We start from the raw sequence: 144,179 nt of genomic DNA on the forward strand, positions 1-144,179 counted from the left end.
GGTATAACCAGGGTTTTGTCCAAAAACAAGTACCCCCAACAAAAAACCCCCAAATACAAAAAAACAAACATCCAAAAAAAGGGAAAAAGTAAAATCACCCGACCAAGAACAGAACAAAATCGGGGGCACGGGCAAAACGACGGCTGACGGCGAAAAACAGAAGTCCGACAAAAACAAAGGAAAAATGGGTTTTTAAAACAAAGGGAAAGGTAGGGGGAAAAGGGGAGATCAGGGGGATCACTTAGGCGGGGCAAAACATCAACAAACAAAATAAGCTTCTAGACAAAAAAGACGCAGAACTGACCGCCAAAAAAAAAACCAGCATAACAAACACACCAGGAAACATAAAAAGGGTCTTTACACCGATGGGGGAAAACCGGGCAAAAAACAGGAATCAAAGGAAAAAACCCCAAAAAAAAACCCCCCAACCCACAACAAATGTTTTTTTTCATATTTTTTTGGGAAATTTTGCATCTAGCAGACAGTATTTTGCTCCTATTTCCCACCAAATTTTAAAACAGACAAAAATAACGACTGGAAATTAAAAAAGTTTTTCCCCCTTTTGCAAAAAAAAATGCTCTCCGACCCCCTGGCCTTTTAAAAATTTTTTATCATTTAAAAAAAAAAACTTTGTTTTTATCTTTTAAAAAAATGGTTTTTTTTTACTGTATACATTGTGGCACACACACAAGCCCCAAGTAACAGGGCACTAAAACACCCCCCCCCCCCCCCCCCCCCTCCCCCCCCCCACACACACACACACCCACACACACACAAACACACATTTTGAGATGAAAGTCTAAAAATTTTTTTTTAAAATATAGACTGCCTCCCAAGGGAAACCTCTAAACTATCCAACAGTTTTTAGCCATTAATTGCTATAAAACATTAACCTTCACAGACACAAAACCCAAAAACATTATGTTTTTTGAAAAATAATTATTGGGTAAATTAAAAAGCCACTCTGCCAAATTTTTGTGGGAATATTGACCAGTCTCCTTCGATTACTCTACATGTGGTGAACAGAGTAGCCTATATTTACAGGCCACACAGTATTAATTAGTAACCATGTTATTTAACTTGAGAAATGTTCAGTTGGAAGGGGAAGTGGAATAAATATGAGATATTAAACCTCAAAACTCGGTTATCCCTGGTCATGCGAAACTGAGACAGTTGAGAAAACACGTGCAACTCTGCGGTTCACAGCACTGTAACACATTCACTGGTTTACTGCCGGTCCCTCGCCCTCAAGCCACAGAACTGATACTGACTCGGCATCGTACACTGGAGTTCTCCAGTCACACCAAGCCCACTAGCCTACCAAATACTTTCCACCATTGTCAGAGAGGCCATCCAAAATCCACCTCAGACTACAGATTTGCTCTCTTCCTGACCTTGTTTTGTCTGCTCTGTCCTCTGTTCCACCTTTCACAGCCTCACCCTCCCTCTGACTAATGGATTAAGGTAATTATGCCATGGCTGTGCCCACATTCTGTTGGTGGGGTGGCAATTGATATTCCAGCTTTGTTGTTCTCACTTAACCGTTGATTAAATTGCATTGCCCCACAGCATTACCAGCCCTTCACGTTAACGGCGATGTAAAGCACAGGTAGTGTTTCTGTCTTCTTCATCTTAAAGTTAAAGCAGTGCTCAAACAAAGGTTTTTTTCATATTAAAAGTGTGTGACTCTATTATTTCACCTGTGTTGCATGTGTGTTTGCAGGGGCTATCAGCTTTCAGGTATTCAGCAATGCAGACATGGATACAGTAATAGGCTCAGGTTAGTGGTGGTTACAAAAGTGTTGGAATGTAAAGAGGCTGATTTGATGGCCTTATCAAGCCCTGACTGGAAGTAAACAACCCCCACAACCACACAAACACACACACATGCGCATACACACACACAGTCTAACAGACATACAGCAAACAATTCACTGACCTCTGCTCTTTCCACTCAGTCGCCTCTATCTCTCACCAGAATGAGACGAGTTCAGACTGATACCCCCACTAATAGTCTAATCCTAATTACATTCTTCATGTTATTGTTATTTCAACTTTTTTAGAAGATTACTGCAAGCTTTTGGCAGATGTATTCCATACAGTATCTCCACAAAATCAAAAAGATGTGTCCCTAAAGACAAGAGTCAACGCAAGTTGTATGTTCATGTCTTTCACCCAGGACAGAGAGAACATTTACCTGACCGTTCCTTAATGTTTACTTTTAACAAGGTTGATTTTAAACTTCAGAAATTATTTTTTTTAAATTATTGTCTGGTTTGTTGATCAAAGACAATTCTCACTACTGTCTGAGTATTGGAAAATCAGAGAGCCCACTAAACCCTTTACCTGTGACATTCTCCTAAGTGCAGGAGCGTGTTATGGCTCCACATTGTGTTTTGTTGTTTGCTCCATGTTTAGAAGCTAAAAACTTCTGTTGAACCAAACCAAGTATTTGGAAGTCACCATCCTGCCATCACATGACAAACATGTATACATGCATAGTGCTGGTTAACAATATGTGTTTATGTTTAAAAGGAATTACCTTTCTTTTTTTAATGATGCACATTTCCACTGTCTTTTCCATTTTAAATTACATCACATATATTTAGATGACACTTGTGTCCAAAACAACTTACAACAGGTGCATTAAACCACAGCAGAACATACCTAAATTCTACGTATTGCAGGTTTGCCACCAAAGCAAAGTCTGCCGACATATTGAAAAAGTGCATAACGAGTAAAAATAAAAGTCAATCAGAGAGCCCTCAAACCCTTGCCAATTTCACAGTGGGAAAGCTCTAAGCCCTCGTGGACTTATCAGGAGTGTATCAAAGTTTGTAAGTGTGTAAACGGGGACATTACAACTTGGCCCTGATCACTTAAAAAAAAAAAGATGTGCAGTCCTAACATATTCATGCCAATAAACTGACAAGAGGCTGGTAAGAATGGAGTTTGAATCTGGGACTGACAACACTGTTGGCTGACCCTAGACCACTCCAAGACAAAACAGGAAGTCATCTTGTAGTGTCAAAGCCACATCACTCAGCAAAAATTTACATAATGCATTATTTAATATTCATAACATTTTTTGTTGTTTCAACTTATTCAAAAGAAACCTTATAACAATAGGATGTTCTAAGGAAACTCTTAAGGAAGATTTAGTAATAAATGGCTCATAAATGTCTCTAAATACGTTTTCATTTAACTTCGCATGATAATATGTCATTAATCAGTCCAAAACATGACGAAGAGATTTTAAACACATTTGAAATGTATGTGTATTGTAAAAAGCTTGCGTTAACTCGGACTTAGTCATTCTGAACTTTGCAATGGTGAGGCCACCAAACCTCAACTAATCATGAGAACATCATTTTTGCTACAGTGCTCTAACAAACACACTCTTCTGTTTCACGTAATTGCTTTGCTTTCAGAAATCCTCTAGTTTTAGGAATAATTTAAAAGTCTAATAAAATTGGATGGACCCTTTTAATGGTATTGTAATTTTTTTTTACATCTCAAACAACCTGTGTTCTTTTAACAGTGGCCCGATTTCTCTCCATGTAGATCTGAGCTCTGCATCATCAATAACTTCAGAGGAACAAAAGCAGCTAAATTAAGTCCGCCACTTTCTTCTGTCATGACTAATGAGCTCTCCATTCGTTTGTGTATTAGTCTCGCTCTGCTGTGGCCGTACCCCAGGGAACGGGCCACTGCTGTGCCTTCCCATGAACAGGTAAGCCCAAACAGATGACAAGGCAACAGAATGGGAATAAAAACAATAGGGTTCTATTTGACTTTTGTTTGAGCCACATGCACAGTGTTATAATAAATTACTGGAACATTTAATAACTAGCAATGATACCTGTGATTTTGGTTGGCTTTATATTTGTTTCTTTCATAAACAGTCTGCTAACCTTTAGTAGTAATATCAGGAGAATATTCAAGTCCTTATTTTGGAATTGTAAATCTAAATTTTGTTAAGATACTTATACACAGCATCTGCCGTATGTTTGTGCACTTACTATAGCAGTTATGACATCGCGTAGCCACACAAAACAGAGAGACAGATTGAAAAAGAGAGTGCTTTCACTCAATTTTAAAAACGTAGGAAGTTTAAAGACAGAATGTCAGCTACAGTTTTGGACAACTATTGCGAAAGTGTTGAACTCCTTATGCTTATGAAAATGTCCGCATGATTAGCAGGATCATCTTCCACAGCTTTTGGCAGCAGGGACGTGACTGGTTTGGCCTATCATTAAATGTTGTGTACCCAGGAATCTAAAAATAATATAGTCGCAACGATGAGATCATACACTTGGAAGGAGGGAGAGAGAAAGACAGAGAAAGAGAGAAACAGAGAAAGAGAGAGAGAGAGAGAGCAACCATGCTAACCGGATTTTGTCACAGGAAAGAAATGGTTATTTGTCAGCACCATGTCAAAAGAGTCCACAAAAGAAAGACCAAGCCTTATAGCTTACATCACTCTTTTCCCAAACAAGTTGCATTATTATTGAATGAGTAAACTGCCATGTGCCATCACTTGATCAGAAAATACAATAGGGAACTCAAACTTAATAGTAAAAATCCAGACGTAATGTCATCCTTGTTGATGAATCCAGGCTAATGCATAACATTCAAGCTGAAAGAAATTAGCATTGGTGGTTCTACATCAGGAATAGGGTTCAACCGGCCGAAATGGGTTTCCTGAGGAAGTTGACTGGCGTCTCCCTTAGAGATAGGGTGAGAAGCTAGTCATCCGCGAGGAGCGAGGAGTAGAGCCGCTGCTCCTTCGCGTCAAAAGGAGCCAGTTGAGGGGGTTCGGGCATCTGATAAGGATGTCTCCTGGGCTCCTCCCTAGGGAGGTGTTCCAGGCACGTCCAGCTGGGAGGCCTTGGGGAAGACCCAGGACTAGGTGGAGAGATTATATCTCCAACCTGGCCTGGGAACGCCTCTGGGTCCCCCAGTTGGAGCTGGTTGATGTGTCTCGGGAAAGGGAAGTTTGGGGTCCCTTGCTAGAGCTGCTGCCCCCGCGACCCGATACCGAATAGGCGTACGAAGATGGATGGATGGATATATCAGGAACGTCATCATAATTCTCATTCACGAGCAAGTCTGCTGAAATTGTTTGTGTTTGAATCAATTCACACCAGCAGTGAACTAAGTTGTCTGTTTCATAAATGTATGAAATAAGAATATACAAAAAGCATGCCATGGGTCTATCATCCAGCTAAAATACAAGATTTGTTTTTTTTGACAATGTGGATGAAAAAAACTGTTTGATTCCCATGGTTAAGCCCATGATGATCCCCTAACTGTACATGCCACAGTGATATGGAAATTGGGAATACCCTGACTTCCTTATGTCACTGTTGTACATGAGTCAATTAAAAGTAGGAGACCTCTGAACTGAGATAACGTTTATATGACTCCACCCAAAATGCCTTGGCCAGGGCATAGATAAAGTGAATTTGTTTATGGCTGTGGGACATAATATCAGTTACACTGGGTTCACTTGTATTCACTTCCACTGACATGACATCATACACAGTGTGTATCGTGACTTCTAAAGTGCTTTTTAAGATGAAATAAAGAACATAAATATAATTTGTATGTATTTATGTATGTGTTTTTCATCTTTTTTATCGCACATTGTATGCTTTGTTTGACATTTTTGTGGATTATAATTCGGAAAGAAATGGGAATCCAATGCAGTGGCATGTCCAAAAGGTGGCAGTGTTGAGTTTTATTATGGTGCGCACAGGCTTGACAAATCACTTCAATTCACCTTTCATATTTTTTTGTCAATTGTCGCTGAAATGGCACTTCTGTTTTATATAGCCTAGTTATTTGTGCCATAAAATAACAATTTTAGAGGTTGTCATTGATAGGTTTAAGAGTTTTTTATACGAAAGAGAAACTGTAAAAAGGCAATATACTGCATTAAAAACATATATATAAATGAAGTAGCCTACTTCAGCAAACAGGTAAATACTCTCACTATTCATTAATACGTCTACACTTATGATACACTGTAAATGTAAAAATCTATCTATCTATCTATCTATCTATACATCTCTCTCACTTTCTTTCTTTCTTTCTTTGTGTTTTCTCCTCTCTATGATTTGCATTAGGACTTACATCTTAATGACTTTACACCATGCCAGCTTCACTTAATTTCACTGATTTAAACAATAGTAGTCAAAGAGTTAAAAGTCAGTGTCCCAGCTGACAGTCAGCTGATGGCCTTTGACAGTTGCGAAAAGTTTGGTTTCTGCTACTAATATGTTAATTAGCTCTCGGAGTGTGCGACCCTATTGGCTCTTCGTCCGAGTCAATTTCCTATTTCCAGCCTGACGTCAGGGCAGCTACAATGCTCTTAAACTCATCTGCTGTGTGATCCCTCTAAAAAATCGCCCCACCAGTCATCACCTTGTAACGTGCGAGGCTGCATTCACTCCCCTACTTTCGGCGTTTCTCCCTCTCCGCTTGCGCAATGTATCAATGAAGAACCGTAAAGTGTTAAATGTTTGAAATACAAAACCGCCGAATTCCACATGCTGAAAGAGGACTCCGCTACTCGTGCGCGCGGCACTGGTGTGTCTGTGCAATAGACTCTGCACAGAAAAACTACTCTCACACGCCTGCAAGTCCGCGGCTGCAGAAAGGACGCTGAAACCCTCATTTTTCAGTTTCAAGACAAACGCTTAAAAATCAAACTGGCTCACGTTCTTTCCAACCAACCCAGTTTGACAGCTGCTCTTCACCCCACTTGGAGGACTGTCAGCAGCAAGAGGATGGCATCAGAGCTGGCAATGAGCAACTCCGACCTGCCCACCAGTCCCCTGGCCATGGAATATGTTAATGACTTCGATCTGATGAAGTTTGAAGTGAAAAAGGAGCCGGTGGAGCCCGATCGCAACATCAGCCAGTGCAGTCGCCTTATCGCCGGGGGATCCTTGTCTTCCACCCCGATGAGCACGCCGTGCAGCTCGGTGCCCCCTTCCCCAAGCTTCTCGGCGCCCAGTCCGGGCTCGGGGAGCGAGCAGAAGACACACATAGAGGATTTCTACTGGATGTCCGGTTATCAACAGCAGTTGAATCCAGAGGCGCTGGGCTTCAGCCCCGAAGACGCAGTCGAGGCGCTGATCAACAGCACTCACCAGCTCCAGTCGTTCGATGGCTATGCCAGGGGCCAGCAGTTTGCTGGCGCAGCCGGAGCAGGGGGCACCATGGCCGGGGAAGAGATGGGGTCCGCAGCGGCGGTGGTGTCGGCAGTTATCGCTGCTGCAGCCGCTCAGAACGGAGGGCAACACCACCACCACCACCATCACCACCACAGCAACAGCCACCACCAAGCACCTGGCGTCCAGTCCAACGGCACTTCTGGGACAATTCACCCTCACATGCGCTTGGATGACCGTTTTTCAGACGACCAGCTGGTCAGCATGTCAGTGCGGGAGCTCAACCGGCAGCTACGGGGGGTCAGCAAGGAAGAAGTGATCAGATTGAAACAGAAGAGGAGGACCCTAAAGAACAGAGGCTACGCGCAGTCCTGCCGGTTCAAGCGGGTCCAGCAGCGGCACGTCCTAGAGGGAGAGAAGACGCAACTCGTCCAGCAAGTCGATCACCTAAAGCAGGAGATCTCCAGGCTGGTCCGGGAGAGGGACGCGTACAAAGAAAAGTATGAGAAGCTCATCAGCAACGGCTTCAGAGAAAATGGATCCAGCAGTGACAACAACCCTTCATCCCCGGAGTTTTTCATGTGAGTCTCGACATTATCGTGAGAAAAAAAAAAGAATAGGGTTACTCACCCCCACTTACAAAAGTTTTCATTATGAAACCTTTTTTCATTTGGCACAAATGCCTATAGACCAAGAACTAACTTGTCAACTTTTCTTCTTTTTTTAATTTTATACTTTTTTTTAAACGTCTGCGACTGTTTTTAGATTTGGAGGGTTTAGTCATCCGTGTTTTTTTAATTTTTGAGAGGCATAATTAAGAACATCTACGTTTTGCTATCATACTCAGTCTATATTATGCATAGCCTTTTTGTCAAGATTTCTTTCATCGTTGTTCAGTAGATTTGCAGTGTTTGAGTAAAATGTGATTTTTGAAAGTTGATCCAACTTAATGCTGCAGTAGGCTATACGAAGTGTGCATGCAAGCACTGAGTATACTCCTTTGAAGTTCATCAACTTTTTTTTTATCATTTTACTTTGAATTCAGTGTACAGATTCTTGTCAAAACTGCATCCATCGACAATATGTTTTTGGTCTTCATTTTTTTTAATTTTTACCTTTTTTTCTTTTTCTTTTTTTTTTGCCAAACTTGGAGGATTGCGAGCCTGCCGTTTGACGCCACCTCATCTCATGCGTTTGCTTGCTTTTGTGTTGAGCAACAAAAGACAATATTCATTACAAACTATTCATTGTTTTAAAGAGATGTCTTATTGAACTTCCCTGCATGCTGGACATGTAGGCTATGTTTTTTTCTGTGCTTGAAGATGTCCTTCTTGTCGGATGACTCCAGCATGGCATTTTTACTTCATTTATGGCCTCCTCACTTTTTTGGGACAGCAACAAAAAAGTGACAGGACTTCCCACCCCTCTTATCGAAGTGCATTTCAGCTGTGTTGAAGTGCACCACCACCGGCTGTCATTAGGCTGCAGTGAATGCGCTATGCATTCCTGGTGGAAGTTGATCGGCGGAGGGGAAAAAGAAAAGACTTCACTATTAAGGAAATCACCAATCCCTTCCCTGGAAGTTTAATCTTTTGCTTAAAGCTTATATTGTTATTTAAAGATATTCCACTCTGCATTTGACAACCTTTAAATACACTTTAAAGCGTAATTTAAGTACAGAGTTTTATAAGTTGCAAAAGATAGCGTGCTACAGGTTGAAGCATATTATACGATAATTAATGAGGTGATTGGTGCACAACAGTATTTTTTAACAATGGTTTAAAAAAAATTGGCTCGGTTCCATTTTGTAGGCTACAATGAGCAGTATTGTGCAGTGCATAAACAGCGCTTTTGCAGCATGTGCGTCAAACAGTAGTTTGAGAGGTCCGCCACATATTTCACTATTGTATTTCAAAAAGTGTTGTTGTAGAAGTCAAAAAAAATTGCTATGCTTTTGTGTCTTCAACGAATTGACGTATTTTGGACTAAAATGCACTAAATATTCTCGGAAATTCTGGAAAAAGTTCGACTTCTCCACACCTCATGAAGATAAGTTTGACATTCTGTTATGACTTAATCGTAACATTTTTAATATTGTATTATCAGTTCAGTATAGACTGTTGTTTTGTCTTAAACGAACTCAATATTTGCAAAGCAATAACAATTATTATAATCAATAATGTCTGGACATTGTTTAGATTGTCAGGGATTGACACCCTGCACAAAATGTACAATTGTACAAAATGAGGGAGTACCATTCGCCAATAAATCTTGAAAATATGTTAATTAATCTTTCATTTTATATAGTATATATATATACAGTATATATATATATATATATTTTGCTGTGCAAAATTATTTCACTCACTAACCATATGTGATGTTCATATGTGCTCGTTTTTCATTTCACACAATTAAATGATATGCAATAAAGGTATGTTATTGTCTTCAATAAGTTTCTCACTTTTCTTTTGACTTGTCCTGAGAACTGTTTTGTGATTGAAACATAATGAAACTAGAATCACAACGTGATTGGGATTACTGCACTATTAACACAGTGTATTTGATTATTTGTTAGTTGTCTCCTTTTGAATGTGTTTTCTGTTTTCCTAATTAAGGCCACCCTGAACCAATCAGAAACATAATTTTTAGTTATTTATACATTTAGGCTACCCAAATTGTCTGCTAGAGGTTTCATATTTTTTACACTATAATGATCCCAAAATGTAGACTTAGACTGATCTCCTATTTGTTGTCATTTTTTGTTTTCAACTCCATTTTACATTCTAAATCACATTATTATGTAGAATGGAATAGCGTTATTGCAAATATTTTGGTTCATGAATTACACCCTCATTTTTGATTATGGAAGCCCAATATGGTTTGTATAATATAGTTACATTATGTTACATTTTATTGTAGAATATGACCTGTGATAAGTGATGTGTGTGAGTCTCTCTGTCTCTGTGCTTGTGTGTGTATGGGTGTGAACTTAAATAGTTGTGAATGGGTGTTTTCCCTGAAGGACAGTATCTGAGGATGACGTCTCTCTGTGAATCTCTTGTGGCTCTGCATGTTCTGTATATTTGACCCATCCATTTGCCCTTTTCACATTGCTTGCTTCCTGTTGTGTGTTGTGTCTGTGTTTTTTAGACACTGTGTGCTCACTGTTATTAGCCTGTCACCGTTTGGCTTTCCTAATTTCACCCTGTTTTTTATTCGGTTAGTCAGCGGGCAGGGAGGAGACATGCTCTCGGAGAGGGGGGTGTAGCGAGGGCATGTCAGGCATGTGTGGGGGCGCTGGAGAAGGTGCCAATGTAAGTCAGCTACTGCAGTGGGCAGAAAGGGGCTCAGCGCTGCTGTACCCAATCGTGCATTACAGTTGGTGTTCGGACACTGGTGCACTAACTGAAAACGCCACTTTTCTGAAACACAAGAGGAAAAGTTCTTTTGTAAATTCTGGGACATAGAATAGTCTTGTGGGCATCTTATTTCACTGTTCCAGAACAATTTGTTTGTTGAAATAGGAAGACCCACGTGCCAAAATCCACATTGAACAAAAACTAAGGTTTCTGAGAACAGATTTAGTCTGGATTCATCAGCTTTTTGCAACTTAGCCACCGTTTGTGTGTGCACGGCTGTGAGCAAAGCATATACACAAAGGGCACCTTTCACAAAAGTAAACCACATTGTCAGTGTGTTTCCAAAGCAGTGATCAACTGCTATTATTTGCAGTTACAAATTTCATACTTTACCTAAAAAAACATCTGCCAGGAATGATGAGCTGCACAGCTTGTCAAAAAAAAAATGTTTTAACCCAACACTTGTATCCCAATCTGTTTTGTGTGATTTCCTCTGAGGTGCGTATTGCTGCTGTGGTGGCTGATTTGCCCAGAGTGAGGGGAGAAACTGAGACAATAGTCGGGCTTGGGCTGAATTAAATGATTTTGCTGATGATTAATAGTGGTGTGGGCCACTGGCTCCTGCGATGTAGAGATGATAAATCGTGAGTGCAGCTCCGTGCAGCTGTGCCAGTGTTGGGGCTTAGCATGCACACACCATGCAATTTACAGCCAAGTTGTTCTCCTTTTTCCTCAATTTATCTAATTACATCTATTTGATCCATGCAGTAGCGCTGCTATATTTTGATATTTCATATTAACCAAAAGAATGTATTGAATGACTACAGGGAGGATAATTGTTTGCCTTTTTCCCCTTTAAAGAAAATGTCTGTACTTACCATTTCAAAGAGAGAATGTTTTTTTTTCTTTATTTAGGAGTTAGGCTTTGCTTCTCTTAAGGCTGTGTATTTGTGTGGTGTTTTTTTATGTGTTTAAAGTGGCATGTAAAAAATGAAAATGTGGTTTCTGTTTAAGGCTGCCCTGTTTGACTCTTTAGCTTTTTTACTTTGATTGTTTCCTTATTGGGATAGAGCAGTTAGACATCTAATGTCCAAGCACTAGAACTGAAAGCACACCACAGAGAATAGAAATGAAAACTCACTCACAAGCATACACACACCAGACAAACAGTATGTGGCCCTGCATAGATTTGCCTTGCCTTTTGTTTCACTGCATGATTTTCCTTGTGTTTCTCTGTATTCTAGTATTTATATGATTTAAATACTTCAGTCTCCCAGCTAAATGACATCTGCGTGAAGATAGATCTGATTTGCAAAATATATTTCCCATTATATCTGTGGCATCAGTGCGCAGTGGTTATGCAAGTGATAAATCTATCGATTTTCCAGTGATGCACTCATATGGAACATTGGCTCTATGCAGGCTGATGGCATAAGATGCAGCACGACGTTCACTCAAGTAGCAGTACGCCAGTTGACAGACCCGAAAATAAGAGCTTGTTGGGGTTCTGAATTCTCTCATGGCTTAAGATGGTGCCACAGGAAGGGCTGGAGAGGATCTGTTGTGTTGCTGTTTGTGTGATTCTGCATCTCTTAACCTACGCCGGCCGGTGTGCAAGGTCGATTAATGCTTATGTGGATAATATGTGTGCTTGTATATGTAAATGTATGTGTAGGCCTATGTGTCTGTGCATGTTTGTGTGTGTGTGTCTCCTGTCGTCTTTTTGAGAAGAGGATGAGCAGAGGTCAAAAGTTACAGTGCACAAGGCTGCTCTCAAAGTCATTAGAGTAATCCCTGCCCTGGGGAGCTCAAGCTCATTTCCTCTGCCCAGAACCCACTGAATAAGATGTACATGCACATCCGACATGGTACAGTACACAGTCAATTCAAGACTAGTCACTGACATTTTTTTTCAACCCATTTCCTGTATGTCACCACTGCCTTTGAGGGTTACTCTTGCAGCATACTTTGTTTTATTTACAGAAGTACTGTATGTTTTTGAAGGTTGGAAAAAAATCAAATTACTTTAACACAAAAATAACTTTTAGTAGAAGGGTTCCTTGTCATTAGGTAATGTGGTAAAATAACTCAGCTCCCACTTGATGACTCGTATACAGTAGGTTTAAATACACAAAAGGTGTTTATGTTCTTACGTGTATGCAGCACAAGTGTTTCCTAAAAGTATGTAGAACAGGGCAGACATAGCACTTAGCCAAAGCTTGGTTGGTTTAGTTTCAAGCTGCCAAACAGTTTTCTTTTTTCATCCTAGCTGGACAGAAAAAGCCATTGAGTCACTGTCAAGTGGAAATAGGGATGGTAAAAGAAAAGCAGCCTTTTTAGTGGGTTTAACTAATCATTGGTACATAATGGGAATTGTTGGGTAGTGTTCGTGGCAGCCATGATGATCACTTACAGCAGTTCATGGTATTCTTACACCCACATCATTCAAGGATTGCATTTTGAGTGTTGCAAAGACACAACCAAACAAGCAGTGGTGCTGAAGCCAAACTCATTGTATCTTCTAATATTATCCACTGAGTCAGACTGGGTTTGCTAAATTGGGATTTTCAGTGTCGTTCTCAAACTCACAGTTACATTAAGGATAAAAACAACATATAACATCTGAGATATACCATCAATTCCAATTGTAATTTTTGAAGAAAATATGTATTATTTCTTATCCAAAATTATTGAATCATTTTAAGTTCTTTTTTTTTTAAACATTTTTTAGTTAGCTTGTTTTTTACTTAAAAAAGAAGTTGACAGTGTAAAAACTAATTTCATGATGTCATTTTAAAGATCTGAAAAGATGTTCAATTTAACTTTGTAACCGTGTATAAATTCAGTGTGCATTTTTGAAAAGAAGTTAACTTCTGCTAGATGTTTACCCCATTCTTTTTCTCTCATTTCAGTTTTATCCTTGTAATGTTTGCTCGGGTTGAACCCTTTCCTCACATACATACACTGTGGCAACCCCTAGCCCACCCGGTGGAGCGTTCGCCCCATGTAGGCTGAGTCCTTGGCAGCAACCCGGGTTAGAATTCGACCTGCGGCCCTTTTCTGCAAGTCATCCTCTCTGTCTTTCTCTCCCTCTTTCCTGTCATTCTTTAGCTTCTCTGAAAAAGGCAATACAAAAACATACATGCACTGCTCATATACCAGCCCAGTCTCATGGCAGTTCGGGAAATGGTTACATTATTTAATCTATTGTTTCATTTTTTTTGTGGTGGTAAGCACGGATTTTAAACTAATGTATTTCAACAGGAAGCATCTTTCATGATAACAACACGATTACGGTAGGAAGTAATATTGAAAAGCCGGACACAGGATTTTCACCCCAGAGACCGGGGATCGTGTTGTTGTCACTGTATCCTGCGTGTGACGGTTCCTTTCCCCGTTGTTCTTTTCCTCATCACAACCGTCCCGTTGTTTGTAGCAACATGTCTACCGTCTACCACGTGTGGCGTTTCATTTCCCTCGTTGTTGCGTACCCCAGAGAACGCGGCTTGTGTCTCGGCGGCCATTGTTCATTTAATGGTGACCACCACAAAATAAACGAGACAAGCGTGTCCCTGTTGACGAATTAATAGATCAAAATAACGTGACCATTTTACGAACTGCCGTGAGACCGGGTTGTACATTCTTAAACATGTTGCAAGCCCAAGGCCATGCTGCCTCTTTAAAAAAAAAAAAGAAGATCATCATAGAATTGAATTTTAGTCTATGTATTTCATGAAGTTAGGATTGTTTTGTGACAAATTACAAAACTTCATGAGTTTGGTTCTGAAAAACAGTAATGCAGATAGAGGACAAAGCGGTTGTGCAGGTAGATTACAGTAACAGTCAAGTGTCTCAGCCCAACCAGGTGGCAGCCACATCTACAAATGTGACCAGATTCATCGCAGATACAGAGATACACAAATGTTCTCTCACTTTACAGATGATATGAGAGGTACAGTACAGAAACACTAACTTCTTTAGAATTAAACACATCAGGGATCAATTAAGCTGCTAATTTGATCAGAGTATGCTTTGCTCTTTCTATACAGTACATGTCTTTCTTTCATTGTGGCAGAAAGTCTCAGTGTGCATCAAATAGACATTAAGCGGATATGCACAGTGTCATTAGAGAGTTGTCCTTGAAAGACTGGCTTCAGGTTATGTTGGTAATGAGGGGGTCGGGACTTGCTGGGGTAATTTTATAGTATGTCTGTAAATGGAAACCAAGAACCTGGGACTTAAATAAATGCATCTCTCCGCATTGCACAAAAGGTGACAAAAAATGTAAGATGGATCTAGTATTTTTAAGTAGCGTACATGTTTCAAATGTTTACATATAAAACTGAGATATACTGCAATGATAATAATAATAATAATAATAATAATAACTTTTATTTATAAAGCGTCTTTTATGAAACCCAAGGACACAGAATTACAGTCACTATACTAACGGAGGTTGTAGGCTGTGGTAAACAAGTGGTGCTTCAGAATTCTTTTTTTTTTATGTACAGGGATGTAGGATTTCAAATATCTGCAGGGAGGGTGTTCCAGTGGGATGGGGCTGCAACACTAAAGGCTCTGTCTCCAAAGGTACTGAGTTTGGTGTGGGGGGTAAGGAGCAGGCCAGCATGATGACCACAATCACAGTTTCAATCCATAAATGAGAGGTTTTATTGGCATTGTAAGTTATTATTATTTCTATTTTAATTTTTGCCTTTTCACCACTGTTAACAGTGTTTTTTTTTTTTTAAATCTGTCACTTTAATGGAAGTTTACACTTTGTGATTTAGATGCAATGACTCGTTTTTTCTGCTGCAGTATCATGATGCTGCTGTTTGCCTGCAGGTTCTATAAACTCCATAGCACTGAGTTATGTGACATTTATTTGAAACTCCAATGATTTAAAATTTCCTCTACAGCAGTGTATGGGCAAAGTATTTCCACAACTGTCATTTCCCACAGCGGTTTAAAAGGGACCCAACTTGGCATCAGTGCCTTAAGAGCTAAGAGCTAATCTAATGTTTTTACTTGTGTAGAAACATTTATAGGAGATATGAATAACTGTATTTGGACCTGCCTTGAGCAACATGCTTACTTGTGTGTGTTCTGAGGAGGGTGCTTGTATAAGTGTCCGTCATGGTAGTAGGGGAGTCAGACAATAACACCCTCCAGTGTTCATTTGTCTGCATGATAAATTCCCTTCCTTTTAGAACAATTAATGATGTAATTTAATGAGATGAACAGGACTAACAGCCTTGGCATAGAACTGTTTTGCTTTTTCTGTGTGATGGCACACTGTATGCTTAGATATTTTAGCTTTCTCTCTCGTGGTTACAGTGTTTTGATGCATGGGTTCTGCCTGTAGAATCTATTTGCATGCAAATTTTTACATTTCCCTCCGCATCAAACGCTTACTATGATACATGTACTGTGTTTCACCAGACAGACAAGGGGAGAGTGAATCTCGCTCGGAATGGATCCACTTGTTTTTCTGTGATTGTGCGTTTCAGTCTGTGTGTGTCTGACAGGGTAGTAGAGAGTGACACACACAGTAGAAGAAACAGAGGAGGCACAGAAGAAGACAGCATGTGTATTTGCCTTGATATTCATCTTTCTATTCTCATAGGTTTTGTCCAATCTTATCTACTCCTTTAGGTCATCCAGAAAATTCCTCCATCTGTGATTTCAAGCCCCAATGGTCCGTGCCCTTGGCTCGCTGAGGTAAAACACTTTTCATTTGATCTCTCTCAGCTTTTATGTTTTTATTTTGACTCCATAATAGTAAGTGAAGTCAGATTTGTAAAACAAGCTTTAAAAGACAAGATCACAGCTGTAAAAATATCTTAACAATATACAGAATTATTACTGGTCACGTTGTTTCCAACTATGCATCTACACAATGAAATTCCTATTAATTATTCATTTATATTAGACTCTCATATTAAATAGAGAGAGGACACAGTCACCACATATAATATTGAATGTTTCATAACAACTGTCTGTAAAGCTTCCATAATGGATACATGATGTGCAATATTGTCAATTCCTATTCATAGCGAGCACACACCTTGTTTATGTTGCCAATACAGTATCTCTCTCCTTTCCCATCTCTCTCTATCGTCCCAGTTTCTTAACTTTTCCAAGTACTATATGCACCTATTTAAATCCACACGGTAAACACAAACACACACACACAAACAGATATGACAATATCACTCATCCTGGATCAACAGAAAAACCAGCATATCATAGCTACTCATTAAAATGTAAATTGTATGTTGAGATTTTGTGTGAAAAAGGCAGAGAGAAAAAGCAGAGTGTCGGACAGCAGGAGAGGGGCAGAGTAAAGAATAAGCTTCCAGTCCTGAAATCAATTTACAGAGACAGAGAGGAAACTGGGTAAATGTATATTGCAAACCCAATTGTTCCTGTAATGGCTTCACTGATTGTTCCATAGCAAACGCTGTGATGTGCCTGGTCAAGATACATGAGGACGAGCGAAGGTTTGAGCTTGCATTCATGACTTTGTACCTTGGTGAAGTAGAATGTATGTATGTGTGTTACTGTACATGTACTTGAATGCAGTGTTTTTACTTGATTGTGTCTAAGTGGGGTGTGGGGATCAGAAGCTGGCCGTTCTCCAGCTTCACTTAACTTCAGGAGGGGAAGCAGGACAAAAGCCATCAGGGAAGACAAGGACAAATCATCTTTAGATGAAGTGTTTTAAGTGCTCTGATTCTCCTCCCACGTCATCACTATGAATTAGGTGACCTCTGCTCACTGCTAAGGGGTGTAGAATATAAACAATGCCAAGGGAACGGATGTTAAACGAATGAAAGTGGAAAACCATGAGGGTGTCTATCTTAGTCAGCCTCGTAAATCTCAGTTCCCTTGCCACGCCACTGCGCTATACTGATGTTGCGCTCTGACAACCTGCCAGCCGAGCTCAGAGGGGCTGTGTGCGGTGTGGTCTGGTCGATCCTGCTCTTAGCAGTTTCAACCAAGGCAGACGTTGCAGGCAAAGCCATGTCTTTGTTTTATGCAAATCCATGCATATGAGGAGGGGGGGAGGGTGATGAGCAGTCTGGCCACGTAGCTCCAGGAGGACAGGCTGAGTGATGGAGATGGAGAGCCAGGTCTCTGTGTCCTTGCCTGGGGAAAGAGTGTCCTGACTCCGGCCTGGACTGCCTATAGACACCAACAGGACACTGTGCCACTGCGCCTCTAGCCCACCAATGCAAGAGAAAAGAATTTTCCAGGCACAAATGTATTTACACTGTGAAATGTTGGGATGGCAAGGAGATAAAGAGAGGTTAACGTTGGTAGGAGGCTGCCAGTGTGACTCACCTGCGACCGGTGTGTGTGTGTGTGTGTGTGTGTGTGTGTGTGTGTGTGTGTGTGTGTGTGTGTGTGTGTGTGTGTGTGTGTGTGTGTGTGTGTTATGAAGGCAGGCACACCTCAGGGGTTCGCCATGCAAAGACACACTGGAGTTCAGAGCCGTGCAGGGAGTTGAAGGACCCAGAATATGCTGACAAAGATAAAACACCAGGTGTGTGTATATGCACAGTAAGTGTGTGAAAGAGGCTGTGAGAAAGAGAGCTGAGTGCAAATATAGATTGGGGGAAGCAGGCTTGTGTGTGATTGTTTGTGAGTGTGTCTGTATGTGTGCATGTGTGTGTGATCACATAAGCATACTGTAACAGGTAGGCAAGGCCACCAACCATGTGGCCAGTGTATGGCAGGATGGTTTAGCAGGTGAAACTTTCTGAAACATTGTCACCTAAACACACCATGTCTAGTCACAATCCATTTCTCATGCATTTTGCTTCCCTATACCTTTGTAGTTTATCATTGCAGTACCTTACATCCTGTAAATGATTTCTAAATGGTTTAGTTCCCCCATCCTTTCTCACTCAGCCGTTCTCAGAGCTGTGTGCTAACGGTAACACTTGGTCGGAGGCTCTTCTATCACAGAGAGCTCTATTTCTGGGTGCCAGGATGTTGGTCTCAGTCATTGAGGGCAGATGAAATCGATCCAGATTGACCTGTCATGTGGAGGAGAAAATGAATGAGATAGAGGAGGGGTGCAGAGGCCATAGAGAGAAGGGGGGCAGTGCAGAAGTACGAAAACAACCTCTTGCTCCATATGGGTCAAAAGTCGAGGAATGATTTATTCAAGACTGGGTGTACTCCCTCCTTCCCCCCTCCTCCCCTCTGGTCCACCTGCCTCTCGGAAAGGAGTGAGAAACTGGAGACTGCTCAGGAGAAGCTGACTATATTCAGCCTTAGTGACCAAAGACACTGTGGTCTAACTCTAAAGTTAAAAATACAGATATCCATGTACAGTGAGATTGGCACAGTTTGCGTCACTACATGGCACCAAGCACAAGTTTCTCAGCTTCAACCGACTTGAAGAAAGACTGCAAATTAGATTGTAGCTGCAGACTGTAGGCAGCCACATTCATTGGAGTTACCACCGAAATGATTAAGCATACACATAAAACTTAAACAATAAACTCACATTCCACTTCTGATTGTGAAAATGATTTTCTAGCAAAAAACAAAAGAAAGGAAGACAGGGAAATATTTATGGCTGAATTTGTATGTGAAGTAGTGCTAGATTTAGCCCGGTGTGTTTGGGCAGAGCTCCACTTTGCTAATTATTTTCCTGTGGCAGAGTTCTCAGCATGGCGCGCTTCTCTCGCTCTGAAAAGAGAGGCTCAGCGGTAAGTGCTTAGTCAGCCCTGCTCTGGGTGTGAGATATTGTTGGGTCTCTGGTGGACTGTCGGGGGGGGCGGAGCAGCATGGGACCGAGCCATTGCAAGGGCGAAGGCTTTGAGGAGAGGGCAGGCCCATCATCACCCATCAGTGAAAGAAAGGGGAGTAAAATACTAGTGTTGGAGAGAGCAGTGAACGAGAGCTCTGTATTGTATCTGCCTCAACGCTCATCATCATGTGGAAATATTGCAGTTAGAGCTCGTAGTTTGCAGTCTCTAAAGCTGCAGGATCCACTCATTAGCCATTAGCAAAGGCATTGACTTTAAACATATAAAGACATCAACATCAGTTTCTATACTGCCTTAATCTCAATGACAATCCTTCAGTCATTCAGTCCAGAAGAAGCTGTCTGCATTCTCTGTTTCTCTCCTCCCTCTCTATTTATACTCCAATGTCAAACTTGTCTTTCTTTCTATCTCAACCCCTCTTTTTAGAGTGACACACAGCTCCCCCTGTTCTGTCTGCCCTGCTATCCTCCAAATGACTCTCCTCCTCCCAAACAAACTTAGCTTCCTTCCCCTCGCCTCTGTACCCAACGTCACTTTCCCTCCCCCCTCTGCCTCACACTGCACCTGCTTTCCTCCCGCTCTCTGCTTTCTCTCCAAACGTCACTTTTCCCCTCCTCTCCTCCACTCCCGTTCTCCCCCTCGTTAGCTTGATGAATGGCTTCACTGCAGGGAAAGTGCTGATTTTCATCCCTCTGTCTGATTTCTGCTGGCTGTTATTAATTTCAAACACTCAGAGAAAAGCAAGTGAGTCAATAAATAAGGAAATGAACACACTTCATCCTGCCATACAGCAGCTCTCACAGTCATTCACCCAGGATGCGGGTCCTCTGTGGAGGCCAGGCCTGCATTTATACTGATAGAGTTCAGCTCCACTCTTGAATCACAACATGTTTCAGTATTTTTTACAGTGGGAATAAAAGTCAGCTGGTACCAGTGCATCATATGAAATGTTTCTGGAGTATTTTCAGTATCTTGCTTCACTCAGACAAACAGGACCAGAGGGAGACGGAAAGCAACAAAGTAAATAGCTCCAAAGAGACCTGCAGTGTCCGCTCTCATCTTTCATCTTTCACACAAGTGCACCATTTAAGAAATGTATACAGATAGTGACAATGGGGAGAGATATAGAGAAGATTTAGGATTAAAGACAGGCAATGAGATGCTCTTGCCTAACAGAGTTATTGGTGCACATTAAACAATGCTGTCCACACAGTGTGACTGGCGCTATATGTTTAAGTGCACATTACTTACATTCCAGGCTTAATGCATTGTACTTGCCCATTAACATCAAACACAAATAGCATCCAAGATGATACAATTCTCTTACTTTTATTGTTGTCAGACAGATGCTTGTACCAAAAGTTGTTATTATCTATTTAATGTATTTAATTAAAATGAGTTGGGTGTCTAATCAAAGCAGGATCACCATAATGCATGCAGAGACACAGGAATTAAAGCCTTAAATACGCTGTTTACAAAGTGTCAAGACAAACAGTCTGGTTGAGTATCCTATTAATACATGTCTGAGACACATACACAGTTGTGTGGTCTCTGCTCTGCAGTGACGAGGCTTATGTTTCCATTGGCTCAGACAATTAAAACAATATTAGGTATCACATTAATATACATACAGATTTTATTAAGGCCAACACTTTCTTAATTTGCTGGTGTGTCCCTGACACCTCACTAATTTATTGACTTCAGGTTCCTGGTACTGTCCTACTGACTCAGTGTACAGCAAAAATATGATTCTGTAAAAAAGTTATGATAAAAGAAATGAATCGTAGGTTATTTGCACAAGGTGCATTAGAAAATAAAAGCGCTGCTGGTTGACCCTTAAGTTTCCTACTTTTAAGAAAGCATAACTTCACAGAGAGAAGAGTAGACTGTTTAACTGTATTCTTTTCCATAATCCACTGAACTTTATTTATATTTATATATAAGTGTTTTGATTTGACAACATTGGCAGGTAATGCATTCCCAGAGGGTCTGCGTCAGCCTTAGAAGACTTACAGCATGTGAGAAAAATGTTTGATAGGGAAGACATTGTGAAAGACATTGTGTCCAGTGACAAAGAAAAAATTAAATACAACACTAGAACAACATATACACAGCTGTACATATCCCATTGAGTTTCTGTCATTCCTCATTTAATCGGTAAATGAGTAAAATATTCTGAAAGGTGAATGTCAAGATGCCCAAACTTTGGCTTTATAAAGTGGGATAACTATAGAAGATGATAGAGTAGAGGAGAGGAGAGGAGAGGAGAGGAGAGGAGAGGAGAGGAGAGGAGAGGAGAGGAGCCTGTATTAGTAGTAGCTGCAGGGGTAGTGGAGCCTGTATGTCTGCTTCATGGCTCTGTGAGTGCAGACATAACTATTGTGTTTACAAGGCTGAGTTGCTCTGACTGTTAAATTATTGGGGTGGGGGCGCGTTAAAGGAAAAGGAACAGAGGGAACGGGTGGAGGGGGTACATATTTGTCCCTCTCTCTCATAGTTATGGCTAACCAGGCTAAGGAATGCTGTTTTCGTTTTATAATTACAGAGTTTGAGTAGTGTCACCCTTGAAGACTACATGGCCTCAGAGACCTGGCAGAGCAGGGCTTTCTGTAGACATAATGTAGTGACTGGGGCTTAAAGTAAGGCTGAGGAACAGCACACTTCTTAATGTCACTACTGTACTGAGGGGGCACATTCATAGAGTAACCTCACGACACATCACAATTAACTGCAGTCAAGGGCCATGTGCCATGAGGTTACTCTTTGAAGTGTAACACAGGCACGTCAGGCCAGGCACACTGCTAACTCAGTTGGTCACCTTGACGTCGTCTTTTTGTTGCCTTGGAAGGGAGTGTGACCCCTGGGAAAGAATGTTGTGGCAGAGGCAAAAACAGAAATCAAGAGAGCCACTGCTCACTCTTTTTTAGAACTAAGGAAACCATCTTTTCTCTCTCACACACAGTCTCTCTATTGAACATACACAACATCTTTACTGCTTTGCAACGCTCTTAGGTTGTTTTTTCCCTCTCTGCAACCTGGCCATTAAAGGAGAGCGATGAGTTCACAGCTGATAGTCTCTGGTTGCGAAGAGTGGAGAGCAGTGTAGGATGACATTATCGGAAGTGGCTGCATATAGATACAACAAAAAAAGAAGATGAAAACAGAAAGAGAATACTATGGCGCACTTCTCTCAGTATAAACTTATGTCTGCTTGGATTACACTAATGACCCCTGACAAACCATAATAAGACACATGTATCTTTATGGATTCTAGCCATGACCAAAGGAATGGCTTTGAGTTCACTTTCCAATTTCACATTCAGCAGTATGAGACTCTTGTCAGTAACAGCTAAAACATTAGTTTTCTGTTGTTTCTTTAAACCAATAGGTCATGGTGGAAAAAAAGGACTAAAGAGTTAAATACGTACTTAAGTTAATGCATGCTCAATATACAACCCAGTTTGCCTACCTTTAGAGAGAGAGAGATGTGAAGGAAGGGTGATGGAGAGGGACAAAGCTTTCCCTTTATCCCTGCGGCGGAAGTGGAATAGTTGTGGTGACGGGTTGTGACAGCTGAGGGAGTGAGGGAGCAAGAGGGGAGTATCAATCCAAAATCCCCAGGAAACAGAGAGGAGGGAAGAGTAATTTAGGACGAGGATGAAGCGCCTGCCATGGCCTAGACTGTTTCTGCTGTCTCGCACTTTTGAACATACACCCAGAATTGCACGTGAACAAGTCTCTTTCAATCCGACACACACTCACACTTAGGGTAATAGATATTAATTGTATTAACTCTCTAGTCACTATATTACCATGATGATTCAGCCAATAAGAATTAATGCTGGATCCTTGGCCGGATCCCTGGTTCAAAATTAGGCATGTGTCAAATACATATGCCATACCAGAATTAGACGCACACTGGACGAGCACACCGACTCTCATTTTCTTCCTCCGTCTCTTGATAGTATCCCTAATAGACCTCTCTCCCAGTGGCACACTGCTACCTACTATTTTCTTTAATGAGATGTCTGCACCGCTGTGTGTATGTGTCGGAATGAGTGTGTGTGCATGTGTCTGTGTGCCTGAGAAAGAAAGATGTTAGCGATCCTTGTGGCCCTGTTTATCTCCACCCTTGTGTTGGAGTAGAGGGAGGTCAGAGGCAGGGCTGCCTGTATCCATCTCCATTCCCACGGCTGCTGTCTCACAGGCACTGTGGTCACAGGAGGATGAAAAGACTATGGATTTTTTTCTCCTCCTCCTTACACTCACAAGAGCAGGAAGATTAGACAGAAGATGAGCACAGCCTGGCCCATTCAAAGCAGCTTTAAGCCCAACACTGGAGGCATCTGACCTGAGCTCTCTGGTTCATGGAGCAGATAGAAATATGCACGCACGCACACGCGCACACACACGCACACACACACACAAACAAATATAAATAAACTAAGACAAAAGTTCTTGGTTCACGTTTCTGGTTCGTTGCGTTGTCATACAGTGCTTGGGTGTTAAACATCGACCCTATGATCTTTGTATATTAAAAGGCTCTAAGCACACACCGGCACACACACATAACACACTGGCAGATATAAGCATTCACACTCACTTACCAGCTTCCCCAGATGGAGACTAAAAGTTGTATGGGTGTAAAATGTATTTTGGGAAAAACTTGATAGACATTGAGGTGAAGCAAGTCAGGAGGGAATAGGAGGGGAGCCATATGGGGCGGGATTGTGAGAATGAGAGAAATTGATGCAGGCAAAGAGAAACAGGGAGATGCAATTCAAAGCTTTGTTGCTCTCACTAGCAATTAACATATTTTTTGTATAATTTCAGAAAGGCCTGAGCTGTCTTATCAGTTTCCAGATAAGTCTCCTCCTCCTCCTCTTTTTCCACAACCAGAATGTATGAGGGCTCTTCATAACAAAAAACTGACATAGTTTACACTGATATCTGCTACCATATTCCTTCCAGCTCTCCACTAAATTCCATTCACTTGCTCCTGCACAAACACTTACATATGCATGTGCTTACACGCATACACACACAAATAAACATGCAAAAGTTAGCCAACAGGTACTACCAAGATTCTGAAGGGGCAGTAGCCACATCCAAAAGTGAGCACCGGGTCAACTTGTCATCTTTCTTGTATGCTTTCCTGATGTATTTTGGGAAATGTACTTTCTATTTGTGTGTCTGTGTGTGCATGTGGTTTTTACCATATTGTACAACATACTTTTTCAAAAATCATGTATGTGTTTTTAGGTTTTTATCTTTATTTTTCACCTCAGCCAAGAAGTAAACGTTAAAGGTGCCCTGCCACACGTTTCATTACTTTGTGGTAATGTCTGAAATTCTACCATGGACTCTATAAGATTTTTTTGTAGAAAAATGCCTTGGTTACCTTTATTCAAGCCATTCTAGTGTGTTGTTGAAAGCCTGCAGGAAGACTCACCTGTGCCAGTTCTCATTAATATTCAATGAGCTAATGTGCTTTACTTTGATAAGCTAACAGCTAGCCTGTGAGAGCCTGGCTATTAGCATCTTTTACCTAGCGCAACTGGGGGAGCTGATGAATAGTAATGAGCTCAGGCAACATGACGTCAGATTGACCAGCTTTTGTAATTGCCCCAATTTCTCCGCTTATTTCTTTTCAGTGGCTAGAGCTGACAGAGGAGGTAGCAGTCCATTTTCACATTCACAACATAACACAAAAAATAAAAGATGCAAGTAAAAATGGTTTTGTTTGACAAGGCACCTTTAAGCGTTTGGCTTCCTAATTGAAACCAGGGATGGAAAGTTTGATTAAAAAAACACAAAGAGAAAGAGAGGGAGAGGAGAAGGAGTGCAAACTAGAGAAAGTGTGGGCAAGCAACAAAGCAAAACTAAACAGGGACCGAAACTTAATGATATGCTGTTTCTATTCATGGAGGTTACTTGCTAAACTAAAAGCTACAGCAGATAAAAACAACACTCAGGTAGTGGGCATGCACGCAATAACAGTAACTGCTAAAATATCATTGGTCCAAGTGACACGAAAGCTAAGGCACCTTGCAGATATTTAAACCTGTCTCATTTGAACTATTGGTGTGCTACTTGGGAACAGCGGGGGTGGACCTTCTCAAAACAGAGTGGCAAAGAGAATCAAATGTGTGTTCTCAACACTATATCACTATGTCAAACCTGACTTGAGTCAGTCTTGTTTGCATAAGGGGTGTGTTGCTTAACAATGTAGATCATTGGGGAGCCAGCAGCTAAGGATTCCATCATTGTAGAAATTGTTTTGCAGACACTGATAAACTGAGGATCCCTATTGAGATACAAGAATCTCCCACAAGATAATTGTTCAGTTCCTCTTGTACAGTCTGTGGTAGAGTGGAGGTCAAACTGTTGATAATCTTCTTGGTAGCTGATGTGATGTGACAACTGACAGACTTGCACAACATAAACAATTGTGGCAGGAAATGGTCAGAGGCAGTTATGGATAAGTGTATGTGTGTGTGTGTGTGTGTGTTGGGTAATGACGGTAAGTGTGAACCAGTGTTTTTCACACATGGCTCCAAAATGTCGCAATTAGCATGTGTGTCTGTTGATGAAATGAAACGAGGATAAAAATAAAGAGAAACAATCATATATGGAACTAGTGCTTTTCAAGACCTAAATACGATGATAGGTGCGTGTTGTTAAAAACCAATGTAGAGGTGTGACCAAATGATAAAGAAATGACAAGTTTATGAAATTACCTGCTCTTATGTACTGTGGTGTAAGACTTGAGAATCTGTTTACCTGTGTGTGTGTTTTCACATGTAAGGCTTTACTGAGCATGCCCAGAGAGAAAAGACAAGGTGGCAGTATGTCTGCGTCATTTGGGAGGTTTGCTAGTTGTCACGGACACGCAGAGGGCGACGTTCCAGTGAACAGGAGGTAGGTGCAGTGACATAAGCAGGGCGCGGTGCCCTTACCATAGACAAGACTCTCACAACCCCTACATATGGAGGGGTCAAGGGCGTACACACACACACACACACACACACACACACACACACACAAACACAAACACCCACACAAACACACTTTTATTGTGATGCAAAAAACATTTCACAAAAGGATAATATATGTACCTTTAATTTTTAGACTATTCTTTCTTTCCCTATCTTTTTGTAAATTTTAAGTGAATACATATTTTGAGCAGATACAGTATTAAACTGAGTGTGTCTGGTTCCATACATTTGGCAGCATCCTGCACACACACTGTGTGAGTGCTGTAAATAGCCAGAGTGTGTCGTGCATCTCTGCTGTGTTTGGACCTATTTTAGAGCTGACACAGGAAACAGGGCCATTCTGACAGCCACCCTGCCAGCCGGTACTGCACACAGCAGCCCCGGAACCTTCTGTCAAACAGACACACACACACACACACACTTACATGTGCACGCACGCACGCACACACACACGCACGCACACACGCACACACACACACACACACACACACACACACTTGGCACGCAGGCATGCACACAGACAGACAGGATTTTTCCATGTTAACAAACTACCAGTGCTTCATCCACCTCACAGACTTCCACGAATCATTTAATTTCCTTTTTAAGTCAACACTCCTTCTCTCATCCCTCTGTTCTATTCCAGTTTTCCACAAACTAATTGGAAAGACCTTTGACAAAAGCACCCTGCTGTGTCACTTGGCAGCCCCCTGTACCATGTCCCTCATCTTGTCTTTAGTATTGTACATTTCAAAACTAGAGAATCTAGCTGTTTTCTGTGTTACATATCCCTGCATAATAAGCAAATGATATCTCTGGCAGAGGGGAGCTCAATTACCCATGACATGTTCCTGCTTTAAGCTACACTAGACAGCTGGAGACCTGGCACAGTTTTGTTTTAGAGTTAATTTTGAGTTAATTCATGTTTTGTTTTTTTGTTGCTATTCTGGTTTATTGTTTCTGGACCGTGTATTTTTTAAATTTTATTTGCCCACCAGGGTGATTTAATTTAATTCAACATCTTTGTAATTCATTCACTCACTAAATATTGTTGAGGTAATCAGTGAGATTATATTTAAATGAAGCTGCATCTCAGTGTCATGAGCACTAGCTTATTTAGACCGTTTGCACACAGCCATAAATGCCTTTTCAAAGGCTATATCAGAGTCCCACTCACCAGCCTCTCATATTTGGGGTGGAAGATAAATTCTGCAGGCTGCTCCTGCCTTTCTATGTAATTATGTGCATGGTGATGTGCTTTTACAGCCTGCCTAACAGTCGGAAATTATCTCCTGGAAATGAAGTCCAATTAATTGTGGCACTTTGGAGGCGTACGTGTGTGCAGAAACACTGTAATGACACTTAACAGGAAATTGGCTCCTGTTGAAATATTTAATAAATAAGTTGTGAGGTAAAACAACTGTGTATGACACTGACAAATGTAGCTTGTACTTTCTGCATTTTACACAAACGCGCACGCACACATGCACACACACAGCTCATGCATATATAAGGAGTTGAAAAAAGTGAGCAGTGTCACACTAGCTAATTGTTTAATATGTATTACACTTAACCATGATGACACAGGTTGAATTCCGGCTTTAGACCTTTTTGCACATAAGCTCTATCTTTCTCTCCCCATAATTCCTGTCACTGTCTGCTGTCAGCTAGATAAAATTATTTTGAATTAGGTATGGATGCACACTACCGATCTAACCTAAAATGGGAAAGTCTATAAAAGGAAACAGACGTTTTTTAGGGCCAATGACTTACTGTGTCACGCCACAGTAGTTCTCTATTGTAGGACGCACTCTGGTGGGTCAGCACTTTCGCAGAATAGCACCTTTTGTTTTTGTTCCTGGGAACATAGGTGTTCTGCCAAGATCGACTGTCCAGACACAACCCATTCATGAATTAGATTTTTTATATTCAATGATTTCTTATTCTTTTTTTCCCATGCTATTCTGAATATGCTAAAAGGTTCTCGTTCAGTTTACATCTTCTGAGATTACTGAGATTACATTTTCTGGACATTTTAAATCACTAAACTTAAAAGCAAACTGGTATCTTAAATGCACGTTAAACACCTTTCAAAACAAAATCTTTAGTGTAGGATGCAGTAAACCTTTACATAAATTAAGGAATTTGAACATAAAACCATATAATCACAGGTCTAATTGTCTTAAAATTAGGAAAATAATTTACTTTGAAACAACACATACAACATAGACAGGTTTTCTCAGGTTCATTAGGCTATGTGTGTGTGTGTGTGTGTGTGTGTGTGTGTGTTTGCCTTCACCTCCAAATGTATATCTATTTCTTTATGTTTTTAACATTCACATCCACTTGTTTATTACCTTCTGTCATTCTGCTCTGCTTGCTTACACATAACAGCTCGCTGGTCAGTGTGTGTGTGTGAGTGTGAGTGTGTGTGTATGTCTTGCTGTGTTAGGGCCTACTAGAACCATTCAGCTCAGCAGTATGGCACGAAATGGCAGCGGAGTGGTGTGAGTGGTCAGCCGGAACGTGTGCTTGGCAGGCAGTGGCTATGCTATTAGCAAGCGCTAACAGTTTTATTATTAGAAAATAAACGGTGCGCTGCAAAACTCTGAATGTTATTAGCACCTCACCATCTGGGTCTGACAGCTGTGTTCAGCCACCATCATGGCTGAACTGCTAACGGCTATATCTGAAATCTCCACTCTTTATCTACAGTACTTTCACTCTCATTCTCTGTGTCTGTCAGCATCTCTTCCTCTCTTTCTCCCTCTCGCTATCTTTATTTCTTCCTCTTGCTGGGTTTCTTGCAGACATAAAGATACGCGAGTGGTTAATAAGCAAGCAGAGCCTCACACGCAAAAAATCAAAAAAGCAGCAGTAGCTCTCGGACTTTGTTTTGCGGCCTGTGAAATGAGCATTTTGAGAAATTTGTCTTGTATGACTGTGCCTCATTTGTGATGGTGACCTCATGCTTATTTCCCTTATTTAACTGTTAAGAGAAAAAAAATTAAAAAAAAATCCAGAAGCAAAACCACAAAACAAAATCTGTCCTTCACTATTGTTCAACTCTCGATTAAACACGTTTTACACACAACAGACAAACAGAACAGAAAAACCTTTAAAAAAAGAATGGAAACAATAAGTCATAATGCTTTAAGGAAAAAATAGGCAAACAGTTTGTGTTTGCTTGCATGTGTGTGTGCACACTTCTGAAATGTTTTGCTTTTATGCACATGCGTGAGAGTGTGTCTGCATGGAAAAAAAAGAATTATGCATGTGTGTTTTTCCTCCCCTATCACACAGCTTTGCGGTGCTTTAGTTAAACAGATAACGTGCTACCAGAAGCCCCCAGCCTCCCCAAAACCTCCTAACTCTCCTTTCTGCCTCCCAGTCTTTCACAACAAACCCCATAGAAAGGAGACACCTCCAGAAATGAACCCTCTTATTGCAGACAGTGCAGAAAAGCCTACCCTGCAGTGCTTTTCCTTCTCCAACAAAAAATACTTTTCTCCACTAAAACAGGCCAACTTCGTCTAGGGGTGCGTCTCCCGTGCTCAACCTAATCTACATGCATACTTACCTTCCTTATATTTAGGGATGACGCTACCAAGCAGCGTGAAGGACTCTGGATGGCATAGGAATCTATTTCACATATAGATGCACAGGGCTAGCGTGCAGGAATAGGATATAGAGCAGGGAATAGTGTGTTTTCAATTTCACTGACCCTCTCTTGTATTGTGCCATGCTTATCCGCTGTCTAATTCTATTTATTTGAGTACTTTGTCACTGCCTGTTCAGGGACCAGTGTTAAAACACAAAAGCTTGAAGGTAGAGGAATGCTTTTATTTTGTATTACTTTTAATGTGTTGCTTCATCAGGCAGAATAAACAGCAAGTTTAAAGAAAAAAGAAAATATACGGTTTTACAGAAATCTTTCTTTGTTTCTTTTTCTTTCTTTAATGAAACAGGATATGTGGTCTTGGTTTCTCAATTTTGATTCATAAACAGCTAGCTAGACTGTCCAATTTGATTTTTCTCACGTACGACTAAAAGAACTTTTGAACGTACATGTTTCACCAAAACTAGTTACTTACTAGTAACGGCTCTGTGCGGAGCTTAGCAATGACAATTGGAGTGATTGGTTTATTGAAATGGCAATAAATCAGAGCACATTTTTCTCCCATCTCGGAAAGCTGTGTGGACTTGCCAGACCCTCCTTTGCAGTGCTGTGGAGGAGGGTCTGGCAAAGCTAGACTACTGTACATCTCAATGAATTCCAAAATAAAATTACTACAATTAATTCAGCTAATTCAAAAAGAAGTGCAGCTCTTGTTGTATATTCAATCTGCTTTTCCTTGTTACAGTAACGAATCACCACAAACGCATATGACTTCAAAAGCAACTACTGCAGGTTGTTTACATGTTGTAGCTACAAGGCTGGAAATGTGTGTGAACACTCCCAAGTAAGAATCCCATTCCCTGAACCATTCGGTATCCTTCTCGTATCATAGCTGGACAAATAGTAAATAGTAAAACATGGTCTGTAATTATTGTAAATGTACAAGGCTATGAATGCAATTTTTAAGCACAAAGCTAATTTGAACATGAAAGAATAAACAGTGAACAGTGTGAGACAAAGAAAGTCTGAATGCAATACATTTTTTAAAGGAGCAACGCTTACCTTAACCATTGCTTTTGATGCAGAGATTACAGCTTCTGTTCTTGGTTTGGGTAAACATAATCCATTTAAAAATCTTCAAAAGTAGTTAAAATACTTGTGAAACACTTTGCTGTGGTATAAAACATTGTTGTAATTTGGTATAATTATGGGATTGGCCATTTGAATGTTAAGAAAGGAACAATTTACAGATTTGTCTCAAAGCAAATACTGAACAAATGAGTCACTCTGGCAGAAAAAAATAGGCTCTGGACCCGTTGAAATACCTAACACATTGCCAGCAGCATGCTAGTATTTTCTTCAGCAGTACATGAATACAGTCTAAACAAACAGTTTCTACAATATCAAACACCCTGCAAGCAAGCACATTCATCTCACTCCCCTGAGGTTTGCAAAGGGACCATTTCTTTTTGATAGTGTGTGTATTTGTGTTTGTGTGTTTACGCAGCTAAATGTGCACATCTTGTGTGGTACGTGGCAAATGCACTTGACTTGAGCCTGACCACAAATCAAAGTGATGGCTGGTGAGTACCACATAAAAGAACAGAAATGAAGCAGATAAGTGTTGAGATCAAACAGACCTTCCCCCAGTCAATAGCTCCCCTAGAGGGGCAGGAGGGCTGCAAAGCACGGCTCACTGTATGTTTCATTTAGTGGAAGCAACCACTAACTAGGTGATGAGACGGACAGACGATAAGTGATAAAAAGAAAAAAAAGATCAGTTATGTGACTTTTCTTTGGTCTCTCTGTATGTTATTCTGTGTGCCACTGTAAAGTATTTAATGGCATTTTTATGATAAAGTCTACATCAAATAGTGAAAAGAAAATACAATTTCAGTACTTAAGTGGCTATACTATACATTAGTCTGAAGTTAGATTAGAGCTGAAGTTGTCCAAACACAGCAGACAATGGGACTCTGAGGACAGATGATAACTGGCATTGATGAGAGGTTTCTATCACTGAGCTGGCTGGGAGCCAGAACCTAATGTGGACTGTGGAGTGTTAGAGTTTGACAAGACTGGCCACTGTTTTTTTTTGACAGCCAGCTTGGATTTGTTCTGTCCTCTCTAGCCAGATGTAATGTACATGTTTAGCCTTTTATACAAAGTCTTAAAAGGCAGTTCACTTCCCTGTTATTCCCTCAGACCTGTCCTTGATTACTTTATCTTGTCTCTCCGTTTAACTCTACCTCTCCCTATACATATATTTCTAGCTTAACTATTAAACAATTATATTTATATAAAATAAAAAATATAGATAAAAAATATATCCACATTTTCTTACTTTAGGAGGACAATAAACACAGAAGTAGCATTACAAATTGGTGTGCTGCTGACCTCTAGTAGATTTGTTGCCTCAGTTTCCCATCAACCTTAGTGAGTCATAATACCTGAAGAAAAGAAGATACAAGAAGCCAAAACACTGGATTACTATGTGTTGTATGGATTCACATGTGCAGCCACATATTCACCACAACAACTGTTTTCTCCACTGTAAAGTATGTTTGAACAATCTCATGAAGCCATCCCATCTAGGGAAGGATTAGTATGAAGGGGTGCTCTAATATATCAAAGAGAAAACGTTTTCATAGCCTACAATGTACAGTCTAACATCCAAGTTTTGGGCTCCCACTTTCTCCAACTGCCTATCTCTGTCATTGCCTTATTCATCTCAGGTAGTCACCGTCCGTCCAGCAGCTGTGTTGTAGCTGACTCTATTAATGACAGTGTGGCATAATAGACAGCTTTATAACAGAAATTCCTCCCTACCGACAACCACGGAAGAAATATTGACTTATCTTGTCCGTTGTCCCTGCGGTACAAATTCAACAACAGAGCCATGAATACAATAGCACACGTGAAATAAGGCTGGTTTTTAGCTTTCTCTCCTTTTGTGTGTTGTCAGTGTAATATTCCAAAGTTATTTAGGTTTTCGAAGAGGATAGATTTGATAAGTTACGTCTTTACTGGAGTAAATGTGCAAAGTGTGTGTGTGTGAGTATGAAGGGGGGTGTGTGTCTTCTTAAGTACTGCTTTGAGAAAATGCTATTACATAAATGGACTATGCAAGACAAAGACTTTGATATTATCATAATTAAAAGTGAGCAGCCCCATATGGTGAGGGAAAAAACCTGCACAAAAACAATCATATTAAAAGCCTGTCAGGGAAGGGAAATACATGAAATACTCATTTTTCAGCCAGAAGAACTAACAAAGTCTAAACATACACTTTTCTATAACCTCCTCTGCTTGGCCTGTACGTGAGTGTATGTCTGGTCAGTGCCCTGGGCCCTGCTAGGGGTCTACAGTATGCTCCAGGAATAGTCCAGTCACGTGGCTGCTCTGTGGGATCTGTTCCCCTGGCAGGAAGCTGTTATATGGTTACAGTTATTTTTGTTGTCTGTCTGGGGATAGTTTTTACTGCGCTCCAGAGGATCAATAATTGTCATAAAAAGACTGCGTCACCCGGTGCCCTCTTTAAGCAGGACAGTGAGGGGGTGTGTGTAGGTAAGGGAGGCATGTGCATATGTTTGTGAGTGTGTGTGTGTGTGTGTGTGTGTGTGTGTGTGTGTGTGTGTGTGTGTGTGTGTGTGTTTGTCTGCATTTAGATGTTTGAGCATGTAGAGTGAATATTTAGGTTTTTGTGTGCATTATGAAGGTAAGATGAGGTATGAGTTGACAAGAAGTGCTAGTGGTTTATTTTAAGTTTGTTCGCTAGTGGTTTATTTTAACAGGAGTTGCAGACAGTATGGTGTTTTTTTAAGATTTCTTACAGGATTCTATACGTATAAGGGTGGGGTGATATAGGTCAATCACAGTGTGTCGATTCACTTAACTACAGCCTGTATTTGTTACAACTTCAGACCTGTTATTTTACACATTGACCTTTACCTCTTTGACCTTCTGCATCTGTCTACTCTCATGTTTGTCCCTTTCGGTCTGGAAGGCCACACCACGTCCCTGTCCATAGCATGTCTGCAGAGTATCTGTGTCTCTCCTATAGCTTGTCTACTGTATACAGTATATGTGCCACCATAGCCCTGAAGCTGCAGTCAGCCCTGGGGACTCAGAGAGGAGGTCCTATAACAGCGAAGGGAACGGAAGCTGGCTCCTAGCTAATTGGTTCCTGTGTTAGCGGCACACAGAGACGGTGTCAGAGTCAGCAATTTCCCTCCCTCTTCCCACGTTCCCTTTCCTTTTCCCTTTCTCCATCCCTCCCTGCCTGCCAGCCACAGATGCTGCAGGTTTGACATCCCTTCAGGACACACGCCTGAGCTAATATGTACATTGCAGAATGTTTGTGTGTTGACAGAGGATTTGGGTGTGTCGCTACCGCTGCCAGTTTGACAAATAAATTCAAACTGCTGCAATTTTGTTTTTGTTTTTTTTAGTAAAAATTAAAAATCATGTTTCTAAGAAGCAGGGAAATTTGCTAAATTAACATATAACTCCCTTAAGTATTTTTTGACCTCTTTGCCCCCAGTGTGTTTAATTGTCGGTTTCTTGCTGCTTATCCATCCATCTATACCTGCAATCGTGTCTGTCATTGTCTTCTTCTGTCCTTTGTCTCTGTCCCAACACACAGTCCACTCAATGGGCAGAGCAGATGAAGGTCACTATGTAACTGTGTTTATGTTACCTCCCCCCCTTCAAATACACACAGACCCTCCTTTCGGCTGATGGCCCCAATGACAGAGAAGGTAGACACTAGGCCAGGTAATCACAGCTTGTAGGTGCCTGTGCTCTAAAAAGTGTGCAGGGATGCTTCCCGTGTGTGTGTGTGTGTGTGTGTGTGTGTGTGTGTGTGTGTGTGTGTGTGTGTGGCTTTTCATACTGCGTGACAAGATGACTATGAACTGTATCCCACTGAGTTGAAGTGGACTTGAAGAAAGCAGGCCGTTTTGTGCTCTGATCACAGAGTGTGTGTCTGGTTGGCCACAGCCTGGTGCTGTATGTTTATCATTGCAGGATGTCCTCTCACAAATGGACGCAAACTTTGTGAGCCATGTGTTAACTCTCACTCATAAGGTATTATCCTTTACATTCTCGTGTTCCTGCCAAAGGGTAAATAGTGTACCTTTGTGCTGTATTTCATGGCAATTTAGGTTGATGGGAAACATGTTCATATAAACTCCTGCAGTCACATATGATTTTGAGTAAGTTTTGAATGATCACCATTTGATTTGACCTGATTATTTAGTGTTTATACTATGGATAACGTTGACTGTCCCTGTTTTGTTTTTTTTAATCACGGACATGGACCCATTAATGTCAGGGTGAAAAAAATAAGCAACATTAAAAACGTCAGTAAGTCCCGTCTTGTACTTCAAGTCAGCAAAGACTTTAGAAATATTTAACCAAGACCACAATATTCCTTAGCCTTAAAGGGGTTCAAACTATACCCACATGCCACATTAAAGAGCATTATTGGTCACCACTTTGTGTTACTGTCCCTTTGCTGTGGCTCAGCAAGCAAACTAAGTGCATCGTGGCACAGAAGCGGGAAAAACAAACTACCTTTGGAAGATAACTACTTGATTTGTCTCACTCAGCATTGCATTATACATATTTCAAAAAAGAGTCATAAGGATAGTAAACAATGCTGAATATCGGGAACCCGCTAACAATTTGTTTTTAAAGTAATGCTTTGAAATTCAGGGATCTGGTGGAATTTAAGATGTTATTCTCTTTCTTGGACAGAGAAAGAGGTTATAACTTAAGAGGACAAAGTTATATGAAACAACATTGTCTTTGCATTAAACTGGGGGAAAGAGTCAAACAAGGCAATATATATATATATATATATTTGCAAGGTACAGAAATAAGGAAGGGGACAGTAAAACATGTTAATGGTAATGTTGTTATATGTTTTCTTCATTTTCTTTTTTCCTTTTTCATCTTGATTGGGTAGTATTGTTAATTATTTATGAAGAGAATAGTGGTTTAGTTGTAGTAACGGACGCATTGGTGGATAGCTGGTTTATGTACCTGACTGAACATTGATAGATTCGATTGATGTAGAATAAATGTAGTAGGAGTAGGACTAGATAAGCATGATGGTTTTTCCTGCTCCTTTTCAAATAAGAAATGTTCATTTGTTTGGCATGTTCACCATTATTATTGTTTTTTTCTTGTTTTTCATATATATATTAAAAAATCTATTAAATTCTCTCAGTTCTGCATCCTCATATTACCTTCTGCTGAATAAATACTATTTTTATTTTATATAGTATATCTTTTTTTTAAACCTTCATAGAGAGATTTCTTTGCGGTGTGCGGACTGGAGGAACAACTACAGTGATCAGTAATGCTTACAATCTACATATGGAGATGTGAGTATTGTATTACTTAATTGTATGAGTATTAGACTTGAAAAAAAGTTTGGTGTTTTGAGTTGCCCATAAAAATGTCCCTTGTGTCAGCTGCCAAGAGTCAATATTGTAGTGAATGTTTAGCAAATACGTTCACTATAAATATATTTCATTGCCAGTGACATTTTCCAGATATGTTCCTGTAAATGATTCCTGTTGGCATTGACTATCTTAAAAAAATAGATTTTCCTTAATGCAAAACCGTTATACTCATATTTTTTAGGAGACAAGGTTGATATGGTGGTTCCCATATTTAAAAAGGAGGATTGGCGGGTGTGCTCAATAATAACACTGCCCAGCCTGGAAAAGATTATTCCAGGGTGCTGGAAAGGAGGCTCAGATCAAACTTCAGCTCCAGGAGGAGCATTGCAGATTCCGTCCTGGTGGTGAAATAGTGGACCAGCTTTTTACCCTTGCAGGGCTGTTGGGTGGGTCATGAGAGTTTTCCCATCCAGTCTATATGTTTTGTGGACTTGGAGTAAGCCTAAAACAGTGTCCCCTAGGTAGTCCTGTTGGGGTTACTGGGGGAATATGGGGTAACAGGGCGCTGCTACGAGCCATCAACTCCTTGTGTAACTAAAGTAAGAGCTTGGTCTGTATACTTGGCACAAAGTCAAGCAAATTTTCAGTGGGTGTTGGTGTTGTGATTTTCATGGACAGGATCTCAAAGCAGAGCCAGAGAGATGGAGAGGAGTCAGTACCTTTAAGATTGAGGCCATGGTTCTCTGGCGGAAAACAGTGGGTTGCTTCCTCAAGGATTACTAAAGTTAAAGAGCCAATCAAAGGAGTAGTAAAGTATCTTGAGTCTTGTTATTTAGTAAGGATAAAATGGAGCGCGAGATTGACAGCCAGTTTGGTGCAGCGCCAAGCTCTCTATTTACTTCGTTCTTACCCTTTACTTATAGTCATAAGCTTTGGGTAGTGAATGAAGGAATGGGATAGTAGATACAAGCGGCCAAAATAGGTTTCCTGCCTAGGGTGGTTGATCTCAGCCTTAGAGATAGGGTGAGGAGCTCTGACATCTGGAGGGAGCTTGGAGTTGAGCTTCTGCTCCTTTGCCTTGAAAGGGTTGAGGTGGTTCCGGCGTCCGATGAGAATGCCTATGGGGCTCTTCCAGTTAGAGCCAAGCCCAACTGAGAAGCCCCAGGCTAGACCAAGGCGAGATTATATATGTCGTCTGGAAGATAGGTGGAAAACGTTGTCAGGGAAAGGGATGACTGGAATACTTTGCTAAGTCTGCTTCCGCTGCAACCCAGCCCCGGATAAGCAGAAATTGGATGGATTGACCTGCTGTAACAAAGCTTAACAAAAGAGTGGGGCCTCTGAGATGGAGTGTCTCCCAATAGATGCCTTGTGTGGCAGACCCTTGTCTCCTGTCACACTCCTCTAACATCGTTGTAGTCTCCCTCCAGCCTGATGACTCCAGTGCTCACCTCCTTTATTAGGGTGGCAACCCAGGCTAGGCCCCTTCTCTGCCCCACTACATTAAACATTGATGGAGCTGTAAGAGAAGGCTGGAGCCTGTCTCCTACTCTGGGCAGCCCTTGCCTATAGCAGGTCTCTTCTCTGGCTGCAACTTGTCTTCTTTCACTCCCTTTGCGATGTATATCTTTGCTGCTGCTGTGGTTATTTGAATGTGGTTGAATGAAGCCGTCTGCAGCAAGTGTTGCTCAGTGTAAGAGACACATCAAATCTTAAGAAATGAGAGTGATAAGTGTCTGCTGCTGCCTGTGGCCAAATGCACAGCAGTTAGACGTGACTTCCTGGAAATGACTGTGTGTATTAGATTCCTGTATTTGCATCTCTGTCTATGTGTGGTGCATTTATGTTATGCATTATGACTCTTACCACAGAACACAGCTATATGAAAGGAAGTGGTAGGAGACACAAGAAGGCAATACTTTCCTTCCTTATCAGTGTGTGTGTGTGTGTGTGTGTGTGTGTGTGTGTGTGTGTGTGTGTGTGTGTGTGTGTGTGTGTGTTCCAGTGCTGCTGCATAACATCAGAGCATAATCTTAGCACCCTTTCTATCAATTCATTTTCTTAGACCTGTTGGCTTAAATAACACCTTCATATCATTGGATAAGTGGTTTAAAACTAGAATCAAAATAGGTGAAAAATGCAGTGAGTATCAAATATAAGTATTAATAATGTTTAATTAGTTCTGTTGATGCCAAAAAAATCCAAAGGGCTAGCAAAAAAAACTCATAATGACAAGTCCAAACACTTACAGATCCACAAAGAATTTTAGCATTTTCACAGAGACAGTCTTTGGTTTGGTTGAATTAAACTAGAGTTTGTTTGGCCCGCTGGTGCGGTTCGTTTGGGCAGGTGACAACGTGGCAATCGAACTTTGGTGCGCACCAAAAGCGGACCAAACAAGCGTAACGAGACCTGCTTGAAGAGGTGGTCTCAGTACGCTGTCAATCAAACTCTGGAGCGGTTTGTTTGTGGTGAGAACGTGATCCGTACTCAAACCGCACCAACTACACAACCTCCGCCAGTCTGAGCTAATGTCTCCTGTAGTCAGGTGTGTTTAGCAGTATGTGATGCAGCAGAGCAGCAAACTGGAGCAGCTTGCAGTGTTTCAATCACAGAAATAGACTGCGCTCAAGCTTGCGTGCGTCACTCATAGCTACCTAGTCAAACAAACAGCCGATAAAATAGCAGACAGACGCCGGTAGAACAGAGCGAATGTAGTAACGTCTCTTGCAAAATACTGTCTGATAAATTAATTAAATGACCTGGTTTGATTACTAGACCAGAATACAGGACCTTCTTCCTGTATTTACTTTCTTGCTCCTGGCCCCAGACATATCCAACCGATAAGCGGGCTGGACATTTTCCCCTGATTTGTTATGACACAATTTGGTACGCTTGGATTTTTCCAGGTGTGAAACCAAACCGACCAAAGGCAGATCGTTCCAAGTTTACTAACTCACCAACGGATTTGGACCAAAGCAAACAAACTACAGATGTGAAAATGCCCTTAGTTGCCTTGCCTCCCCCCTCCTTGACAATTCCTCCCACAGAGCCTTGCCCTGGAAGATCTGTCCCACAACCAACAAGTGCTGGAGTTCAGCAGCATACCAGACCTAATACTGAGTCTTGTTAAGACTGTAAATTTATTTATAGAGTGCAATGTGAGCCGATATGGGTTTAGACTGTGAGCAAGTGAGACGTTGCAGCCTAGCATATGTGAGAATCAATGTCTGGTGTTTGTGCATGTGAATGTGCAAGATCTAGGAGAAAGCATGTTGTGTGTGTGTGTGTGTGTGTGTGTGTGTGTGTGTGTGTGTGTGTGTGTGTGTGTGTGTGTGTGTGTGTGTTTGCATGTGTGGATGTTTATACATGGCTGGAGTAGGCTTGTCCTCATCAGAATCATGTCTGATTATGTGGCCATAGGCCATGGAGGGTTGTATAGACAATGTTTGTGTTTTGTGCTGGCAAACTGGTGTGTTGGGTCTTGAGAAAGTCTACTGGCAGATCTGGATGGCCCCGCTGCTAGTAACATGCCATGCAGCCCTCAGGCAAACTTCCATGCAACACAACTGAGTACACAAGGGCTTTTCTCTCTGTTCTGAATTACACATTGGATTTGATACATCCAGCACTCTGTTACACAAGACAGACTTTAGAAAATAAGAGTATAGTGAGATGGTGCAATTACAAAGGAGATTACAAGGTTATGATTGCACAATTTTCTTTAATTAAAGATCCTGATTTTTACCACCAAAAACAATCAGAAGTGATAAAACCATCTGCTTTTGGCAAAACTAAGCTTAAAGTTTCTCATTAATTTGAGGAGCTCATACCCATTGTCTGCTTCAGTGAGAGAAAATCACATGAGAATAATCCTAAGTGAAATAATCACAGCTCTCAGCAACAGCAAACAGGGATGAATAAATAAGGCTGGCTAAATAAATGATCAGTGATTGTTTGGCTCTAAGTGCTGTTGCTGTAGCTCAGCATCCTGATTTAGTTGAAGCCTTCAGCCATCCCTCAGCAGAGCTATGGTCTTAACGGAAGAGAAACGGCTAAAAAGCCCTATTCTTCTTCATACCTTCAATATTCAATGAGAGCGCTAATTGCACCGTGCAGAAAGAAAGAAAAAAAGGGGGGAGTTGGAGTGGGGAGGTGGGAGATGGGAGGGATCTACTGGCTAATGGTCTGTAGGGGGAAAATAAAGGAGAGGGAAAAAAGGGGGATTTAAAAAGTTAGACATATCCTCAGGAGGTTCCTTCCTCTGTTTTTACCTCTGCATCTCTTAGGTATAATTCTAATGCTCATTAGCCAGTCTGTGTGATATCCTCCGAATCACGGCTACTGTTAGCGACTGTCACCAGGAGCACTGTGGCGAAGTGAGTACATCCAGTGGTTACGCACATGCTGTTGTCAGTTGGAATCCAACTCAATACTTTTTTCTTTCCTTTTTTGTTCTACCTAAAAAGTTAGTTGGAACGAAATCTTGGAATATATTCGCTCAAGGTGCATCCATTTGTGAAGAGGAATTGGGGATGCACATGCATTAAAAAGTCTTTGTGTGTATAAAATGCAAGCACAGCACTTTAGCCTTCCCTCATCCTTCCACCCCCATTTCTCCCTTTAATCTTTGGCTAAGTTATAATACAATAAGTCCCTATAATCATTGGATCTCCTTTTCTTGACTTACATAGGATAAATGAATGGGTTTAAACAGGGAAGGTAGTGGAAAAAGGTAAAAATATTTTATCATTGTTTATTAAATAGACAATAGTAAAGTTTCATTTTTTAATGAGTTTTACAATTGCATATGCTACTTATGACCACAAGGGGTAGCGTGTACAGGACGTCAGTCTCCGGGACCAGGCTGCAGTGTTTCCTCCTCTCCCCTATAGTCAGCCCTTTCACTGTTCCCTGGTATACGGCAACTGCAATACTGCTGATCGGAAGATTTTCTCATAAATCATGCCATCCACCAAACAAAGCATTAAAGATGTTTGTTTGCATTATTGAAGGAAAAGTATTATCTTGGGTCAGCTGTAAGCAGTGTTGTGTGCGTGGATGCACATATTTTTTGCTTGAAAAAAAAGTTATTTGCTTAAGAAAAGCATATTTTGTTGAGTTGGCTCTCTTTTTTCCACACAGTAATAGTATTTTTAATTGCTCAGCCAATCAGAAATCAGCTGTCACTGTGTGATAGAATGTGAAAGTGGTGATGGGAAGGGGAAATACTGGATACATGCACATATTGAAAATATACAGTATGTTTGGCTGAATGTCTGTGCTTGTGCCAACAAGTTTGTGCTCTTTTATGTTCCAGTTTTGTCTTTGGGGAACATTTACAATTCTCGACAATTTCATAACAGCCCATTTGGTGCTATTTATATTGATCACGCAAGCTGCCAAGCACAGGCTCAGAATACAGGCTTTTCCTGAATTGCTTTATTGTTCTTTCCTTTCAACAACTTGACCTTCTTCACAATTTTTTCATTGATACAGAATCCCTTTCACCAAGATGTGTGGTTACTTGTTGCCTAGGAAGAGTATGTGATACAGTATCATGTAGTTATGGGTGTGCAAGCTGATCAAACAGGCTATTACAGTGTCCTATACTGTGTTTTCAGTGCGAACCTGTTCCTTGTTACACTCACACAAGTCTCGCTTTGCCAGACCATACACACGTTGCAATCACAATCTTCATGGGCGGCGCTAAGCACTGCATGGAGCCGCTGCAAAACAGTTGGGAAAGAAAACTCAGATTGGACAAATAGTCTAGCTAGCTGTCTCAATTTACCATGTAGAGAGCTAAGGAGCAGTTAACCACATTCTTCATAAATCCACCAGAGTTTAAAATTCCAACAACAAAAAAAGCGGAAGTAAACGCTAATCGGCAAAAATATATGCATCCAATGGAATTTCCTGCCGCACCGGAGCAATCCCGGAAGTCAAACGTCAAGGATATAGACTAAATTCACACCAATATGATTCCCTCTATAGATGATATATAATAACAAATCAAACAAATGTGACGAAGTGTGTGCTATGTGTTCTCATTCTATCTCTGAGTCACCCAGATAAATACACACTGGTGAAATATTTTGGTTCATTTTACTCAACTTTAATTTATAAAAGAGCAAATACCTTGGACACAAAATTATGTATGTGTATATAAGATAACCTGGCAAGACTCAGGACACACACTGTACCTATGTAATGTAATTTCTGCCTGCTGCTAATTAGAGAGCAACCTAACCCAGGTCTCTATCAATAGGATCATCCACTCAGTTGGTCAGTCACCAGCATTCCAGCATAAGCTTTAACCTGGTACACTCCTTAAAACCAAATCCAAGTATGTGGTTTGCGGTCGCGAGGCTTGCATGCGTGCATGTGTGTGCGTGTGCATGTGCGCGTGCGTGTGTGTGTGTGTGTGTGTGTGTGTGATAAAAGCAAATAGACCCATCGCCAGTTGTGCAGTAACTTAACCTGGTCCATGGGAGTCTGTTCTGGGCTCTTGGCTCTACTCTCATCGCCTTCAAGCATTAAGCTCTTCATCTGAGGAGGAGTTTGTGAGGGGTTTTTGAGTGCTTCGCATGGCCAACGTGCTCCTTTCTAACCAAGATACTTCTCTAAGAAGGCCAAAGCTTCTCCTGTTCCTACCTTGTGAAAGTTAAAACACAAAAAATAAAGCGTCAGGTCACCAGCAATAAATGAAAAGGGAGTCATAGTAAGTAAAAGACAGTGTGCACTGAAGGACTCACATATAAGAAAGTGAAAGACATTTAAGAAGGACATTATCCTTTTGTTGTCTGTCTACTTTTAATACTTTTTATGATCCTGTTTACTCTGCCTCCTCATCCTTTCCACTCCTCCCTCTCTGTCAAAGAAATGACTAATAGTAAATGTCTTTCAAGGGGTGCTGCAGAGTGAGGGGGTGAGAAACTAATTGCTTTTGTTATTTTAACACCCAGAGGCATGCAAGCGACAATCATCAAACATCCGGCTCTTCACTTGACATGAGCAGACTCCGCTGATGTGGCGAGAGCTGGCAGTGACATGGTTGGTAGTGTGAGAGTACACTGTGTCCTGGCCCTGGCAGCTTTATGAGCCAGTGGGAACCAGAAAGACACAAGCTTCCAGGCCTTCAGCTGCTCTCTGTGTTAGGGTTAAAAAAGCATGGGGGACCGGGACAGGATGCCTGTTTGGTCAGAGTTCAGTCTTATCTGAGAAATGTCTTCCCATCCACAGTAGCAAGAGTGAGAGTGGGTTACTTCTAGCCTTGCTCCGCCCTATGTACGTCAATTTTCATTTTCTTTCAATACACCATCTGGGTTGCCGGTATATTCTTGGATTTACTCAGTCCAAATCTTTGGCGGCCCAATCAGGCAACAGAGGGAATGGTTGAAAACAATGACATTGAGGACCAGCGCATGTATGAGTTGTAGTTCTGTAATGGCGGCGGAGAAAGATGGGAGCAAAACCATTTGGTTCGTTGTGGCAATGATGCCCAATATCCAGAAGTTAAAGCCAAAGCAAGAACAACCTTTGCTGAGTTTTGTTGGTGGCCATGATTTTGTGGCCCTCCTCCCCAAGGGGCTTAGGAAAAGTTTGATTTTCCAGCTCGCACCGTTAGTGGAGGAGTTGGCTAAGGTGAACGCTAGCAATGGTAGGCCAACGTCATGACGAAACGTTAGTGATTGGTCATGGCAGATCCTATAGTTTTAAACTTTAACAGAGTACCCGTCTTCAAGGATGTTAACACTTGTCAATGGAGAATGGCTAGACTCTCTGTACAAATGAAATGTACGAGAGTCTGGTAGGACCAGGCTAGGTTACCAACTAAAACTACTATCATTCAATTCATGAATGACAGCCATATACACATATTACCAAAAATGTCCCTCTTTAACAGATTATTTTGAAACTGTACTTGTACAGTCGCATGAATAGGTAAATACAATGTAATATAAACAAGTGGTAATATGCAGGGACAAACATGAAGAAAAGATTATTTCCTTCTTGTCACATACCTGTGGCATGTCACTGACAGATGGATGGATCAGTGTTTGTTTTAGCAGCTAGGCCTTTGATGACAGGAGGAAGCTCTGTGAGAGCTGTATCAGTGTTTAGACAGATACTACTGGGTCTGAAAGACACACGCTATCCTCAGGCCTTTAGGACAGTGCACATAAAGCGAGGCCAAAAGTCCACAAAAATATTGGATGTTGTGCTTAAACATACTATAGTAAATTAGTACTGGCAAAAATGTGGGAATATTTTGTTTTTATTTGGCTCAATATACCAGATGGATAGTTTTACTGTGTCAGGACCATTTCAGTTAGTGTAAGTACCAAATTTGCTTTTAAATAAGTCTGTAATTTCTTAGGCAGCTTATTAAGACTCATTGCATGGGCCGGTGGTAAACACTATCCATTTAATCGCTAACAAATACCATTAGGCAGAGGACTGTTTTAACATAGCCAGTGATTTTTTACTGTGTGTGTTTGCCCTGGTTTTCCAAGCTTTCATTGTGACTGGAGTTGGCCCACTTGGCAGTTTAACAGTGTTTTATAGACTAATCCTCATTGTCCCAACCTCCTCATGGTAAGGAGTTAATGGGACCAGGTTGAGGAGGAGACAGAGACAAGGCACGGAGCACAGACAGGTTTAGACACAATGGGAACACACACGCAGGCCTGCATGGGCATCTGTTTCTACTGAGATGGAGAACAGAGACTTCACCATCTGCAACTCCAAGGCACTAAGACACACACACACACACACAAATGCATATATACAAATCAAAAAAAACGTGTGTTGAAATACATTTTGTTTAAGGACATAATACAGCATTGTTAACATAAAAACAACAATGCTGTGTATCTCTGTTGTCATGACTAAATGCAACTGGCTGAGCGACATGGGGGAGTGAGTCAATGACAGCCACGATGGTGCAATCGCACGCTGTTTTTCTAGGTGTGTGAGCGAGCGTTCCCTTTACAACCCCTGACAGTAAAGTGTGAATCATCCGTTGTTTCATCATCATCACACTCTGCCTCCCTCAGGAACACAGTATGGGGGTTGTGACCGCTCCAGCCTTGTTTTCTAGTAATGTGTGCGCTAACCAAGACACACACACTCACTCACACACACACACACACACACACACACTTTACCCTCTTTTCTCAAACCACCCCCACTTTTCTGCCTCTGTCACGCTCTGTGCTCAGCAAGATAGAAAAAAAAGGGATGCACTTTCATCTTAAAGTGCATTTAAATTAAAATCAATCTTTTCACCTTGTTCAGTAGTATTTAGTTTGCATTGTTACACATTTTCCAAGTTTGATTTAAATTTACAGCAGGCTTCTGCAGATTAGAATTCATAGATATCATGAACAGGTCTCCTCTTTTATATAAAAAAAACACATTATATTTAGGAAGGGGGTGCCATAGAAAACCAGTGGTAAAGTGGTCACACTGAGGTTCAAAGATGTCCAGGGCCAAAAAAAGGGAGAGAGAGGTAAGTAGGTAGTGAAGTTTCTGTTGCCACAGATACTGTATCACTTGTCACCACCTGAAAAGTCCCCAAAGTGCGAGACTGCAGCTACTGCTCCTGTACAAACGAAAACACTAACAGACTCCGAATATCTGAAATGCCCGCTGACATGTTCCGCTGAGCGAGTTTACATAATGAATGCTGGTTTCCAGCAAACTGTCTTGACAATGAATGGACTGGATATAATTGCAGTAGTACATAGTGACCCAGGCTTTCTGCTGTTATAGTCAGAACACTAATGCATCCAGTTATGCAGGTGTGCTGCTTTTGTTGTCATGTGTGTTTGTGTGTTGTGGGAACATGTTTTATTTATAGTTATGTGACATTTCTGAAAATGTGATGAATTCCACTGGTACTGTTTTCAGGTTCACAAACAAATGTTGATACGTGAGAAATAGGATGGAGCAGTATCTGAGGGCTAAACATTGCAGGCTGTTTTGAAACAAACCACTCCTCCTGCCTGTGTACAAATGAAAACAGAACATCCTGTTCATTTTATAAGTGTGTGTACAAGATTAAGGGATGCACAAGTGTGTGTAACTAAAAGTGGGGGAAAAGTAATGGATACAGTGAAGATAACCAAGAAGCTGCAAAATATCACATAGAACACTCACCCAGAAAAAAAGAATAATCACCACTTTTTGTGACGGTAAGGGAAGGGAGGACCCAAACGCAGAGACAGGCAGGCAGGCGGGAGAGAGTTTCACGAGGGTTTATTTTACACAAAAACTGAATATCCATACCAACACAGCACTCAAAAGAATGCAAAAAACAAGGTCCAAGAGAAAAAGCAAGAAGAAACACAGGAGTACAAAACAGGAGCACAGACGCAGGGAAAAACTCACAGGGGAAAACAGGCCACTAGAAAGGATACAACAGTTGAACACTCCAACAGGAACACAAAAAAGGATCTGACAAGAGACAAAGGGAAAACAGAGGTTAAATACAAGAGCAAACGAGGAACAGATGATACAACAAGTGAATCACATCAGGGCGGGGACGACAATCACAAAGGCGGGAAACGCAAGGCAGGTAGTAACGCTGGAGAAAAGACAGCACAGAAAACCAGACTATCAAAATAAAACAGGAAACAGAACATACAGACACTCACAAGGGAACACAAGACAGAAACAACACAAGACCGGGGAGGAAACTAAGACACAAACACGAGGAGACAAGTCAGAACCAAAAAGCAGAGAAGGAGGAACAGAAAACAAAGCTATATACCTAAATCATAAAAAAATGTATTACTAAAATAAACTATGATCATAAGATTGGCTTTAATCTGGGTTTTTAGTCATCAGATTACAGCAATGGTCAATATTGACTCTAATCTCTGCTTGTCAACTTGTTTAGAGGTTGCAGAGAAAAGGAAATCAAAGATCATCTTTAACTGAAGTGTATTTATATCCAGTTTTTATTTAAGGAAGTATTAGTAGTACTTACTCCCTGTGAGTCTAAAATGTACCCTCAAATCTCTAATTTCTTGTTTTACAGTTGTGTTTGTTTTCTTTGGTAACGTGATTGTCCGATATGAGCTGCACCTTCCCAGCATTGCGGAAAGAATGGTATCTATTTCTGTTCCTTCCTGCCATGGCTTAGAGCAGGCATCCATATCTTACCATAACCCCATCATAGTTCTCTTTAGCCTCATATCTCTGTCAGCCTCACAGAGTGAAACTGCTGCTTCCTGTTTGGTTTGTCCAACCAATGCCTCTTACTTGCTGTTTAAATGTTCCTATGTCAACTTTGACCCTACTTAACTGAAACCACTGCTATCAGCCTGGTTCGCCCCAGGCACAGGAAGTCATGCTCTGAACTCATGGCCTCAGAAATGGCTACAAAAACAGGTAAAAAGAGTGATAAGCAAAACTACACTGAGCAGGAACATGTACTGTAACACAGTCACTTTGTAAATAGAGAAGGGTTACATACTTAAGCACAAAAAAAACAGAACAATAAAAAAGGTAGTGATAATAGAGAGCAAATTGATGTTGGTTTCACTGGGCTATATATAATTGATGTGTTGTATGGGTTTGTATGCATTGTATTGTAGTCATCCTCCCATTTAGAATAAACAAACATCTTAAGGTTTCGATTGTTTCTGGAGTCTATCTGCGGTATAACCATCATCTTTCATTCACCCTTTCAGAAATGTTTTCTATTTGACTGTCTTCTCCATCCTCCTCCATTTCTGGTGTACTCTAAACCACTACACTCCCACACAGAACGCTGAAGCCCAACAGCTGAAGGGTGAGACAACAAGTTAAAAATGTAAAGAGACAGGCCTCTTTTGGCTTGGTTAGAGCATCAGTCACATACAGCTAGTAGGTGCTAAGTCTCACGCTGAGTCTGAGGACAGAAGACAGAAGACATAAAACGTGAGCACCAGATCAGCTCAGCTCACTCTCCTGAGTTATGATGTTGCGTGTCTGTTCTGCTGTTACAGATCCAAAGTTGAACAAACTGACAAAATATCTGTTGGGAATCTTTGATGAGTGAGTAATGTTGAAGAAAGTTAAAGGAGGAGGAAGAGGTGTGGCGAGAACTTGCATGTGTGCATCTCTGTGGGAGTGCATAAGGGAGAGTAGTTGAGATATGAAAAAAGATGAAGAGACTGAAGATATGAAGGAGGGACAGACAGCATGGCAGACCACTGAGTGTCTAAGAAAGTGAGCGTAGCACAGTCTCCATCAGCCTTAATAGAAACACGCAGTAGCCCATTATGGATAGGTGTTTGAGAATAAATCATCTAACAGGCCCCTTTTCAAAGTATTACCCTGTCAAACCTAATCTAACCTACCTCTGTCTGCTCTCCCCTCCCCTCCCATCCCACACCACACCCCCTCTTCTCTCTCCCTTAGTGAGCAAAGCCGTTTCCCGCCTCAGGCAAGGGCTGGGAACATAAGAGCAAAGTCACAGCAGAGCTGTAGATTCAAGTCGCCACCACAGTGTCTCCTCACAGACTGCTTTGCTTTACAGAAAAAGGCCCAAATTGTGACCCAAACACTGGGGGTTAACTCTATCAATATGTGTTTGGTCACCCGTCGCAATATTTAGGTCTCAAAATCGACACCATCTTTCTTTTCCAAGCACATTGCAAATGCGTAATTTTATAAATGAAATATAAATTTTGCGCAAATTTAGAATAGGAATGTTGGAGCCTTTGGAGAACAAAAGGAAAACAAGTTAATAGTCTTTGATGTGACCACTGCTGCAATGAACATGGATGAGAACTGCCTTCCTCATGTCTCCTCTGTGTCTGTCACACAGTGTGGTTTTCACCACAAGACACATCCCCTATCCTTCTGGGAACCATAAGGCCAACCTCTATGACAGCACGGCAAAGCAACAAATGGACTAGGGCAGAGACTCTGACCGCGAGAAAGGAGTTTTAGAGAAGCATGCAGGCTGATTGTATCTCTTATGCTGCTTAAGGAGGGACTAGTTGTCTCTGCATGTGCAGAAGCTTGCCTCTTTGAATCATATTAATGTCATTCACACATTCGCACAGTTTGAGTCTTAGCAGGCTTTTTTCAAATTGAAAAAAGTTTGAGTGCAATTTTTTATTTATTTGTTTTTTTTACCTGCATATTAAGTGTTAACATCGTAATGACTTGCCAGGGTTTCTGATACATGAGAACTGTTTTGCACAGGTTTGCACTTCCGTTCTCACTTAAGGACAAGCCCCATTGATCGGTTGGATATGGGGTAATAAGCCTTGTGTGTTTTTCCATGGCTCCCTCCAGTGCTGAAGCAGGCTGATGCTCCAGGCTGCTGTGTGTGTGAGATGGCTCAGTCCGCTGACTGACAGCCCTGGATAAGGGATAGTGTGTCTACCCTCAGTGCCAGCACAGCTAGAAGTGATAAACACTGGCAACCTGATCCAGAGACAAGAGACGCCTCTGCCTCCAACAGAGTTCAAACTTAATGCACTTCTATTCTTCTTAGCCAAGTCCAGATTTTCTTCGCTCAACCCTGCTGAGCTTGACATGGCCTGGCCAGGTGGAGGTCAGCGGAGGCTTTTCCAGCAGTTTTATGACCACGTATGATTGGCTCTTCCCTTTGCCAGTCTATCTTATCCCCAGTCTGACAGACCATCACAATTACAATCTGTCTGCTGCCTCTGCTTTATAGCTGGGTCTTTCAGTCTCCATTATTCCAAAAGCCTCTCCTATTCAATATTCCTATTGCACCAACAGGACCTGAGCATTTTCTCTGGTCTGGAATATTTATGGAAAGTTTATTTTATCTGTATTTTATTGCTACTCTTGTGCAAATAGGCCCCCATAGAGTCCCTAGTCCCTGCCCTTGCAGTAATGGCAATGTAAACATGGGAAAGTAATTTGAATTCTAACAAAGTGGAGATTAGCTGGTGACAGTTTGTGGCATGGGCGATTATTTCTAAAATAATCCTGTTTTGATATGCATCTGCGTCCCGGCAGGAATTTTCAATTTGTTTTTCCATTGCCTCATGTAAACAAGCTCTAGTGTCTCCTTATCATGGCGTCGCACGGACAAGGAAAGAGCGTATGCCTGCCCCCCCGTCCTTCTTCCATCTCACCATACAACCTGTCTCCTCCATCCTGCATCTGGTTATAGTCGCTGAGCTGCCGCGCTTGTCTGGGTTTCAACAAGTCTCTTTATCGAGAGCAGGTAGGGGTTTTTATGTGTGTACCTGCAAGTCATTTGCAAACATGAAGTCCTCAAAACGCACCCCCTGAATATGTTCTGCTTGAAGGGTTCTGCCCATTCCCGCCTGAATAGGCAAATATGCAGCGTGGCAAAATGGCCCTCCCTACCCACAGGCCTGGAACATGTGATAAATGTTTACACTTTTGATTGTCAACTAGGAGTTTTGAAAAATAATTGACTATTTATTTGAAATACTCGCAAAAAAACACTTTAATTTAAAGTTACAGACTTTATCCAAAATAGTACGAAAAAATGCAGTACATTAAAGATGTATTGACATAAGTGGGATTTGGCTCTGTTGGAGACATTTAGGAGGTATTCATTCATTTCACTTGGTGCCTGTAGAGGTGGTAAAGCAACAGAAAGTTCTATGCAGCGAGATATTAGCTATTTACTTACCCTTCTTTCATGTGGAGAGAAAGCGAGGGAGCTATTTATCTCTCGCTGATTGATTGCTCCTGCCTGAAGCTAATCAGCATGTAGCTTGTTGTGTCTTAATGTTTATGGGGATTATGCAAGGATAAACATGGTAATCCCCAATGTTGTGCAGGACTTCCAATTATCATGCTGCTTCACCAAAAATAAGGTCACCATAGATTTAACCTATTAATACAATATAAGCCAGCGTACATCCCTTTGCTGTTAATTTTACCTAAGTTAAACCTGACTTCAGACCCAGATCCGAACCCACAAGAACCTGGTTGGAAGTCATAAGTGACTCCTCACCGCTACATTAGGTTGTGATTGGAGCCGACCAGCTAGGTTAGGCTGTGGTCACTGGCGTGACTGAGGCAGGCTTCCTTACAGATAGAGATAACAGGCAGAGGTGAATGTCTAGTCCATGCTGACAGTCTGGATCGATTAGGGATGGATCACTTACGCGCAGCGATCGTTACAACCCCACCCCTGTGCTCAGGTGGAGCCACGAAGTGACTCACAACAGCACAGAGAGGTGATGTTCCTGACTGAATTGTGCCCTTGCCCAGATTGTAAAAAAAAAAATATTATACACTGTTCTTTGGCCCAGGGGCTGTTTATGTAAAGTTACATTTATGAGTAAAGTACAATATTGTTACGGCAAAAGTATCCTACAATCTCTGATTGACAAAGACTGTATGATTGATACACCTCTTTCCACGCCATTAAGGGTGTGTGAGAAAAGAGGATGCAGAGTTGCCTGGCACTCACTGCTAGCCACCTCCATATCCTTCCCTCATTAATCTACTCTAATACATTCACTGCAAAGAGCTGCTTTCCCCGGGAAGAGCAAGCAGGCCTTAAATTACAATACAGAGGAGTGGAATCATTACTACCTTTAATGTTCCCAATCTAATTGAGGCATTAATTTAATTAGAGTATCCAGTGAGGATTATTCATAACTGCTTTTTAATTTAGAAGGGTGATCAGCAGAAATATTCCCCAGATCATAGGCAAAGTCCCTCCTCTGGTTTCCCCTTTCACTGCTTTTCAAAGCCCCTTGAAATTCACAGGGTGAAGCAGGAGAATACACACAGAAGAAGAAAGTTGTCCCTGTTATTTCAACAATAAACACAAACACTACAGAGCAGCGCCTCTGGTGTGTTCCCTTGCAATAGATGCTAATGCAATGTTTCTGCACACTGTGTGTGCTGCACACAGAGCCAAATTACACACAAGGGTGACATGGGACAAAAATCTATTATCCCCCAGAAATTAAGTTTCGTCCAGGGCACCGGAATCAACCTGTGCATTGAACTTTAATCTGCTATCACCTTTTGTGAAATAGTTTGGGATATTTTGAATAAATATGATTGTTTTTGACACATTTTCCACATAACTATCAAGAATAAAGGTATGGGTCTCATCAGTAGATTTTGCAAACACGGTCGCTTTGCTGAGCCTCACATAAGTGATAATAATGCAGTGCCCCATAAGGCCCAACATAATTTTTTTTTTAGCAAATCTTCACGGATATACATGCATTAGCCAAATTTGGGTGGCAGATTGGGGTGGTGGAAAGAGCAGCACCTGCAAAGTGTTGTCGACATGCCTCCGATGGTAAAGCATAAACAGCTGATTGAAACTGGACAACAGTGTTCTGCCTGGATAAACACAATACTCCTCTGACGCACAGTGAACACATGACTAAAGGGGCCCCTATAGGGTCTAAAACCCTCTAGGGAGTTTGGACAGTAATCCTGACATATCCATCCATGCTTGTACAGTATAAATTTAGTACAGCGGTAGTTGTAGACAGACTGATTCTAAAGCATACTATTGTAATAATGTGGGATAACTAGTTAAGTTATGCTTGTTCTTGGCAGTCTTGATAGAGAACAGTTCCAGAACCCTAACAATGAAAAAAAACCTCTTCAGTGAATCAATGTCAATCAATGCAATTTCAAAAGTTACCAGTCTACTTATTGCTTTGTTAGACAGGCTAGTATGAGAGAGTAATGCAAAACGTTCTTTAAATTCTGTTCTGTATATGGTACCTCCAGCAGTGCAGTTTTCACAGGCTGTATTTTCCTCCTTTGAAATCACTTACTTAAACAGGGAGGCTCAGCGGGGACGATTATTAGTGAAGGATCTCCATATTGAACCACAGCAGCCAAATATGGCCAAAGGGGAGAAATAAGCAACCATGAGACACGGGCATTCGATTGTTGGGGGACTCTCTAAAACACACAATCAAACAAGAGCACTTAAGGGACAAGCACATACGCTCACATTGCACACACACGCATACCCAAACACACGTGCAAACACACACATGCACATGGACTATGCCCCAAGGGGTTTGAGTCACACTGATATCATCGCAGTCCCCCTGTGGCACTAGAACCGGGCACAGCATGCCATCTGGAGTTGGGAGGAGGGTTTGTTAGAGGGGTGTTGAAGCCGAGTGGTACATGCTTTGACCGTGTGGCTGACCATCTGGCTTGGCATCCTGTGTATCAGTAACTTTGAGCAGTCCTGCAAGAGAGAGGAGGGGAGATGAATGGATGGAGACAGAGGGGTAGATAGCTGTAGGGTTAAAGCAGCCAGAGTTTAGTGGCACCAATTTGATTGATGTATTTGTATAGCTTTCTCTCTCTCTCTCTCTCTCTCTCTCTCTCTCGCTCTCTATGTTGAGAAAGTAAACCCAGCCCATCTCCGCAAATGAAATACATCTCTATTGGTGCTGTATACTTAATTAGGGCTGCAACTCAGGATTTTTTTTAATCAATTAATCTTATTATTATTTTCTTGATGAATCCTTGATCTATAAAATGTCAGAAAACAGTGAAAGATGTCTTTGTGTTGATTGATTAACAAATATTTGAGCTCTAAGCAGTTACGTTTTCACTTACTTGTGTAGCATCAGCAATATCTTTTAAATAATAAACAGTTTTCTTAGCATTGAAAGTTTGACATTTTGGGCTTTTTTGTGGCTACTCAATCAGTAACTGTACTTACGTAAACTAGCTAAGGAACTTGACCCCCTCCCTGTGAGAAGACTGCCAACAGCAGACATACACACTTGAAGTCTGTTTAGCTCAGAGCCCCATAACCCTTTCCTTACAGCAGAAAAAGACAAAGAGAGAGGAAAAGGAGTAGTGAGCAAGATAAAGAGAGAGGAAAAAGAGAGAAAATGAGAATGTATCTATGTGTGGCCTGACTCGTGTCTGCATTAAGCCAAGTCAGGTATCCGCTTCCCCTTAATATTTTATAGTTTCCGTCAAAGAGGTCCCGCTGCTCGTACAAAAGCTGCTGTATGGGTTTAGTGCAAGAATTCAGACTTCCTACCTGGTATCCTGGACCTGTCTAGAATTACCCTTCTCTCTTTTACTGATCTCCTTCCTCACACGTTATCACCACAGAACAAAGACTGCACACTTCACCTGAACCCACAAACAGAATTACTTCTAAACACAGTCAGTGGACGTATGACCAGACATGTTTCAGCTGCGCAAGATGAAGGCAAACAAAAAAACATTTGTAGTTAAATTGGAATTATGAGTGTACCAACAAGCAGCTTTTTTTTTTTTTTACAACTCATAGCTCCTTAGACTGGCATCAGCACCACAATGTCCAACAAAGAAGTAATGAAAAAATACATACATATCTACTGTATGTATTTATGTTGGTGTCAAATTACTGACCAGTCAACGAGACTAACACCCAATTTCCACCGGATGCATAACAGCTGCGGATCGGCTCCGCTGAGTGACGGGTCCACGCTCCGCCGTCCATCAGTACCCAACAGGTCCGGATTTGTTGCGGAACGGCTGCGGCCATGACTGAAAGCTGAAATCTCGAGGACCCAGGAGATCTTGCAAATTCATGTAGAATAGAACCACAAAACCAACAACAGTTTGTTTCCATCCAGAGGCATAGAGAGGAAACAAGTCTGTGCTGTGCCGGTGTAGTGCAGGGAAATATGATCCGCCGTGAGCACCGTCTTTTATTTTGAAAATTAACTGGAAGTTATATTTTGTTTCTGTGCTTAACCTCCTGTCCCACACTATCTGCCGTGTGCTGAATTGCTGCGGCGCTCTCAGGCATCCGGCAAAAATAGAAGCTCTGCGGAGGGCTGCAGATTGCTGGAGCTGGGACCGAGTCGAAACGCAGCCGTTCCGCAGTCCATGGAAATATACACATTGACTTTAATGGAAACCTAATGACTCCGCTGACGTTCCGGAGCGGATCCGCAGCCGTTACGCATCCTGTGCAAATTGGGGGTGAGGGTTTTCAAGAGATGGATGAAATCTGTTTCTGCTTTATCTTTAAAGTCAGGAAAGGGTTTAGAGTTCCTAAACACATAATGAATATTGCAAGAACGTAAAGTCACTCTTTCTGATCTGAAAAAGAAACTTTTGAAGAGCTTCACCCGGCCCCCTCCAGCCCTCCCCCAATTTACAGTAGCCAAGTGGATGGGCAGTCCATTAACTATTGAAATGCACACAGAGATGTGAGAAGTAGTGGCCAGCATTTTAATGAAAAACAGAGAGTGGATTGGCTCCTGACGGGACCACTCTGTTTCCGATTACCATTACTACAGCTCAGAGTTACATTTATAGGTCTGGATGTGATTAAAGTTGCATTGATATTTTCTTTTCTTCTCTTTTTGATTCTGTGTATCCATGCTCTTTTTTCCTTAGCCACTTGTGTGGTGCAGTGCCTTTGTAGCAGCTCCATTTTTATGTCTGCAAGTCAAGACAGTGACAAAGTACTACTAAATCCAAATAGGTCTGAGTCAAAGCCAAAATGTCATCTATACTTCCTATTTCCCCTGAGGGAGTTCTCACCTATCCAGCCTTCACGGTCCTATCTTGGGCACTGTGTTAATAAGGAACACCCTGTATTTAAGCTGGGTGAGGCCCTGTCAAGGATTCTGGTTCAAGGCTAAGGGTGCCTACATGGGGACACTCTGGCAGTTTAGGATGATAGATTGGGGTTAAAATATATCACTCTTTCGGAGGTAATTAGGTAGAGTTCTATACATGGGTTTAGATTGCTAGGGCAGTCAGAGCTTAGTGGAATATCTTCATACTATACATCTCAACCCAGTCTCTACTATATTTTCATACTGTAATTTGCTTTAACAAATGCATTCAGGAAAAACATTATGCTGCTTGGTTCACTGACATTTTGTTTCCTATTCAGGAACTTTTGCAAAATTTAGACTAGGGGTGCCCGCTAGGTCATGCCTATCATATGGGGAGAGGGGCACTAATATATAACAGTGCACATAACTGTGCCTGAATTGGACCAAAAAAGGTGCCAGTACTCTAATACAGCAGTTGCATGAGATGACCTTGTGTCTTACAGTCCCTGACAAAAGTCTTGTCCCTTATCTATTTCGTAGAAACACCTGCTATTATCCTGACTTTTAATGAATCAATTGGTGTAAGAAATAGCTCATATGAAAAGCTAAAACCCTCCCAAATGATGTTCAATGCACTGAAATAAATTAATTTCACTAAAAAAAGATTTATTATTTAAACAAGACAGAAAGGTCAATTTTTGGCAAGACAAAAGTTTTGTTGCCTATGCATAAATTGAACAAATTTACTACAAATACTAAAATATGTCAGCAAATTAAATAGTGGTGCTGTGAAATTCAAATTTAATATCTTGTATAACTTCCATGAGCTTGAAGGACTGCATCCATGCGGTTTGGCAAGGATTCATACAATGTATTGATGAAGTCATCAGGAATAGCTAGGAAAGCAGTCTTGCATGCCTCCCAGAGTTCATCAATATTCTTTGGTTTGGTCTTCCATGCTTCCTCTTTCATCCTACCCCACATATGCTCAATGATGTTCATGTCTGGTGACTGGGCCGGCCAATCCTGGAGCATCTTGATCTTCTTCGCCTTGAGGAACTTTGAAGTGGAGATGGAAGTATGCGATGGAGCACCATCCTGCTGCAGAATTTGGCCTCTTTTATGGTGGGATTGTCAAAAACATCTCCAGTGTCTTCAAATGTTTTTTAAACCTCTGTACTTGACGCTGAGACACATTGAAGGTGTCTGCCACATCAGCAGTGGATCTGGTCTTCAGCCTCTTGATAATCAAAACTTTAGTCTCAGGGTAAATCTTAGGCATGTTTGCAGATGTCTAGTTGCAGTTGATGTGAAGGTCTAGTGTACTGGGGTTGTTTTTATACACACCTGAGACCTAATTGTAATTATTAGTCACAGGTGAAGCTCATATGACAAGGCGACAACACTTATGTCTTTGCAAAAATTGACTCAATGGGCTTTACCAAGCTGTGAATATTAGAATACTTTTTGACAGTTTCTTTTTGCACTGAAACATTAATACAAAAGCTGTTGGGATTAAAATGAGCCATTTCTTGTAAATAAATCTTGATTAGAAATATATTTCAGCGGCACTTCAGGTCAGTTTGTACACAAGCGACAAGACTTTTGTCAGGGACTGTAGATACATATATAGTTCTACGCATGTCTCGGTAATATATCACTTAAAATGTGTTTTTGTATGGATTTCATTACATACATTAGGACATGACATTAAAGGTGCTCTAAGCGATGTCACACATGTTTTAGCCTAGAACATTTGTTGTCACATACTTCAAACATCTACTCACTATCCGCAAGCTGTCTGTCCCCAGAACACACTGTAAAAAATGCGTTCTCTGTAGACAGCCCAGGGTCTACAAACGGCAAACAGTGTTCCAGCGTTCCAGCCAATGACCAACGAGAAGGATTTCGGGGTGGGGAGTTAGTGCATGGAAGCACAGTAGGGAGGGGGAGGGGACGGGATGAGGAGGAGGGAAGGGCAAGCTAGTCTCGTTTTGTTTGAAAATACTTCTAACGTCAACAACAAGTAACGTCACTCTACATCGCTTAGAGCTTAACGTTTTTGCTCACCAGCCACTTTGGCTACAGTGATAAAATATTCAGCTGTGATAAGGTTGTGTGCAAAGCTCCTTTTGTTTGAAAACATGCAAACAATTAAGACACAGAAATTAAAAGAGTAGTTTCCTTTGCATAAGTGGTGCAGGGGTGTGTAACATAATTTAAAGTGGTTTAGACTGCACACTTTTATGTCACTCTAGCAGTCAGAAGCTGAGCGCATAGGGCAAAAGTCTGTTGTCCTGCTGCACGCGCTCTCTACTTCTTTTACAATCCTCTTGTCATATTGTTTGTCTGCCACAAATACAACCGTTGCCTCGGCTTGCTGGTCTGGTGTGCAGGATTTGGTGATCACAGGGGCGAACGGATAATGCCGTGGGCTATGCTCCTGAACTTTGCAGTGACACATCGACACAGTAGTCTACTCCAGCAATCAGGGTTGCAATAGTAGGTTTATCCATTACACTTCAGAATCAGAACTGCCAGTACTCATTACCGGTGAGTTCCGGCACTGGTTAAAGATTTAAATCAAGATGCTCCTCCATCGTTCACTGATCATGGAAAGTGAAACTTCAATCTAGCATAGGGCGGTTGGATCTATTAGCTCACTTTGAAGCTATAGTGCATAGCTTCTGTCTCCCCCATGAGGAATTCTAAGTAATGACAACAAAACTGTGGTACATCCACATGATACAAGCCTTCCGTGACCACACAGCCCACCTCTACTCCACAAAGTTGCTAGTAACTAAAGAGAACACATGATGGACTCTTCAGAAGAGGTAATTATCTTAGCATGATTTTTTTTACAGCATTATGTGTTGATATTTATATCACAATATGCTGTATATTAACTTGGAAGAGAAGTAAAGAAGTAAAATGTATTCAATATCGCTTTGCAAAGATAAATATCATAAAGTACCTAACATAAAAAGCCTGTTTAAAAAAAGAGGTCTTTTAAAAGTGTCAACAGAGACACTAGATCATATTGGAGGAGGCAGGGTGCCCCAAAGTCACAGTGCTACCGACTCGAAGGCTTGGTCAACAAGCCTAAGCTGGGTGCGGGGAACAGTGAGTAAATTTGTCATAGCAGACCTTAGAGGACGGTCTGTTAAATAAGGTTCCAGTAGGTCAGCCACATTATGCAGGTGACTAGTCTTGCTTTGCCAGACCTTCTTTCACAGTGCTGCGGAGGAGGCTCTAGCTAGTCCACACAGTATTCCGGGACGGGAGAAAAACGTACTCTGGTTTATTGGCATTTCTTCAAACTAATTGCTATCTTCTTGGGTGGCACTAAGTGCCGGACGGAGCCACAGTGAGTCTGCAAAATAGCTTTGGGAAGGAACTTGTTTTACGTTCGAAGGTTGTTTAGTCGTGCAACAAAAAACTCAGATTGGACAGATAGTCTAGCTAGCTGTCTGGAAGGTACGGAAGGTAACGGACATCCAGGCAAATAGAGTGACATCCGGTGGAATTTTTGGCAGCACCGGAACAATCCCAGAAGTGGAACATTGTGGATATATATAGACTCGCAGGTGACTGACCGTGCATTGATACATATTGAAGTGTGACAATTTTAAACTGAATCCTATATTTGACGGGTAGCCAGTGCAGTGACTTGAGTACAGGGGGGATATGAGACCATCTAGATGACCTTGTAAGTAGCCTTCTTGGCATGGGAATTGTTACAAAGGATTGTAACTGTACAGTATGGTTGTCTTGTATCTGCTAGATAAATCATAAATGATAACTTTAGGTAAACAGCCTTGGAGAAGCATGTTTAACTAGATTGAAGGTGAACAAAGGCAGAAATACTGAGAATAGAGAATAGTGAGTTACATTAGTCAATGCAAAAAGCAATAAAAGTATGTAACAGCATCAAACAGGTAGTTCTATGTCAAATCAGAAATTGAGCACCACCACACAGCCAAAATGGCATGATCCTCATTTCATAACGCCTCTGCAAAGATTCAACTGTGAGATTAGCAGTCAAATCAGGATCCTTAACAATAAGACAAACACAAACAAACTGTGATTAAGTTGTTTTATTGAAAAGGACAAATCCAGCTAGCATTTAATTTCTTACAAAATGGACTTGCTAAACTTATGTGAACATATTTTTAAAAAGACATGAATGCATATCTGCCTACCGGTTCCTTCTTCCAACCCGTAAAATATAGACGCTTGGGCTTTGCCTCTCAGCATCAGATATGACGCAAAAGCACCCTTCAGCGTTCATGGAACACACTGGGCAGAGCAGCAGCTCCGCGGTGCTTTAAGATGACGTAGTATTAGGGGCGACAATGGCAGCGAGTAGTATAGAGGCTGATAGGAGTGGTGGATGGGTCAAACAACACAGGACTTTCAACCCAAAGACCGAGGTTTGTGCCCTGTTCTTATCCCGCGTGTCACTATAACATTTATTTTATAACCGCACCCATGATCTTTTCCTAAACCAAACTGTCTCGTTCTTCTTTTCCTAAACCCAACTGTCCCGTTCTTGTCCCACTTGTCAGTTAAATGTATGTCCCGACCCAGGGCGTCCAAAGTGATGTGATTAGTCCCAACCAAGCATGTTTAGATAAAGTGTGTTTAGAAATGAAGCTAAAGGAGACAACGGCACATGGCTAAGTGTCTGTATTTGACACAATGGGAGTGAGAATGTGTTGAATCTGCACATAAAGTGCATACATGTGTAATCTTTGTGGTCCAATTTGAATCCTAATTTACTTTTATGGTTTCAAAACTCTAAAGCCTGACTGAAAAAGATGCAAAGAGCAAAAAAGTTCCTTGGTCAATGGAAGCAGTAGTTGCAGATTGTCAAAGGAATTCTTAACAGCTGATTCTGCCTCTCATCTTTTCATCTTAGAACAGGGTCTTAGCAAGTGTTGATCTCTATGAATATGTAAAAGGACTCTGCACTGATTAGTGTTTCATAGATGAAGAACTATTGCAAAAACATATCTATTGTTCTTCACAATTGAAGGATACAGATACATCTAAAACACAGTTCTGTTCTTAATTTTGAAAGTATCTGGCTCTTTAGTATTTTAACCCCTGAGACATTGCAACAACATCAACTTGAGCTCCCTCAAGCTGGGGGCTAAGTGGCTGAAAGGACTGGGAGAGACTTGTGTAGAGACTAAAGACATGCCTCTGTAAACACGCATGCATCTTTGCACTGCTCTTACTTCACACACAAGCTCTACCCCGGCAAATTCAATAAACTGTTTCTTTTAAGTGTCTCTCTCACTTTCATTCACTCTGTGTATCCCTTGCTTAGCTCTATGTACCCGTGATATGAAACGCCTTTCTCTCTCTCTCTCTGTGCTCTTCAGAAGCAGTGCTCAATCTTGCGCTGCAGCGCAACAGGAAGCCGTTTAGAGTATAGTCCCCACTATTGTTCCAGTCTGTTTCTCTCAAAATGCTTTTATCGCTTCTACTAAGCGCTCTGCCAGGGGAGAAACAAAGATTTGTTGATAGTTCGTGCTGCTAAAATTGCACCCTAGAGGCTTGCACACTTAACATGTGGAACATGTAATAAATTAAGAACAACAAGATGCAAACTTGGATGATGAAGAATGTTTTCTGTGAGTGATGACAGCAGGGTCGTGTAGCAGGGACACTGCAGTTTCCTCTTCATTATCTCAGGGCCCTCACTCAGGCTTTCCTGTCGCTCTCAAACTTCTCCCTTCTCTTTTCTTCTCTTTGAAACGTGTGCTTTTGCTTTATCAATTGGGGGTAGGGTTTATCTCTGAACATTATCTCCCAGTAACATCATCTCTGAACAAAATATTAAATAAATTAATTTAGTTGCCAAAACCCCAGAAACTATTTGGCATAGTGTCTCACAGCCCAGCAAGACTATTTGCCATTCACTATTATTATAAAAAGAGACGGCTATAAAACAACAAAGAAAATGTACTAATCATCAAACAAATTTAAAAAGAAATATTCTTTTTTGGGCCAATAAGTCCAAACTAGATTTAAGACACTGATGGGTAAATGAGCCCAATATTGCAAAAGCCTGATTGTTTTGTGCATATTGTAATTGTTGATAGCATCTTTTATGGAAAATGAAGAGCACAACATGAACATGCCCAAAAAAAAAACCTTTAAAAAAGTGTAAACCAACAAATCAGTGTAATAACTATTACAGAGAAGCTACCAAATACAGATCAAAATGTTCCATTAAAAACACACAAATTATTGCATCATTTATATCAACAAAACTAAGATTGGATGGTTAGACCTTAAACTTTAGGTCCAGACCAAACATAGATGAAATGCTCATGTTTTTCATCACTGGGAGTTTACACATGTAAAGCTTATTTCTTTGTTTAGAATTCATACAAATTTTAATATATCCATATATATTCTATTGTGTCACTCTGAGACACTCATGCTCTTCCCCCTGTAATATTATTAAGGACAGTCTGTTTTACATTGTAAAACAAACACATTCTGTCTGTGCATGTGTGGAGTCATGTATCTACTGTAGACACAACACATACTCAGACAGTCATTGTCAAATGGGTTTGACAGCCCCTTGACCTCTCTTCGCTTGTCATGTTCAATGCTTAGAGTTTAAGTCTGTTCCTTGACCCTTGCTAGGTTAAGCTGCTTTTGGATAATCAATGGACATAAGTTAAAGTTAATTGCCATGTCACAATGTCACAGACACCATAGGCTGGCCATTGAGATCTGTGTGTGTGTGTGTGTGTGTGTGTGTGGTGTGTGTGTGTGTGTGTGTGTGTGTGTGTGTGTGTGTGTGTGTGTGTGGTGTGGGGGGGGTTATAAGAGGATTACATGGACCAGATGTCTGTGTGTTTAGTTTTGGCTTTAGCCCAGACAGGTTCAGGTCAGACGGGCCACAATGAGTTAGAAAAGAAAAACACAAACAGAATTTATGTTCCTGAAAATTGTACAGCCGTTTTATTAGAAGCTGCAGTGTTCCCAGGTGCTGATAGTTACAATAATGAAAACCATATCATAACAACATGATTAGAAAAATCACCCCATAACTTCAAGAGAGTGCTACACTAACAGGAAAGCTAGTTTTCTTTTTTTATGTAAATAATTCAAAGTACTACTTGCATTATTCATCAAAAGTGGCTATAAAGCCAAGGGAGCTCTGAAAAGGGCTATATTCCATCATTTGATGTTCTTTATTGTAGTGACTAAATTAATTTATTGCAAAAGACATCACTGCATTGGGTTGTTGACGGCTGCCTAAATACATAATGTGAATGTATAATAAGGGCTCATAGAGTTGCCACTGTGTCTACATGGTGTGACTGCTTTGTGTACAGTAGTGTAAAGCTGTCCATGATGTAGAAAGATGCTATTATGTAGAATCTGTACTGGTTCAGTTATAGGTACGGCTGGTGGAAGATGTTTGTGTGCAGATTAAGAACCTCCTCGGGTTTCCTCTTATGCATCTGCCTTGTGGGAAGGAGCAGCTAAGATTGAGCTGTACCTGCTCACAGATCAGCGTGTAGGCCTGTGGCTGTCATACTGGGGGGAGACAGAGAGAGAAATTTGAAATGTAGCAGATGAGAGGCCACACAGGATATTACAGATGTGCTTCCTATTTAAACCCCCAAATCCCCAGCCGTCAACTTTGTAACATCCATCATAAAGCCCTCCTGTCCTCTCCATGTGATGAAGGATGTGGCTGAGGACAGACCTGAGCTGGTTACCACAAAGGATTTGGGACTGGAGCTACTTCTTCGAGGCCTGTACCTCAGGCTGGAGGCACCCAACTGTGGCAAACTTTTGTCACCATCTCTTTTCTCTGTGACTCATGTCCCCTCAGGCATCTTTGGGACTCCATTACCCCTGCATTTATTGTGGGAATGTCAGGACCTCCATGTGTGGAGAGTGTGTGCCTCAGATTGATGGGCAGAGGTCTAACTGTGACCTGGATGACTTTCACTCTTACTCTTATAGACAGATTTACATGGAACAGGCATTAGGCTTTAGTGCATCATGGGAGAGGATTGTGATGTCCCTGGATACAAGGTGTAAAACGGGGCAGGCTAAGATGACTGATTTACGAGCCTTGGCATCCCAAATTTCATGTCTTTAAACTCACAGAGCTCAAAAGGTGAGAAAAAAAGATGATTGTGATACGTAAAGTACAAAAGATGCCAAAACTGTGTATTTTGACATAAAATAGTGCAATGGAAAGTTAAAGGGTTGTACGTGATGGTATTTACATGCATTAACATGATTGAGCCTCAATCTTTTATGGCAGAGCCGCATTGTTGCATTGAAGACTTCTAATCTAAAGTTTCAACAGTATCCACTTTTGAAATGTGGTTACAGCGTGCAATAAGTGCAAAAACACAACTTGATCAATATAAACAATATACATGGTTTTATCGTGGTTGATTCTACACTGTCCAAATTCCAATCTTGCATTTGCTTTTAGTTGTCTACTACTCAACTAATTACCCTTAAATTGGTAATAGTTACATTTTATAACTAACAACAAAAATGAAACCTTTGATGTCATGCTCACTTAATTGACATTCACAACAATTTTTCAGCATTATAGTTTGTTTTTACAACAATTGTGATATTGTTGGGAAAATACATTTCACATTTGTGGACTGTAGAGATTATTTTAAATTTTTAACAGCTCACCCATAACACACAAGACCTGCTAAAGGTTTATGTCTTCTGGTGTACTGCCTGGTAAACCATGTAAACCTACCTTTAACAGTGTAGGAATGCATCCCACTTCCCCACTACAGGTACACGTCTAGTCGTCAATTCATTGGGTTGAGAAGGTTTTTGTGGTTGTTTTTTTTCATTCCAAAAAAGCAGCACAGGGCCCAGAGCAGAGAGGCTTTGTAATCACAGTCCTGTCTCTGCCTCTGCATTTCTCAGTCCCTGTTTTCTGTTAGTATTGGAGCTGACATCCTGTCAGTAGAGGAAGGGCTTTGAACCTGAGGGCTCCTCTCTCTCTACCAAAGGCTAATCGCTACTTCAGAACAGGGGACTGCCGCTGAACAAACATTTACAGCTTTAAAGACAGGGTTGGCCCCTAACGATGTAGGTCAGCGGGGTATTTCACAGCAAGGCTTTTATGGAGATGGATGCCAGAGATGGACAAATAGCAGGACATTAGCTGTCAGCAGCACCATCAGGAGCCAGATCTGGGCAAACTTTAATAGCTGTTTGTTGGTGGAGAGGAAGAGGCTCATAAAAGAGGAGACTCTTATCTTCTGTGGACCATGTGTGTTTGTGTCACAGCCAAGACTGACCACAAGGAAACACAACCAGAACAGTCCAGGCCAGATATGGACTGCACTCCATCTAATGGTACATTCTCCCATCCACAAGGATGAATTATAATACTACACAGTCACTGGCATCTTTACAGCGCACACCACCGTACTTGATATGTAAACACAGTAAATACATATTTCCAGGAAAGTGTAATGTAATGCTAAGGTTTTTCTGACAGCATAATCAGTTCATCCAACAAGGTTTTATTTTGTGACAGCACTGAGGGTCTTTCTCCGCCTGAGGTGCTACGCTCTCCCACTTCACATGCTCACACCTTTAACGACTTCTTAAATGTCACAAAATGTCAGGCGCAGGAATAAAAGCATTGGACCTCCTCCTGCTTGCCAGTGATCCTCTGTAGTTTTTACTACGCTACAGTGCTGCCGGGCAGGACATATGCACTCAGGTGTGGCCCAGATTTCACCGGACCGACTGGTGACATGATTTAATGCACTTGCCTCTAAGGAGCCAAGTGAGAAGAGCTTGTTGTCAGTGAAAGAGCTCGGATTGGGCACAGCATGCCCTTACAAATGTATCCTTTCTGCATGCTACTTGAAGAAAAATCATCCATCACATTCGGTTTCATACACTATAACACTTCAGATGATAAAGCATTCTCTGTAGTGAGCCAACAAGCTCCCTCACAAAATGCCACAATGTACAATTTTCTTTGTTTCAAAAAGATTTAAAATCCGTGTAAGATGACTCTTTATTCCCAAGGGAAAGGAATACTGCTGTGATAAAATAAGCATCAACTCTGCTCAATTTTCCATTGAGCTAACCAGGCAGCTCATCTCCATTAGTGTTAGTCTAACCAGCTCCGCTCTGGATCACTTTAGCTGTGATCTCGCCAGAAGCCAGCTGGGTGTTGTGTGTGTGTGTGTGTGTGTGTGTGTGTGTGTGTGTGTGTGTGTGTGTGTGTGTGTGTGTGTGTGTGTGGTGTGTGTCAGCACATGTTTGTGTGATTTTGTGAGAGCTCAGTGCTCTGAGCCCTACAGCTGTGAGAGATCTGAGTGTAAGGCCATGATGGGGCTCCGTTAAGCTCAACAGCGTGAGCCTGTATCAATTACGCTGCAACAGCGATACGAACACAGCGTGCAGTCTTCAAAGACAAAGACTTATGACCGCCCAGCGTCTCCTCAGTTCCTTTGGCCACAGAGTCAGCTGGATAACCTTCAGACAACACACACTAACTAAAGAGGAGAAAGACACAGAATGGCAATTTTGTATTTATTTTCTGCACTGTCTGTCTATATAAATGACAATTCAAGACTTGTGAGCACTAATTATACCATATGCAATGTGTGATTTATTTTTGGATTCGGTTCCATATTATACTCTGTAGAAATGCTTTGTGTACCTCATTTCTTTATTTTGCAAGAGAAATAATGTGAATTGAAAGAGAGAGAACAAGAGAGAGAGAGGGTTCCCTCGGTGTCCTGTGACCTGCCTCACCTCTTGCTAGAAAATCTCTGTGGTCCAGCGCTCCTTTGAACATCTATAATCCATGTACTGTAGGTCTATCTCTACTTCCAACCTCTTTTCTAATACCTTTGTACTTCTATATTCAATACCATTCCAAAGGCAAGAAGATGCATTTGAGAGAGAAGTCTGAGAGATTCGGAATGCAAAACTGTCAAGCATATTATGTGTAATATTTTCCTAGACTCCTGGTTAAAGAAATGAGTTCTGTGTGTGTGTGTGTGTGTGTGTGTGTGTGTGTGAGACTGACTTTGTGTCTGTGTGTAGGGCTTGGTAATGAATGAAGGTAAATGGCAGGGTATGAAGCACTTCCTATCGTAATTTCACACTTGTCAGCTCTTGTGAGGAAACTTCACCTTTACACAAGGATAGCAGAACAGGCCATAGAAAACAGAGTGAATATGTCTTGATGTTGTGGGATAAATTCTCTATGCAAAAGATTTCCCTTGCAAATATATCCTATTCTCTATTCTACTAAAATAGTGTGAAACTGAGTGCAGTGTTAGTTGCCAATCCTTAAAGATCCTTTGATTCAAACACAGTAGTTTGCGTTAAAAGTGTCATAAATAAATAATACTACAACTGCCAGGAGAATACATCTAGTTTCTTCAAGCTAAATGTGACTTCTTTCTTTATGAAATTTTGCAGCTACAATTTGTAGCAAATGCAAGAAAAAAGACAATTCATTAAACATTGATGGAGAAGAACACCTGTTGAGTATAATGTAGTGATTTAAAAAAAGTGTATCGTTTTATGTATTGTTGTATTGTTTAATATATCCCACATAAACGTTTATCCTCAGCATAAATATTTTGCTGCAGTATGTTCAAAAGCCATTTCTTGTATTCACCAAATTATATGACTCAAAGCTTTTCATCGAATGAAGTGTCAAAGAGTTGTTTTTGAGGAGGCACATTACACATCTGAGTCTTCCTCTGTTGGTGCAGCACAATCTGTAAAGCTCCTTATATACTGTATGCTTCATATTGAAGGAAAGCAAGCTTTAGTCATTGAACCATTATTCCAAATAGAAAAATCATGGCCTCATCTTCATCAATACTTTATCTATTTAAAACGAAAGCTCACAGTAATACAATACGGAAATATTTGAAACAAATAACGATGATTAAATAATGCACAAACTTTAGAAAATTATCTGAGCATGCAATTGAGTAATCCACATGTCAAGTTTATCTATTTAAAATGCCATGTAGGATAGTAAGTGTGAAGGTGGCACTGTAAATGTGTGTGAGAGTGTGAGAGACACAGAGTAGGGAAAAGGAAGGGGTGAGTAGAGGGAGGATATGAGAGCCTTCTCGGGGGACCTTAAACAAACTGACTAAAGTGGTCCTGTTTTCTGATCAGGCACAGAGAGGAGAACACTTAGCACTGCTGGAGACACTCTAAAAAGCCACTGAGGAATTAGCCTGTTACTGGGAAACTTCACAGCTCCTGCACAGGGCTGTGTCCCCGACTAAGTAATACAGAAAATAGAACAGGCAATAAACAACAACAAACAAATGCACGTATGCGCACACCCATCTATCCTCCACCCACACTCAGTCACACAGGTGCATAAGGACATGCTGTATGTATGCCAATAAGCGCACCGCTCATGATAGCGGTGCGCTTATTGGCCAGAACAGATAAACATGGAAACACACACAACACAAGATACCATATGCGCTACGGTCTCTCTACGGGAAAGTGGTAGATAATGAATGGGCCCCTCACACACTCCAGAAAAGTGTTGCGAGTGACTTGAGACAAGGAAAAATATGTTTTCACTGAGGAAAAGCAATGACCTTATTCCTTCTCCGTGTTCACATACAGTATTCTTTTAGCTGCATCGCCAGGTTTGGCCAAACAAAGATGAGCTTAAATTTAGGACCCATGATGTCAACACAAACAGGATAGAAAGTTCATGTTTAATTAGGTGTCCCCCCTTTTTCTAAAGTTCATTTCAATTAGTCCCACCTCAGCCCCACTTTCAGGTCTCAGTGATTTGTCAATGCCTCAACTTCTATGTAGCACAGTGTGGTCACAATGCAGCATGTAAATGTGTAAGTGTGTGTGTGTGTGTGTGTGTGTGTGTGTGTGTGTGTGGTGTGTGTGTGTGTGTGTGTGTGTGTGTGTGTGTGTGTGTTACTGTTTATATTTTGTGTGTGACCTCAACAAAAAAGGGCCTCCTGTGCCCTTGACATTTCCTTCTTGTTTTTATGATGAATTGCAGGGGTTATTTACTAGTTCATAGAGGGATTCACAGATCCCTACTTTGTTCCCAAACACTTGCAAATAATGCACAAACATCCATTATAAAAACAATAACTGCTCTGGAACTTTCCTCATCATTCCTAATTGTAAAAGTAGGATTTTCTTTTGTTAATTTATTCCATGAACTGGGATTCCATGAACTGGGATGGTCCCAAATGCTTAATCTTACTATAAATAACCTCAGTTTGTTTACCTATCCAACTACCCATATAACAGTATACATTTTCTTTGTGTGTATGTCATTTTTCTATATTAGACACTGTTTACTACTTTTGGAAATAATGATGTCTAAAGCTGGTATGTCGTGGTTTTGTAAAATAGTTTAAACGAGTTGTCTGTCTGTTTTTAAAGACTTAAAGAACAATAATTGTGAGCATGAAAGTAAAGCATAATAGCAGATGAGTCATGTTGTTTTAATAATTGTATGAAGGTTTTTCCTCTGTGCGTACTGCTTGTTTTCACTTGTGAGACATGTTAATAATAACCCACCATTTCCTTGTGATTAGCAATTTAGTTTTTCTGATTCTGATTGAATTATCATTCAGATTTTCTAGGCAGCAAAGCATGAGCATTTCAATTAATTCCAACTCTTCAATATTAAATATTTCAGAAAATGCAGACATATTCAGATATACGTCACTGACCCACGGTATACAGGCGCCATGGTTAGATGGCCTATATGTCCTATGTTGATCCTGAAAGTGTACTATGTCTGCTGTGTACATTTCGTGACACCCTCACATAAGCCGATCAATCAGCTGTAATGAAACCCATCAGGTCACCTTTGAAATTTATCATTTTTTTTGTGCGTAAAATGAAACGCCCCATGATGGTATGGAAGCTAAATTTAGATTGCCTATATGCTAACATATCTCTACCCCTCCTCCCCTCAAAAAAAGGTTTATGAATGATGCTGAGACGCCGAGTTCATATGCTAGTGTGCTTGTGACATGTAAAATCAAAAGCCTGATCTTGGTCATTTGACTTTGTCTTCCTTTTTTCCCAGTCATAGTTATTGTAGCAGTGTAAATGTTATCCTTAAAATGTATGCACATTTCTACAAGAGTCAGCACACAGAATCAGAAAGTTTTAAAAGGTAAACATAATGTTGTTTTGTTGCTGATCAGCAAAAAAAAAAGAGCAATCACCTGACTGTTTGACTTATCTCCTTCACCATGTGGTGTGTTTCTCTGTGTGTTTCTGTCGCCTGCAGAGGTTTGAGGTGCTTAGCATCTCTTGTTTGCACACAATCCGTCTGTGATTATTGCCCGCTTCAGGCTTCATGCACAGTGATGGGTCTTTTCACAAAGCAGCTTCATTTGCATAGATTTTGCCAAGAACCTCTCAAATCTTAAGGAGTGTGCTTAAAGACGAGATGAAGATGAGCAATCATGACGACAGATCGCCCTGTTTGTGTTAAAGGCGGGCAATATCAGTATCAGCTGAGTGGCACGCCGTAAATTGGCTCTTCAAGTCAACAACGGCACACAAAAACTTTTATCAACTTGTTTTGATGCAGATGGGAACATTTCCAACCCTTGAGTGGATTTTCAACTTAGGGCTTTTTTGAATAGTCAGGCCAAACCTGCGTAACTGCAATCAAGGTCCGACTACACGGTTCATTTTCTGCAGATGGCACACAAAAAGTCCTTATTCAAGCATTTGCAAATAAATAAGCCTTTCTTATGTATTTTTGATTTGTTTATTTATTTATTATTATTTTTTGTTGTAGTCATTTTTTTCTGCTGAACACAGCTGCTTAGGCCCCTCCATGCAGAAAGGCCCAATATGGCTCTGTCTGTAAATCGGAGTCCGGGGGCCACAAGACAGAAAACAGGGGAGAACCACCCGGTGAAATTTAGCGCACGATGGCTCCCAGCGGGCGTCATTTGGGAACAGAGTGATTTTTTTCTTACTTCTCTCATTCCTTTTTTTCCTGCATGGTGAGCAGGTTGGAAAGCTCAACCCTAACATTGCTGCTGACACAACCACTCAGGGACGGCTTTAACAGCTCTCTTAGCATGGCACCTGTTATTGAGCCGTCAAAGAGAGTCAGAGAAGGAAAGAAAGAGAGAGAGAGAGAGAGTCCTGGAAGGGAGGGAGAAAGAGGTAGGTTGAAAGAGTGAAACTCAATTGTAATTTCAGGGCTGTCACACTTCTGAGAGCCGGTAATTCTGCTGCCGTATCGGTGAATGGACGTACTTGGATGCTTCTCCGTGCCGAGACTGATCTCTTCCCTCATTGTCCAGACTAGATAAAATGTATACATTCATCACAAAACAGAATACACTAAACTGATTATAATTAGATCCACATCAGGCTACTTTGTAAACAGAGAGCATAGTATGGTGGTCCCACTCCTGCTTCTATTTCATTGTTGTGTTTCTCTGGTTTAACACATTTTCTTCCCACTGTCTCTGAAATGACTTGGATAAGCCAATATGCCTTTTATGGAACTCTTTTCATTGTCTTCTTCCACTGAATGATTTTGGTTTCTTTTTTTTTTTTAATGAGTCATAATGCTTTCATAAAACTGATAATGATAATCATGAAGCCTCCCTGTGCCTCAACTCTTACCAAGATAAGAAGAGGTAATGATACAAGATTTTTTTCTGTTTCGTGTTTTTTTTTATTGTTATAAATTTTCTTATGAGATAATACCAGGAAAGAAGACATATGTAATTAAAAGATACAAATAATGGTAGAAACAAATACTAAAAAATATGGGGGAACAAAAGAAGAACACTGGTTTATTTTCTCTCTAAGCCAATCATCAGAAGTACACGGCTGTCCATTCAACCAAAGCAGTGGCATTCCTCTGCAGAGCAATCAAAATGGATTAAACCAACCACGCTCCAGCTGCCTCCCCGCAAATCAGATATGCCTGTGATGATGATAATCAATCCATAATAAAATAACACAACATAAATCTGATAGTGTTGTTCCAACAATTTTAATAACATAGATTTAAATATTGCCATGTGCACTGGAGTGATTTATTGATGAAAAAATGCTATCAAGCTTATATACACCCCGTTTCTGGTGGCTCGCCAATAATTCCATTAACTGCATTGTTCAAACTCATTATGTGATGAGAAACACAATAATAATCGCAGGACTACATACGCACAATTTCTCCCTTTGAGCTAATCACTTTTGCTAGTATTATTAGTCTCTCTTCCTGTCTCTCTCTCTCTCCATCTCTTTTCTTACTCCCTTGCTCACTTCGTCATAAATCCTTGGAGAGGCTGTGTATAAATCCCTAGTCCTGAATTAGTATTGTAATTTCTGGTATCCATGCATGCTTTGCCTGCGCAGACTACAGAGTTATTAATCTGCGGGGGGACAGGTGCCATAGAAACAATATGCTGAGCGATCGACCCCACCCGTGCCAAAGCCCTCAGTGCATTCAATTACAATTCACAGAATGGACTGAAGCCCAGTATTAGAGAACATAAAAATTCTGAAAGCTGAAGATATTTTATGTTTCATCATTATAAGTGATAAATAAGTGACGTTTTAATTTAGTTTTTTTTTATATAATATGTATATGTTTTTTTGGTTGTTTTTTTTAAACAGAGATTAGCACATAAAATATAATTACTGAAGAATTGTGTTGCCTCTTTCGACTCTCAGAGAGTCAGCGTTGCTTTAGAGTCCCATAACGTGTGATACTGTGTGGTTTAACACCTCTCCGATAGAAAAGCTGTTACATATGGCCCACTGACAAACATGACAGATGAAACACTTTGTTTGCTTTTGTTTAAGCACCGGCTCCTCTCCTAATACAAGCCTTTTAAGTGATCAAAAAGGCCTGGCGATATTTGATGTTGTCTGAGGAGAGAGGGGGGAAGCAGGAGGAAGTGTCATCCAGTGATATACAGCTCCAGCTACAGTCTGCTGGGAAATAATCTGACATCTTGTGCTCAACACATCCAGGCGATGAGTAGAGAAGTAGGCGGGATAGTGATGGGGGGGGGGGTGAAGAAAGGAAGAGTGATAGGACAAGGAAGTAAAAGAGAAGAGAGAGGACGAGGGAAGTGGGAGTGTGAGTAGGACAGTGAAAGGAGAGAGAGGACACAATTAATTCGGCAGGCCCGTCTCCATCATGTCATCGCCTGTCAGCATAGATTTAAGAATAAAGCCTCTGAGAGACCTTCCAGAGCAACATTCTGATCGATGCTCTGGCAACGTTGGCCCAGATGTCACTGACATGCATCACACGGCTACTGAAAACACAACCCCTCCATGACCGCATGACTGGCAACTACCAGCGACCCCTGCCCTGAGTTTGTAACGGGACACGGCACAATTTTCAAAGGACACAGTTTTGTCTTATATATCGCCATCCGCATGCATGCTTTTCCGCACTCCACAGAAGCTAGTGTAGATAAGCTATTAAACAGTGTGCCCATAACTTGAATATACCAATGGGGATGGAAAACTGGAAGTGCATATGGGCAAAACCATTAGAGAAAACAGAGAGGCAGAGATGAAGATATAGTGACGGGATGAATAAATCGAGTCATTAAGCATGTGTTTGTGGGAGCCTGGCTCCCATATGACGGTGCAGGGTGGCAGGATGCTTCTGCTGCCGTTTCCCCGTAAACAGACAAACAGATTGGCTCGTTTGCCTCTCTCCTCTGGGCAGCTTTTGCCTCCTGCTTTCTGAGGAACGCTTAGGACTTTCCTCCCATGGGTCTCCGAAGAGACTACAGCTTGTGCTGTAATTTCAATTTGTAGCATGGCTCCTTTTAATAAATCTAGAGCACTGTCAAGTGTCACACTAATTTTGAAAGCAGACCTCAACCCATTTAGTCTATAAGTGGTTGGGATTCAAAATGTCACTGGTTTAATTAAAACATTCACAAATCAAAATGTTCTAAATAATTAAAAGATGTTTTAGTCAAAGAACCGGATTACTTCTTAAATAGTTTGCTCTCCTTTCCCTCATTTTCCTCAAAGGAGCAAGCTATGCAGCACTTTGTGTAGCCTGTGAGATAGATTAGTAAACCTATCTTGTGTCCCTGTGCAAAAAAACATTTCACAGTTGAGTCAACTGCCAAACTGTTTCTTAAATGTCATTCAGGGAGCATGAACTACATACTAGTCATTTTCCTGTTTTGCAAGGGAAAAACGTGGGTGTATATCTCCGGGGAGCGTACACTAAAAAATAATAATAATTTAATCAAGAAGAAAAAATCTAATCTAAGGTGTTGGCAATTCAAACTAAATTTTCCAAAAAAACATCAAGTCATTTCTATCCTCAAATTGGCTAAAATATAAAGTAAAACTCCAAGGTCAAATGCGCATACTTGTGGCTTCCTGCTGACCCAGCCGTCTAGGACATGTGCCGTCAAGTCCGACAGTTTCCTGTCACTGTCTGTGTCTGCTGTCAACTAGCAGCAGGATGAAAAAAATCCATGGAAATGAACTTTTTTTCATTTCTGTGTTTTTTGACAGAGATAATACTAATAATAACACATAATAGATTGTTTAGGGTTAAAAAAAAATAATTGTCAAAACTGTTTAAATGTCTTAGCCTTATAATTACAATTTAGGAAAATTAAGTGTTAACAACCCTATCTGCCAGCAGAGTGGAACAAGTACTTTGGCCAGTGGAAAATGAAAACCAATGTGATTTCATCTCCGCAGCACAGAGAGGAAAACCTACCTCTGAGTTCAAAACCATGTGAAAATCTTGAGAGAAAAAAAACCTGCAGTTTCATAGATGAAACTAGAATCAAATTGTTTTTTCCTCTCACTGTAAGTCTCTGTTAGACACAACCGTTATTTTTACTTGACTGCCTTTACTTCCGTTTCTTCAATCCTCTCACTCTGTCTTGTCTTTAGATTTCAGTGTAGAAGGAAATCATTACATGAGCGATGGTCCCCATCAGTGTAGTGCATGTGTTGTAAAACTGTCAGCCACTGACAGATTGACTGACATGGTCAACCCTTCGATCACCACCACAGCGAGGGCAGAGTGAGAGGGAGAAAGATACAGAGTGAAAGACATGAGGGAAAACAGGTGCATTTAGAAAGTCATGTTTTATTTTGTTTTTGTTCTTTGAGCACTGATCAAATCTGGCACTAAACTAAAACCATAAAACAAACATGGTTGATTTTAAAGGAGCGCAAAAGAAAAAAAAGACTGATATATAGAGGAGTGTTCCCGCGTAATCTCCAACAGCTGTTGATTCAAAGGGAAAAACTTTATTTGGTCCAGATGGTCTCAGTCAGAGGCAGAATGAGAGAGCTGACTTCATTGGCTCCAGCCATGTGTTTTTCCTCCTGACAGAAATTAAAATGGTCGTTCGTTTGTCACCGCTCACTACACAGCTTAAAATGTAGCAATGAAACGTTCCTTGGCGATAATGCACCATAATTACTCAAACGCCTGTTCTTTATCTGCAGCAGAGGGAGGACAGAAGGAACATTTTCCTCAGATGAGATTTTAGAACATAGAGAGCTTACAAAAGATGAAGCGCACAGTCAAAAGTATTGTTTTTTTTTAACCGAGAGAATCATAGGTTTGCCATCTTCCTTCTCAACACCATTGAAAATGACAATTCTTGTATTATGTAACCTTTATTTTTATTTTTTATAAACACAGTAGAGGAAAGTTTAGCAACAGCTTCTTTGGCTGGTGGGTGAGCCTGAGTATCTCAGCCTCCAATCAGATGTAACATGCTGTCGTGGTGTGGTGTAGTGTAGCAAGTATCAGGGTGTGATAAATGTATTTATTTTAGCAGTCTGATGGATATTGATCTCCTCAGCAGCTCCTCCACAGGCTAGCTTATGGGACCCTGGAAGGGAAGAGAGTGGGCGGCTTTCTAATAGCACACATCTCACACCTCACAAATGAGGTGAAAAACAGTGCTGTGGAGGTGTGAAAAGGTTAACAGTGGTGTGTGACTGCCAGTTAAACATAAAATCAGTCATTTATCGGAAATAAAAATAAGAGCATCTCAGCAGTCACCGCCACGGAGATGAAAGACCGAAGCATGACAGGTGTTGAGTCACGGGCGGCACGAAACTGACACAGAGCAGAAAATATATCCTCATGCTGTTTTGTTTTTTTAAGGCTGTGTTGTACATCCAAAGACACACATGAGTAGGCTGGAGAGGTATGGGCACGTAAAACTAGACGTGACCTGTGACCGTTTGACTCAAACAACCGCTACAACATATTCTTCCCTGTAGCAATGCATCAGCCGTGAGTGCTGCTCAGTGAATCATGCAACAAGATATTCAGGATTTTTGATGTGAGTGGCCTAAACTTGACCGCGGGCTGAGGCCAGTCATATTGCTTTGTGAGAAATATCACAGGCACTCATTTTTCAGTTCAGTTTTACTTGTCTATTTTTCTCTTAATCTCCATGTCTCTGTCAACCTCTCTCAATCTTTCTGGGCTCATGAGTTGACAGAGCATTCATTGAGCTTTTTTAATGGATGCTAACAAATTTCAGCTGCCAAAGACTATAGACAGCAGGCTCTTTTCTTTTATAGATGGAGTATTTTGTATTACAATATACAAGAACATTTGATTCTTCTGTTCACATTTTTTTGTTCGAGATAACCATTCCTATGTATTTATGCATCTTCAGAATTTGTTTTGGGAAAATACATCTACGTTTAGATTTTTTCCCATTATATATGAAACAATGAACAAACTAATTAGAAACTTTTTGCTCTTTTAATAAAAAGATAGCATTTCATTTTCTTTCAAATAAACAAAGCATCAAATCAGAAAATATCACTAGGAAACATTTTATTTTTTTATTTTGGAAGCATTCGGACTTATACACAATAAAAAATTATAAAAATCCTATAATTTAAAAGGAAATTCTATTCTGTGTCCTTAGATACAACTTTTTGTGTGTACATGTTTTAACAGCACATGATTTCGATAACTATGTTGAATAAGGAAATAAATGAAGGAGATAACTTGGTAAGTATGTGAAATTGAATTAAACACGCTTTCACGGTGCTACATAACAAATGTCAGAAGAGAAAGGAGCTCAGTTTGCACTCAACTAGAACTAGTGAAAGACGTTCACTTCACAGTGTGATTGGCTGTGCAGAGGCTGCTAAACGGCTGCCGATTGTGAAACACTAAATGAGTGCGGTGCCGCTCTCATTGTGGCTTATTCTATAAACACAGGACCTGATTGGGTAATCAGCGTCTCCACTATGGTCTCTTTAACAGTAAATGCACCCCGGTGAACTGGAGCTTTCCAGAATAACTCTCAAAACATCCACAGAGATAAGGGATGAGTACTCCTTGACTCACTGCCAATATTAATAGGGAATTTCCACAGCAGTCGTATAGGTGCAGCGCTAAAGTCCATCATGATGAGTAATATTAACTCTACTGATTGGTGATCATTTTGGGTCGTGCGTGCATATAGTATGAGTGTGATTGAGTTTCTGCCATATTGTGCTTCACAATGAGATGAAAAGAAGAAGGATAACTAACAGAGAGTCAGTCAGGCAAACTACAGTACAGTACATTACTCCGTGAAGTTTTACAATCTCACTTGACCCAACGGACTATAAAGTGTGCAACGTGACTCCAAAAAAGGACACTCTTCACCTCTTTTTGTCACAGAGGAAATTAATTGCATAACAGTATGTACTCTGAACTACAGTAATAGTGGTGATCTAGAAAGAGAGAAAAACAACCACTGTGAAATGCTTGTTGGTAGAAGACTATAAGTTTATAAAAATGGCAATTTAAAAATGGAAAAAGAAAACCCTACAACCCTGTGGACTAATATGACCCATATATTTGGCAAGAGATATTGAACTTCAACACCATCAGTCTTTTATTCAGTGAAAAGACCAGTGGAAGGTCATTTGGAATTTTCCACACGTCAAATTATCTGCTCAACTAACCTTGCTGGAGAATAGCGTTTTGTTCCCTTTGCAGAAAAACAAAGGTAGTTCAGACACAACTTTTGATATATGACTTTGTTTCTCTGCTTTCTATCTTTTTACTTCATCACGTCAGCTGTCGGAACATGTCTGCTGGTGTATTTTGCATTTTCATTTCTGTCTAGCTCTGTACAGATCAATGCTTGTGAGCACATGTGTATGGTAAATGTGTGGTGTGTGTGTGTGTGTGTGTGTGTGTGTGTGTGTGTGTGAGTATAGTGACTATTTGAGACAAAGTCAGTGAGACAAATAGGAGAGAGGCTATCTGCAGATGAACCACAAGCATTTGCATCTCAGGAAGTGCGTCTGCCACATGGGACAGTCCCAACACTAAGAGTCTTAGTGCTTTAATGTCCTATTTTATATATACACTCATGCGCGGTATACGGACATGCTGTTATGAAATGTTAACGCAACGCCTTTATAAGGCATGGAACATGGTGGCTAGAAAATGTGTCAATGCGGTCTCAATTCTTGATTTGGAGAATATATTAAAGTTTTAGTTATGTCACAGTATATTGCTCAAACAACAGTCAGTATCTAAGTCCTGTCTCAAAGCTACATATTTTTTATTTTTCCATTATTTTACTTGATGTTGTGTTATCCATTTTCCTCTTCCAGTAATAGAGCATTAGATTTCCAATACTCATGGAATGTTTTTCCATCTTTCACAGATCAAGACTTCATGGGCTTTTTAGATGAAAATATTATCAATACAAGATGAAGCATCAGCAAAAAAAAGCAGTGACACATTGCCAAGATGCTCTTGTTCCCGGTGCCAGCATCAATAATTCAGCCACTAGCTCATAATTTTATTTTCAATGCATAATTGAGGTCAACCATTGTTTTCTTCAGCCATTTATATGTCAAGCAATTTTTAAACAATAAGAGGAGCGGTCTATTAAGCTTTTAACATCGCTTTTCCACACTCTAGTAGAAGGATGGAAAAGATGGACAGTGCGCAGGGCCAGTTTCACTCTATTTGTGCTTGGTAATGTTTGGGGGGTGCTTTCAGGTGTTTTCTCTCTGCACTTGTAGCTGCTGTAAGCATGAAAGTCTTAAAACGATAACTGTGGGAAAGCTGTGGTGAGTAAGTGAAAAAGTCTACACTCCACATTTAAAAAGTGTGGTTTGGAAAGGAAGGGGGTCTCTGGGTGAGGTTTCTGTATGTGCATTTTTGTAATGTGCTTATGTGTGAACATTGTGTGTATGTGTGTACAGCATGTTTGATTGATTTTTATTAAATCATTTTGTAGATACTAAGTTCCCTGTACGTACAGTATATATATCCTTGCATTGCAGAATCTGCTTTAAAGGGCCCTGCCCCATCCAGTAACTCATTATATGACCTGATTACATTTCTCAATTGCTTTGCACTACTGTTTTATAAATATTGATTTACTATTTTAATTACATGTTAATCTCAAAACACATAGGTGCCAGTGTTACGACTCTCTCAAGTCATACTGCAAATTTCCTGTTTGCAAATATTTATTGAGGATGGCATCCTGAGAGGGCTATAAAAGTGAATAGCAATCATTAAACAGAGACTAGCTGTCTACAATATCTGCACAAGTGTCAATATCTGCAACACAGGTCAAACAAGCTACTAATCAATTACTTGTAATCTTTCATTTGCATCAACAATAAAAAGGTTTTGTTAAAAAAAAACGGATCCATTCTATTTATTCTTTATATCTGTTTCACAGTTGCTTGAAAAAGCTAAATCAAATTATAGTTTTGACACACTGTACAGACAATAAAAATACATGCTTTTCCCGCTTAAACGTTTTACCAAAAAAAAGTGATACAGCTCCCATACACTTTGGCCCTCTGGGATGTGCCTGAGGTAATTGGGAAGTTAACACTCTCAATTTTTTTGTTCCAAGTGTCAGTATGATTCTAGGCCTTACTGACACAGAGCTACAGAGGTTAGAATAGGGAATTTATATTTCCGTCCAAGTAAAGCATCTGTAAAATGATTTGAAAACACTACTTTAAGCATATCAGATGGGCTACAAACAAAACTAGTACCATAGCCACATGTCTCAACTTAATAAGAAAAAAATCCTGAAGAAAAACACTTAGAAAATGTATATTTTATGCAGTTATTTCTACAGATGTCTGTGCGTTTTTCTTAATTCCTTTTGAAAAGTGGAAATAGTGGAAAAGTGAAATAACTATATACATAATTGTATAGAAATAAGTAATTATAAATTGATGAAATGTTGAAATGCAATAACTAAGGCCGTATTTTTGCTTTGACACAGCTGCAGCCATCACAGGGTTAAAATGTTCCAGTCTAGTTTGGTATCAATCAATTTGTCTTCTTATTGGCTAAACAGGAAAGCCGGTTTCGTAACATTTAGAAACCGGACTGGAAAGAATAGATGTCAATCTTTCCCATGTTGGCCCTCACGAACTCTGCAACATGATTGGCTTCTAGTAGGGCTATCTCTGGTTACAGTAGATGGATTGGCTAACAACAAACTGCATTGGAATGTGCTGACGTCAGAGAATCCGCCGGTGTGCTCAGTATCAGTGTAGCAGCCCCAGGTGAGAAGAGAGAAGCGATCAAAACCCAGAAATGATAAACTGTTTAGCTATCTTTCCGTTGAAACTTGACCACAAACTACAAGATTGTAAGGGGCCTAGCTCGTTTTGGATCAAATGGCTTGGATATTCTAATTCCTTTGATTGTTGGCAATGTAGGAAAAATAAGTTTTTGGCGATCTTTCACCACTGTGAATAAAACCACAAGGAAAAAGGTATGGATGCACACCCAACTTTAGACACTAGCGGCGCAGTATCTTTCTGTATTTCTTTACTTCATAACAGGATTAGAACCACTATAAGTCCTCTTATGGTTTGCGTGTGGGCTTAATCGAATCATGAGACTCTGAGCTTTCAAATGGTGTGCTGCATGAGCGTGTTTATGAAGATTTAATGCTTGCAATTTATGAAAACGTATGACTGGAGAAAACGTCCTAAGTGGAGAAAATGGTCCACTCACCGGAACGGTGTCGCCCATGAGGCTTTCCAGATGTACTGGTTTATCCCCATCCATTTAGCCATTTAGAAATTGAGGAATGTAGTTTGGTTTGATAAAAATGGTCATTAAAAGAGAGACATAGTAAAAGAGCTACAATTACTACCGTTAGTAGTACAACTCTTGACTCAAACAATTATTATATAGAAGATGAATTGGGAAAAGCCTGACAGAATGTTTGACATACTTCAGAATTGCCTGGTCTGTTTTCATGTAAATTGTGTTGAAATACTTTCTGTTATTTTTGACAGATTAGATAACCAGGCTAAAGACCTGTTACAGTGGTTATTAATCTACAACTCTTTCACTCTGCAACTTTAATAATGGGAGTATCAATGCAGCCTTAATTGTTCTCCATACAGTTGGGACCAACAGGTTATGTGAAATGTCAGGACTGCCTTTCATAAACTGCAATCTGAGGTTGAGGTGAACACTTGGACTCTTAATTGACACAATGGTTTTGGGGATAAAAGACATTTAAATTTCTGATTATCAAACAAATTTAGATAACCACCATTATTATTCTATAGCGCTTGTGAAGTGCTGGCTATCACCATTCTTAATTATTTCCCAAACTGATTGCTTTGTGAAGCGTAACTTACCAATACACCAGAGGGAACCCAAGATTGTTAAAATGGGGGCAAATAATGGAACAGATAACTGGAGCTATTTTCTTCCTTCTGCAAATTGCTTTATCTCCCACTGGCATTAAAATATGTCATCATACAGTTAGTAATTTGACAGCAGTGTATTAATGAAGGATCATGGACTTACTGTTGAATGTGGTTATTAGCTACAATAGGTGACTGTTTTGACTGCCTGAGAAAGATGTTTTGTATTTCTTTTCTGTTCAGCACACACAGGAGTTTACATTAGGAGCAGTCAACAACTGTCCTCATAAAGCTACCGGAGTTTAAAATTCCAACACAAAGAGAGCAGAAGGAAACAGATATCAGCAAAAATACATGAATCTGGCATAATTTCCTGTGGCACTGCAATAATCCCGGAAGTGTGAATGAGTGTTGCCATTTGTGCCATCAGAATTGGAAAGTAGAATTTGAACAGAAAGTTCCACATCTGCCGTAGCCAGTTGGTTGTGTTTGAAAATGCCTCACTTCGCTTGAAGTGGTCATCATCACCATTTTCTCCAACGCAAACTGTGTTTAATATTCTCACATTATGATAGCTTTGAATAAATACAAAGCAAACAAATAAGAAAACATGATTGAAATTGAAACTTTCTTTCAATTACTGTGAATGTTTGTATACTATCAGTAAAAGCATAATAGACAGTATACTTTGTTAGGATCTAAATCTAGTCTTTGTTTAGAATGAAAACCTGCAGATACTTGGAACATCATTATTGCACACAGTTGCTTGGTATAAGGTTATACTCCAGCAATGAACCCTATGAGTTCAGTATGCATTTCTCTCCCTCCCCTCCTTCAGCCTTACTCCCACCCTTTCTATTGCTCCAGCTTTTTCACTCTCATTCCAAATCCTTCCATCACAAAGATGTATTGAAACTGAGAATGCATTAGGATGATTGGGAAGCTGACAAATTAAAAAGGAAATACTGTATTTTTTGCAGGGAAAAGCTGTAAATGTGGTACAATAAACAACAGTTTTAATCTTATATGGCGTGTGTGAAATATTTACTTTAGATAGGAGTGTGCAGGAGTGTGTTTGGGAATAATCCATTTAGCTTTTAATGTTTGTATGGTTTGTTCCTGACATCAAGGTTGCTGGTTTAATTGAGCATGTACTGGACCCAGGGCTGAGAGAGCAGGCAGGAGCATCGATAAACTATGAAATGGTTCCAATATGGCCAATCGATGAGGCTTTGTGAGCAGCTCTCTTGGGGCTTTGATTTTCCTCTCAAACAACAATCCAGGATCTCTGCTCTTCAAAGGCAAACTCCATCTTTGCTGTTATTGTTGTTGTTCCTTCCCCCGTGTTTGAGTGATGTCACTGAGGTCGATTTTATCCATGTCCATAAAGGCTCTCCCACACTTGAATCACCCGGGAGACGGCTTCTGCTGGTCTGTGCAATGGTAACAACAACCAATAAAGGTCAATCTCCCATGGTAATGGCCAATTGGGTTTGTTCCCATTATTGGCCCTCTGATCCATGGTCAACAGATGGAGAGCTACCATCTCTGACACAAGTTACACTCCAACCTTAAAGAGGCTCAGCTTTGTCTCCAAGCACTGTTGTGGGATTCCACTCTTTCCCTCAGTCTGTGTTAGCCAGCACATCAGTCCATCATGTGCAGCTCCTGTATAAGATTAACCGTCGCAGTAGTATCACAGGAGCGCTGCCAGTGAGGGCTAACTGTCTAACCATTTCAGCTAATTGTCTCATTAATGATTCACCGGTGTTAGGAGGCTCCAGCACTTCGCTGTGGGGAGCAAATTGTTCTGATTGGTTTGCCTCTGTCAATTATTGATGAGGCAGTGAGCTGAAGTGCTAACACCTGGCTTTGGAGGTCCAAATAGCCCTGCATTCCCATCACATACTCAGTTATCACACACCCTGGGACCACATTCAGACTTGAATGCTTGGAGTCTTGACTGTTGCTGTTATCTGGGAGTGGATGTAGCATGCCCTGGGGGCAATGGCTGTGATCTCAGTTGTGAGGATATTAGCTCATAGAACATGGCTCACTGCTGCGCAAAAGGTGGACAAAACAGAGACATATAGCTTGCAGTTATTTGTGCTGTGGTGGTGAAAGGCACTCAGGGATACTGTCACATGGAGAGAGGCCATTGAGAAAATGAGTGTGTGTGATGATACCACAAATGACAGTAATATTGGAAATAACTGTTGATAATACTGTAATACTGTTAGGAATTAAATTATAGTCTTGACTCTATCCTTTATTAACATAAGTTGAACAAGTTGTCTCTAGCTCTTTTGCAATACTAAAAGTGTGTTGGTGATTATAAAAGTTAAACAACTTATGGCTAATAAATAACACCATCTTTGGAAAAAATCATCAGTGTATCCAACTAAGATAATAATTTCAGATTCTACTGGTCTGAGTGGAGCTGTAACACTATGCAATGCAATGTCAATACCTGCTTTGTTTATGGTGATTTATAATAGGTCCAGGCTAGGCACCTTTACAGTAGGGTCATGTAATTGGATCTACAGTAGATAGTAGCTGATTCCACTATAGTCTGTGTCTAATGGCCCACCCACAAAGTGCTCCTTCTGGCTACATGAATCATCCTTACACAGTGCACAAGCTGCTGAGGGGTCCCAACAAACTTTGTGCATTCCAAGACACAAAAACAGAATAATGAACAGTGTTTTGTGAGTGAAACAAACTGAATAATAGAAGGATTTAGACATGTAGTAGATTCATCCACACTGAACTTGCTCGTCTCTCCTTGGCCCTAATTGAAGTTGATTAAAGAGTCACCCCCTATGCTGACGCCACTGTCACTCTGAATCTCAGCCAACTGGGCTTGCCATGTACACTCACAGGGTGGTCACTCTGCCTTTGTTTTTACACTGGCACCAGTGACAGCGGAGCCAACTCCCCCCCACAAATACTGTGACTGATTCACTGTGTGTCACCATAAACTCTGGACTGGGGGATGGAGTTTAGAGGGTTCTGTATAGCTCACAATGTGGACTTCACTCATTGCCCCATGGTGCACTTTATGTGTCTGCGTGTGTGTGCGTGCGTGTGTGTAGGAATGGAATCACTACACTAAATCGTGTGAGAGAATTGTTGTCGAGGTCACACTTTGATGCCTTCTTTTTCTTTCCTTGTCTAACCCCTCCTCTCTTCTCTTCCCTCCAACTTTCTCTTTCTGTTAACAGATAACCCAATGACTGAGCAGTGATGACATCAGACCGGCTGACCAATTGCACGAAGACACCTACAAAGCACAACGTTCAAAAATAACTTCACTGAAGAACAAAAGACAAGACCCGCTGAAATTCCTACAGTGAAATTCTTGAAAGCCTCTTACTACTCCTGATTCTCTCCCTAATATTTTACCTCCAGCTTTTTTCTACAAAACACGAAAGAAAAAAAAAGACTCATACTCCTGAGATGGTTGACAATGTCAGATAGATACACTGGAAGGACTATTTTCTCTTCGGTGGGAAGATCATTAATGCATGCCTCTGTAAATAGATCATAATAAAACCCTATTCTTATTCCTAATATAGGAAACATAACAAGTCATTCTCATCAACACCATAAACCTTCATGTCTGTGGATTGAGTACTCATGGTTCAATATTTTCAATATAAAATAAGTATTCTTCTTATCTCCTCAGAGACCATGTACTTATCATTTCCAATATCATTTCTCTACTCTTTGGAGTTATTTGGACTGTAAAAAGTGTACTTCGTATTCTTCTTATTCTCTTTACAGAACAGCCTAGTCTTCCTCTCCAATATCCACACTAGAACATGTAAATAGAGATGAATGAGGACAACAGCATGGAACAGACTTTAGTGTATATTTACCACTCCCCTAGTAGATCACAAATCGCAATATGTGGATAGTTCAGTTAACCATTTTAAAAGTTTAAAATACTTGAACTTGTTTTCTTATAGTTAAGACATAGTCCTAGGTAACTGGACTTTTCCTATGTATTTAAATAGATGCATAAAGACATTAGCTATACGTAATGATATTATTTGACTACCTTAGGGCCTTAGGGTAGTCAAGGCAGCAATCCATTTGGTATCATCAATCAGTTCCATCAGTTAACAAATGTCAAAATGAGAGGAAAAGACAATTCACTAAAGCCAGTCCCAGTCTACCTTGGTACTACTAAATGTTATTTTTTAACTTTTTGTATTGTTTTATATTGTTATTTACACTTTATGCCCCAGTACCCTACCTATTTAATCTTTCCCATGGCAATAATAGCCCTCTCCTTCCACATGTGTGGGTTGTAACTGCTGTGGCGAAGCTGCTGTTAACCTGTGAGGGCCATTTTTTTCTTTGCATTGTTTGATACGGTGCTCTGATCCTGAGCCTACAAATGGGAGAAAAGAACACTTTATTGATTGCAATGTAGACACGAGGACTCTGACCTCCGTCTTCCATGGACTACGAAGATAACCAAATGGACTGACAGATAATATGCCAAGCCAACGAAGAGACAACCTCACAGGTTACCCCGTCACTGGAGAAGACAGAAAACCTTTGCATGGACAACAGGGAAAATACTAGTTTGTTGAACACCTCATCTCCACTTCTGCATCCTCTACCTCTCACTGTGTGCTGTGCATCTACATTAGGAAACCATGACTTATCTGGGACTCTTCTACTATCTCAACAGCCCATGTCAATACTGCATGTTCCCAGAGCCTCATGAGAAAAGTGTCCATTCTTATGGATGCACATTGCGATGGGGAAAAAAAACAAACACTGGTTCACTTTGACACCAACGCACCCTCACATTGGAGCGCATCATTAAACAGCGCTCAAATATGTTGCTGTATATATGTACAGTGTATCCCTTATAAATAGTCTCAGATGCTGTACTTTGCATGTTGACTTGTAGATGGTACGTGACCATTACTCATAAAAGAGGTTGCGCAGGTAGGCCTAGTCACTCTTTTTTGAGATTGACTCTCTAAGCCAATGCAAGCTCTTTGTCAGCTTTGCATCTACTTATTTTTGGTAACAAACACAAACCACAAAATAAACTGTTTCACAGCCCCCGTTTCTATTGTGAAAGGTCCTCTTCAGCCAAACAGCAGCACTGATAGATTCTACACTCTTTGAAGGAACACATAACCTCGCCTTTGATGTCAGACAGAACCTGGTCAAAGTGAGCGTGGGTAGGAGAGAGAGGAGAGAAGGCAAACTGGGGCGCTCCAATTAAGTGGCAGCACACAAAGTGGCATGGGGCATCCTTCCAGCAACTGTCTATTCATCCTATGTCAAAGGGATTTGCACATCTCAATGAGTCTACGCACTGCCAGAGAAGTCCGAGAGCAAAGTTGAGAAAGGCAGCAAGGCTGGAGAGAAAGGATAGGAAAGGAAAAGAGACTATTTTGACCAAAATTTACGCTTGTACCGAGCTTATATACAAATATTCTCCTTGTCTGTCTATGAACAGATGGCCTATATAATATTCTTTTCTGATCGGCAGCCACCTTGGAGAGTTCAATAACCCCTTAACCTCAAACTGTTAGACCGTTATGCAGCTCTCTGGGCTGTCGTGACCTCACGTCCTGTCTGAGGTTAACACTGTGTTAATGAGCATGCCCTCAGCTCTACCAGATGTTCAGCCCTGTGGTTAAATACCTGTTACCCTTCTATACCAATGGTTCTTCAATGCCTGTCCACAACAGCTGTACTCTTTCACAGATGCAGCTCCAGTAACAATTTAACATGTGAAAGATCATGTTAAGTAGGGAGAAATTAGATTAGAACTGTGTACAAGAGGTGAGTTTCCCGTTTTACAGAACATAATCAAACTGATCAAATTCTAGTCTATGCACTGTATATCAAGAAATTTGTAATTTAGAATACAGGTAATGTAGATTAATTAATTTGTATGTCCACTTATGCGGGCAATTTAAATGAAGAAATCTTCTTAATTAAAATACTGTCAGGGTACACTGTATCAGATGAGGGTATTTACAGTCAACATGTAAACAAACTTGAAATTAGGACTTATGACATAGCAGTGATGACTTAAAGAAGATTTATATTACAGGAAGGATGAAGATGTCAGTCAAACATGAGACGATGTATGTGGTAGGAAACAAGACATTGAGCAAGTGCTTGTCTTCTCTGAGCCTCAAGGCTTTCCACTTTTTTAGAAGTCAAACAAAACTCCATTCCTGCACAGCTGCAGGCAGTGTGTGACAGGTTGATTTGTTTTTCTCTGCTTTTGAATGCAAGTACTACATTGCCCTGATAGTCAGGGAGCATGTCTGTTTTATCTGGCAATGACAGTGACCAGGGTCAGCAGCACACATATGTAAATATGCAGTGATGTACATGTTCATAGACAGAATGTGTAAAAGTGCACCAAACCCCCCCCCACACACAACACACACACACACACACACACACACAAACACACACACACACACCATGCTAATATAAACAGCAAGGCTGTATGTAAACAGATCGTCAACATAATGGGATTGTTCAGTGTGCAAACAATAAGCTGTTAGCGTAATCACAGGTCAAAGATATATTACCCAAAAGGCCACGCTGGAGGTATATTAACATGATGGATATGTGGGAGAGAGGAGGGGGGCAGGGATATGAAAGATATAGAGCGCTACCGACTCAGATATACCCCCTATTGGGCCCTGTCCGCAGCTTCTCTCTCGCTCCTCCACCTCCCTCGTATGGGCCCCACTTAATCAGCCTTCCTCATTCTCTTTTTGCTGCTTCCCCTATTCACCCACCTCCTTTTTAGACACTAGGTCCTTACCTTTCTTTACCATTTCCCTGCTCTAATACCTCAACCCTACCTCATTCCCTCCTCCCATTTCTCTTTTTTTCCGGGATGGATATAATCTGTTTCAGCAAGCGATCCATTCATCTCTGAGGTCAGTGTGGGAGCCGGATAAAGCAGCTCCACAATCTTGTTTTTGGATTAAGCAAAAGATGGTGTGGGTGAGCAAAAGAGCATGGATAAGACAGGAAGACAGTATGACAGTATTTTTGTAGCATCAAGTTAGAGATAGAGATAGATCTACACACCCATGCCCTTTATCTCTACTTTACCATGTTAAAAGCACCATGCTTGTGTGTCTCAATGAGTAGAAGCACACTAGTGCCATGTCAGTCAAGATAAATCCTGTGTAGCTTACTCCATTGTACATTCATCTTAGTAACTTATCTCCGCTTTATTTGATTACCATCTAGCCCATTCTCTCAAATGGTTAATAAGTATAAGTCTCCTGACTAAACACTCCATTAGTGTCATCATTGGCTAGCTTGTGTGTTTGTGCGTGTGTGTGCGTGTGTGTGTGTGTTGCGTACATTTGTGGACAACTGGGGTAGATACACATTGGAGCCAAGTAACAGAGTAAACATAGAGGCAGAACACTGGGGAGAAAAACAACCTGCAAGACAGACATTCGGTGCAAAGGTGCCTATCTGATGACAGTAACTGGCCCCATTGACTTTTGGTTCAGATGTGGTTTAAAGGGCAACTATTATATAGCATTTCAATGTCAGCATGTCATTCAAGTGACAGCCTTTGATGTGTTTGATTGCTAACTTGTAGCCAGCAGTGAGATAACTATGGAGGTCCATATTTATTGTACTGACATTACAGAAGTCTCTTGTTAGCATCTTGTAAGCTACTCTTACAAAGTGACGCATGCGCAACTCACATCTGCACTTGTCGAAAAGAGATGCATGCGCAACCCCCATCTGCCCTTCTCTCACATCTGGTAGTGACACCCTGTTTCATAAGGGGGTAAGCCAGCCTTGACAAAGCGTACCTCCTATGGAGCCATTTTGGTGCTATCAAGCCATTCCCCGCCGAGGCATTCCATTGATTGCCAATCATTTTGGCATCACTTTGGCAGCAAATAACTTTTATCTGAACCGTTTAAAGACTTTATTTGTCCATTGCTTATATCTAAAGAAACACAACAATTTTAAAAGGCTCATCACCTTGTACCTCACGTTATGACCCCGTAGCAGACGTATTTGTAAAAATAGGCTAATGATTGTATCATAACCATACAACTTGCTGTCGCAAAGTCGACAAATTACCATATTGTCAGGACAAGCTCGCAGGCAGTTTCGACTTACATTAGCTGTTTTAGTTTAATTACTACTACTTATGTTAGATTGCATTTTAGTTAGCAATAATTAGCCTGTGCCTATGTTCTCTCCTTACATATACCTGCTCTACGTCTCTGCGAGATTGGGAATGATAGATATTCTCTTGGCAGAGCTACCAGAAGACTGACTGACAGGTTGCTCATGTCACATCTATGTCTTCAAGCTCAGTTGGAGGCTGCGCAGTTATGCTCAGCCATTGTCCATTTCTCATACTGTCTAGGGTCTTTCACTAGTTGAAGCAGGAGTTACTGCAATGGAGTACATAGCAGGAGTTTGTAATGTTAAATATTACCAATAAAGGCTTCTAAACCAAATATTACACAACCGAACATGTTCCAGCAGTAAATTGATCGGAATTTGGGGAGAAATGACCAGCATTCGATAAGATTACAGCTATGTCGTGTTAGCATGCAACTGCTTAATAGTTAGCGGCATTCTAACTTGAGATTGTAGTGGAACAAAGCAGCACTTCCTATCGTCAAAAGAATAAAGGCAGATAAGACTTCTGAACCAAACATTACCCAATCTGACATGTCTCAGCAGTAATGCAACCCGGAATTGGGGAAAATTTAACAACATTGGCAGCCCAGATGACATTGTTTATTGCCGTTAGCCATGTAGCTACTATAGTTAGCAGTGGACACTTAATAGAATATAGAAGCAATTTCTACAATCAAAATAAAGGCTTTTAAACCAAATACTACATAAACTGAAAATGTTTCAGGAGTAATGTGACCCGGAATTGGGGAGCATTTAACGACTCTGGCAGCCAAGATGACATATTTTACTGTCGTTAGCATGTAGTTACAGCAACAATGTTAACACCGCAGTGGCTTAAAAACAGAAAAACACTCCAGTCCTGCCTACTTGGATCAAAATCATAGCAGTCCAGTTTACAGCTGCGTAAGACTTGGGCGAGAGTAAAAACTGTTTACTCAAGGATTTGTCTACAATACTGTACGTTTACCTCATTATTTAAGGTAACATGAAAATCCAACATTATGACATTGTAGATATGACAGAAAAGTATATTACGTCCCCTTTAAGGGTTTCGTATGGATAAGCAATAAAATACAACACAGTAATAGAGATGAATCAAGATGACCATAGAGATACAATGTCTAAATATTTTATAAATATTTGTTATTCAATTTCAACCAGGCCTACCAGTAACAATTTCATTTTGACTAGTAAGAATGTAAAAATAGAATAGAAAAATTTGAAATGGGAATATATCATGGGAAAAAAAGCCACCAGCGGCTCTCTTACCAACTCTAAAGTATAGAAACATGCAGAGCTTCACATCCATGCTCTTTTGCTCTCTCTCTTTAATGCACATGCACACAAATACATGTGTATCTAATAGGATGCCATGATTAACAGTGACCTCAAAACAGACAAGGTTGGGGTAGTGGGAGTTGGGTCAAGGGGGAAAGGATTACAGTGAGGCAACCCGTGTCAACTGCTCTGCTTTATTCCTGACCTCCAAGCCGACCCGAGACTCGAGAAAAATGTATGAGCCCAACTTAATGTGTGTACACCCTGACATTACTAAATTAATTACTGACTTGTTTGGGAATTTTGACTTAAAATAACTTGTAAAATGCTTAAAATGTAGCATTTAAAGCAACACAGATTTGAATTTAGAGATAGAGTGGTTGAGGGTTGTTCAAATAGACAGACAGCAGTAAAGAGAGAGCAGACTTCCTTCTGTCACATAGCTAATGACAAGGATGTATTATACAGCCTTTAAAGCCCTTACTCCCACCGCACTCTGGCCTGCGCATAAGCTTGTTCTTTGGGTGAGCAGTTAGCCATCAAGCCTCTCACTGAGATGAGATGGGCTCCCAAGAAGATTTGGGGGGGAAATCGGATTAACCAAAATGCCTCAGTTGGAGTACATGCTTTGGTTTGGCCTCAGTTTTATACTATTGATAAATGCTGTAAACCAAATCTATAGCATCTGATTAGGTAATGGAGGAAAAGACATCCGTTAAGCAACCATTAGCTGTGGTGAAATAGCACATTCCTTCACATAAGGGTTGTACGTGAATGTATCAAAACACAAACAGAATGGGTTTTCCATAAGCAGCAAGGACTTTTACAAATACCCAATGCCACTATAGAAATAAATAAATAGGGAAATAATAAATTGCCAAAAGCTGTGGACATGTGGCATTTCAGCCTGCACCGTTTAGCTGTGCAGTCTGGTTTCTGACAGCTTGATTTAGTCTCTTGCACCTGCGCCAGAAAAGAGAGAAAATTAACGGCAGGAATAAAAGCTTAACTAGATTCCAATCTGCCCGCTTTGAAACACTATTGATGAAGCTAATGTATATGGAAAACACAGAATGGACTTTCTGGTAGCCGTACCAAGCTTATTGTGATCGTGCAAAGACGGTGTGCACTCATTCAGGGTCAGGCACACTGGGATGTAAGGAAGACAACAGCATTGATTTGATTTACCATTACACTCTGCCCATCTGAGCCTGGTTATGCTTTGGGGGGACATTAAGGTTTGTCTTTAGGGTGTAAAACAGAGATTAAAGTGGCTCGAGGGGAGAAGCTAGGCTGCATGCTGTTCCCCCTGCTGTGAACAGGGTGTAATCCTTCAGTTTCAGAGAAGTGAAAAGTTTACAGAGTCCAGAAAGTTACGCATACATCCCTTGTGGGCCCCCTACAGAGCAGAGAGTGTGAGACAGCAGGGGATAACCATATGCTATCAAAGTGTTCTTCAAAGCTCCTGTCTTTAGTCCACTAAATTACACAGTATCATCACATATACCTGACAAAAATAGACGAGAAATAATCATGCAGCTCAACACACTAACAGAAAAAAACAATACATTCCTTTGAAATATGTGAAATGCGTTGCCTTTGAACTGTATTTTTTCTGGAATGACTTTGTTTAAACTTTGTTGAAACACTAGCCATCTCCCAACAGTGTGAGCCCACTCATGATTTTGTATTTACATTGTTTTTAAAAGGGACAATTAAACATATACAATTCCTATCACAATAAACCCCTTCTCTGTTCCTTGAGGTTAATTTGTGCTAACCCCTTATTTCAATTGTACTGTAGTAAATGTCCACATCATTTCCCACACGGGCCTGGTGGACGGGTTTGATTATCCAAAGGTAGGCCTTGGTTCACTACGTTATTGTCAAAAGGGTCGTAAGCTGCAGTAACAGCTTCTAGGGTCTTATTGCTATGGCAATCAGCCCCTTGCCACTTGGCCTCCTTGACTCCAGTCAGAGATAAGCTTTATGGGAAATCACATTAACATACTCCTGCAGTCACCTCTCTTCTTTATCAAAGACAGTTCCGTGGAATCAAGTGTTCATGGACCCCCAGTGAGGGTACAGTGCTGCTGATTGCCTATTTTAGAGGTTGAGTGTAAATGAGCTGAAGGTGGACAAAGAACCTGTAGCAGTGGGGGGAAATAAGGATGTAATATTGATTTTATTTTCAATAAATGAGCAATTTCTTTAATGACTGCAACCCACCATGAGCTAGACTACAAATACGGTCTGGATCTAAATATATCCATTCTTTGTACAAAACCGGACACTACTATAACGTAAGAGATGTAAAATATGCATATAGACATTATGTAGCATTGTAATTTGTAATTTAGTCTGTTAGCTTAACTGTAAACAGTAGGTTACAGAAATTTCCTTTACCGTCTTACTCTTTGTGTTACACTGATCCTGTTAACTAAGTTGTCTAATGGATGTATTTTTGTTTTTGTTTTTTTCTTTCATGTGTTAAGTTAACATGGGGATATTCCTGTGGCTATGAACGACACTATAGGATTACAAAAAATACTGAGTTGTCAGTAGTGTGCGGCTGCTTACAGGCTGATCACTGGTGAAAGATGCTTTCAGTATGTCTGCAATGATGGATGGTGATAGCCCTGTGTCTTTGTACACATCAGGGGGCCCTACTGTTGTCACTGGACAGATAGAGGGAGCACGAAAGAGAGAGATGTAGCCGCAGCTTAATGTCCTTCTCTGGTGCTGTGCATGCTCTTTCCTATTTGTTTTTCCCTTCACGGCACGGTTAACATCATAAATTAACCTTTCCAAGCCCCCTGTGCTCAGAGACTGGCGTGCAATACAGACAAAGGGAAATAAATAGATCCGTGTTATGCAATGCAGTAGCACTGGTCAGAGACATAGCCAGTTACAGAGTTAAGGTATTCCTTTTTCAGTGATAGAGAATAAAACAAAACACTTTCTTCAGTCAAGCAGACATTCTATTTCATATGCATGTCCTGTGTACTCGGCAAATCGGTATGAGGCTGCTTTTTTGTTCTCCATCCTAGAAATGTAAATGAAACATGAAAGAAAATGTATTGTAGATCATTCTCTTCTTAGTTCAAGTCTGTAAATAGGATGTAAATACCAAACAGCTATGCATGCTAATATACAAGCAATTTGTTCAGGTACTTTTGTAATCCAGACTTCTCATATGGCATGTAATGATGAAAAAATTGAACATAAAAAACATAATAAATTGTGAACACGGATATGGTTTGTAAACAACTTCAAAAGTGGAAACTATATGTCTTTGCTCTTAATGTTTTCTTACTGATAACTAATGCATTGGCCTGCCATTTACTACAGTGCTCTGCTCATGTTACCTGTTATCTTTTTTATGCTTCATAAGGTAGGGCTGAGGCAAAAAGGACCATAAATCACTGGTTTGTGGATTAGTCAGGTCAGGGGAAAAGAAGGTGAGGGGAAGGATGGATGTCTGACCATACTCTTTGTAGTTTTTTTCATTCCCACTGCACGTTCACATGCATACAGTTAAGAATGAATTACATATCCTTAGTGTCTAACACAACCAACATAATGCAATGGCAAAATCGTTGCTTAAAAGCAGTAGAAAATGGGCTGCCATTTGACTCAAGTGTGCTGTTATTTTGAAATGGCATATACAGTATTTCTTTCTGATAAATGAACTCATAACCATTACACAAACTATAAAGCTAGTAAAACATGCAATTTTGAATTATTCCAAAATCCCCAAATGACGATTTGCAAGGGAACGACATTTTGAAAACTTTCGCAATTTTTTTTTCTTCTCATTTCTAATACTATGTGAAGTGAAAATGATGATTATATATATATATATATATATATATATATATGCCAAATTTGCCTCTGCCCTAGCAACTGTAATGTGGCATTTTATGAAGATAATGATGGAGAAAGTAGGGAGAAATCTTTTTGGTTTCTAAGAGTGTTTATTTTCAACCATGTTAGAACCATGTTAAATCCCTAGGCGCTCATGGTAGATGGAAGTGTCTAATTTTTAACCTGTGCTAAAGATATTTTAAATTTAATAAATAATTATTGTAACAAGAAAACATGTGTCGTGTTCTGAACTATCCTCTTAACTTGTGCATATTTCTCATGATGATATTGTATAGATGTGAAGGATACAATTAATAAAGACAAGAAGACAAGTGAGAGAAAGAGAACCTGAAGAGAAAGAGTTTAGTTACAAAGGGCCTTTGGGGACATTTGTGTTGAGGCTAAGTGCTCACTTTTCTTTTTACTCATTAAATCAATGATTAAATACAAAGAAACAACAGTCTCAAAAACAATGACCTTTGACCCCTGGCTCCTAGTTGTGAAAGATGGAGCAGGGAGTTTAAATTTCACTTTACCTTGGCCTTGGGCAAACACCAGATATCACACCACGCTGGTAATTATTTGTCAGACACCAAAAGTGATTCTTATGATAATCGTAGAAGCATTTTTGGAATCATCAATGAGATCACTCCTTGTTTGCAACAAAAGGCATGGCTAATAGTTTTGTGAAGGTTATCAGAATCAGTTTTTAATTAATTAGAAGCTGCTAGCACAGAGCAGGGCAAGATGCGATCATTTGGGTTTTGTACGTTTCAACGAATTGTTTACAAGAGGACACATTCAATTAGTTATTTCATTATCGCTCTAGGTGTAATCAATTGACAATGCCAATAACAAAGCCACATCAATTTGTGAGCCAACTCCAGCACATTTCTCTAAATGATTGAAGAGCACTTCTATTTCAGGCCTTTGTGTGTTTTTTTAAGCAAAAAGAAAACATACAATAAACTGTGTACACCATGACAATATAATTAATAATAAGTGTTCAAAAGTTGATTTAGTCACTGGTCTTGGCCCAGAAATTTCACAGGTAGACTCAGTCCCCCCTCCATTCCTTTCCCCTTGAGTGATATATGGCAAAGAAGGAAAGAAACATTCATTCATTCACCTCTCTTCCCTCCTGTAGCATAGATAAACAATGCGAGTGACAGTCTCTCATCACTCAAGAGGCTGAATCTCTGGCCCTGACCCGATAACATCAAGTGTGTGTGTCACCTGTCAAGTGGCTTCTGTCATACTTCAGAGGGAACTCAAAAACAAGACTCTGCGTGTGTGTGTGTGTGTGTGTGTGTGTGTGTGTGTGTGTGTGTGTGTGTGTGTGTGTGTGTGGCAAGAAGTTGATTGGGGGATGGTTTTGTGGGTTTGAGCGTGCCGGTTGGCATGCAAGCGCAGGCCTCTTTAGGCATGAGTGGAGTCGAGAGTGGCAAAGGGTGGGGGGATGGTGCTTGTAAAGGTATACCAGGAAACCGACAAAGAAGGAGGGGGAGGCGTAACAACCCAAATGAGAAGGACTTGTGCAGACACTGTGAAACTATCTCATTTTGTAGGCTCTGCTAGTCTCATTCTCATGTTCAGAATGGGCAGGGTGATCTGGGAACGCAATTATTTTCACCTATAAAAGGCAACATATGCCAAGATAATAAAAGTTCTTATTGGACAGTAATTTATTAAAGCAAGTCATAGAAATGGAGAGAGGTAGGGCACAAGCTATAATATGAAGGTGTCGTTCTGCTTCTCATTATGGGCCTGAGTGTCAGTGAAATTCCATACCCCAGATGCCTGACAGAGGAGGGATATTTGAGCTAAACAGAAGATGTTCTCTCTTTATAAGATCCTGGGGAAATGGAAACATTTACTGCAACCACGTTATGTCAAAGTTCCATTCTTGATTCATTTTCTGCGTTTCACTGTAAAACTATATGTATTCAAGTGTATAATTAAGCACACTTGCATCTCATTTCACAGGCACAGGAATCCTTGGTGTATTTATTTTTATACAAAACATTCTCTCCATCATGCAGCTTTTTCAAAGGAAGGTATCTACTGTAGAGCTTTGAGACTAACAATGATTTACACCCTCCAAGCGACACACAGCTGCTACTAAGCAGAACTGGCATCCTCTTAAATGGATGAGTGATCTGAGACTGTGTGTTTGTTCCTATATTGCAAATGTTTAAATCATTGTTGAGCTCTGAATGAGCAATAATAAACCATCATTGTGATCCTCACAATACTGAATGATGTGGATTAGCCAATGAGGAGCAGATTGTATTGAGGAACGTATCAGCATCTTCTCATTATCTAATACGCAAAGTGCAGGGGGAGATGATTACGTATATGGCACATTTTACCCAGAACAATGGGAGCGTGTGTACCTCTGTTCATATGTTGCTCAGAATGAACAAGGCAGATATATGCTATTGTCTGAGGTTATTGTAATGGTAAAATACAGTTTTTGTTAATGTAAATGATTGTAAATGACTCTTCATTCAGACAAGAGCGAGGGTTTTGTATCCTTTACCAAGATAAATACCATTACAAATGAGGCCGGACAAAACAAAAGCACAACAGAGGGAAACAGGCAATTGTGATAGAAGGAGGGAGGGTTTTATGCACGCCTATTGTGTAATGTCTGGCAACGTTTTTGCATGTTTGTTGTCGTCTTTCACACTGACAACCCCGTTCTGACAACAGTCACACTAAACACAAACAGGCTCACACACAATAATGTTACAGGCCTTGAAATGAAACAGAAACACAATGCATACATAATATATACGTAAATATATGTAAAATATATACATTGGTTGATTCTATTTCATACCAGATATGTCTTTTGACTGATTGATTGATTTTGAATATTACTAGTCTTTTACCAGTTTCTTTCTTTTCTCTTTCCCAATCTTCCTTCCTTCCTTCCTCTTCTTCCTTCCTTCCTTCAATGCAACATTGAAGAGCATTGAAAAACCCAAATAACTATCTAAAAAGTGATGCTAAAACCACCTTTTTGTGGTAATACCAGATCCAAGTTTTACTAGAATACTGATTTACTGATTTGTTGATCTGTTGATTTCAGCTAAGTTTGTGCTATCATGAACCATACAATAAATAAAAATAAATCACTGGATTATGCCAAACTCTGAATGTGTATTGACAGGATGTTGAAAGAAGTTTTCTTTTTGGTAACTTGTAACTCTATATTTTCCCATAACCTCTGTGTTCTGTTCAATCACGTATTGACGTAAACTAGGTCAAGGTTGTACAGACCAGCTGGTCAGCCTGTCGAACATGTCCAGATCATGCCTGCTGAACTGTCCAGAGAACACAGAAAGCTCTAATCCCTTGTTTGCATTGGAATCAATGTCATATTGATCACAGACCTATTATATCATTATACTAGTATTAATACGGATGGAATTGATTTCTAGAAACTCATTTGTTATATAAAAGTAGTGTAGTAGTGCAAAGGTAAATACACAGGAAGTCCTTTCATTGATCCTGCATCTCATCTCATCTCTGTCTGGCTAAATTACAGGTAATATATGCACATCTTTGAAAGGACCAAATTAAGGAGGCGATTTGAAGTCCAGCAATGAACTTCATTAGTCACTTAAACATACCATGCATACACCTTCTCATATATGGACACACACATATTTACACATGCATGCAGCCCCTTGGACACGTCTCATAAATTCACGTGAGCAGATTAATTAAAATGATATTTAAATCCCTCAGGACTGTAATCTGCACTACTGGTGTGTATGTACACACACACACACACACACACACACACACACACACACACACACAGGTATGGCAGCAAACATTGCATAGGAATGGGTGGTGGGGACAAGATATGTAATTTGCAGGTAAGCAGAAACATTTGTGTGACCTGTATGCATAAGCAAGGACATCTATGATACCAGAGTTCCCGTTTCCACACTAAGTGCAGAGTGTGGATTGGTAGCTGGAGAGATGCCAGTTCACCTCCTGGGTGCTGCCAGGTGCTCTTGAGCAAGGCACCGTCAGGCAGGTCCTGAGCGTGTGTGTGTGTGTATTCCAGGCCTATGTGTAGTGATTTCTAACAAAACATAGTGTCAATTGTAATTTCCACACTGGGGATCAATAAACAGTATACAATAAAATAAATAAATAAATGATTGTGAGAGACAAAGTGAGAGAATCCCACATTGAAAGGAAAATTGAAGCTGACAATAAAATGTTTAGTTGTGAAGAGGTTTTCAGTTTAAAGCTTTTATGTTGAGCCAATTTGACCAGGTGTGTCCCGCCTCAAACCCCCCATCCACTCAGCCGGCTCATGCGCTGCACTGACCTTGACTGCAGTTGTGATTGGTGGACCAAAGGAATGCTTTGTTAGCCTTTTGTTAATACTTAAATAACTTCACTGATTGCCTGGCACCTGTTGTATTTTCAATTGCTCTGTTGATGTTGATGAATTAGAAAGGGAAGTGAAGAAAAAAGGCTTATCAGTCCTAATATTTTGCAAAAAACGAAACCACTTAAGCCTATGCCAGTGCACGGTGACACTTGGCGTACACAAAATGTGAATCAGCCATGGTGAGATTAGCTGACATTAACTTAGTAGTATCTGTATTGTAGTTCTCATGGGATGTTTATATAAATGATATCAAGAGAATGTCACCGCATATTAAACACAGAGGACGAATACTGTAGGCGTTGTGTAGATGGTGTGTTTCACATACACTCGCCTACTTTCTTGCCGATCAAATCCAGATGAGAAGGAACTTTAAGCTGGTATGGTATACGTGTGTAATATCAAATGGGAAATGATGACAGGAAGTGTCAGGTATACTTGCAATTCATTTCTTTCTTCATCAAATGACTTTGCTTTTGCAGTTTTTGATTCGGTCACTGCATGTATTGTTTTCTCAAAGCAAAGTGTGTAGTGGAAATATTCTTCCTTTAAAGCTTGTAGAAAGCTTTGGAGTTGACATGAAGAAAGAAAGAGATTAAATGAGAATAATAAAAAAGAAAGAAGCCATCAATTGCCATGCTGTGGGCCCTCTTCTGACCTTCACCTGCCAGAGAGGCAAATTGCATTAGAGAATGACATGTCATTCATCTGGGCCGTACTTGGAGGATCATTTAGCTAATTTAATGATTAATAAGTTTAACACCTCTTAATAATTTCATTTGGCCCTGTGATTGAAATCCTGGCAAGCTGGGCTGAGCGCAGTGGGAGGCAGATGAGGATGCCTGGGACTGAGACAGTCTGTCTGGGACTGAGCAGAAGGAGAAGAGAGAGAGAGAGAGGAGAGAGAGAGAGAGAGAGAGAAGACAATCTCCCTGAGGACTACACATCAGTCTATTACCACCATGACCTTTTCCCTCCACTGGATATTCCATTAGAGAGGAAATCTGAAAGTAAAGCCTTGATTAACACAGTTATCCAACATGTTGAAAGAAAAATGGAAAAGAAAAAATATGTTCCTTCATTAGGAAAATGTTCTGCATTATTAATGTTAGTGAAGCGGGCTAAGTGGACCTTAGAGCATTAAGGATTCTTCGTTTAACCAGAGGTGATCACTGTAGACTCACAAAGTATATACTGTACAACATGATTCTACAACAGTGTGACAGAAGGATTTACTGGAAACCTTCAGCCTAATGAATCTGCAGTTATTCAACCTTAAGCCCTGGTGAAAAAAAAAGGAAAAACCTTGACATTTAGTTCAATTTGTCTTATTTCTTTCTAAGTTGTAAACTTTTCAAAGTTTTTCTGATCGGGTCAAACAATATTGAAATACATATGTAAAAATCCAATTTTATAATAGAAGTGATTACAGCGTTGCATATTGTTGCTATTTGAGCTTGTTCGTTTTTCTAGCACATACTTTTCCATCATTGACACACCACAGAAGTACTGTGTGATGACATTAGCATGTCAGTTCTCACAATCTAACAGCTCTCACACGAAGAATTAGTATTTTCTCTCAGTTAGGTAATAGTGCTCTCCACTGAAACTCATGACAATGTTTCGGAGTTGAATGTGAGCAGATTGAGCTACGAGTTGTGGTAAGATTACAGTCAGACCTGATCACAGCGTATTGAGAGATACCATGTGGGTGTGATGACTTCAGCTCTGAGCAAAATCCACGCACACAAATGCATTCATTTTACAGACACAACACAATCCAGCTCAAGAATAGCACACCTCTCACTCTTGTTGCAGTTTCACCTCAAAAGACACATCTCCGCATTTCTCAGTTCTCACAGATTTGTCCGACAGCAGAACAATTGTCACAAGCTGAAACCAAACAATATCACTGGAGCCTGCATGCCGGAGGGTAGCAGCCACTCAATATACTTGTTAGATCTTACATATCCTGCATCTTGACAGAGTAGCTATTAAAAGGCACCTTGCTCTCTTGCTTCTTTTTTCAGATTGGATCACAGGAAAACACTCACAGAATGCTTTCGATGTGCAACGTGGGAAAGAACCATGTTCACCATAGCATTAAATTCAGATTGGATTTAAATGGGACTTTGCCCCTTCTCACCTCGGTGTCTACATCTCCCGATAAGCTCATTTGCTCTGGTCCATGTCCACTAACTAAACAGCCTCCTCCTGTCCATCCAAATACACAGTGACCTTGTCCCATTCTGCTTAGGACCATGCTCTCTACCTCATCCCCATCTTACTCCCCTTGACTAGTGCCACACAAGGTCATGACAGATCCTCCCATGTTCCCGTCCATCTCCTCAGAGAAGCAAGCTCAATGGTGTTTACGTGAATGCAGAGCTAAACACAGATAGACCTCCAGACAACCTTGGAAGGCCTGTTTCAATCTATAGAACCAGCAGGCGATGCTTATCTCTGGTATGAGAGGAAAGAGTCTTCCCTAATTGTGTGAAGCCACATATTGTCAATGTGGACAAAGAGAGTCTATTACGTTCATGATATAAGGTTCAGCTGAAGCAAACCAAAGACTGGGCCATGTGTCAAAACCAAGCCGGCTGCCATCAGCAGTGTGTTTGTGCCTCAGACACATGTGCCACAGAAACAAATGTGGCATAAACAGTGTCTTCAAATTTCTCCACTGATACACATACTATTGTTTTTTTATATAGCTAAGAAAGAAGCACAAAGGAAACCATCTCTCTCTTACAAGACTTGAGCTTCGCCAAACAAAGCACCAACAGTGTGAAACTTGGACCATCTCCTTTTTTTCTTTTACTTTCTTGTAAAAAACATTTTCAACATCCCACAAAATTCCTGGCCAGCAAAGTTAGCCTTGTCTTCAAAACAAACTGGTTTGTCTAAAACATGCAGAGTCCTGTAGAGAGACACGCAGAGAGGAAATGGCTCTCATCTCTGTGATGGTTTTGGTTGGACGCCGGCACACATCGTGTGTGTGCTTAAAAGCATTGGTGAAACTCAAACCTGTTCAAAAACTACTTAAGAAAATAAACACAGCTCCCATTCCAAATAAACGTCTGTTTGAAATGAAATGTTGGAGCAATATTTTGGCTTTGATTATAACCAGGAGAAAGAATGGAAAACATTTTGTAAATGGACTTTTCGTAGAAATGGTGGCTCAGGGGAATCTCACTTTGAGGGTGGTGCAGATCAAAGGTTATGCACTGCCTGTTTGTTAGGGCAGACTACCAACAGCCATATAACTCTGGCAACAGCGCTGTTTCACAACAGGGTGCACCTGGAGAACACTAAAGGCAGTGTTTTGGCTAGAGAAGTCTGCAGCTTTGCTTTCAACACCTTGCTCCCCCTTTTCTGAGACTGAAGCAAAGGCTAAAGAACATTAGTCCAAAGTCACTAAACTGCACACAACATGCATACGCCTATAGATATGTAATAAAATACAGAATGCATGCACCTGCAACAATGGACAATGCATATGTATGTGTTCACCAGCAGGTACACAATGAAACATATTTGCTGATTTCTGTTAATTGCCATTTAGTTGGGGTAATCATTGCTAAGTTTTAACTGAGTCCTGTTGAAGTGAGGCCGAGGGGGTTAATAAGTTTTTTGCAATTTTTCTATCAGCGCTTCTCTTCTGATTGGTGTTTACGGGCGATGCACTCAAGTTGGTGTGGCTGCCCTGTTTTTTTTAGTTTTTTAGTCTTTTTATTTCTGTTTTAATTGCCTGCTTCCACCTGTAGAGAGAGGAATGGAGAGGTGTTCCCCTCTCACTGGCGAACACAGTAGGCTTTGAGATGTCAGCCGCACTCTTTAACAGGCCAATGACAGTTTCCTCCTGTCACAACTCTGACTTCCTGTACAAACATAACCTCATTAAAACTGCCACCCTGGTCTGTGGGCGGACCTCCTGGTCCTCCCCTCCAATTAAGAGCAGTAAGGGCTGTTGCACTGACAACTCCCACTTTGAGTTAAAATCCAAGCACTCTAGAGGCTAACGCCATGTGTCAAAACATAATTATGATCTCACCCATACCTCTGCCCAAAAGGATAGAAGAAGTGTGATAGAGAACGAGTAAGAGAGGGTGAATGAGAAAGAGGAGGAGGGAGGTGGAGAGATCCGCAGACTGGGATCGGCGAATGGAAGCAGTGGAGGGAATAATGAACTGAGAGGGATAATGAGAATATTTGACCGTAGAACGTTTTATCACCCCTCCCACACATGCCTGTGTCTTCAAAATAAAATGTAATATTTATTCTTTGTACATCTGGACGGGGCAAGGGCATGTTCATCAGAAGTCTGTTGACGCTGGTTCATCCCAGCAGCAAGGGTTAAGTTCAAAGGCTGAGCAGCCACAGCCTGCTTGTGTAAAGGATTTCTGAAGATGACAGAGCATGATATCATTTATTCACCCTGTTATCCTTTTACACTCACAGTTCAGCACACACCTTTTACACTCACAATTAAATACACACACACACACACACACACACACACACACACACAAAACAATAGACACATCCATGAGTGTGCTATGCAATCAATCCACTCGCTCTAAACTCTTAGCCCAGCATGAAATGCGAGCCATATTTTGCATGCCAGGTCCCCCAGCTGATAAGGGTTACCCAATTTTTATCCCAGAGGACAGAAGGCAAAGATGAGGAGGGTGGAGAGAGGGCAGGATGCAAGAGGGAGGTCACAGAAGAATGTGACACTAAAGGCCACCCCCTGTCTGCAGTGCACAGCGTCACAGCAAGGCCTCAGTGACCCAGTAACAGGACACTGCAGGGGCCAACACACTGCAAGCTGTGCCCACAGTCACAGCTGCCAGTCAGCCAGGTTTGATAACTGACAAATTATGTTATTTATGTACCCCACCATGTGAACTTCACACTGATAAGGGCTCTGTAATTAAACCACCATTTCAGTAAATTAACAATGCAATTATTGTGAGTTGTAATCTAATGTGTGCTGAGATCCATTTGGCTCTAAGCGGAGGATTTCTTCTCTTTCACTGCAATTTTGAACAACCCCTCCCCCATTTTTTGTCCTTTCCTTTATGCTCGTCCTGTATGAAGGGGGGTGAAGGGGGGTTGGGCAAGTTGGGGTTGGAGACAGAAACAGACAGGTGTTCAGGTGTGTGATGGTTGACATGCTCACACAGCATGCGTTCATCACAGGGAGGAGACGTGTTTGACAGCAGCGACTCCCTGACCATGATTACATTATCTCTCAGAGTGCTGCTGAAGGTCAGGGGGGAGCACCAGCTAGCGAACAAAATCAAACACTTGTAAGACAGTGGTGCCAAAAGACTGAATTAAATGTTTTTTTGTTTTTTTCAAAAGTGCTTTGAGTTTTGATTTATCTTACAATACAAGACTATCACATTTAGAAATGTTACATTTAGTGCATACAGACAGGAACTTTTAGGAATGATGATCAATTTATGACATTTGCATAGACAAATCATCTAGTCTGCTATGATTGCTACTACTATGTTCACTATGTTCCTTAATGATGGTGATGCACTGCACATGGTAGTGCTAATAAACGCTAACCTAACCCACACTTCATTAAAAAAAATGACATAAAGTTGTGTCTCTAGACACAAACCTTTTATTTATAGGCCTTTTCCTTTATTTAGAACAGCTGAAGAGAGACAGGAACTAGAGGAAAGACAAGGGGGATGACATGCAGCAAAGGGCCTCAGTTCCAATTCGAACCTGGGCCGCTGGAGAGGACCCTACATATGGCGCGCGCTCTACCAGTGAGCTAGAGGCCGCCGCAGGACATCTCAAATCTTAACCCTCAGTTAGAACAAAGGAATTAATGTGGAAAAGACTAACACAACAACCTCATTTGCAAAATCAAACTGAAAGTGACCTTGGGAGGAGCCACGCATAGAAGGATTCTGTTCCCAGCATGTTATAAGCAAGCAAAGGCTGCTGAGATGAGTCAAACAATTCTTAAATGTTATCATCTTGGCACATGATTGAAGTCCAAAGAGTAAGACAAGTGAGAGCGCAGATCAGATTTGGCTTGGGACAAAATATGTCCAGGATGGACAATGAAAATGGAAAAGATAAGATAATTTAAGATCAGCAACTCAAGCGCTCAACCTCATAGTGAAATGCCAGTCAGAGGTAAACTGCATAATAAAGTAGCTGCTTCATCTCCCTGGTATTAACACAGTCTAACTTGGCTGGAAACGGAAGACTGCTCAGATTAAATATGAAATATTTGTTTGGGATACATGAATTATACAAAGCTTGGCGCAATGAAACAATTATCTTCTCATTTTGGTTTTTCTTGTGTGCTGTTCATTTTTTGTTGAATATCAACAAACCAAGCAGAGCAAAACAATAAACATTAGCTGAATAGAGATGTCAGTTACAGTGGCTACAGAGCCATTATGTAGCATTCCCCCTCGGGTGGCAGTGTGACTGGAGGGGGGGCGGGGCACGGGGATAAATGGGCCCAGTGTTTGTAATGGAGAGGAGTGTGGCCGCTGGCCAGGGATTTGAGTTAGCAGGCCTTGTCCTGGAGAGGAACACTTCACACTCTGCCAACTGGGGCTGCATGTGCAGGGAATGGCATTGGGAGACTTATTTTCTCCCATCTCCTTATCAGAGTGTGGTGTGTGTGTGGTGTGTGTGTGTGTGTGTGTGTGTGTGTGTGTGTGTGTGTGTGTGTGTGTGTGTGTGTGTGGTGCATGTGCACTCGCGTGTTTAAGGAATAGTGATTAAAGAGAGGCTTCTGGAGCGCGCTACTCGGTCCTCCTCCCCTATGTAGGCTGACAAAGAAAGCCCTGCTCTGGACTATTCACAGCATTTCCAGTTTGAGCTGCAGGGTAGCCATGGTGAACTTGTGTTGAAATGCCACATAGTGGAACCTGCTATATTTCTTTTGAGAAAGTCTTCATTGGACTTTAAACAATCAATTTTAACCATTTGTTTTCAGAATAAGGCAGGCCAGTTGGATTTTACCTTTACGCATACATGCACACATGCAAGCAACACAGAAACACAAACACACACACGCTAATTGCTGTAAGTGAGTGAGCGTTTGGAGCGGGTGGACAGGTCTGGCTGAGTGGACGGTTTCACGCGTTCATGCACTGCTGCTCCAGCAGCATAATGAGGTGTGACGCATCAGACTAAGTAGCTAATGGGGTGTGAAGTCATTAGAACACTGCCTGTATCCCTCTAGCCCTCCCGGTCTCTAACTTCATCTCTCTATGCAACTCTATCTCATCTGTTTTCAGTATCAACACACTCCCTTTCCATCTATTCCTTTCTTGCAATCTCCTTCCTTTTTTCATGCCATGACAGTTTTGTCTATCATTTCATCATTGGCCATGTCATTGTATGCTGTCAGAAACTAGTCTTACTTGTCACCTAACCTTTCTATTTATTTTTTTGTACACAGTAAAACAGTCTAAACAACCAAATCTGCTAATAAACTATTCATGGGATTTACTCTAAAAACACCAAAACACATTTGTTGTAAAGTGGCTGACAATATGAATAGCATTAGATAGCTGTAACTGTAAAGTGAATAAGATATTGATTATAAATATAACCCATACAAAAAAACTGACATATGATCATTTGAACATGCATGAGCAAAGGGCGATACACAAAACAGTGAGGGGGAGACCACCATCTGTTCCCTGGGATCAGACATAGCTGTAAACAGCTTTAAGAATAGAGAACAGACTGAAGACAGTGAAACTTAATATCTCTGTCCTGCTGTCATTTTCGTATTTTTGCTCCTTCTAATCCTTAGTTCACTCTTGCTCGCTAGGGCACGGATGTAGTCATCACTATGTGTCCTGTGACCAGCTGCAGCCAACCAAGACATTATGAAAAATACCACAAAACATATGGCCTGCAATCGTAAAAAAAAAGAAAGAAAGATATTTTGCTGTATTTTCAATACCATGTCCAGCTTGTGGTTTAAATATATTCTAAATTAGGTTCATCAATAACGTAATGTGGGTGGAACTTAGTGATTTAAAGTGGCCATATCACACAACTATGTTTAGCAATGTCACTGTTTACATATAGAAACACATACTCTCCTGTAAACGGTCTGAACAAAAAAGGTACATAGGAAGGGAAGGTGAAAGATGGAGAAAATTATCAATGCTTTCATAATGAGAATATTATGAGAATATTCAAAGTTAACATGACTATGTCCACAAGCCCAGTAAAAATGTCTGTGTATTAACATCTCTCAATCTGGTAAATTGTAAGCTGTGCAGATTTAGCAAACTGCAAATGCAAATGTACAGTTTATTTTGCAACAAAGGAACTCAGCTTGTCCTGTTTTTCCCTGTTTCTGTTAAGTGTGCCTGTGTGAGAGAGAGAGCACACCTGCAGCCGTGGTACCAGCCCTCTGCGTTGTTTCATTAACCTTTATACAGAACAGTGCATGTACAGATCCTTCCCAGCAGATTATAAGCAGTAGTCCTCCCACACATCTACTGAAAGGTACAGCTGCAATGCGTAAAAATTTAAGGTGATAATCTAGAAAAATCCTTTTTTTCCTAGATTTTAGTTGCAACTTTTGTGATACCCGTCATTGCTTTTGTGGTTTGCACTCAGTGTTGGCACTTGCCCAACATAAATAGTGATACTCAGTGAAGACTGCAACTGCTAAACAATAGCCGAACCCAACAGTACTATAGAATGAGCTGCAATCACTCTTTATGGTCCTCATTGTGGAGGATTTGTTCCTCATTAAGAAATGCCACTGTAGTTGTTTAGAGAACCTAATGTTTCATTTTTTAAAGCTGAATTTAATTAAATTATTTATTTTTATTATTATCATAAGTAATAATAGTCAACAGCAAAATGGTTGTGGAAATTGCCCTCTACTATCCCTTACACTTTATCTTGCATATAGCAGTTTTTCACAAGCAAGCTTATTGTAAAAGAAGTATGGTCTTTAGCGAGTAAACAGGGGAATGATGAAATAGAAAATATGACTTGACAAATAAACAAAGGTCCACAAACAAGCGTATGTGGCCTGCACTGAAACCTGCTCTCTAGGCTGGTCTAGCTTTAGAAAGCTAGAAAGGTAAGGTGTGTGTGTGTGCGTGTGCGTGTGCGTATACAGCCACACACATGCAAGTCCGAGAGTGAGGAGAGAGAAGTCTCAGAACGTGGTGAAACATCATATTCCCACGACAAAGGCAGACACTGTCCCCGGGCACTGATACAGGTTAACTTTCACTTTCTATCATATAACAGTGAGGTCAGGGGCTTTCGTAGGAGAATCCGATTCCACACCAGACCATGGTGCTAGCCCTTCCCAAGGAGCATGTATCCTCCACCAGGGAGAAGGAGATAACACTGACAGGCTGGGAGTCTTATGGACTGGAGGAATCAACAGTTTAGTGCTCCACACTTCTCAGAACTCACATCAGACCTCATCAGCATCTCACAGTTGGTCTCTTTAAAAGGACCATACCAGTGATTGTGCATCTCTCAGCCCATTCACAACATCTCACATATTCTGTACATCATTTTTTTTTTACAATTCTGCTGGGGGGCAGCCTCTAGCTCACCAAGTTGGCTGAGTCCTGCAACAGCCCAGGTTTGAATCCGAACTGCGGCCCTTTGCTGCGTGTCATCCCCCATCTCTCTCCCCCTTTCATGTCAATCCACTGTCACTTTAATAAAGGGAAAAGCCCCCCCAAAAATAATAAATAAAAACTGCTGTGTTTTAAAATGTGAATGTATTTTTATACAATTCCAGGTGTCTATTGGTTGTCATTAATTTCTGTACACTAAAGTCTTTCTCAAGTTGTGTGTTCCCTCACAGGAAACTTCAGGTCTGCTTTCATTTTTGTCAAAATTGCTATATTGTTATTAGGTTACACAGTAACACAAGTGTTTTTTAAATAATCTTGTGCTTTTTAGCATTTACTGTCCAACAAAAAAATTAACAATGAGAAAAATGAGACTTGAGGATTATTTTGATTGATTACGCAAACCAAAGCAAGTTTTACTTTGCTTTACTTTGCTAATCGATTGTTACACCACTCAAAAATGAAAAGAAGATGACTGCCTGGAAAAGAAGATAAAGACATCCCAAAATCTAAAACCGTACATAATGCAAAGGAAAACTTATGATGGTAAAATGACTGACCTTCTCCATACTGAATACACCGCCCGTACATTTTGATACTAGGAATAGTCAAACACACAGAAGTATTTTGGGGAAAAAATTGTAAAATATCTTGATTATGTTACTAATTATACCTGATATTAGTTAATGTTACTTTCTTTACTTTCAGTTGTGTTGATTCAAGTGGTAACAATGTCATTTAGTGTTTTCACTTAAAATCTAAACTTTACTTATGATTTTGTACTTTGGACATTTTCAGTCTTATACCTCTGTGGACAGCTGTTCTTCATATAAAATATATCTATACAGTATCACAAAAAAGGAAACACATCACTTGAAACTAAATTTAAAAGGTTTTTCAAAATAATGCTATCGTTTACAAGATCTATAGATGTCTCTGGCCCTCTGCTCAGAACAAACATTATTGTTTAAAAAGATTTTGAGCTTTGCCTCTACGCATTATTCTTGCTCAGCGATTTACCAACCATTTATTTTTCAACACCACAGCTGTGGTATTCCTGTGAGCCAGCCAAGTTGGGGGTACATATTTGTCTAAAAATTATTCACTTACATAAGCACAAAACTACATTTCCTAACTAAATAAACAAAACCAATTACATTTCCAGTCCAGTGCATCGCCTACTACCAAGGGCACAATACGTGCCCTTTAGCAATTCAAAAATGTTGTACAGGGGGAAAGAAATCCCTTATGTTAGTTCTATGTCATTGGACATTTGAATCTGGTTTATAAACAAATCACCCAAAAAGATAAGCATTTGGCAGAAGTGTCCCCATTGTTCCAATGACAAAACTGCCACCTCTTGATACACACTAATTAAGTAATTGAAAAATCAAAAACCCAACACAACAGTCTTGTAATAAGCCCTACTTTTGTATTTAATTTTGGAATGCATTTTGTGGTTTTCACATGTTTGTATTAATGTGTTCTTTCACATATGTAAATACCACTTTTATACATATCTCAGTATAATATATACATACATACAACACCACCTTAGAATATTGTCTTAAATCCTATCATATTGAATCAATACAAAGCATAAGTAGAGCAGGGCTTGTGCTGACTAAAAGATTTTTTACATACAAGAATAAAACAAACAAAAACACTGAGTAAAGTGATGACTGATTAATTCATACAGCAGCTAGCTACAGTAGTTAATACCTACATGAGTGTAGGTACAATGTAAGATGTAAAACTAGATGTGAGATGATGTAGATGTAAGATGTAAAACTAGGGAATAAAAGGGTAACTATCTGGGAACTTAAATAATTCATAGTATATTTTTACAGGCAACTAATAGCATCAAATTATAAATGAAGCAAATGAACAATGGGGTCTAACTCAGAACTACACATTATCACATACTACACAAACTTTAATTGGTAACCCTCTCCAGACCAATCCGTGTGTAATTAGATCAATACTCACGTTTAACTATTTAGCTTTTAATATGAAAAGATTAGAGGTGTCCCCAAAAGGAATAAATGTGCATTCGAGGACCACTAGCGTGTGGCCATAACTCATGAAAGCATTAAGTAAACTAATTAAGAAGAATTTACATCTGGAGCTAATTAGGTGTATACATTTAGAGAATCAAAGAGATCCAGAAGGTCAGGGTTGTTTTATCCTTCTTTTTTACCATTCAAATCAATTAAAATTGTCTGCTTTTAAATTGTGGTCCTATGTAGTGAGAAAGATGGTGACAAATCAAATGAAACTAAAGGAATTATGGGTGAAACATAAAAAAGTCAACCAGAGCATTAGAAAACCCTTACGGATGAGGTGGTGCAAAATGTTGTGGGCCTTATGGACGAAAAAACAAGACTGATTAGTTGGTACGAAAAAAAAAAAAATACTATGCTAATACCGGCCCTATTGGCCTTAGCCCCTGTTGGAAGTGTCTGGTCATCTGTAAACAGCCACTGCTGTGGAGCAGGTGTGTAGCCATATGCAGTGTGGCCCTGGGAAGGAGAAAGACAGGAAACTGGGGCCTCATTAAACTGGTGCTAAACCAGGTAAGCAGCAGTGCTCAAAAGGCAGCACCATCAGGGGACAATTTCAAGCCAAAATATTGGAGAATGCCTGAGCAATGCATTTCAATCAGGGGAAACATTTTTGCAGATATGCAAATAAGACTTATTTTACAGATCAAATCAAATGTCTTTGGCGATTAGACTCCATCGCTATACAAATCTTTCGTATATATGTGTATAGGGCTATACCCCCCCCCCAGCATGGAATCTAGACACCAGTGGTGGCAACAAAGAAGCCCAAAGACCAGACCTATGGAGGCTCCGGACCGGTCAGCTGGAGTAGGTGACTGGAAGGGGAGGTGGAGGGCTGCACTCTTTACCTGCAACAACAGCTGAATAGCAAAGAGAGAAATTATTATTTAAAAGCAGGGTTGTGACTCTGTGAATCGCCCTTGCCATTTGTGTCAGATTCTGATTGGTTTAGCAGGAAGGTGAACGCCTCCAACAGCTGATTTGAGTTAGGTAGAACATTGATTAAGAGTGAGGCCTTCCTGAAAGGATTTACGCTGAGATACATTTTGATCAGGAGAGACTAGTTGCAGATATGAGACAGTTATACACAGCATAATAAAATATACACTTATTTGGATAACAGCTGAATTGATTTAGGAGTGCATTGATTAATATTTAGGTCTTCCTGAAAGAATTAACGCTGAGCTACATAAGGCTGCATCATTCAAATAAATTTGATATTGATGCCGTGTTTTTTCAATCCCAGTTCATGGAAGATACTTTTTTCAAGAAAGATTTTATAAAATGCCTTTTAACAAATAAAATTATAACATTAAACATAACTCTACAATTTTTTACCTTTACAACACACACTGTCAAGCCTCTCAAAATACAACAACACACACACGTGAGCCCTGTCTCTGTACATAACATACTGTAGTCCTTTTCCTGCATGCCACTACGACGTAATGTTAGGGGGTCAATCACAAGCATTGATAGATCTTGTCTTGTTACAAGCATGCCACATGCGTCTTGGCTTACTGATGTTGATAAGATTTACTCCTTTAGGTATTGAAATTTGGTACTGAATGACAAGGCATTTTCCGATACTATGGTGGCAATTCGGGCAGTGCCTAAAAGTCGGTACCCAGCACTAGCAATGCAATACAAACAATATGAATGTGTCCTTAATATTTATGAGCTTTACATTTATCGTTCTTCAGGCACACCCTATATTCTCCCGCCGATGTTAGCCATTCCTTTAGCTCTAACTACCAACAGATAGCAGCAATGGCAAATAAATCGCTCTGGCAGTTCCATTATACCAATGGTTCCCCCTTTTATTACATGTGATTCTGTGATGTTCATGACCAAACAGGCAGAGTGCAATTCACTTGCCATAACAGTCTTACTGTAGTGCATATGTGAGTGGAAGGCTATATGGCCTAGCCATTGCAGAAGGGGCCAATCTCTCAACCCTAATGGCTGTCTTTGGGTCACGTGACTGCATAGTGCTCTGGAACACTCGTTACAGCTGATAGGAGTAGGAAATGATTATCAAGAGGTCAATTTATGCAAGGGAGAGGCAGAAAGACAAAGTGAGAGGTCAGAGCTTGCCCATATCTCTAGGCATTAAAGATTGACATGCAGAATCTGAGAAGGCCCCCACGCTGCCTCACTCCTCACCACACACACGCACCTTTCCATTTAAATATCTGACAGACAAAGAAAGTGCAGCCATTAAAATGTCCGCCAAGGGCTTCAGGAATGAAATGGGGGAGATAAAAGAACTCCCCTGGGTAATCAACAGGGCTATGAATTAGCCACGAGTTTTAGATGTGGGGGGAAGGATGGGGTGCATGTTTAACTCATTTGTTGTTCATTCCTTCTGAAAACATTAGTCCAGAGAGGATGCTATAAGCAACTTCATACTCTCCAACCCATGGTTAAAGGAGAAGGCATTGGCACTTGTTGACACTTAAAAATCGCCATTCACTTTCTTCTAAAATCCTTTGCACACTTTCCCTGGGTGTAATGCACAGGTTATCATGCTCACCTTTTCTTTGGGTAAATGTTGGGGTCATTTGGTTTTCTCTTGTGGATCATGGTTCACAGGATGATGGCTTCCATTTAATGATGAAGCAACCATCAACCCACCATCCACTGGCCTGGGGCTGGGGTTAACAAATTAACCTTCCCCTGTGCTAAACTCAGCCATTTGACTGGTTTCCCTTTCTTGGGGAAGACAAACCTGAGATGGTCAGGCAGGACCAATGGCCAACAGTATTTAAATCATGCAAATTATCTACTGAATGAAAAAACACTTGATAATTAAGTCCTCATCAACTCATATGTGCAGCTAAACTCCCCCCATCTGTGTTAGATCTCTTGTATAGATAGTTATAATGTGTATGCATACAGTTTACATTCATAATAGTCTGATCCTGGCTGGGTCACAGCACCAGCTTTATCAATCCCTTAGTCTTGCTTGTCCACACAGCTTTCCGGGATGTTAAAATACAACACCAAGAAAGCAAAAGGTAATGGACATCCGGCCGAAAAGAGCGAAATCTGGCGGAACGCGACAATCCCAGAATTGGAACGTAATAGATATAGACCATCAAGCCCTTTACTTACCACTACAATCATACTTGTACCCAACCTGTGCACCAACCCAAAATCAAGTAATCCTCTTCTCTTCCAAAATCACCTCCATGGAAGTTGTGCTGTCAAGTGCAACTGTTCCTGGTCAACACGGTTGATTCAAGTTTAGAAAGCAAACAATTTGAAGACCATTTTAAAAGAAGCAGAATGAAAACAGAGCCACCTTGCCTAGAGCAGCAAACACAAGGCTTAGGCTACTTCTGGTACATGCAATATGGCGGCTCCTATTTTAAAAGATGAGAAAGCAAAGGTGTGTTGAAATTAAACACTGCTCATCCTCTTTTTAAAGCTTAAGACAAGGTACAGGAAAAGGAGAATCTCAAAAAAGTAAAAAAAAGCAAATGTTGGTCCTGGTGGATCAGCTCTTCACCCTTACTCTTTTAACACTGAAGGGGTCATACAACTTTGCCCATCCAATCAACCTGTGTTTGTGGATTTGGTGGAAGACTTACTGTTTCCTTTGGTGTGTCCTGTGAGGTATGCCAGTAAGACATGAATCCACATCCTCAACAATTATTCAAACATGTTCGTAGTATGTGTGTTGGGTATTGGAAAGGTTGTGCTTTGTTCAGTATATATACAGTAAGGATGTCAGGTTAAATACAGTAGGAATGTCCAGGTTGATAGTCTCAGGCTTGCTTTTAACTCTACAGTTTGTAGCCATGTGTGAAGCTGTCAGGATGAGTGTCAACACTTCTAATCTGATACACTTGCACTCTTGCACAGTGCACTTTTCCACTGCTGAAAAACTGTGGACTTCCCTCTCTGGGAGGGAGTTGCTGGCTCAAGTGGAGAGCAGGAAGGATCTTGGGGTCTTGAGTTTAGGCTTTGCATTATGACAGAACAACTCAGACTGCAAATATGAGTGGCCAAAATGTTTGTTCCTACATCTGGGCTCCCTCTTCCTGGAGGAACTCAAAAATGTTTCTGGTTTCTTGTTGCCAGGAAAGGTAGACTGTATGTAGATGTATACTGCTGTTTTTGGTTGATAAACAAGCATGCTGGTTAGAATATGATGGTTGGAGGGAGGAGCTATAGATGAGCATACAGCGAAATTGGTCACATTGAAGTTTTATTTAAATTTTGTTGATAGGTCTTATCACACCATCTTTCTGTTGTAATGCATAGAGAAAACCATACTACCATCAGATAAAACTTGCTGCAAGGCCATTTAAACCATGATATAATTTAACTGCCTAAGAATGTACACACTAATTTTCTTCCTGCTGTTTACCACAAAATGAGATAAAAATGTAACTGGCATCAAAAGAAAACCTGTGATTTAAAGTTATCAGCTTAAGCAATTAGGCCAAATGTGAATGTCTTCCATACATTGGCTGCATAATCATTGTAATTACATTTTCCATTGTCTCAGTTGGTTGTGTTGTCTACTTAATTGTTATTCAGTGCAATCCTACGAATCCTTTTTAAGCATTATGAGAAGTTGCAAAGCTCTCAAAAGCTACAAATAGACACATAATATAATGTACCAAAGTGAGGGAAAACGATTGCTATTCCATGTAGTAATTGCCAGAGATGCATGATAACCACCCAGTGTAAATAATAGGTCACTTATAAGCAACAGTCAGTACTATAGATTACCCTTTATATATTTGCAAGGAAACTGAGCTTTTAAATGGCCAATAAAAATGTCAGCGATGCTTCGTTGGAGGTGTTTATGCCACAGAGAGTGGTCTCACTATTTATCAGAAGTACTATCTGTAGTTCACTTGGAAACTGTGTCCCACAAACAGGCGCGCACGCTCACAAACACACACCACACACACACACACCACACACACACACCCCCACACACGCAGCTTGACATGCTTGAAGGTTGTCTTTTTTGTTGTCAGGGTCTAACTGCATTTTCTTCGGCTTATATTATATCAGCAACATAAAAACCACAATGATAGTGTCTCCTCATTTTAAATTTGCTTGTACTAAAAGGTGTATGAAAAGAGAACTCATTGAAAAGAAATGAATGAGCACTTTCAGAACCAGCAGCTAAGGTGTTAAAGCTGGAGCTTGTCTCTGGGGTGGGCTGGTCTGATGCTGGCTGTGGAGGATGACTGAGGTGAAGGGGTTAGGAGAGGAGCGAGCACAGCTACAAGGGCCTCTGTCCCAGGCCAGGCAGAGAGCTGCAGCCCTGTGCTGATAAGACTGTAATAGTCCTCCTTAGAGGACCCAGGGCTCCGCTCCCCTTATTAGTCATTTATCACACCTGGCAGCCTCACTGAACCATAATTACTCTTCCCTTATCCCCCCGCACTGTCATGTCCATGAGAGCGAGTGGGGAGGAGGGGGAGGGAGAGAAATAGCTGTGAGAAACAGTGTTCAGAGAGTGGACTGAGAGGACAGAGGAGTTAGAAGGAGAGAAGGAGAAAGTGCTCGTGAAGAACAGTCATGAAAGGACAAAGTCTAACATATGAATAGTATGTAGTACATACAGCAGTGTACCAAATAACAAGACTTTTTACATGAGTGAGGAAGGAAAAAAAGCACTCCCACTTTTTAATACACCATATGCATGTAACGACGGAAAGGAATGTAATCTCACAAATACACCCCTTTAAAACAGACCCGTCTTTGTGCTGCAAATGAGAACCAGTTGTTCTGACCACAGCTTTCTTAACTGCTTGACAAGACAGGAATTAGCGAGGTCTACTGACCCTTTGAGGCAAAAAACAACTTTGTAACATTCACATGACACCAATTTATACTTGACTTATGCATTAACATGGAAGCTATAGTTTTAAATCCACAAGACTATCTTGTGGACTTAAAACTATATACTATAAGAATTTTTTTAATGACTTTGATTGTCATTTAGTTTTACAAGCCGACTGCATCACAAACGCTACAACGATCTTCTGTGAGTTGTTTTAAACATGTATAAACTGTGTAAAATAGGTTTTAAAGCGCTGCAACGCTCTCCCTTCTCTTCACTGAAGCCTCTATGTTTACAGGCTTGTGGTGATGCGCAGTGTGCTATATGTGCCAAAATAAATCTATTTTTGGTACTGTCAATTTGTTATGTTTTGTCATGGTTCATGTGTGCAACAAACATTACACTTTTTGAGAAAAAAAATTGTGACAGTGAATTGTCAATATGCTAAAAAATTGTGTTTCATATTTTTCCCTAAATCGTGCAGGCCTAGTGGAGAGCCTCCTAATACCAAAATTTGTTAAACTTTGCAAAATCTCTCCTCCTTTATCTCTTATAAACACATTGCTAAGCTTGTCAAAATTGCATGCCATACTAACATTTCTTTCACAAATGAGTTACAGGGACATACTCTCTGCCAAGGGTTTACTTTGTTGCCACGTGCCTGGCTGTCACGAAAGCGCCCTCCTTGACACTGTAACCAGATCCAGATGTGAACCAGATGATTCCAATCCCAAATTGAGGCTTACCTACTACACCCCAAACCACCTAACCCTTACCAACTGAGAATCAGGTCTTACACTCAGTCTGTGCAGCTTCATTGGCAGAATGGTTTAACTTCTTACAAGAAAACAAACACTGTATGTAGTCATCTTGTACTGTGTGTGTTTTGTGACTGGACTCATTTTGGTCCTGACATTTTAAATCATGCAAGACCAAGAACCAGTTCTTAAGTTCTTAATTGACATGTATAAGAGCCCAAACTCATACACTGCATTTTTATGGACAAACCCACACATATCCTTGTTCTTCTCCAAACAAAGATGAAGAATTTATGTATATATATATATATATATATATATATATATATATATATATATATATCACACACACACATATATACACACACACATACATACATATATATTTTTTTTTTACAGTTTTGATCACAACACAAGAATATTCAATACCAATAGAACAGATAATCAGATTAATGTAAGACATAATTAAATTGTCAAGGAGGGGCCATTTGAATGCACAGACTCCATGGATGCCCTGTCCAATCTTGGGTCCAGCATATAATAATCCTGCCAACAGTTGTGTTGTCCTTCACAGATGGGGAAAACACCAGGGCTCACAAAACTAAGTACAGATGTGTGAAAAGAGGAAGAACAGAGGGACTGCAGCAGAAGGGAGGGTAGAGAAAAGTGGGAAGAGAAATGGGAATGCATAAATTTTGCTGTCATTAAAATACCCAACAGATGTGTGAGTCCCAAAGGAGAGACATCTGGGTTCCCTCTCCCTCTTTGTCCCTCTCTCACTCACATACACACTTTTCATCAACAACGTAAGGTGAGAAAATAGAGAATGCTCTTGGCTTTTTAAGATCCGTATTGCTGCCTTCCTCAATTTTAACAGGCGTTTTATGGAGCAGCTTCCTTAATAGCCACTCACTTATAAAACAAAGCTGTAACGACATGCAAATGACTCACAGGGAAACACTGTAAAGAGGATGTGATGTATGGGCCGTCTGTGCACCACACACACACACACACACACACACACAACACACACACACACACACACACACACACACCACACACACAAAATGAACAAGCTACAGAAATAGTCTTCTTTTTTCTTTGTTCCCCTATAATTACCAATATAAATACATTACCTGATGTTTGATACTGTAAAATATATTAGATTGGTGCTGTCCTTGCATTTTGCTTAATCACACAATAATCACTGTGACAAACACCATTGCTCACGTAACTCATGTTTCCCTTTAAAAAGTTCACTGCGGGGAAAGCAGTTGATTGATTAAAAAAATAAATCAAGATGCTAGAGAGACATTCACACAATGCACACAAAAATCCATCCAGAGAGGATCTCAAAAACAGGGAGCAGATCTCTGCAAAAGTTCTGATCAAGCCAAAGGCTTAACAACTGCAAATGAACATGACAAGAAGACAAAGTTTTCTCTAGTGTAGAATAGAGCTGAGTATTACAAAAAGGTCAATTAAAGGTCACTGTAACCTACCGGCTGCCACAATCATAAGTAGTATGTTGTTGTTTCAGAGGTTTCTCTCTGTCTTGATTTGCCAAGGTGGTATTGCTTTCAAAGCACAAATAAATCAGTGGTGAAAATGTTACCGCACAGAAAATCACAGGAGCACACTTAAAACATGTTTTGCACGCCACACTCTTTGTTAGAAATCTTTCTAGAAATTAAATTCTATGTTTATTTTCCTAATGGCTAATATGGGATATGCATGCATGCGTGCATGCGTGAGTGATTACCAGCTATTTTGGTAAGGCCTGCGTGGCTGACAGATGATAGGTTGGATAGTTATTCCTTTACTGGACACAGTAGCCCCCTCATCATTAGCATGATAAAGAGGTTATCTGATAGGGAAACCCTTTTTCAGTGTGGTGTTAAGGAGACAAGGGACGATTACCGGGTATTGCTCATTTTGAAGAGTTGTTCAAGGTAAAACTGGTTTCCTCTTGAACCCACATGAAAAATCAGAACTCACATTTACTTCACTGATTTGCATCCGATTTATTTGTGCCAGTGCCTATTATATCTTTTTATGAAAAAAAAATCTTCAGCATCATTTCTTGGAAAGCCACCAGCCTTAAAAAAAAGTTTACCTGCAATGTATGCTGGGGAAAACCCCAGTTTATGTAAACAACAACAGACCCCCCCCCCCCCTCCCCATCTTCTTTTACCTTTCCTCTTACATTGACCTCCCTCAGTTTATCCTCCTTCTTCTGTGTTGGTTTTATCTAAAAAAAAAAAAAAAAGGTGTGTATATAAACTGCTCTCGAGCTCCCAGAGCATCTGCATCCTGACTCCAATTAGGAGAACAAACCACAGGGAGGTATACCCCAAATCAGAGTTCAATGGTCAGTTGACGGGAAGGAAAGAAAAAAGGCAGCAAGACAGACGTCAAGTACAGTAAATACAGCAGCAGAGAAAGCCTTCTCTCTACAGTCAAACTGACTGAAATAATCAGTCCGTGTCTGTCTCTCTCTCTCTCTCACACTCTCGCTTTCACTCTGCATGTCCCTGTCACCTCTTCAGTTGGTTTCCTCTTCCCTCCTCTCTTCTTCGGTTTTGTTCTATTTATGACTTCCTCTGAAATCTTGACATCTCCTGCACACTTATGTGGGCCATAAATCAGCCATTGAAAAGGACAGTGGACAGGAGGAGAGAGAGATGGAAAATTCGAGGGAGGACTTCGCCGTCATCTGAGCAACTGTTTCAAGGCCCACCTGAGAGCTTTAAAACTAAAACCTGCTGGAAATATTAGCCAACACAGGCAGACAGGAGGTCCAGCAACAAGCAGCATTAGCAAACTGTGTTGTGACAAGCCATCAGTGTCAACTGTGCTTTGTGACGTTACACCAGACACACACGAGGGAGTTATTAATTCTTCTCTAGGGTGATTTAATTGCAATCTTCATCTAAAAGAGCCACATCTATATATTTTTCCCTTTTTATATAATGTAATGTTTGTTCACTGGTGGCTGCTTCCAGTGTGAGCGAGCTTGGCCAGAGCAGTTCACCAGATGCATGCGAGAGACTTGTATGGGCCTCTGGGGTGATTAATTTTTGAAGTGTGTTGTAAAGAGCTATGAGATCCATAAACAGGAGAGTACACAACAGGCAATCCCTGGATAGTGATGGTCACAACACAGCTCACAAAGCACTGTGGTCACATTTAACCACAGCCAAGCATCATTTCTGAAGCTTACTGTTAAAATCAATAGTGTCTTTAAAGGAGAATTCCGGTCAATTCCAACATGTAGGTCTGTTGTTTGTAAATTTGGAGTGTTGTCATTAGAGAGAAAAACTAAAACAATTGGTGCTGCCTACACCAAGTTATCCTCCTGCTAGAAATTTCACCCAACAGGCTTAAACAGGGCAAGTTTTAAATGTGTTTTTAGCCTCTTAATATATTCAACATGTCAATAAAGGTTTGTAGCCGTTTGCAGTGATTCCATCCGAGTGAACACATTGAATCTGATTGCAGTAGATGTGAAAGAAATGCATAAAAGCTGTGCTAATTCAGCTGTGTTCAGTTCCTGTGTTGAGATGGCAGTTAAAGAGCTTAGGGACCGTCTACAAACTACAACATTGAAAAGAGATGAAACAAAAATATGTAGGCTATCAATTTAATGATTAAATAAGGTAGTGTTTCCAAACTTACCTCATTTATAACGTGTCTCCTGTTAGTTGTACTACAGCACTCTTTTTTGGTGTTGTGGTTTGTAGACAGTCCCTAAGCACTCCTTGCAGTATCAACACAGGAACTAGCTCAATTAGCACAACTTTCATGCATTTCATTCACATCTACAGCAGTGAAATTCACTGTGTTCACTAGGAAGTAATCACTGCATATTGGTAGGAACCTTTAATGACATTTTCAACATGTTTAGAGGCTAAAAAAAACATTTAAAACTTGCCCTGTTTAACCCTTTTGGGTGCTAATATTAGCAGGAGGCTTACACGGTGTAGGCAGCACCGATTGTTTTTGTTTTTCTCTCTACTGACAGCACTCCAAATTTACAAACAGACCTACATGTTGAAATTGACCAGAATTCTCCTTTAACATATGTGTACACGTTTGACAGTTATTTGATGGCATTCTATCAAATGTAATTTTATAAAAGGATCGGTATCCATTTTTTCACCCAAGTGACATCTTTAACGGCTACAATCATCTGATCTCGATTTTTGTGATGGAAGTTACAAGTGCTACCTTTTCTCTTATGTACATCTCCCTCAAACTTGTCTGACCAGGGTCTCCTTTAAAACAACACAGCGTTCATTCAAACAATACCTTACTAATCTGAGGATGAAAAGAAACCCTTGAAAGAAAGAGAGTGGGGCACTGTTGTTTCATCAATATGCCCCTGAGAGTACGGTGGCAGTAGCAGAAGACTGAGAGGGGGGTAATCAGCCCTCATCTGTGAGGAAAGCCCCCCCTTCCCTCGTCTCTTACTAGACTGTGCGTCCATCAGGCCTCATTACTCTAATGGTAGTGGCAGTGATTAAGGCTTCCTGGCTGCAGACCCCTTTGTTCGCTTGTGTTTTTCCTCCATAAAAACAGTCTTCAGAATGCCTGTGGCCCAGCTCCCCCTCCTTTTGTGGGGATGCAGTGCTGGCAGACCCCCTTGGACCTTAAAGTTATCTCGGGAGGGGCTTGGGACAGGTCATCAGGTCATCATCACTGAAGAGGAGAAAGCCAGGAACTGCTAGGTTCCTGCACACATACTGATAATATAGTTAGTGAGGATATTTAGCTGCAGCAATTAACTTCTTGGTCTTTCTCTCTCTTCAAGCAACTTATTATGTGGCTGAATACTTCATGTACATGAACATTGTAAAGTGTGTGCTAAAATATACACACACACACACACACACACACACACACACACACACACACACGTCAATCTATCCCCACTTTGCTGTAAACTATCCAATAAAACAAAAATTACATAAATAACATTTTGGTTTTAATACCCATACAACACTGTTTCATTTAAAACGTGAAAAGGAATCCCAGGAGTCTGCGGAGCAACAGGAACCAGTTACGTTTGACCCCATCGCCATCCACTACTTAAGGGGAAAGTGTAGACATTCATTGTTCTTTGTACAACATTACTGAAGCAATCCTGTCTCTGGTCTCAGTCAAGTGTGCAGTGATGTCAGGCACTCTGCCTGGCCGTCTTCAGTTTCACTCAATTTCAGTCTTCTTTCTCACTGCTTCATTCATAATGGATAGCTTTTTGGGTTACTATCACCAAGAGTCTATCAGTGGCTGAAAATTCAGTGATGGATCTCAAAGACAACTGTAGTCACTTACAGACATCAAATCCAGTTGCTGTTGTGCTCATTATGAGGACAGATTAAGTTTAAATTTCAAACTTTTTGTTTTCTAAACAAGAAGCAACAGTGATTCCTATTGTTGGCCGTGTGATCATGAATAAGAGATGACAAATGAGAAAACTAAGGTTATGGAAGCCAGGTTAATTTTTAACCACGGTTTACGTGTATGACTGTAACACTGAATGCAACTAAGAAAAGAAAATAGAAGAGAATATATATGGCAAATTGTAAAATGATAGTCCATCTCTCAGTTACAAGAATTACAGACCCCAGACATCAGGTGCAGTCTTGCCCAATAAGAGGTAAATGTAACAGTCTCTTAAAAATGTTCATTGTGGCGTGTACCCTCAACACCTCAGGCCATCAGCTGCCAGACGCTAAAACTTTAAAAAAAAATGATGACCATGCTGAACAATGGCTGTCATGGGAGACCATCAAAAAACAACACGTATACAAAAGGCAAGTAAACAGGCACAATGCGTACACAACGACCATGTGTAAACAAAAAGCGGTAGCTGTTTGTCCCACATCTGAGCTGTGAGCGGCAACGCTGAGGACCTGTACACAGCTGTTCTCCCCATGCTGTCAGTGGGCTTCACCAGGCTGAGCCTGTCCCAAAGGCCTGTACTGGGAGGCCTGCACACAGTCTGACATCTGGACTACACAGGAGGGAGAGACCATTCCCTTTCTCTGATTTTTTTTTAAATTTTTTAATCTTTCCGCCTCTCTGTCTATCTCACTCCATCTATCTCTGTCTCTGTAACTCCCACCCTCTTTCCTCTCTTCTCTCTAGCCTTCCCATGGAAGGGTTCACAGGTCGCTGCCACTAGGGAAAGGATGACGAAAAGCTCTACAACTGAGCCAGCTGACTCTTTAGCAGCAAGACAGTCCCGTTGTTCCCTTCATCCCCTCTTCTTCCTCGCTTTCTACCTTTTTTCCCGTTCCCTATGATCTCCTCAGTTCACCACTCCCTCGTTTCAGTCTGGCATGAGTATTGAGTCTAGAAGATGGGGGACACTCCACATGTGCAGCCTCAGAGGAGAGTCACAATGAACGGTGACACATCACAATAACCTTCAGGTCATTAATCAGTGCTGCTTGTACACTAAATATAGTGTTTTTGGTTTGTCTTTTCTAGGATGTGAACATGTGATGTGAAAATAAGTAGCACTCTATACAGTATATTAAAAGGAGAGCACTTTCCATAGAACTTAGGAGCTACATCACAGCATGGATGCTCTTTGTGGAGGCAAAGAGGTGATTAATGATATTCAGATCTCTGTCCTTTATTGACCTCTTTGTAAAGATGCATAGTCCTCTGCCTACATCTTGGCTTCACCTAATGAGCTCAGCATCACCGGCTACACTGACTTTGTTTTCACTCTTATAAGAGGCACAACTTATGTTTAAGCCTCTGAAATGCTTTAAAGAGCTGCCATAACCTTCTGCTATTCTTCTAGGTCTTTGTTCTTGTCTCTTGCTTGATAAGGCATGCCAGCTGCCAAGGTCATGGAGACAGGAGAGAGGAGAAGGAGGGGGGGTTGGGGGTATTTCTCTGGTGTAAATGAATAGTTATAACTCTCTCTAGATGAAGAGGAAGAACCTCATCAAAATGTTGTCTCTTTCCTTCACAAAACAAGACCCCATTCAAGTCAGATGAATGAGAATTGTCACACGCACAATCATAATTACAAGCCCACATATTCCCTCCAGCACTGGGAAACAACTTTATCAGGCACCCATTGGTCTGTTCTTGTGTGTTAGCTAGGGGAGGATCCTCTAAGACCTTCTCTTGTCTGCAATCTGCGATTGTTGTATTCCAAGGGGGGTATCAGGGCTGAAAGGACCGAATTTAACAAACCTAATTATCATGCCTTAATTAGTATCAGGGGTAAACCTCGGTGGGACACCTGCAGACTTAATTTATATCCTGACAAGCTGGGAACAAGTGTTAATGTGCCGTATTTATGATAATGCCCCAAAGTGTGCAGGAGGAAGCTCACCTCAACTCTTCCAGAACAATGTGAGAGGCAGGTAATTACAGGGGAAGGGTCTGAAGTGCACAGGGATCAGCCCAATCCCAATGTTGATCCACAGCAATAAAATAACTGCATGCTGTCTATGGCATGGAGATGACTTAATAACTGGGCCCCAAGTTGTTTGTATCTTGGAGGATTAACAAGACAAAAAAAATGTCTTAAATGTAAAGATTGCCCATGCCCATTGAAGACAAATGAAATAAGTTAGAAAAGGATCAAGATAAAAGATTCAAAAAGACAATGAGGCATTACTTCCAAGTGTCTGTGTAACGTTTTATGCAATTATAAAAGGCCCCACATTATTTAAGACCTCAGCTGAGAAATGCTGGCTTTCACAGAAAATTCTGATACCACAAATAAATGGGACAATTGTTGTCCTATTAGTCAAAAATAGATGTGCCGTTTGTCTGTTGTTCTACCACAAGCATACCTTTGCGATCAAAAAAATAGGTTAGCAGGGCGGGGGAGAAACCTGGAAAATTGTTCATATGTGTATAATGGCTCTCTACACTGTTGCAAACCACTACAGACTTCCGCCTGGCTATGTCAACGCTCTCTGCAATGAAAAAAAGCGGAGGACATATTTCCACTGATCGACTATAGAGGTCACGTAGAATTGTGTTGAAATGTGCTTTAAAACACATTAAAGTGTCTGAAAGAAATAATAATTTTTTAAAAGAAATTATGACAAAGCATAAGGTTTAGAAAAAAAAATGTTGTGTACATGTTAACTTATATAAAAAATAAATAAAAATGAAAAAACAGGCACCAACTTTATTATGTGTGGGATACAGAAGTGCATGAGTAGTAATGCGGTACAATAACTATTCATCTTTACAGTTCTTATTTTGAATGTTGCCCTTCAATATGTTCAAGAAAACCTGGTGTTTTCCCTTTGCTTTCCTCTATGTCACCTTTTTTGGCATGCAAAGGCAGATTACTTATCTTATTGAGTTACTGATCGCTTTGTTCTTAGCACGTTTCTAGATCCGTGGGATGGCTGATGCTTCACCTTTTAGTGGACCACATTAAAGGACTTTTACATGCCGTGGGCATTGACCTACTTATCAGATGTTTGCTTCAGAATTCAAACTATAAATCAGTCTATTATGGAAATAAATACGTAGAAATGATGCAGTGCATGTGTGGAAATACTAAAATCACTTTCAATATGATTCATTATGTCCAGTGCGTAATGATGCACAATGACTGTTTAGGGCTTTTTTTAAGTCAGATCTTCTTCCTTTCATGTAATCCTTGTAATTAAACCTCACCCATATTCATCTACACTTAATCCCTATTTTATATTATATACAGTATATTATATACAGTATACATATATATATATATATATATAATACACACACACATAATATATATATATAATATATATATATATACACACACACACACACAACACACACACACACACACACACACACACACACACACAGTATATATATATTCTTTTCATGGGCAGAAAAATATATGTCCTGGAACTGTGGATGACCCATTATACAATGAAAGCAGAGGTCATCAGAGAGATGATCACAAACAAGTGTGTGCGTGGTGTGGTTTGGTTCAGAATATGTGTGGGATTTGGGTGTGTGAAGGGTTGGGAGGAGGTTGCAGAGAGGGGATGTTTGTGAAAACCAAAATATATATTTTGTTTCTAAGCAACCCTAAACCAAGTTGTGGCCTTTAGTATCAAACGGTTTTGTGGAAAATTATGAAATTTACATTTCGGGAGTAATTATTTGTTAAACCCAGTCTTTTACTTCCAAGAGCTAAAATCAATTTACTTAAATTACTAGGCTGAGCACAGTAATTGAAACAACTGTGAATCATGATGGATGTTTTCTCAAAAGATTTATGTGTTTCCTGTTTGACTGACTAACAGACTGCCACTGACTAAGACACTGAGCTTTTTATTGCAGGTTGGTCTGTTGAAAACGTGCCTTCTCTCAGTGACTTCTAAGGATGAATTGCTATTACGTTGTTTGGTATTATTAAGATCATCTAGGTTAAATTACTGTACCCTTATTAAAATCATTAGCATTCTTATTAGCAGAACATTCAATGTTGAGAGGCAATCAATTTCATAAAATCCGGCTCAGTTTATTGGGTTGCACTTGCATGAGCTTGAAGGTAAAATACGTTCCTTAAAATAAGCTTAATAAGCAAAAATCATTGTAGACTGAACCTCCAGATAGATAGATAGATAGATAGATAGATAGATGGATATTGTGACATTTTCTGCTAAATCTACTGTTTGATAAATTCTTCTAATACTGGAAAAAAGGAATTGTGTTTGTGAACTTGAGATGATTACTTCATCTCCATAAGTATAACATGTTTTATATATGGTATGTATAGGTGACAAACTATTTGTTCTTTGTTTGTTTTTTCAATGCTTTAAAAAATGTACATAAAATAAAAAGAAATAACCTTACATATAAGCTTATTTGTTTCAATTAGCACTGAAGGATATAGCAAGAATTTCCCCTTTTTATTACTGAGGCTTCATATCCCTTAATTTGGCAGATTTCTCTCTTTCTTCTGTACTTCAATTAGATTCAATTAAATTTTATTTATTTGGCGCTAAATCACAACAATTGTTATCTCATTGCACTTTTCATAAAAGACCAGGTCTAGACAGTACTCTGTGACGTTATTTACAGAAACCCAACAATTCCTACCAAGAGCAAGCACTAGGCAACAGAGGCAAGGAAAAACTTCCTTTTAAGAGGCCTCGAGCAGAACCATGGCTGATGGAAGTTTGAGGTTGCACTTACTGTAATCAGTGAAGCCACACCTCTGTTCACAGCCACGCAGGTCCGGAAATTTCGGTCAGTAAGATGTAGCAGAACAAGACTTTCCTAAGCAGAAGATTGGTTACAAGCTTGATTATTTGAATCTTGCACACACTAGTCGGACCGTCATCTACGGTTTGCCTTTCTTTCGAGGAAAGAACAGTATGTGGTCTATTGAGGCTTTTTTTTCTTCCTCTAACTGTCTAATTGTTTATTCCGTTCCTTGTTGAATTGACTAGCTTGTTACCTCTACAGTAGTAAGCTGCAAGTGTCAATACTGAAAGTTTACTGGATTGACTGAAGACAACAGCCAACCTCATAGCCTTTCCTTTTTAGCTGCTGGGTTTGAGGTTGTTTAGAGCCGAAGGTGTTGCTACATGAGATTACACTTCCTGTAAACTTCCTTGCACAGCCTTTGCGGAGCAACAGCATGTATGCCAGTACCTGCTATTGACAGGTAGCCGTGAGGCCAAGCCCTGGGAGCTCTTTGGGCAGAACAACAATGGATTGAGCAATCAGGCTGTTGGCAGGCAGACAGAAGCCTTCCAGTCCAGCTGAACTGCTTTAAAAGCCCTGTCTGTTGTTGTTCCCCCCTGTGCTGGCAGCTTATCACCTAGACAGATTTCAGGGGCCTTGAACCATACAGAGAGTCCATCCACGTGTGAGAAAGCCCAGGCTCTCGCTCAGACAACATGACCCCCTGCCTCAGAGAGATGGAGATAACTCTTCACCCACATCACTGTGAGAAAAACAAAACCTCACCATCTCCCAGGCTTCTGTCAGTGCCATCCACATGTCTGGGAGACACATGGAAGATTTTCTATCCAAACAGAAGTGAGGGATTTTATGGTGTCTGCCTGGGGCTGTTAGAGATGATCCCTCAGGGAACAGAGCCAAGATCATGATCACTCCTCCACATGAATGGTTCCATGTCAATAGTATACACACACGGGTGCGCACACACAGAATTTCTCTCTCTGTCTTGCTCCTTCTCTCACACGCATACACGCACACACGTGCTCTCAACACCTGCCCTCTAAAGGTGCTCTCAGTTAATCTCAACATTAATTATTGACTGAGTTTAATTTGAAAGTCAGATGCACTATAAGCCAAGGTACACTGCTTTAAATAATGTATACGGCCCATTCAGAGGTAATCATATTATCATTGATTAATATACATTGGTGCCATGGAGCATACCTGATGTGTGTGGAAGCCAGGCACTGGGTTTGATAAAACTTGGCGCTGAGAGCTGGTGTCAGGCCGGAAGCATCTCTGGGGCCCCGTCCTCCTTGTCTGATGTTTCAATCACAGCTTAGGAGCTGTGATGCATGGAGGCATACACTATCAACTGACTGGATAACATGAGGAGCCCCAGAGAATCACCACGGCAGAGAAAAGGGTAGAGAGAAAAAGGAAATGCAATTGGGCAGACAGAGAGGGAGATAAAAATCAAAGCAAGAGAGGTGGAAATGTTGAGAAAGTGTAAGAATAAATCCAATACATATTTTTATTAAAGATAAAAACATATCTTGTGAATAGAATGGCTCGTAAAAGAATATCCTGTCTATTTGGGAAAGAATGAGTGATTCGGAGAAACAACACAATGTGCTAGCTACTGTACACAAAAGGACAGGGAGCATCAATTAGCCTATCCCAAGATGACACACTGAGGCTTGGGGTGGTAATAAATTTCCACACTCTCACACTCATGTTGACACCTAAATGCAGATGCCATGTCACCCTAAGTTTAGTCTAAACAAACACAGATCTGCCCAGAGAGGAGTGAGGAGCGGTGGCTGCTTGGTGCAATGAAAAATTCATACACCGTTGTTACCTAGACGCCATTCAGAGAGCACAGAGTTCTAAAACATAAACCAATTACAGTCGTAAACTCGACTGTCTGGACACAACACATGTGTGTTGATTGACGTACACTTAACCACACTCAAACCAATAAAGTCATGTTACACTCGCTTTCTCTAAGCACACACACACACTCTCTTTCTCTCTCTCTCTCTCGGATAGGAAAACAAATCCTGTCCGAGACACTCCTTCTTCAGGAGATTGTGAAAGGTTTGACAAGCTTGAGTGAATATGTTGTTTTTGTTAATACATAAAGATTAGGGAAACAGTCTCTAGGCTCCTCTCTCTATTTCTTTCTCTCCATTTCTTCCCCCACTTCTTTCATCCTCCCCCACCTTCTCTCAGAGTCTGGCAGGAGAGGTGGTCTTGTCAGACAGCTTCTCTCCCACGTACCATGAGCTCTGAGAGCTGTGGAGCTAACAGGCTGAATGCTGGGAGGTTTCTGTCTCTTTCTTAAAACCTTTTGGCTGCTGGAAAATACTCTCTGACAGCAGGCCTGCGTGTTCTGCTGTATGTCTGACAGGAGAGGAAGAACATACTGAACCAGATACAAAATAGCACCACTGGTAGATGCTTAGCCAATCTAAGAAAACCTCATGGGTTGAGTAAGAAACAATATTCTACAACTGAAGAGGGACAGTCCGTTATATGTGGTTTATTCAAGACTGTTTACTGGGCTTTTTCCGCTTCCCAACCACAGTGATATGATCCTGAGTAAGAAATGGGGAAATAGTGACCTTACCGAAGGGGGTGGTTAAAAGAACGCTCCCTTATCTCAATCTTGAGGTTTTGCTTGAGTAGAGGTTTGTGTAAGAAGGTTCATGTAAATGTAGAGCATTGGAAAGGAGGCCTTATTTCTCTGCATCAGATATCAGGGCTCCAGACTGTAACAAAATGGTCGCATTTTGTGACCTGCAAATGTGATGACTTTTGTATTTCATGTTGAAAAAGAAGGAGAGAGCAATTCTGCCAGAGTCGACTGATGTGTGTGAGAGGGGGAGGGTCGGTGAGTTATTAGTCAACTGCAAAACACGATCTACACTCATGTGTCTGGATTTGGTGGCATCACACTCATTGTCAGCACATGCTTTTGCACAACACTGTTTCCGTGAAAATCATGACGTTGCAGTCCATAATACATTTACAAGTAGTGATCCGCAGCCGAATTATTATCCATTTTGTTTGCTAAAGACTGTACATTGGCGAGGAAAATGCTGCGTATTGACAGCCGATAAGGAGTTAGCTTTAGCCTAATGTTAGCCCTCCTCTCACATTGTTTACCGTCTCAACCCGGCTTGCGTGCACTTCCGGTCGGTGCAGCTATGTTGAAAGACCTGTTGTATTCAGTCTCGTCCAAAAACGGACCACATTTTAACTTTTATTTTTTTCATTTTCGTTCTCAAACAAAAAGGACTGGATTTTATTTCATCACAACTGTGGGATATCACTTAATTGCCATGAATTCATGGTGAGGGGTAGAATTGTATACAGAGAGACAAAACTGCTTCTATGGAGAAAAGAAAATACATATCGGCTGCTAAAAATATTAATATTGTCATGAGCTCATCTGTCTCTTGCTCCCTCATCACTCAATATTTCCCATACTGGATTAGATACTTAGTTAGATACTCCCCTTTCCATTGAAGTTTAATAATCTTAGATATGATTGCTATTTCAGAGTTAACAAAAAGTATGAGGCAGAGGCAATAATACGATGCACTGACAGTAATAATGCTTTGTTTACATTTCTGAATGTGCATTTGTTAAGCACCATTACATTTAAATGTGACTGTGAACTAAAATAAAACAGCTGATTGTAGCTTCTGTATTTATTACCAAAACATTTATCAGTAATACAGTTTAAATGGGAAAAATGGGAAAAATTCCGTTGCAGGTCAATTCAAGGTGTGCGTCCGTTAGTCTGAAGCCCTGGATTTGTTTGCTAGAGACACAGCAACAGGGACAACTGTAGATAAGGACAGACTCACTGAAGACACAAAACCAAAAACTTACTAAACACTAGTTCATGCTGTCTTGTCTGTCCAATTTATTTGTATCTGCTTTTGGAAACGAAACAGAGCGCCAAAGAGCGAAAATTGCTCATGGTTGGTAAAACAATGATGTTAACTCTACCTTCAAGTGAAGTGAGAATTCACAAAGAGCACCAGCAGCAAACTATCCCTGTAAGTCTTCCAACCATCTTTCCTCTAATTTTCATCTCTCAACAGGCCTATGTGCCACTCCAGTCAGCCCCTGAAGTAAAGCTTTTTATCATCCAAATAGAGGAGGAGAGAAAGGCCAAATCACATCAGAGGCAACACCAGCTGCACATAAAGAAGTTCTTCATTGAACAATGGAGCTGCCATGAGCACCACCTCTGTCTCCCAGCTGAGCCACGCAGCCAGAGCTTAACCAATCATTGGGGTCAAAGCAGCCGCATGGATGACCAAAGTGCAGCCACCATAATCTAATTGTCATTGTATTGCCTTCCAATGTAAAAGGTATCTCTTTTCAGTACCATGGAATGATTGGAGTGTATATGAATAGGTCTGAGACTTGTGTAGGCGACTTTAAACTGATTTAAAGGAGTCTAGTATAGTATTAAGATGCACTTTGGAGTAGTGGTGTTATTCAGACTTTACAATAGGGCTCTATTGGAATGATGCACCGGAGTAATCAAGGCCCTCAACCCTCAACATCTCCATCTAATCACAATTTGATGGTATTGTTACACAGATTGACACAATGCCCAGAATATGCTTAAAAGTAGAAGACGTTTGAATCAAAAATGTACCTAATGTATCAAAAAAAAAGTGAAAAGTAATGTAAGGTGAAAGTAATCCCTGTTATGGCTAATCAGCATCTATTTACATAAAACACTGAAAACACGTAGATGTACAGAGGATGAGAAACAAAGAGAGAACATCAAGTCAAAACAAGTTATCTTATTTGTATAGCACATTTAACGAACAGCTGACCCAAAGTGCTTTACAGGTAGAGCATGGGAGGCAGAATCAGTATGCCTTAAAGATACATAATCAAGTGTGCAAGGTTCCATAGTTAGGCAAAGGTAAAGTCAATAATGTAACATAGAATAAAACAACAATGGAACAGAATTTGCCAATACAAAAGATAAGAAAAAGTTGAGTTCAGTTCACAGCTCTGAAACCTAATATATATATATATATATATATATATATATATTATATATAGTATATATTATATAATATATTCTATACTATAGATATAGATTTTATTATATATATCATCTATCTATATATCTATATAATTCATAGGATAATCTCTTCATATATTATTTTTATAAACAATGGAGTTATAGGATAGTACTAAGATTAGTTGGAGCTAACTACAGAACAAGGGGTCTGTCCTCAATGTTTAGGGTGGGTCCTTGGGGCATGACAAAATCGGGTTAGTGTTGTGACGATTGTGTAGACCTGTGTGCCCTGGTGGTAGAGTAAGTCGACAGAAGATCAGAAATATACGGAGTCGCTTGATCATGGAGTGCTTTAAAAACAAAAAGTAAAACTTTAAAATCGATTCTGAAAAACGGGAGTTATGTGGTCTTACTTTTTTGGTGCCAGTGAGGAGTCTTGCAGCAGCATTCTGGACTAATTGGACTAATCGGTTTAAATTATTTTGGGTTAGGCCTGTGTATAGTGAGTTACAGTAGTCTAAACATGAGGTAATAAAAGCATGAATGATTGTTTCGTGATGGTTCTTAGATACAAAAAAAAAAAGTATCTCAGCTAAGCTACTGGTAAGCTGGTAAAAGCTACCATTAACAACAAAGCTGACTTGTTTATCTAAATAAAAAGAGCTGTCAAAGTGAACACCTAGCTTTCTGACCTCGCACTGCAAATTTAATGACCAAGGGCATTGCACAGGTTTTTTGTCATTCAAATGGAGGAAGTTTGCTGCCATCTGGGATTTAATGTCCGCCAAACAGTAACAACAAATTATATGAATTAATCTCAGGTTATGATTTAAGGTCATTTGGGGAAAGAGATGCCTGTCTCTCTGCATCTCTGTTCTTTCTACCTTCCTACCTATGTTTCTACCTAGCCGTTTTATAGCTGACATTTTCTTTGTCTGTTTCTAAATGCAGGGGGGGGTGGGGGTTAATATGGTACATATTACACCCTATAACACTGAGTAAATATAAAAAGAAAAACATAGATTTAGATAAGTTTAAGTATGATGACTTCCTAGACCATCTAAATGAAATCCTAATTTTCTTGTTAACATTGAAAGGTCAAACTGAAAAGCTCTTAACAAACCCAAAGTACATTCTCACAGGTTTTTGAAACCAGTAAATACGTTTTGAAATTCATGATGAGGCCTTCTAATGATTTTTTTTGGTTTGCTGGACACTCCATCCATACAATAAGTCCATCTTTTACTGACTGGTTTTCTTCCCAATTGCTTATATTTATGCTGATATTGTTTTACTTACAAGTCATTTAAGAACAGTCACATCTTGGTAAAAGCAACAGTGTCAGTCTACTCTAATATCTGCCAGAAATATGCACCGATACCTATAACACCCCCGCAACAGTGATGCCAGCATACATCTACACTTAGCCGCAGCATCCTCCTTCATTAGCCAATGGCACCTTTAGCTTATGGCCAGAGCTGTAGCGGTGTCTATAGTGTAATGAAATTTACGAAGAAGAGCCACTTGGTATGCCAGCGATGCGGCAGCAGGTCCCCATGCTCAGTGAAAAACACACGCTTGCTTTTATAGATTGCATAATGGCTTGCATGAAAATGGTTTCACACTAACATAAATCAAATGTCAAAATACAACCAGAGCAAGACAATTCCTGTGGTGCACACATGGACACACACACACACACACACACAAAACAGACTCTCTCTCACAATGGAGCACACACATACACAAATGACATAGACACATGCTCAGAAGAGTCAGCCATCCAAAGAGCTCACAGTCCTGCTTATGCAGATACATATAGTGCCTAATAGCATACATAATAATGTATTAAGAAATGTTAAATATTCATCAATATTAAATTAATCATTTATAGAAGATCTTTAAATTAAAGGGTGTACTTGAAGTTTTAGATGTGAGGAGTGTCTTTAGAATAGAGGCAATCCCCTCTGGTCATTTTATATCTCTGATGTGCAACACTTGGACTGCTATTGTATAATGACTATCCCACTTTGATATTGTCTTTCACACAGAAACACACACCCACACACACACACACACACACACACACACACACACACATCCCTAAAGTCATTAATTGCTAGTGCCATAATTAATGTTATCCCCATGTCTAGCAAATGGAAAACACTAACACTGCTGGAAAGCTGTGGGGCAGAAAATGCTTGGCTGGGCAACTAGACTCTTAGAGTGTGGCAAAATGTTGCGGTAGTCTCCCTGGAACAAGAACTGTGATGGTCACTATGAAATACACTGTAAGCTAGAGCTGTAACATCTTAATCGTCTCAATCCATTGGTTGATAAGACATTTGGCAAAAAGTTTGATAATGGATTAATAATGGTAGTCATTTTTCAAGCAAAATAAGTGAACATATGCTACACATTCTCTGGTTCCAGCTCTTCAATTGGAGAATTTGGTGCTGTTTATTTTATTTTATTTATTTTATTTATATTATAAAAACTGAAAACATCACAGACCACTTCAAACACTCAGTAATACATTATATGCTTTACTTTGGGAAAAAATGACAAGATGAATTTGTGCTATCTTGATCAATACCAATTTCAAAGCTTATTTAATTAGACACAGCTTGCAAGAATTAAGTCATCACACTACTGTATAGACGTCTATGGCCATGAGGGCAGAAAAGGGGAAGGACGCAGCTCCTTGCCAGGTCACACCGGCTGGTGAGACTGCATGGGACACGCTGTAAGACAGCAGCTCAGTGCCAACCACACCTGTGCCCACAGAGGCAACACACTCTCCAGGGCATGCCGAGGTCACCTGGGCACTTGCCAGCCACACCTGTCCTTCTCTTCCCTCTTTTACTCTATTTAGGACCTTCTACACATGGGGGCAACATTCTGTACAGGACACATGGATGATCGGGCCGGGTGATGTAAAGACTGTTCTACACTCAAAGTTAGTGTGAGAGGAAAAGGATTTTCTACACTTTCTAATTCTTCTGCACATACAGTAGTAGTGTTGCTTCTTAACCTTTCCATACCATTTCCCTTATCAGTTCAGCTAATGCCCTCAGGCAGAAGAACAGAGAGTCAGGTCACCCCATAAGCATGGGTAAAAGCAAGGTTCTGCACAGTGTTAGGCAAAAAGGCAGCTTACAAAAGATTATACTGCCATGATAGCAATAATCAGGAGCTAATTCATTGTGTGGCCCTCTCTCATCGCTCCCTAAGCCTCCTTATTATGAGGCTTACATCTACATTTGCAGTAGATGAGGGTGCTTCTCCTCTTTTACATTTTGACAGTGCGTACCAGATGGAGACAGCACACTAATATTAGATTTGGCCCTCACTTCTCCACTAGTTGCAATAGTTGTGGATGATGTAGAGTCAGATATATGCTAAATCCTGCCCCCACAAGATTGAAAGGGTTTTTTGTATGAAAGGCAGAGCGTGTTTCATCTAGATCGGATTATTTTAATGATAACAGCTAATGGTTGGCAGGTCCTCAGATAAAAGGCTTAGCCCTAATTCATTTCCTTTGACAAATCCTTCTTCACAGCACAGGTCATACTTATTTTAAGTTGTTTTGTTAAACGTATCTACAGCAGCAAATGAAAACACATGCTTAATGTATGATGAAGACTAATGGATGGAGGCACATTTTTACAAATCACAAAACTCCACATGTGTCTAACTCTAATTAGTTGTTTTATCATTTCAATGACAAATTTTGAATTGTATGGTGGCGAATTTCATTATAGCCATAGATGGATCTATCATACCAGCAGGAAAACCCTCATCTATGTAGCCCAGGCTTCACCATAAATCAGGCTAAATTCCCTAGAAAGAAGAATGCAGGAGGACATTGCACCCAGCACTAAAATAGTATCACCCAGGGCTGCTTCTGATTGAATGTTTTATCACACACAATCCTGAGTGGCGAAAAAAAGAAACTAATTCATTCATCCTGCTCAAGTAAAGAACTGTAACAACCATGTAATTCCTCAGAGATTTTGCTGTTACAGAGCACTTTGATTTGTCATGTTATTCATGTCTTTTCATCCTTCTTTCTTCCTTCAATCGGCTCCACAGTGCGGTGGGTATCGTGTGCTGTAATTCTGCTTTTTATAACCCCCTCACTCATTCACCTATTGAGTATCTGCCACTGTAGTACCAGGGCCACATGAGTTCATCACTCCGCCTCAGTAAAAGGATACAATAAGTATGTGTCCAGGGCAGCTTAGGAAGGGCATGGATATCCATCAGCAGTACATATGATGGATCATAGTGGTGTCTGGGATGAATAGACATGCAACAAAAAATACAGGGCGGCCAAAATGAGCAGGAATATACATTACATCCATTTAATCATCCACGCGTGTTAGGAAGGCAGGCGGGCCTTGCTTTTTCTATTCCTGCCGCCTTCAAAAGCTTTGCGTAGATTGATTATGTACAGAGAAGCAGCGAGCATAGCTGCAAAACACCTGCCAAGAACAGGAGCCAGTAACCGTTTTCACTGATACACAAAAAGCATGCAAGTAGACAGTGAAAAAGTAAAGAATAGATAACTGCTTAGCTACCCAAATATATAGCTCTGAGTATAAAGAGCACTGATGGAAATCTAGCTCCTCAGCACAGCAACACAAAATGCACCTCTCCAAGTCCAAATTAGTTTTTTTGTATATGTTTGCCATTTGTGGAATGTTAAGAGGAAACCTTGACACAGTGACAGTTTGTCAATCCTTTCAGAGGCGAAAGTTCATCAGAGAATTGAGGTTAAATGTCAGGAAACATCACAGTTTTCACAGCTGGGAGTTGGAAGATCCTGACTTACTATCCTGTAAAAGGAAGCATGCCATTAGGAGGGAATACCAAAACATGGTAAGCTCATAAGGTCTTCACTGGCTTTAAAATCACATCATCATTTACGAGCACGTCTCTGTCTCAATGCCCTAGGCCTTATTTAACCTCGGAGTTAAAATGCTCACCATCTTTTATACCCACATGAAACTGGGCCATTAAGGTCATCCTGGATAAATGTATTCATCAAGTGTGATGCATGAATGGAAAAAAGAGCTTTGAGACAGCGCTGCTGCTGCCGTCTCCGCAGTGATGATGTGATTGATGATGATTAGAGATCTTGTCTTAAATCGATTTTACAGGACATGTCATCTGCATTTCATTTACTCAACGAGAGCTTCTCTCAGTACTAAAATGTAAACATGTCTCTTGTCCTTAATTTAAAGAAAGCTTTACAACATGTCAAGCCTTTAGAAGTACAGAACGTGTTGCACCCTACAGAACGCCCTCCTGTTCCAACTTAACTGCTCCTTGTCTTATGTTGGTATTTTGAAGGACTCAGTAACTAATAATGAGGAACGAGACGGCAGAATGAGACAAAAACAAGGAGGACCACTTAGGGGACAAATTTGTTACACTTGAAAAGACACTCAAGAAAGGGGAGAGCAGGTCCTTTCATGTTTGATTCAATGACGCTCACTGCTCATCAAATAGATAAGAGACACACAATCAAAAACCTATTTCATCAGTATTTTGTTGTTTTACTTGAATCTCTTACTTCTAAATTTTGGCAAATACAGAGTGTGTACTTGACCTGTTAACCCTTATATTGTGATAGGGTCCATTTTGACAGATTAAGTGGAAAAAGCCCACATGCAAATTATTTTGGAGGTGTGTTCCAATATTAGTATATTATAGTCTAATAACATAATTACCGTTGTATTCATTATTGGAAATATAATGAGTGGATTTTAAGTTTTAAAGGTCTAGTGTGTAACTTATTTAGTTGTTTATGATCAAAATTGGTGTTGCCTATTCCCAAACTTTTTCATCAATATTTTCCACCACCATCAATTCCAAGTATTCCTATTGGCTTGAAATTTTACATTTTCATTTGCATGAACTTTTGTAGACTCTCCATATGCATGCGCCCTCTTGAAATATGTTAGCAGGTAAGAGACAGACAGGACATACTGCTCCATCTTTCACGTTTTCGCTGTCACATGATAAACTCACAGCTGCAGCGAATCTGCTAATGAGTATCGTTGCTTCCCGGAAGATGGAAGCAGAGTCTTCTTCTTAGCCCAGAAAAAGAAAGAAGATATTGAAAAGAGTAAAAGACAGGCTTTTTGAAGGCTACCGTAGCTGTAATACGTACTTTGAACTGTGTGGCGCAAGAGAGTTTATTAAGATATATGATCTCAACGCTAGAACTTTTCCCTCTTTTGTCCCCCTACAGGTTGTCTCATTGGAACTACAGCCGCAATTGAACAATGTAGTTAAATCCTGGGTCAATTTTGACCTGATAACACAAAAACTGTGCAGCTTTCTAACACATTACAAGGGTTAAAAGATAAGCGTAGTGGGTGGAGCATGAACATCCTCACAGGTCCTACGTTACAAACTCTGTGTTAAATATGTGAAGTATATTTTTCTTATCGTCTTTTGAAATTAAACTATAGCAGGCTTCCTTTCTAACTTCCTCAGTTAAGTGTCGATTGAGTGGAATGGCAGTGAACTGTCTCTCACAGCCGGACAAGAGAGCCCACCCTCAACTTTGCCTCATCTGGGAAGCCCTGGGGTTGGGCTGAGGGAAGAAAGAAGGCTGAAGCAGGGCAGGATGAAAAACGAGGGTGTCACAGCATTGTTGCAAGGTTAGCACACCCGCTAATGGAGCTGTGCTGGGGCAGGGTGCCCTGAGAATCGACCCCAGCAAGGGGGGCATGTACAAGCCCAAGATAAACTACTGTAGGGGGCATGGCACTGCCCCAGGCCCCTCCACTGCCCGCTAAGCACTCACTCACACACACACACACACACACACACACACACACACACACACACCCCCACACCACCATTGGCTAGAGACATCCTCTCAACATTTATAGCTGACCATCAGACGCAATACTGAGAGTTCCCCACTGCTCCTGATGAAGCATTGTGTTTGACACAGCACTATTCAATGTTTATGAAAAGCTGAGTAACACTTTATTTTAATAGGTCGGGCTGAGAATAGAGCACTATCACATTGTTTCAATCAATCTAACTACTCTGCATTCAAAAATTAGGACATCTATTGCCAGACTAATTTGACAGTGGAGACAATTGATGTTATTTGATTCCATTCAGTGATAACTGCTATCCAACCCAAACCAATCTCTTCCCACAAAAAGTAAATGTCATACATAAAAAGGGAAAAGAAAATTGAATGAACAGATCTGAGCCTAAGTGTAAAGGGACCACTCTGTGGTTCATGTTTCAGAATAATCCGCCAAGCTGTGCTGCTCTCCAGACTATTCATGTAGGCTACATGGAAACATGCTTGTCTTTTCGGTAGCATAGATGATTTTAACGCAGGCAGGTAAATCCTGATTATCCCAAGAGTTCAGATGGCACTGCAGACAGCCAAGAGAAAAATGAGATAAAATAAAAAATGAGACATATGGTTGACGTGCTCCTGCTGTGCAGGGTTGCACCGCTGAACGGTCAAGGGTGGGAAGTTTCAGACAGAGGGGACATGAAGAATGACATGCCCTGGAAGATCTCTCGGTCACATGGGACTCAGAGTTGACAAAGAAGGCTCTGTTTGGCAGAGTGGCAGCCATATTAATGACCAGTTTATCACTGTCTGTCAGGGGAGGGAAAAAGGAAAAGCTGCGAAGAAGGAAAAAGTTTCCCAGCAGGCCTTTAAGGAGACTGACTTCCTGCCAGGAGAGGATAGGAATGCTGACATCTTCCTGTTGGTTGCTCACAGGCACTCTTGATTGGTCAACAGGGGATACAGATGGGTCAGTAAGCCATGCTTTGATTGGACAGCAGGAATGTGGAGAGGTCAGTGTGGAGTCCAGTCAGTCAGGTCGAGGGTGAAGGTTTTAAATGAGAGAAAAATAACCTCCAATGGAGTAAGGGAAGGAAGAAGGGGGGCTAACAAGAGAAAACCTAAATGTTTTAAAGGGGAAAAGCTGTGTTTGTGTGCTGAAAAATACCAAATGACAAACTCTTCTCGTTTGGTTTGCACAATTTTGAAAAAATACAAAAAAGTTTTGTCCAGTTGTATATCACAATGAACAACCTCCACTTTTTTGGTCACTACACAGACTGAAGAGAGAGTGGGGGAAAAAAAAATCACTGAAGTTATTTGGGGGTTCTCGCTTGAGTTGTGACATTACTGCTGTTAATGAAAGCAATTTTTTTCACTTTTAAACCGTATCAGATATCTCGAAAACACAGTGGGTGTCTAGGTCTGCCTGTGTGCGAGCTTTCTGTCTCTGTGTTTGACAGTGTGAGATGGGAGGTGAAACGAGCTAGTTATAGGCAGGATTGAGCCCGCCTAGAATCCAGCAGAGAAAAGCCTGTCCAACAAGCTTCACCAAAGCCTCTGTCGCTGATCTAACAAAGCTCCTCTTATTCAGTGCAGCAGACAGAGGCCCACAGAGAGAAAACCTCAAAGACTTTAACAACACCTCAAACCCCAGCCTCCATGACGGCTTGTTTCTTTCATTATTGTGCTCAAACGCGGGCTCTGTGGGTGCCAGTGTGGGCATGCCCGTATTAAAGAGAAAATAAGCCTCTGCCCACACATTATCGCTCACATGGCACCGACACCCACAGGCATTATTGCGTGGAATTTTCCAGTACCAGCATCTCATCACCCAGCGTAATATGTTTATGTGTGTGGTGGCAATTAAAGAAGTGGTAACAGAAGCCACACTGGCTCCTGTGTGCAGAGGCCACCGTGTCTCTCCACTACCGTAAAAACAGCAGCTCAGGAAAGTTACACTACATAACACACTTAGAAACACACTGGTAAATCCAACAGATAGATATCACTATTGATAACATAAGGTAGATACAGCAGTACTCACACTGTGTCTGTGATTATTTCAAACCAGGAATCTGATATTTTAAGCCAGAAAGTATTTCCAGAAATGCCATTTCAGTCAGTGTTTACATCTGATTCCACATGTGCCTGTCTGCTTCAACTGTCTTCCCAACACATTATATTGTTGCTGTAGTTCTGGACCATCAGTGCTCATTAAAAAGCTCCTGTAAGGAAAGCAGTGTTTTTCCATTCAGCCTCTTCATCTGATTTTCTTCTCTCTGCTTTCCCTGAGTTGCTTTATGCTTATTGGGACAGTTTTAAAGCAGTTTCATTGTCCCACTAAGAGAGTTCATGGAACATAATCCACGTATATACATATAAACAGACCTGTATCTATCTATGCCCAATGACAACTAGTTAATCTTGATACAAATATAAACAAACACACAGCACATAAAGAAAAGTTTTCCAGCAACGTGTAACAACATTGCATAAGAAAAACACCCACGGAACCGCAACAGGACAGATTTAACTTACGCTTTCTTCACAGCGTCACTATTCCGATAATCTTCCCACCCACCTGATACCTCATGAGCAATGAGCCTTACCAATACTGAAAATGGACGGCAATCTATCATCAGCAAACAGATCAAGCTGACAGCTTTGCACTCCTACTGCTCTGAAAGTGCACAGGTTCAGTCACTCTGTACTACACCCATCAAACTCTGACCCCTTCATTCACTGATGACATTGAGGTGCTTAATCAGAGTGAGAGACATTAAATAAACCGAGGTTACATGGCCCGTATAACATAATAATTGTGCAGAGGCCCGAGGACAGTCTCATCATGAAGTTTACAACGGGCCAGAGTGGGGGTAGGAGAGGTAAAGTACAACAAGCTGAAACTGGCAAAATGATGTCTGGTGTTATGGTTTTGAGGGACAGTGTGGTTAATAGCCCAGGGAAGACAGGCCTAGCACTAGCATGTTTTAATAATACACTTGGCAGCTAGAATAGTGTCAACCCCTAATTCCCCCAGGGAGAGAAGGACACAGCCTAATCTGTATTCAGTCCTGACATTGTCCACATCTGATATGGAACATTAGCCCCTAACTCTCTCTATAGACTAGTGTCCTTTGGTTTATATTACTTTATGTTAATAAAGAGAGAAAACTCCATGTGCTGTCGTTTGTCATTGTTAGCAGGGGTGCTCCCTGAGACTGTTTGAAATGCATTTGTTTAGAAGAGAAAAAGGGGGGGAGGTAAACCTGACTGAGTGGGGAACCTCATCGTTTCTCCATCTTTATTGATCTTTAATCCAACCGAGGACCTTCTGTGCACCTTACCCTGCCTTGTTCTGTGTTCTGCACTCTTCATTCCCCATCTACTTTCAATTCCTCTGCACACGGTAAGTTTTGACCTATGCCTAAATGGGGTGTTTGAGCCTATGAGGGAGACTAAGCACTGGCATCCATGACCAATGCCCGATTCCCCCTCACTTTGCCGTTAATGGTTAATATGTTGGGGTATTTTAATTTCATTCCTTCTCTGTAGCTTTTTGCTTTTGTCAATAAAGCTAAACATTAGGCAGCTGTCCAGCTTTATCATCTACAGTATGACACTGTGCTGAGAATCCATTAGGCACAAAAGGAATCAATTCAAAATATTGAAGGAATCCATTTGAAAAAAAACTTAAATTGTGAATGCAAAATAAAAAGGAGGTCAAACAAGTAAGATCTATAACTCCTGATAGGTCGTAAAGAACATATTTCATGAGTCCTTACAAGTTTGCATAGTTAATTATTTACAGTAGAAATTAAAAACACACCAACATGAATAAATATGTTCTAAGCAGTTGCTTTACAAGACACGAGCCACAGTTACATTGCTGTTTAACATTGCATGCATTGTCTTATTTGAATAAAATGAAATGAAGTAACGCCTGGTGAAGCTGGCGGAGGGAATATTGTTTAAATCTGACAATGTTCTTCTGTTGGAATTAATTCAGCTAATTGTCTTCAGCCCAATTAGAGTCTATTCCCCTCTGCAGTCTGGTGAAACAGTGCCAAGCTAATTGGATTAAATCTTTATCATTTCCTGGGAAACACAGAGAGAATGGGGAATATGAAGAAACACTACTGCCTTTTTTAATTAAATTTAACCTAATGACTGTGCTTTTATTAACATCCAATTTTTTCATGGTTCCATGCTGTAAATACGGCTGAAATTTCAGAAGTAGAGACTTTCACACCACTAATTTATTAACTATAAACCCTATAAAGATATGTGAATGGGATTACCAAAAATACTCTTCAGATGTTTTTCTACCACACTCATCATTGTGAGTCACTAGCATGGCAGGAGAAGGCCTCATTGTAAACCTGTGAGTGCAAAGTACAGTAAAACGTATGTCCCTGTGTACCTTACCTTACCTGCTCATCCTCTTTAATGCCA

At 40.5% G+C, this 144,179-nt stretch overlaps 1 protein-coding gene and 1 long non-coding RNA gene across 4 annotated transcripts; one reads left to right on the forward strand and one right to left on the reverse strand.

Moving 5' to 3' along the window:
• Positions 1 to 6,369: 6,369 nt before the first annotated feature.
• Positions 6,370 to 90,638, forward strand: mafa (MAF bZIP transcription factor a). 3 transcript variants are annotated; one of them, XR_004327835.1, is made up of 4 exons: positions 6,370 to 7,762; positions 16,199 to 16,264; positions 17,991 to 18,092; positions 84,826 to 90,638. XR_004327835.1 is itself a non-coding variant. In XM_032505691.1 (3 exons), the coding sequence occupies exons 1-2, from the start codon at positions 6,795 to 6,797 to the stop codon at positions 16,224 to 16,226; spliced, it is 996 nt and encodes a 331-aa protein (XP_032361582.1). In that variant the 5' UTR covers positions 6,371 to 6,794; the 3' UTR covers positions 16,227 to 16,264; positions 84,826 to 90,638. The 3 variants fall into 3 exon arrangements, 1 of the variants encoding a protein (XP_032361582.1); XR_004327848.1 differs by having other exon boundaries at positions 17,995 to 18,092; XM_032505691.1 differs by lacking the exon at positions 17,991 to 18,092 and having other exon boundaries at positions 6,371 to 7,762.
• LOC116673487 (uncharacterized) lies at positions 58,747 to 80,926 on the reverse strand. Its single transcript, XR_004327861.1, has 3 exons — positions 80,916 to 80,926; positions 74,672 to 74,677; positions 58,747 to 58,800 (listed from the first exon to the last, which is right to left on the reverse strand). It is a non-coding gene; the product is annotated as an uncharacterized LOC116673487 (long non-coding RNA).
• Positions 90,639 to 144,179: the final 53,541 nt, after the last annotated feature.

Source organism: Etheostoma spectabile, chromosome 1, assembly GCF_008692095.1.
Source record: "Etheostoma spectabile isolate EspeVRDwgs_2016 chromosome 1, UIUC_Espe_1.0, whole genome shotgun sequence".
Classification (NCBI taxonomy): domain Eukaryota; kingdom Metazoa; phylum Chordata; class Actinopteri; order Perciformes; family Percidae; genus Etheostoma; species Etheostoma spectabile.

Excerpts from the sequence above, each read along its gene's own strand:
- mafa (XM_032505691.1), top strand. The coding sequence starts at position 6,795 with ATGGCATCAGAGCTGGCAATGAGCAACTCCGACCTGCCCACCAGTCCC. Across the intron at positions 7,763-16,198 it reads TCATCCCCGGAGTTTTTCAT|GTCATCCAGAAAATTCCTCC; the intron begins GTGAGTCTCGAC and ends CTACTCCTTTAG.